At 34.9% G+C, this 144,179-nt stretch overlaps 9 protein-coding genes across 10 annotated transcripts; 6 read left to right on the top strand and 3 right to left on the bottom strand.

Annotated features, from left to right (window-relative positions):
* Positions 1-52,311: 52,311 nt before the first annotated feature.
* LOC131603071 (protein REDUCED WALL ACETYLATION 3-like) lies at positions 52,312-59,180 on the top strand. Of its 2 annotated transcripts, none has more exons than XM_058875321.1 (17): positions 52,312-52,588; positions 52,671-52,719; positions 53,052-53,143; positions 53,960-54,097; positions 54,190-54,246; positions 54,331-54,403; positions 55,269-55,427; positions 55,948-56,097; positions 56,235-56,490; positions 56,728-56,843; positions 56,933-57,019; positions 57,171-57,259; positions 57,414-57,476; positions 57,610-57,666; positions 58,235-58,331; positions 58,448-58,606; positions 58,698-59,180. In XM_058875321.1, exons 2-17 carry the CDS (start codon positions 52,687-52,689, stop codon positions 58,701-58,703), a joined length of 1,632 nt encoding a protein of 543 aa, XP_058731304.1. In that variant the 5' UTR covers positions 52,312-52,588; positions 52,671-52,686; the 3' UTR covers positions 58,704-59,180. The 2 variants fall into 2 exon arrangements, with proteins under 2 accessions (XP_058731304.1, XP_058731303.1); XM_058875320.1 differs by having other exon boundaries at positions 52,661-52,719.
* Positions 59,181-59,289: 109 nt separating this feature from the next.
* Positions 59,290-62,149, bottom strand: LOC131603070 (pentatricopeptide repeat-containing protein At3g14730). The gene has a single exon (XM_058875319.1). It carries the CDS (start codon positions 61,991-61,993, stop codon positions 60,122-60,124), a length of 1,872 nt encoding a protein of 623 aa, XP_058731302.1. The 5' UTR covers positions 61,994-62,149; the 3' UTR covers positions 59,290-60,121.
* Positions 62,150-70,439: 8,290 nt separating this feature from the next.
* On the top strand, positions 70,440-80,177 carry LOC131603069 (probable starch synthase 4, chloroplastic/amyloplastic). Its single transcript, XM_058875318.1, has 16 exons — positions 70,440-70,804; positions 70,893-71,079; positions 71,953-72,046; positions 72,145-73,243; positions 73,318-73,369; positions 75,000-75,122; positions 75,217-75,292; positions 75,368-75,552; positions 75,635-75,829; positions 75,913-75,984; positions 76,766-76,975; positions 77,334-77,459; positions 77,975-78,124; positions 78,498-78,559; positions 78,631-78,706; positions 79,555-80,177. Exons 1-16 carry the CDS (start codon positions 70,668-70,670, stop codon positions 79,729-79,731), a joined length of 3,021 nt encoding a protein of 1,006 aa, XP_058731301.1. The 5' UTR covers positions 70,440-70,667; the 3' UTR covers positions 79,732-80,177.
* A 14,443-nt stretch (positions 80,178-94,620) lies between these two features.
* On the bottom strand, positions 94,621-97,581 carry LOC131603067 (sm-like protein LSM5). The gene is made up of 5 exons (XM_058875317.1): positions 97,429-97,581; positions 97,029-97,091; positions 96,806-96,929; positions 95,051-95,123; positions 94,621-94,883 (listed from the first exon to the last, which is right to left on the bottom strand). The coding sequence occupies exons 2-5, from the start codon at positions 97,060-97,062 to the stop codon at positions 94,851-94,853; spliced, it is 264 nt and encodes an 87-aa protein (XP_058731300.1). The 5' UTR covers positions 97,063-97,091; positions 97,429-97,581; the 3' UTR covers positions 94,621-94,850.
* Positions 97,582-112,033: 14,452 nt separating this feature from the next.
* LOC131603065 (chlorophyll a-b binding protein AB80, chloroplastic-like) lies at positions 112,034-112,997 on the top strand. Its single transcript, XM_058875315.1, has one exon. It carries the CDS (start codon positions 112,114-112,116, stop codon positions 112,912-112,914), a length of 801 nt encoding a protein of 266 aa, XP_058731298.1. The 5' UTR covers positions 112,034-112,113; the 3' UTR covers positions 112,915-112,997.
* Positions 112,998-113,142: 145 nt separating this feature from the next.
* LOC131603066 (uncharacterized) lies at positions 113,143-116,086 on the top strand. The gene is made up of 2 exons (XM_058875316.1): positions 113,143-114,343; positions 114,798-116,086. Exons 1-2 carry the CDS (start codon positions 113,686-113,688, stop codon positions 114,818-114,820), a joined length of 681 nt encoding a protein of 226 aa, XP_058731299.1. The 5' UTR covers positions 113,143-113,685; the 3' UTR covers positions 114,821-116,086.
* A 15,610-nt stretch (positions 116,087-131,696) lies between these two features.
* On the top strand, positions 131,697-132,730 carry LOC131603062 (chlorophyll a-b binding protein AB80, chloroplastic). The gene has a single exon (XM_058875311.1). The coding sequence runs from the start codon at positions 131,782-131,784 to the stop codon at positions 132,586-132,588; it is 807 nt and encodes a 268-aa protein (XP_058731294.1). The 5' UTR covers positions 131,697-131,781; the 3' UTR covers positions 132,589-132,730.
* A 4,000-nt stretch (positions 132,731-136,730) lies between these two features.
* On the top strand, positions 136,731-137,396 carry LOC131605688 (protein FAR1-RELATED SEQUENCE 5-like). Its single transcript, XM_058878016.1, has one exon. The coding sequence runs from the start codon at positions 136,731-136,733 to the stop codon at positions 137,394-137,396; it is 666 nt and encodes a 221-aa protein (XP_058733999.1).
* Positions 137,397-141,628: 4,232 nt separating this feature from the next.
* LOC131603061 (chlorophyll a-b binding protein AB80, chloroplastic-like) lies at positions 141,629-142,603 on the bottom strand. The gene has a single exon (XM_058875310.1). The coding sequence runs from the start codon at positions 142,521-142,523 to the stop codon at positions 141,717-141,719; it is 807 nt and encodes a 268-aa protein (XP_058731293.1). The 5' UTR covers positions 142,524-142,603; the 3' UTR covers positions 141,629-141,716.
* Positions 142,604-144,179: the final 1,576 nt, after the last annotated feature.

The following is a 144,179-nucleotide window of genomic DNA, read 5'->3' as shown; positions in this document are numbered from 1 at the left end:
AGGGTCATCGAGGTCGTTTGAAGGCAACAGGTAGAGGTACCTTTAGCAATATTAGGAGGGACAATCATTGTTTCGTAGGCAACCGTTCGAGGGACTAGATCATATTACCGAGGCAACATCGCGAGTCATCGAGAGACTTATGATCTTTGCAATGATTTTTAATCGAGGGACTTTGCTAATTAGTACCTCTACATTCGAGGGACACGACCTTTAATCGAAGGCAACCGAGAGGGGCGTACCCTAGAGGTGAGTGAGTGCAAGAGTGTGTTAGATTCAGTTACTTATCTTGTATTAGGTTAACTAACGGTTCGATTTTAATCTTTCCATGCAATCCTATTAGCATACATCTAAGCAGTATAATTTTGCAGAAAAATAAAGTGCGGAAACGTAAACCTAAGCTATTACATGGCTTCGGGGAGGGGGATTACAAATTGCCAAATGGAGATAAAAATTATTACAAACCCAAATGGAAAATAATATATACAAAATAAAATTATTAGTCTCCACCAAATAGTCTGATGCTCCAGATGGTAGTTCCTCACAAAAATAAGAAAGTGTTAGTACGAATATATAAAATAACACTTAAATAAATACCAACAAATGTTAATTATAATTAACAAAAGAAAACGTCAATAACTAAGTATATTAAATTCTGAAAAGAAAAAGAAATTAAAACAAACTATATTTTTTAGTATTTTAAATATCTTGATGAAAATCTTTAAGAACTTAAATTAGTTAAATCTAATTATCAAACTTAAATAAAATGAATTAAACTTTTTGTTTGTATTTTTTGTTTAAGTGCAAAAGTTAGTGTGATAATAAACAAGCAAGTGGATCTTTACTCACATCTTTCACGTTTATTTTTTTTTTATATATATAGGTACCATGATAAACAAAAGTGGATCTTTCAATATAAGAGGCAACCATTAAAAATCAAACACATGGCAGGTGGATAATATATAAAAAATAAAAAAAAAAATAAAGAAAGATTAATAGCATAGTTAGAAGCATCATAAACATACCAGAACAACTTTATCTTTCTCTTCTATACTTCTCTCACAATAGCATTTCCCCATTACTTTCTAAAAACAAACAACAAACACAATTCCAAGAATCATGAAATTTAGAGAACAAAACGTAAGAAATGGACGTACCGGCAACGCGTGGTGGCGGCGACGCGAGTGGATCAGTGGCTGAGCGCGAGCGGTGACGGCTGCGAGTCGGTCGGAAGGGACTTCCTGGATCTGCCACGTGCGGGGGAGGGTCGGAGTGACCTGCGGCTGTCTCCGGTTGTTCCGATTTGGAGACTCGCGGAGAGGCTCTCGCGTGGAGATCTGGAGAGAGCGCCGTTGTTCGTGCGGACAGCCGGGGTCGGAGTGTCGGAGCGGTGTAGGCTTTAAGTTGCGGAACAGAATCGATCCCGCGGTGTTGATGCGGTGCGCTTTGACCTCTTGTTTTGATTCTTCTTCTTTCTCTGCACAAAACAAAAAAAAACAATAGCAAAATACTATTTTTGAATTTCAATATGCGTAGTTTTGCTCATCCTCTGCAGTGCCTTTGTTGTTGTTGTTGTTGTTGTGAATTTGATGTGTGGCTGGAGACGGTATAGCTTCAGATCCTTCTTTTTCTTTGAATCCTGCAAAAAAAAAGAACATTAAGCATGGGTGATGCATTGTTAGTTTGTAAATGGTTAGAAATTCCACGGAAGGATTATGGTTTACACAGGTTTTGTTTATGTTTGTGTATTGATCTTGTGTTGTATTGGATATGAAGGTAACTGTTTGGATTAATTTGTGTGTATAACTGCAAGGTCAGGATTTTGGGTGAAAGTAATTGGTACGTGCTAGCGAAATCGGAAATTATGAAAATTGTGTGGAAGTTTGTACATGGATCTGTAGGTTTGAAGGGTTGGTGGTAAAAGGTGAATGAAAAGTTAGGATTAGTAGCGTAGGTTCTGTACGTGATCGTGAGTACGGCAGTGGATTTTTGTATGTGTATCCAGAAGGGTTTTTGTGAGTTGGAAAAATGGTTTTGTACGTGAAAGTGGTCGGGAAATTGTTAGTTCGGAAAGGTTGCAGAATTTAGGTGAGAAAAAAAAAATGTTAGTGAGGATGGCGGCCAGTTTGTGGTGAATAAGGGTTAGTCACTGTACGTGAAAAAGGTTAGGATTGTTGGTTTTTATATTGAAAAATTAGGTTAATAAAATTGGAAAGAAAATATTCAAATGGACCCAATTAATTAAAATAGTAAAAGACCCATAAAACTAATTTAAATTGATCACTTCCTAAAATAAATATTATCCTAAAATGCAAAGAAAAGACAAAATCTTTTTAAATCTTTTTATTTTTATGATTTTTTATATTATTTTCTATGAATAAAAATGGAAAAAGTAAAAAATAATATTTTTAAAATACCTAATTAACAAAATACGAAAATTAATTTAAAATAATAAAAAAAATACAATTTTGTGATTTTTGAAAATAATTTAAAACAGAAATAAAATTAGTAACAAATAAAAGGGAAAAATGTCAAAAGTGGGATTCGAACCCGTGATCTTGTACTTACAAACTTTACCTCCTTACCAATTGTGCTACATCATTTATTCAAAATAAAAAGCCAATTGAAAGTTTATGAAGCATCGGTCAGCATTTTGCTATTTATTAAACTATAACAATTTAAGAGTAAACTATTATATTTTTAAAATAGACTTTAAATCGAATATTTATAAAATTCAGAATGTCAATGTAAATGAACCCAAGATTTTATAAAGATCCAATTTTTGAAATAGTTTTGAATTTTTGAAAAGTGTGGGCAAATTTTGGGGTATGACAGCTGCCCCTGTTCAATCTTCTTAAACCTGACGATGTAGATTGGCTTGTGTGCCTATCGGAATCTGAAGGTGGAAGAGGATTGAACACTAGAATACCCAGAAATTTGCCCTTGTTGATGGAGGGACTTTGTATGAGATGGGCTTAAAGATGTCATCCGGAGGTTGACAGAGAACTGTCGGAGATGGGCTTGAAGATGCCATCCAGGTGTATGATGGGGATGAGCTTAAAGATGTCATCCAGATGTCGAGACTGAAGTGTTTGGGAAGTTGTTGTTTGAGTGTTGATCGTGTCATTACTGTTCGTAGTAAATGAATTAGATCTTTGAGAGTTTGATCGTGTCAGTACCGTTCGTAGTAACTGAATTAGATTTTGGAGAGATAATCGTGTCTACATCGTTCGTGATGATAGAATTAGATTCTTTTGTCGTGTCAGCACTGTTCGTAGTAACTGAATTAGACTGGGAAAGTCAGTGATCGTGTCTACACCGTTCGTGATGACAGAATTAGATCTCTGAGAGTCGACCGTGTCAGTACCGTTCGTAGTAACCGAATTAGATCTTTTGTCGTGTCAGTACCATCCGTAGTAGCTGAATTAGACTTAGTTGGTCATTGATCGTGTCTACACCGTTCGTGATGATAGAATTAGATCTCTGAGCATTGACCGTGTCAGTACCGTTCGTAGTAACTGAATTAGATCTTTGAAGGTGATCGTGTCATTACCGTTCGTGGTAAATGAATTAGATCTTCGAGCGTTGACCGTATCAGTACCATTCGTAGTAGCTGAATTAGATCTTTGAAAGTGATCGTGTCATTACCGTTCGTGGTAAATGAATTAGATCTTCGAGCGTTGACCGTGTCAGTACCATTCGTAGTAACTGAATTAGATCTTTGAAAGCGATCGTGTCATTACCGTTCGTGGTAAATGAATTAGATCTTCGAGCATTGACCGTGTCAGTACCGTTCGTAGTAACTGAATTAGATCTTGGAAAGTTGGAGATTTCGTTCATTTGTCTGTGCCTGTATCCTGCAATAGGTATAGTTATGCAATGTCATGATGCATGTATTATGTAATGAGTCCCTCAGAATAAAAGAGAAACTTTGTATGTTATGGATGAATTCATTATGAGGTAATGTATGCAATGTATGAATATGTTTATGCCATATGATATGTGAATATGATTTATGTTGTCTTTATTGAGAAAATAAATCTCTATGCCTTTGTGTTTTTGATGTCTGATCTTGTTTTGAAGATGCTCAGCTGGGAATTTATGATTCTTGCTTGGGGATAACCAGTAACTTGATGTACCCTGACTGGAGATAAAGATATTAGTAAGCCATGTTGGAGAAGAGCAAAGTGTCGGAGAACCGGTGGTGTTGAAGATGTAAACTCTAGTGGGGAGCCATGTCTTTTTCGGGACGAGTATGTTCGAAGATATCTTCTTAATGATTACTCGGTGGGGATATCATCTTGTGAAATCGGAGCTGTGGGAAGGCATGGATGCCTTGAACATTGCCTCCAGTATTATATTATCTGTCATTCCTGGATTTATATTGATTAGGACACACCACTGAGTATTGATCAAGGTGTCAAACTAGACTTGCATAGATTTGCCCCCGCTAGTAGGGACTTCGGAAAGATTCGCCTCGCGAGGACTTTATGAGATGTGCACTATGGGCGTCATGCCCCTCGTAATCATTGGCCCAGGACAATGCCCCATGTTGATTGGAAATAGACTAAGATTTACTTGGATACATGCCCCTGATTATTTTTTGCATCTTTGAGAGATTCTCGGAATCTTGACTTGATTGCCCCTGATGAGTGAGATATGTCATGCCCCTTGTATATACAAGCTTTTGACTGACTGAGTCGGGCGTACGAGACGTCTCTGCAGCTTTATCTATCGGGGGACTTTCTGATATTCGTGCTATCATAAGCAACATGCCCCTGTATCATGAACTTAGGAATCATGCCCCTGACTGATCAACACTTCTGAGGGAGTCTTCGAGTCTTGACCTGATTGTCCCAGATATATGAATTCTTACTCAAAAGGGTATTCAACTGTTTTTGTGCCCCTGAGGGTGATCAGTATTTGAGATATTCTTGTTCGAACTTAACGGAGTTCTAAAGACAACTTGTCCCTTGAGAGGATTAGATTTTTCATCTGCAGCTCATGATGGAAGCTTTCCTGGTGTCAAGTGCTTGTTCATATGCAAAGAATGTTTAAAATGAGAAATATAATTCTAATGCAAAGTTCATGTTTGTCTTGAAGTTTTAAAGAGGAAATTTTTGAAAACATCTATTTTTGTGAAAGGTGGTGTGATACCAACTGAAGCGTTTTAGCAGAACTCCTAGGAGTCAGTTTACCGTATTCTCGTTTACAGTATGCTTTCGAATTAACCCTGCTTCAATTAGGACTTTTGAGGGTTGTAACGTGGTCAGGTTCACGGTTTTTTTTAGAAAAAATGGATGTTTAGGCTCAAAATTTTATTGGTGCCCACCCCCTTCGTGATGTTCTCCAACCTAAGTTCAGTTAACTCGATGCGAGTATTCATCCTTCAAGAGGAGTTTGAGACGATTGAGGAATCAGTTAGGTATTTGGACATGACAGTCACTTTACTTTTCATATTTTATGTCTGATCACACGACTTATTCTTTGAATTTATAGTCACACGACTTTGCCCTTTTGTTGAGGATCTCTTTTTTGTTTCCCTAACTTTTGCCTGGACAAATTCTTTTGATTTTGATGTCCAGCGGGACGCCCTAATTTTTGCCTAAGTCACTGGTTTTCAAGTTCGTTGACTTAGCGGGCTTTCTTTTCTTTTTTTCTTTTCGATTCATTTTTTCTCTTTCTTTTTTTTTTTGAACAAATCGTATGAGACGTCTTCAATTTATTATCATTGGAAATATTGTGACTGCCTCATTTCTCGGTTGACGAGGGATAGTCGTTGTTGTACCGTCATATTTTGACCTCCTATTGTGCGAGAGATGACCATTGCGGTCTCACCTTTTTCTCAACCTTTTGAAGGATAACCATTTTTGTTTCCTTAGATGCGAGCTCCTACTGAATTTTGAACACTCAATCAAGTTAACTGAACACTACCCTGCCCCTAGGTTAAATGTGAGGGTTTTTTCGTAGAGAAAAGAAACTCCTACTTCAAGGCTCAAAGGGGTTGGCAAGGGATTAACTTCCTTATATCTCCAGTGTTTGGGAATTAGAAACAATGCCTGTACATCATCAACAGGGTTTTACTCGAAAGCACACCATTTAAGATTATTGGTATTATTTGTTCGTCATTCTCCCTTCAGAGTCATCATGCTTTATCACTGAGAGTTTGGTATCACAAGCAAACATATTAGAGCGAGAGCGAATGAATTTTTTCAAGACAAACATATCCAATGCATCATTATTATAGTTCAAAAACAAACAAGTATTGCATATAGACAGTATTGAACAAGAACAAGAAAGATTACGCATGAAAATGCATGAGAAATTACGAATTGCCAACATTGAGGAGATTTTCTCCGTATGGACTTATTGCTTCAGAAGGTCCATTGAGTCGAAGGAGAACTTCAAATCTGGCCTGCAGGTGTGAATATGATAGCCTTTGCATCAATCAGGTCTTGTACCTTATCTCGGACTGGTTGGTAATTATCAATCAACTGACCAAGTGCCCTATAGAGGAAACCAAACCAAGCGTTCGTATCTGAACTACAGATTACTTCTAAGAAGAAGATTCTGACGAAGCCACAAAGTAGTTGTAAGTATCAAGCTTTAGGGATTTGAGGTAGAAAATGAGAAGCTCGTTGTCTGGAAACCTGTTATGCAATGATATGTATGCAAATGCATATGCAATGCTTTCAAGGATCTTTTTGAAACCCAATTTGCAACATTGACATGTAGTTGCAGCTTTGTTGAAGAACTTCGACTTCCGTCTTTGAACGTCTTTCTTTAAGAATCAAGCTCACCATATCCAGTGGGTCATAGCCTCTGATTCGGGGTATGGTACTTTTGAGCTTAAAAGCATGTGGCTAAAGGAAAATAAATCCTCTTGCCCCTTGATAGGAACTGTACCCTTGAGTTTGAAGGCATCTGGCTAGAGGAAAATAAATCCTCTTGCCCATTGACAGAAGTTTATTCTACTTTCGAGTTTGAAAAGCATCTGGCTGGAGGAAAATAAATCCTCTTGCCCCTCGATAGAAGTTTAGGCTCCTGATAGTCCTTCCGTCCTAAATCCCTAAGATCCTTGAAAAAGTTTAGTCAAGAGGTTATGTAAAAGCATAAAGTAGTATGGACAAGTAAGTCCTACAAACAAAACCTGCAAGGAAATCAATTTGTTAGATAACAAACAAGTCACACAAGAGTCCTTAGGTTTAAAGGCTTGCATGAAGTATGACCAGGTGACTACCCTTCCCCAATAGGTACTTCTAAGGATAGGAATGAAATTAGTAACCAGGTTCTAAAAAGTTATTCAGAATTGTCAGTCCTTCTAAAGCACCCTCGGACATGATGCATTTGCACCATGCAATGATGCTTTGAGAGAGAACCTATCTGAATTGTAGCATCGGGTAGCAACTAGTTCTCAACATTTGTCAAGAGTAGTCCCCCCACTACGTTCCTAAAGGCCAAGATGGGTTAAAGGGTAACTAAAGGTCCTTGAGCTCCGGCGCACCCAAAGTTACATACATAGACCTCCCTCATTTGAGAAAGGTGTGCATATATCTATGGAGTCCTAACTCAAGCGTGAACTTCATATTGACTCATCTCCCACATATGTGAAAGCGGTCGCCATGACTATGCCACTCCTATCTTAAGTGTACTTGAATCCGGGTATAGGATTCATCCTTCATTTATTTCCCAAGCAACCATGAAAAGTAAAACAAACAAACAAACATTTAGTGATCTAAGCCCTAAGGTAAACCCCTCTTTAAAAATGTCCCCAGCAGAGTCGCCAGTTCTGTAATACGGTGAACTGACTTTTGTTTTTATAAGCAACAAATGTTGCGGTGAGCATGAGTCGCCACCGACTTTTATTTTGTCCAATGTTAGGAAAGGTAAAAAGTACAGAAAAAGACCTTTTGAAAAGAAAACGGACTCGGGGGGTAAGTTATGAAAAGGGAAGGTGTAAGCACCCTTTTCATCCGTAGTTATCTACGGGCTCTTAATTTACTTAGCTCATGTTTGTTTTGTTTGATTTAAGTTGAAAAGGGACTTTAAGGACTTTAGCGTAAATGCGTAGCCTTAGTCTTTGAAAGAGTATTGAAAAAGAGTTTTTTAATCGAGCTAGGCATATTAAGAGCACTACCCTAAATTAGTCTTTTTCTATGCTTTTTATCCTTCCCAGAATCATCCATACTATATAGAAGTAGGAAATCCTTATTATATTGGACGTGCGGGTCATCGAAGGGTCATCGAGGTCGTTTGAAGGCAACAGGTAGAGGTACCTTTAGCAATATTAGGAGGGACAATCATTGTTTCGTAGGCAACCGTTCGAGGGACTAGATCATATTACCGAGGCAACATCGCGAGTCATCGAGAGACTTATGATCTTTGCAATGATTTTTAATCGAGGGACTTTGCTAATTAGTACCTCTACATTCGAGGGACACGACCTTTAATCGAAGGCAACCGAGAGGGGCGTACCCTAGAGGTGAGTGAGTGCAAGAGTGTGTTAGATTCAGTTACTTATCTTGTATTAGGTTAACTAACGGTTCGATTTTAATCTTTCCATGCAATCCTATTAGCATACATCTAAGCAGTATAATTTTGCAGAAAAATAAAGTGCGGAAACGTAAACCTAAGCTATTACATGGCTTCGGGGAGGGGGATTACAAATTGCCAAATGGAGATAAAAATTATTACAAACCCAAATGGAAAATAATATATACAAAATAAAATTATTAGTCTCCACCAAATAGTCTGATGCTCCAGATGGTAGTTCCTCACAAAAATAAGAAAGTGTTAGTACGAATATATAAAATAACACTTAAATAAATACCAACAAATGTTAATTATAATTAACAAAAGAAAACGTCAATAACTAAGTATATTAAATTCTGAAAAGAAAAAGAAATTAAAACAAACTATATTTTTTAGTATTTTAAATATCTTGATGAAAATCTTTAAGAACTTAAATTAGTTAAATCTAATTATCAAACTTAAATAAAATGAATTAAACTTTTTGTTTGTATTTTTTGTTTAAGTGCAAAAGTTAGTGTGATAATAAACAAGCAAGTGGATCTTTACTCACATCTTTCACGTTTATTTTTTTTTTATATATATAGGTACCATGATAAACAAAAGTGGATCTTTCAATATAAGAGGCAACCATTAAAAATCAAACACATGGCAGGTGGATAATATATAAAAAATAAAAAAAAAATAAAGAAAGATTAATAGCATAGTTAGAAGCATCATAAACATACCAGAACAACTTTATCTTTCTCTTCTATACTTCTCTCACAATAGCATTTCCCCATTACTTTCTAAAAACAAACAACAAACACAATTCCAAGAATCATGAAATTTAGAGAACAAAACGTAAGAAATGGACGTACCGGCAACGCGTGGTGGCGGCGACGCGAGTGGATCAGTGGCTGAGCGCGAGCGGTGACGGCTGCGAGTCGGTCGGAAGGGACTTCCTGGATCTGCCACGTGCGGGGGAGGGTCGGAGTGACCTGCGGCTGTCTCCGGTTGTTCCGATTTGGAGACTCGCGGAGAGGCTCTCGCGTGGAGATCTGGAGAGAGCGCCGTTGTTCGTGCGGACAGCCGGGGTCGGAGTGTCGGAGCGGTGTAGGCTTTAAGTTGCGGAACAGAATCGATCCCGCGGTGTTGATGCGGTGCGCTTTGACCTCTTGTTTTGATTCTTCTTCTTTCTCTGCACAAAACAAAAAAAAACAATAGCAAAATACTATTTTTGAATTTCAATATGCGTAGTTTTGCTCATCCTCTGCAGTGCCTTTGTTGTTGTTGTTGTTGTTGTGAATTTGATGTGTGGCTGGAGACGGTATAGCTTCAGATCCTTCTTTTTCTTTGAATCCTGCAAAAAAAAAGAACATTAAGCATGGGTGATGCATTGTTAGTTTGTAAATGGTTAGAAATTCCACGGAAGGATTATGGTTTACACAGGTTTTGTTTATGTTTGTGTATTGATCTTGTGTTGTATTGGATATGAAGGTAACTGTTTGGATTAATTTGTGTGTATAACTGCAAGGTCAGGATTTTGGGTGAAAGTAATTGGTACGTGCTAGCGAAATCGGAAATTATGAAAATTGTGTGGAAGTTTGTACATGGATCTGTAGGTTTGAAGGGTTGGTGGTAAAAGGTGAATGAAAAGTTAGGATTAGTAGCGTAGGTTCTGTACGTGATCGTGAGTACGGCAGTGGATTTTTGTATGTGTATCCAGAAGGGTTTTTGTGAGTTGGAAAAATGGTTTTGTACGTGAAAGTGGTCGGGAAATTGTTAGTTCGGAAAGGTTGCAGAATTTAGGTGAGAAAAAAAAAATGTTAGTGAGGATGGCGGCCAGTTTGTGGTGAATAAGGGTTAGTCACTGTACGTGAAAAAGGTTAGGATTGTTGGTTTTTATATTGAAAAATTAGGTTAATAAAATTGGAAAGAAAATATTCAAATGGACCCAATTAATTAAAATAGTAAAAGACCCATAAAACTAATTTAAATTGATCACTTCCTAAAATAAATATTATCCTAAAATGCAAAGAAAAGACAAAATCTTTTTAAATCTTTTTATTTTTATGATTTTTTATATTATTTTCTATGAATAAAAATGGAAAAAGTAAAAAATAATATTTTTAAAATACCTAATTAACAAAATACGAAAATTAATTTAAAATAATAAAAAAAATACAATTTTGTGATTTTTGAAAATAATTTAAAACAGAAATAAAATTAGTAACAAATAAAAGGGAAAAATGTCAAAAGTGGGATTCGAACCCGTGATCTTGTACTTGCAAACTTTACCTCCTTACCAATTGTGCTACATCATTTATTCAAAATAAAAAGCCAATTGAAAGTTTATGAAGCATCGGTCAGCATTTTGCTATTTATTAAACTATAACAATTTAAGAGTAAACTATTATATTTTTAAAATAGACTTTAAATCGAATATTTATAAAATTCAGAATGTCAATGTAAATGAACCCAAGATTTTATAAAGATCCAATTTTTGAAATAGTTTTGAATTTTTGAAAAGTGTGGGCAAATTTTGGGGTATGACAGTGAGAAATTATTTACATGATTTGTTAGAAAAACACAAATATAATAAATAACTAAAATACACTGTACGCGAACAAAATTACCGTCAATAATAAGATTGAAAGGGATTTAATGCATAGAAAAATAAATATTTAACTAGCAATAAACACACATAATATTATTTTACTAGTTAAACGACGGTATAATAGATAGTGTACTGACAGTACAAATATTACCTAAACAAAACGTAGCGAACAGTACGGTAAACATAAAGAACGGTACATTCTATAAAACAGAAAATACGACAAACTTTACATATGACGATTAATAATCCATGCTATGAACAACAGAAAATAGATGATCGGAAGTGTAACCATCGCAGGTCCGCATTTTTCAGGACTATGCAGACAGAAGAAGGACATGATCACTGTAAAAATAGTGACGACTATAAGAAAAAGTGTATCCATCCACTTTGTCATTTTTGCCGGGGAAGAAGAGAAAATAATTATGAGATAGTGTGATAGAAATTTGGGAGATGAGTGAAATTTGATGTGAGAATTTATGGAAAAAATGGGGAGTATTTATAGAGTGAAAAGAGAGAGATAGAGACGTTGGGAATGGAGTGTTATCGTTTTGAATAGTAGTAGGATTTGAAAAAAAGTATGGTAGGTTTTGAAAAGAAAAGGGGTGTAGAATAAAGCTAGGATTTGATTTGAAAGAAAGAGATTTGAAAAGAAAGGAAGATATTTGAAAAGAAAGAAAGAGATTTTGAAAAAATAATATAGTATAAAAATAAAAATTAGTGGGAAATAAAACCAATAATAATTTAATTGTTACCAGTATAATCTGAAACCCAGACTCCGCGCCTGCAAATTTTAATTCTGTACCAACTGCGTCAGCATTATTTATCTGAAAATAAATCTGAAATAAACAGTGTATGAAGTGATAAACAGTATTTGGCGTTTATGTAAGAATAAATTTAGCAGCGAACCAAAATACTGTATAAAAAATTCTAAAAATTGAGTATTTATAAAATCATGATATTTACGAAATAAAAATCCAAGATTGTATAAAACTCCAAATTTTTAGACAGAAGTTTGTTGACTTCTCTTTTTTTTTAAAAAAAAACGCAGGCAAATTTTGGGGTATAACAATAATGATCATAACACTTAGAAAATGATGGGATCTCAGAGGTCAAAAATTGGGGTGCAACACCCGGATACTCTGAATCTCTACACCAGTTCCACAACAACGACGTAAGCCAGACGCACCTAAGCGTCAATTCACCTAAGTTAACATGTCATTAGATCAGGCGTTGCAACATCTGTTGAAGGCAGGAATGATTACTGTGAGGGATCCTCCTCAACACATCAACACTTCCTCCTCTAAAGCACAATCCAAATGTGCGATGCGCCTACCATTCCAATAGCTGCTGGGCACTAAAGATTAAGATCCAAGACATGATTGATGCTAGTGAAATTGAGTTCAATCCTCCCAAGGCTCATATGGTGATCACTGCTCTCATACCTAATAATGACAAGACTGATTAATGTCTAGAAGGATGGACTATCGGTTCATTAGCTCTACTTTCATTTGCAATCTCTTTTCTGTTTGTTTAAACATTCGACTTATGATAGACATTATCTGTTTTAATAATCATCATCAGTGCATTGCATATGTTTGTCTTGAATAATTTATTTCGCTATCACTCATTTTAAATTATGTCTTTACTTTGCATATGTTTTGTGATATTCAACTCCTGCCAAGCTGTAAGCCTTTCAAGGGAGGATGACGAAAATGATACCGCAACCTCATACAGTGATGCTTTTGAACAGACTATTCTGACGATGTACAGGCATTGTTTCAATTCCTAAACAGTGGAGATATAAGGATGTTAATCCCTCGTCAACCCCTTTGAGCCTAAGGAGTAGAATTTTTCTTTCTTGAACAATTAAAAACCCTTAATCATAACCTGGGGTAGGGTAGTTACTCAGTTAACTCAATTACACTAGCCGTTATTTACACGAATAATGATGGGTTCCCATGACCATTAAGTAAGGCCGTCAATATCCATCAAAAAGAAGAAAAAGATGTTAAGTCAAAATCTATGAAGAAGACTTATCAAAAATCAAAACATCCTGCTGACCGTAATCTCAAAATAAACGGTTCAGGCAAAGTTAGGGATAATAAAGTCCAAAAAAAACCAAAAGAGGTTGCTACAAATCCCCGACAAAAGAAAAAAGAAGGCAAAATACCCTTTTTGGTCCCTTATGTTAACCTCGGAGTTCATTTTGGTCCCTTAACTTCAAAAAGTGTCATATTAGTCCCTTAACTCTTCAAAAGGTGTCATTTTAGTCCTTTTTGTCATATTAGCGACGGAAATAGCGGCCAATTTTTAAGTTAAGTTTAAAGTTTATGTCAAAAGATCTTCTTTATGCCTTTGTTTGGTAGTGTTAGTGTTATAGGTTGATGCGTGAGATCGGAGGAGCTAATGACAGGACTTGAGGGACTCCGGAAGGCTGAATGATGGGATTTGGTGAAGAATCAGGAGGTCAACACGGGCACCCGTGTACATCAACACGGCCCGTGATGAAAGCATCAGGAAAGGATTGGATGAGCAGAAAACAAAGGTTCAACACAGGCACCCGTGTTAATCAACACGGCCCGTGTTGATGGGCCTGGGCAGCATCTCAACTTTACGTCAGTCAGTGAATCAACACGGGCACCCGTGTTAATCAACACGGCCCGTGTAGATGGATGCGAGCAGAAACTCCACTTTTTGATCTGTTTCAATATGTCCTATCATTAAGGGTACTTTGGACTTTTTGTGGACACTAAGACTGATGCTAATACTACTTAAACAAAGTTTGTGTAAGGAAAAGAGGACTTTTGGAGATTAGAGAAGAGAATACAATAGAAGATTGGAGAAAGCAAGGGTTTGGGAGAGAAGAAGATCTTCATGAACGGAAGCAATTGAAGATTCAATCTCCTCCAATTTCTTGTAATGTCTTTATTCAATATTGTGTTTTCTTTGAATACTATGAGTAGCTAAACCCCCCAATGCTAGGGGGTGGCTCTGATTTCCCTTTGTAATGACTCTGAGTTTGCAATTGCGATAACTATAATGTTTTCAATTATTAATTTATTCTCTTGATGTTTTTAAAGCTTTTCCTTTCGGACAAATTGGAATTAATCTATGATTATCATTTAGGTCGGACCACCATTGATAATGCTTTCATGAGAATATGCTATAATAGATATTACCTAGGACTAGGAATACCTTATAGCAACCGGATATTCTTGATAACTAATTGCTTGATTTCATCGTAAATTTCTAAGGACTTAGGGTTTAGGATGAAGGATCAAAGGTTTTTTCACTAAGGACTTAGGATCAAACAACCTTAAGAACCGGTAATTGATTATTGAAAATAAGTTGTTGCAATAGAAATTTCAGAGTTGTTACATTGTCAATCATCCACTATCCCTAGCATGTTACTCATATTTGTTACAAAGCCAATTTCATTTACTGCTTATTTTACTTTTCGCTAAGTGATAATAACCAAACAAAACCCAATTGAAGTTTTTGTTTAATTGAACTTGGAATTGAACTCATCATTCCTGCGCAGTCCCTGAGATCGATATTCGGGGAATTTTCCCTATTATTACAAGAGGCAAAATAGTACACTTGCTATTTTACCGATCAAGTTTTTGGCGCCGTTGCCGGGGACTGCCATAATATTGAGTTTAAGTTGAGTTCAGTTAGAATTTTGTTGCTCTACGACTAAAATTTTATTTTCAGCTTTATTTTTGTTATTTTGTTTAATTTCAACTAATCTGCTCTAATCTTTGTATGCGAGGAAAGTCCTCAGCTGATTTATCTTTTGACGCAAAACATGAAAGATCTTTGCACGCTAGGCTTAGAAAAGCTAAACAAGCAAGACTGGCAGAGTCAACCATAGAACCCGTAATTCCAGAACTAGAAAAAGAGGAAGAAGCTTCAGATCATTCTGGTCGTTCAAATACAGGGTCAAAATCAGATACAGAGTCAGAGACAGAGACAATTATGGGGGAACCTCAAGAAAGGCTCTTCGAAGACTATGGTGTTGCGAATACACCGGGTGGGAGACTAACAATTGTCAACCAACCGGTGAATGTTCCTAATTTTCAATTGCATCCAAGCACCATCACTCAGCTCGAAAGAAAGCCTTTCACTGGAAAGGTTAATGAAGATGCAAACAAGCACTTGCAAAGATTTTTGACCATGAGCACCACTCTGAAAATTGATGGTCATACTGAAGAAGCCAAGAAGCTAAGGATGTTTCTGTAACTCGGTGAACTGACTTTTATTTTAATAAGCAACAAATGTTGCGGTGAGCACGAGTCGCCACCGACTTTTATTTTGTCCAATGTTAGGAAAGGTAAAAAGTACAGAAAAAGACCTTTTTTAAAAAGAAACGGGCTCGGGGGGTAAGTTATGAAAAGGGAAGGTGTAAGCACCCTTTTCATCCGTAGTTATCTACGGGCTCTTAACTTGCTTAGCTCATGTTTGTTTGTTTGTTTTGAAAAGGGACGTAAGGACTTTAGCGTAAATGCGTAGCCTTCGCCTTTGAAAAAGTTTTTTTTGATAAGATGTTTTTTATTGAGCTAGGCAGGTTACGAGAATGTTAAGTGCCAAATTGTAGTTATTTTGTGTATGTAAATTGTGGCACTTATCAATGCTTTTTGTTAAATACCGTTTGAATAATTCCCCGTTTTTGTGTAAATTACGTATACTTTACGAATAGATGTATTTTCATACACTTTTATACCGTTTGATAGTTTTGTTGTATTTTTGTAGGTATTCTTGCGTTTTTGGAGCCTTGAGGAATAAAGTGTCGAAGACACGGCTGCGAGAGCAAAGAGGAAATAATTCTGCTGTTCTGGTGCAGGGCGCTTCGCGCGCTGTAGGGCGCGTCGCGCCCTCTTTGAGTTTGAAGAGCTTAGTCTGGCAGAAGTTAGGGCGCGTCGCGCCGGATTTGGGCGCGTCGCGCTCTAGGGCGGTTTAGTAAATTTATAAAGGGCGCATCGCGCCGAAATAGGGCGCGTCGCGCCCACTGCGAAACTCAGTTTTGTATAAATAGTTAATAACAGATTTTTTAGGTTTTTTATCACCTCTTCTTGACAAGTTGAGCTCTGATCCTTTTTTGGTAGTTTAGAGGCTTAGGAAACACCATTGGGTGCGACGTCATGTGGATTGATCATGGATCTGACTCGATTTCATTGTACCGGTGAGATCTTTCCGGTTCATCTTCTCTCTTCCCTTTGTTTCATTCCAATGGTGGGTGTTGTATGTATGTTTCTACTCTTATTGTATGTATATTTGTGGATCTTGGGATCGTTTATATATTCGCTTTACAAATCATCATTGTTGTTGTTCTTGATCTTTTTGCTTAAATGCTCTGGATTTGTGTTGTTGCAGACATGGACACCATAGATCTTGATTAGGAATGATAACTGTTAGTTTCTGGGTTGCAGACATGGATTCAGGACTAACAATCGTAGTGGGTATCGAGTTTAATGCCTCCGTGTTGTTTGATTAGTGGAGAAATCGCTGATGTGAATAGTACGGTTGAGCTTTCGTCGGTGTTGCAGACATGGGCACCGATGTGGCATCTCGAATGATGCCCGGTGATGTTGATGCGTTTTGTGAGTGTCGAGCGATAGATCTTCAGATTTAAGTATTCGACGGGTAGAACGAAATGCAATTCCATAACTATTTCTCTTAGGCTATTGAGATTGTTTATCTGCTTTTATTTACTTTTCCCGCATTTACTTTTCCGCACCCAAATCATGAAACTTAGAACGCGAGATAGTCGAACGGCAGTTCTTCTCACCGATCTCTGTGGACACGATAATTCCCGGATGAATACTTCCAAAACTTTTGTTGCTTGCCGCTCTACCGCTTCAACAAAATGGCGCCGTTGCCGGGGATTGGTTGAGATTAATCGCATTGCGATGGTTTTATGTTTTAAGTTTCGTATAGTTTTATTTAAGTGTTTGGGCAGGTCATTTTCTTTAGGTTGCATTTGAGGCGAAAGCATTGGCGTACCACGAGGAAGTTTCTTACCATTCACGAAACAATAAAGGCGTCGAGCTAACGACGTTAAACGAGCGCTTGTTGGGAGGCACCCCAACGGTTTTATTTTTCTGTTTTTCTGTAATAGAGTTGTGTAGGTGTTAAGTGGTGGCTCACTGGAAAATCTGTCTTTTTAGACTGGTCTGGTTTTTCTGGTGTAGCGCGCGTCGCGCGCTCATGGGTGCGTCGCGCGCTGGGTTGCTTTTGGCCAGTGACCTCTTTTTAACGGGTCATTCGGCTCGCCTTTTTCCCACTTACACCAAGGCTTTATAGTATAGTATTTTATCGATTTATTTTTAATTCTTTTGTTTGTGTTTAGACTCAAATTTTGGCCCGATTACTTGGAGTCGCATTTGGTAATTCTCCAACTTTGATTGATTCAACAAGCCGGTTGTGCGGTAATGATTGATCGAATTTGTACGTTGCAAGGTACTCGTTTATCGCTTTCTATAGCATAGCATGTTTAGGAGACTTTTCATTTGTACAATTTTCTTACTATTCATTCTTTTTGCATAACTTGCTCATGACTTGAATCACAATTAGTTTCCCCTTTTTACCATAAATGTGAGGTGGCTTTCCATTGTGTATATATGTGAGTGACCGACATTTCTTGTTTTAACTGGATATTATTATGTTTAATCTTTCGTCTGTATCGATTTTGTGAATGCACGAAAGTGATCAAGGCACTTGTTTGATTTTGAGCACAACTACCATAAGCCAAATGTCATTTTACCTTGTGAGTGTGTGACCATTCGTACCCCCTTTGAGCCTTTTTGTCATTGTCCATTTTGTTTTTGAACTTGAGACATAGTTCACCCTTTTTGATGGATTTTGATTATCTTTGTTTTCTTGACCTTAACTATGATGTTTAGTTGGATTTTTACCTTGCCTTAGAAAGTAGGGAGTATTCACTTTATGTTATGGTTGAATTCAAGTTGGGGAGAAGGTGTTTGCCTCTTTATGTTGTGATTGATGTGAGGTTAAGAAAAGAAAAAGAAAAAGAAAAAAAGTGAGAAAGAAAGAAAAGAAAAAGAAAGAAAAAAAAGAGAAAAGTTTGAAAAAGAAAAATAACAAAAAGAGTTGAATAAGATTTGTGCTAATAAGTATTGTGTTTGGTGTGAAACTTGTGATGAAGAGAAAAGTTTGATTGAAATTCCTTTGTTTGAAACTTTGTGGAAGTAATTACTCCCTTAGGTTTAGGCAAGTTTTTGTTTCGATTAGCTTTAGGACTTATCACTTGTTTGTTAACCGAGCCACATTACAACCTTTAAAGCCCTTGTGATTCGTGCCGTTGCATTTTCGATACTATTTTTGGATGAATGCATAATTTTGTCTATTGTTTGCAAGATTGTTGGATGAGTGTTCAAAGTCCTCACCTTTCGGTGTTTTTCATCTACCGATGAGTTTTTGCTAGGCGTGATTCATTATTGAGCTTGTTTTGTTTTAGAATGTTTTGTATGAATTTTTGTACTTAGGAATCGTTTCATTTTCATGTTGTCGTTGTAGGATAGTGGTAAGTGTTTACTTTGTTCGTACGTTTTTGTTTGAACCGTACAATTGTTTCGTTTTTCCAAATCTTGTTGATTCTTGATTCTTTGGGTTTTTACTTTTGCGATTTGAGTGTTTGGCCCTGTTTGAGGACAAACAGATTCTAGTTGGGGAGAGTTGTTAAGTGCCAAATTGTAGTTATTTTGTGTATGTAAATTGTGGCACTTATCAATGCTTTTTGTTAAATACCGTTTGAATAATTCCCCGTTTTTGTGTAAATTACGTATACTTTACGAATAGATGTATTTTCATACACTTTTATACCGTTTGATAGTTTTGTTGTATTTTTGTAGGTATTCTTGCGTTTTTGGAGCCTTGAGGAATAAAGTGTCGAAGACACGGCTGCGAGAGCAAAGAGGAAATAATTCTGCTGTTCTGGTGCAGGGCGCTTCGCGCGCTGTAGGGCGCGTCGCGCCCTCTTTGAGTTTGAAGAGCTTAGTCTGGCAGAAGTTAGGGCGCGTCGCGCCGGATTTGGGCGCGTCGCGCTCTAGGGCGGTTTAGTAAATTTATAAAGGGCGCATCGCGCCGAAATAGGGCGCGTCGCGCCCACTGCGAAACTCAGTTTTGTATAAATAGTTAATAACAGATTTTTTAGGTTTTTTATCACCTCTTCTTGACAAGTTGAGCTCTGATCCTTTTTTGGTAGTTTAGAGGCTTAGGAAACACCATTGGGTGCGACGTCATGTGGATTGATCATGGATCTGACTCGATTTCATTGTACCGGTGAGATCTTTCCGGTTCATCTTCTCTCTTCCCTTTGTTTCATTCCAATGGTGGGTGTTGTATGTATGTTTCTACTCTTATTGTATGTATATTTGTGGATCTTGGGATCGTTTATATATTCGCTTTACAAATCATCATTGTTGTTGTTCTTGATCTTTTTGCTTAAATGCTCTGGATTTGTGTTGTTGCAGACATGGACACCATAGATCTTGATTAGGAATGATAACTGTTAGTTTCTGGGTTGCAGACATGGATTCAGGACTAACAATCGTAGTGGGTATCGAGTTTAATGCCTCCGTGTTGTTTGATTAGTGGAGAAATCGCTGATGTGAATAGTACGGTTGAGCTTTCGTCGGTGTTGCAGACATGGGCACCGATGTGGCATCTCGAATGATGCCCGGTGATGTTGATGCGTTTTGTGAGTGTCGAGCGATAGATCTTCAGATTTAAGTATTCGACGGGTAGAACGAAATGCAATTCCATAACTATTTCTCTTAGGCTATTGAGATTGTTTATCTGCTTTTATTTACTTTTCCCGCATTTACTTTTCCGCACCCAAATCATGAAACTTAGAACGCGAGATAGTCGAACGGCAGTTCTTCTCACCGATCTCTGTGGACACGATAATTCCCGGATGAATACTTCCAAAACTTTTGTTGCTTGCCGCTCTACCGCTTCAACAGAGAACTACCCTAATTAACTGGTCTTTTTCTATGCTTTTTACGATTCCCAGGATTATCCATACTATATAGAAGTAGGAAATCCTTGTTATATTGGACGTGTTCGGGACATCGAAGGGTCATCGTATGGTCGTTGAAGGCAACAAGTAGAGGAACCTTAGCATTTTAGCGGGACTATCATCATTCTTCGAGGGACGAGATCATTTACCGAAAGCAACCTTAAGGGACATCGTGGGGCTATGATCTTTTATGATGATTTTATTCGAGGGTCATCGTTTTGCTAAGATACCTCTACATTCGAGGGACACGACCATATAATCGTAAGGCGACCGAGAGGGGCGTACCCTAAGGGTGAGTGAGTGCAAGTGTGTTATATTCGATTATTTATTTATCTTGAATTTTTAGTTAGCTAGCGATTGATTTTAATTTTAATCATACAATCCTAAACATACATCTAACATAATATATATGATAATAAAAATACGAAAATTAAAAATGCGGGAAAGTAAAGAGGTCCACTATAATTTTTTACATTTTTACCTATATACATTCTAATACTCAAATAAAGGCATAAACAAACACGCGTCATACAAGTGATTTTGAGATGAGAAAAGAAATCGAGGGTAAAATAAAATTAATTAGTGGTTAAAGAAATTACCTAATTAAATCCTAAATTTAATTTAATTATTAAGTTGAATTATTAAGTTAAATTACTAAATTAAACTACTTAAATAATAAAAATTGTATCTTAAATTAATTAAAAAAAGGAAAAAAAATAATTGTTTTGGTTTGTTTGATTGGCTTGATTAAATTAGTGACTAAAAAAAATGATTTTTTTAATAGTTAATAAAGTAAAAAAAATAAGTAAGTAAAAAAAAAACAAACAAAGGTGGGGCGCGTGATCCCCTGTGACAGTCTTTGGAGGGTCCATGATGGACCTGCGTTCTTGGCCTTTAGATCTGAAGTGATAGAGATCCAAGGTTCTGGATCTGAGGGCTCATGGTAAGGGTGCATGACTTGTGCACACAGGATCTGCAGAGAAACTTTGTCAAAATAATATGGAGGAGTCCGGGTATTGAACCCGCCTCCCCAATGTCAACAGCGTACCTCCTTTGCCATGCGTGCCAAACGGTTTTGCTGTTTATAAATCCAATGGAATAATATAAAAATAAAAAATGGTCATCAAAAAGAGAAAGTCAAACGCAGCGTTAACACGGACCCCACTACGCATTGACTGGCCAATGAGGTCGCTGGATCCCGCCACGCGTGTTAGTCAAAAAGCCCACGCATACTATTCATCATCTTCCTCGTGATCACCTGCGGATTTACCCGCGGAAACAGTCGCGATTTTTCTTGCGGATTTTTCCGCGAGTTCTTTCTTTTTGTACCTGCGATTTCAAATCAAACACAATGCAAACTACACAAGATTAAAGGGCACCCAGATTTGTTAATTGGACGTCTAGGAGTTCAAAGGAACAATTATTTTCGGCTAATATGGCCTCTAACTAAAAGAACGAAAGCTTCGTGTGGTTATGCCCTAAGCATGGTGGATTCCACTCTAGGCATTATGGTTCGGTTCCATCGCTTCAAACCTTCCCTAAATAATACAAAGAACTCAAATGGACCATTAGATTTTGTTAAAACACATTAAATCATAGCAAACAAATATCATGCATGCGTGAAAAAAATAATGAATATGGTGCAGTCATGTTTAATGTTATAAAGCTTCAACCTTGATTCATACTCACCCTATATTAACTGCAGACGTGATTGAATATGTCGTTTGACTTTGAATGGTACTGCAATCAAAGACACGAAAGTTGCTACTTCTTGAAAAAATTTGTGATTTTAGAACACTCTTGGAGGCTAGGGTTTCGTGTGCTGAGAGGCTGCTATTGTTGTGAATATATAGTAGGCTATTTTAGGGTTTAAAAGATGGAAAGAATTTTTGCTTTGAATGGAGAAAATATTTGGTTTTAAGAACAAAATGAAAACTTTCCAAACCAAATTCCAATCTATTTTCTTCACATTTTCTCACGTGTAATTGGCCTTGGCTGAATATATTTGGTCATGATTTCATAAATGGCAAGTTTGTGTGATTTTATTTTATTTTATTTTGATTTTATTTGATTTATATTGATTTTAAATAAATAAAATCAAAATAAATGTGATAGAAATCAAAAAAAACTTATCAAATGGTCTTTGGGCCTTTGGATGATTAGAAAATATGTTCCATAAATTTATTTTACTATTTTTGTGATTTTATTCAATTTATTTGGTATTTAAATAAATGAAATGCAAATCAATTAAATAAATAGCACAAAAATATGAGAATAAATTTATGGGCTTTTATTGGACTCATGATCATGTGTAGCAACTCAAACTTGGGCCCATTAGTCAAAATAAGTAATTTTGCTTAAGTTGACTTTTGTCCAACCTAATTTAGTAACTTCTTCCTTTGTTGATTTTGGACTTGAATAGGAGAAACAGTATGGGCAAATTTTGGGGTATGACAGCTGCCCCTGTTCAATTTTCTTAAACCTGAGGATGTAGATTGGCTCGGGTGCCAGTCGGAATCTGAAGGTTGAAGGAGATTGAACACTAGAATACTGAGAAATTTGCCCTTGATGATGTAGGGACTTTTCACAGATGGGATTAAAGATGCCATCCAGCCATTAATAATATGAAAGTCAGAATGAGTCGTACATTAGACTATATCCGAGCTTGAAGCATTGATAAGTGTTTGTTGGAATCTGAAGGAGATGTCGGAAAGAGCCGTACATTAGACTACATTTGAAGAGTGAACCATAAAATATACTTCATTTGAGAGAATGAGTCATTCATTAGACTATATCTGAAGGAGCATGTCAGAACGAGCCATACATTAGACTATATCCGGTAGAGAGTGTCAGAACGAGTCATTCATTAGACCATATCTGGAAGCAGGACATCAGAACGAGCCATACATTAGACTATATCCGGTAGAGAGTGTCAGAACGAGTCATTCATTAGACCATATCTGGAAGCAGGACATCATAACGAGCCATACATTAGACTATATCCGGTAGAAAGTGTCAGAACGAGTCATTCATTAGACCATATCTGGAAGCAGGACATCAGAACGAGTTATTCATTAAACCATATCTGAAGGAGAACATCAGAACGAGCCATACATTAGACCATATCTGATGAAGGATGTCAGAACGAGTTATTCATTAAACCATATCTGAAGGAGAACATCAGAACGAGCCATACATTAGACCATATCTGATGAAGGATGTCAGAACGAATCATTCATTAGACCATATCTGAAGAGGAATATCAGAACGAGCCATACATTAGGCCATATCTGATTGAGAATACCGGAACGGGTCCTACATTAGACCATATCTGATTGAGAATGCTTGTCGAGGCGGAACCTGAAAACAACGTTAGAAATACGCAATGTCATGATGCATGTATTATATAGTAACGTATGCAATGTATGAATATGATGTATGACTGATGCTGTTTGGAGTGTTTTGAGAAAATAAATCTCTGTATCATTGTGACTTGGATATTTGATCTTGTTTTGAAGATGTGTAGCTGGGGATGGAAACGATTTGAATGATTCGTCTTGATGTACCCTGACTAGGGATAAGAGAGATGAATAACCCTGTTTGAGCAGAGCAAAGCGTCGGGGAATTGGCAGTGTCGAAGATGTAAACTCTGTTGGGGAGCCATGTCTTTGTCGGGACGAGAGCATTTGAAGATCTCTTCTTAATGAGTACTCTGTGGGGATATGATCTTGTGAACCCGACTCTATGGGGAGACATGGATGTCTTGAAAGTTGACCCTAGTATTATAGTAACTACCATTCTTGGATGTCAAACTGGACTTGCATAGATTTGCGTCTGCTAGTAGGGACTTCGGAAAGATTCGCCTCGCGAGGACTTTATGAGATGTGCACAATGGGTGACATGCCCCTAGTACTTAGTATGATGCCCCTGACTGACCAGGAAGTAGCTTTAGCTCCATTTGAGCGCATGCCTCTGATTGTTTGGTATTTTTGAGAGATTCTTAGAATCTTGACTTGATTGCCCCAGATCGACTGGATAAACTATAAGAGACATTGTTCTGAAGTGGTTTTGTCTGTCGGGATAACTTTTAGTCATTAGTTGTACCCTGTGCAAATTCTTTCTGTTGCTAACATTTGAAATTATGTAGCAGAATATGTTTAATAATGAATTCATGAGATGCAATGCATACGTCTGTCTTAAGCGTGATACAAACATGATTTTTGTAAAAACGTGATGTTTTGTAAAAGACAAGATACCAACTCTGCATTTGTGGTGAACCTTAAGGAGTCGGGATACCTTTTTGATGACAGTATGCTTTTGAGCTAACCACGCTTCAGTTAGGACTTTCAAGGGTTGTAACGTGGCTTGGTTCACGGTTTAAGAAACAAAGGATAATGGCTCAAAATTTATTTATACCCATCCCTCTTCATGATGATCTTCAGTCCTAAGCTCAGTCAATTCAACTTATGCATTCAGGTTCCAAGAGACTTTTGGATTTGCACCTTTGATAATGATGATGGTTCGCAAACAAAGAGAACTTTTGAGATGGCAGTCACTTCTTCCTTTTGGTAGTCACAACTTTGAGTTGTTCAAGAATTTATTGACTTCTCTCTTTTTTTTTTCATCTTTTTGATATCCCTAACTTTTGCCTGAACTGTCTATTTTGAGCTTACAGTCAGCGGGATGCCTTGATTTTTGCCTAAGTCACCTTTTTGATTTTTGACTTAGCAGGCTTTCCTTTGTATATATGTTTTTTCATTTTTTTTTGAAAGATATTGACTGCGTTGCTTAATGATTGATGAACCATCATTGTCTTTTGATTGACATCTCCAACACTTCTTTGATGTGTATGGTTGAACGTTTATGATTGAAACCTTTGTTGAAAGGTGTACTGAATGTTTCTCTTAAAATAGAATGCACAGCCAAATTAACTGAGAACTACCCTGCCCCGGGTTATGGTCAAGGGTTTTAATTAGTACAAGAAAGAAACTTCTACTTCTTAGGCTCAAAAGGGATTGACGAGGGATTAACATCCTTATATCTCCACTGTTTAGGAATTGAAACAATGCCTGTACATCATCAGCATAGTCTGTTCAAAAGCATATTGTATGAGGTTGCGGTATCGTTTTCGTCATCCTCCCTCAAAAGGTATACAACTTTAGCAGGAGTTGAGTATCACAAAAACATGTACAGAATAAAGACATAATTTAAAATGAGTGATAACGAAATAATTTATTCAAGACAAACATATGCAATGCACTGATAATGATTATTAAAACAGATAATGTCTATCATAATTTGAATGTTTAAATAAACAGAATAGAAATTGCAAATGAAAGTAAATCTAATGATCTAAAGTTCATCCACTCTAACATTAATCAGTCTTGTCGTGATTGTGCACGGGAGCAGTGATCACTACAGGAGTCTTGGGATGAGGGAATTCAATTTCACCAGCATCGATCATATCTTGAATATTGTTCCTCAATGTCCAGCAATTGTCGGTGTCATGTCCAGGACTATTAGAGTGATATGCACACCTTGCATTAGGATTATAACGAGAAGAAAAAGTACTAGGGTTCCTCGGAGGGTCCTTCAAAGTAATCAATTTTAACTTCAACAAGTGTCGTAATGCCTGAGCCAATGTCATATTGATCTTTGTGAACTGACGCCTAGGTGCATCTGACTTGCGTCTTTGTTGTGGAACTGGTGTAGAGATCAGAGTTATCCCCACAGATTGGTTGGGTTCATTGCGACCTTTCCGATTGTACCCAACATTAGCCATGTGAGGTTCCTCAGGTGAGTTGAAGTCAATGATCTTGTCATCAATGAGGTCTTGGATCTTGTGTTTCAACGGTCCACAATCCTCTGTATCATGACCAGGACTATTCGAATGATAAGCACATCTTGGATGACACTTATACCCAGGAGCGGGATTAGTAGGAAATGAATATGGAGGCAATAGAGTTATCAAGTTCTGATTGAGCAGTTGTTGCAGAACTTGAGACAGCGGCATGGTGTAATACGGTGAACTGACATTATCGATCGAAATGTCGCGGTTAAGCATGAGTCGCCACCGACTTTTATTTTATCCAAACAAATTCAGAAAGGCTAAAAGAAACAGAAAAAAACCTTTTAAAGAAATCTAAGTTCGGGGGGTAATTTATGCAAAGGGAAGGTGTAAGGCACCCTTTGCATCCATGGTTTTCCATGGGCTCTTAATTGCTTTGCTTGCTCGTTTTCAGAAAATGTAGATGAAAGAGGAAAAAATGGACTTTAGCTCGTAAATGAGCGTAGCCAGTTTTGAAGAATTTTGAGAAAGAATATAGAAAATAGAGCATGGCAAGGCAATTAGGGGCAATTACCTTAAACTCAGATGATAGGTCTCTTTTTAGCCTTTCAGAATGAAAGGGTCAGTCCTTGCCATAAGAGGGCAGGAAGCCTTTCGTTTGGAGGTAGAAGGGTCATCGAATTATCATTCGCTCAAAGACTGACCCATGCCATAAAGAGGCAGGTAGTCTAAGAGGAAGGATCAGAATAGTCTTTTTTCGTAGGCAACCAGAGGATACCTCAGCCTTTTTCCGTAGGCAACTTCCGAGGGTCGAGGTCATATTAGTGTATCGAAGGCAGCATCATTTAGGGTCGTATGACCTTTAATTATCGAGGCAGCATGGCTGAGGTATCCTCAAATTCGAGGGACATGGCTTATTCTGCAAAACAAACACAAAGGCAACAGGCAACAGGCAACAAGGCAACATAGAGGTTACCCCAAAAGGGTGCGTGTGTGCAACATTCACGTGGTTATGTTCAGATAATATTTATCTTGTAATTAGTGATTCTAATTGATTCAGAGTTGCACTCCCTAAATTACTAACCACACAGTATATAAAGCAATAAAGGGGAAGGGGAAAATGAAACCAGCGGATCCCAACAGGGTTTGACATAAGTAATAATAAAAGCCATAAAATAAAATAAGGTTTAGGGTTACCAAACTCGTAGCCTTGGCAGTTCTCAAACCCTGAAAATTGGAAAAGAAAGAATAAACAAAGAAGGGTGAGTGCATTATTGGTTCAGAGGCAAACAAAACTAAACCTAAAAAATAAAGAGATAAAGAAATTAACATACATAAATAAATGAATAAGAACTTAGCTTTTAAATTTGATCTGATATGGTTGGCGGTCAGAGGTTGAAGATGAATTTGCGAATATCCACGATAATAGATAAACAGCCTCGCAATAAACAAGAAAAGGGTAGTATGGACAGAAATAAAATGACGAATGTAATGACAAAGAAATATTAACAATTAATCACAATTAATTAAAAAAAAAAGAGTATAGAAACAAACATGTTTTTGTATATTTTATTTTTATAAATGATAACCCTAATAAACTATATTAAATTTTTAAATTAGTTAAATAAGATAAGATTGGTATACTTAAGTCTCACAGCTAATCCAAATGGCATTAAGTATGAATAATACAATTGAATCTAAATTAAATTAGTGGTCTAAAAAATGTATATAAAATTATAAAGATAGAAACAAAACCAAACCAGTTTTATAAACAAAAAGGGGATCGTCCCCTACTGTTCCTATTCTTTATGAAAAAAAGTAAAAATAAAATAAATAAAACAAAATGAATGTTAGAACAAAATTAAAAAACAAAATCAAGTTCTAGAAATTAAAAGACACATGAACCACACAGCCACTCTCATCTCTCTTAACATCTTCAAATCTTTATAAAAAAACCACTTAAAGAGGACATGCGACCAACACAAAACAAAACCAATATAAAAATCAGTAGTAATAATGCAACACAGGAACATAACATCTCTTTCTCTCCTTAACATTCAATCACACAATAATGAATAAAGAACAACACAAATGAATGTGAATCAAAGGGAAAGGTTACCGAATAACACTCAGATCAGGCAGCAGTTTCAACCGTCGACAGCGAGATTTCCGGCGGTTTATGGTGCGTGCTGTCGCGTGCGAAGGGAGCTGCGCTTTAGAGGTTGTGTATCGGTGATGAGTTGTTGTCGATGCGATTTTGAGCGGTGCACGGTGGTGGTGATGCTTAGTTCAGATCCGGTGGAACGGCAGTGATGATGTTGTTGCGTCTCGATGTTGATCGACATTTTGGATTGTTGTGCGGTGGATCTGAATGGAAGGAGCGTGGCCGGAGATGCGGAGCAGGTGGCGTGGGAGTTATGCTCGTGTGGATGTCGGCGTGGTTGTTTCGAAAATCTTCTTGTTTCCTGTAAAAGAAAAAAAACTTTGTGTTGTTTTATTGAAACTCGCAGGTGGCTCTTACCTTCTTCTATTCTCGGATCAGGAATCGCGTCCGAGCGCTGGGACGATTTGCCGGAAAGAGAGATTCGCGGTGACGGTGGCCGTCCAGATCTATGGTTGTTGCCGTTGATGTGGCTATTTGCGGCGCTCGCGATGGCCTGTTCGTCGGAGATCTTAGGCTTAGATCTAACTCTCTTCTTCTTCTCTTTTCTGCAAAACAAACAAATAATCACGTTGTAACTGTTGTGTTTGGTAAGTGAGAATTGTTATGAATGGTTGTTGTTTATCAGTTTTGATTAATGGTAGTGTCAACGATATGTACAAACTCCAGGCTCCATACTAAGAATAAAACACGGGTTGACTCAAGAAAGACATGCAGGTTTTGACTCAAATAAAAATAGGATTGGTGTACAAGAAGCGTGTCGTGAATGAAAATTGGTGGAGGAAAAAATTAGTAGGGTTAATTAGGTGGTATATATAGTAGTAAGATTAGGTTAAATGAAAAATATGGATCATAGTTAAAACAACCGAAAGCCCAAAGATTAAATAAAACAAATATTAAAATTAAGATATTCAAAATTTAAACAATAAAAAAATCTCTTTTGTGAAAATAAAATTATTAGTAAATAAATGAATAAAGAAAGAAAAAAAAATATAATGTTAGTAAATGAGATTTGAACCTGAGACCTTTCACCTGCAAGCCTTACCTTTTTAGCAATCATGCCAACTTATTTATTCGAAACTAAATGGTCTTTGAAAATATATGACTGTCATGAAAATATATGACTGTCATGAAAACATTTGTTATTTAAAATATACGAATAGTTTAAAATAAACCATCATATATTTTAAATAAGCAAGATTAATTAATGTCTATGTGTCAGTAATAATAGACCAAAAATTTTCGTAAAGACCAAGCTCAAAATAATGCGGGCAAATTTTGGGGTATGACAGCTGCCCCTGTTCAATTATCTTAAACCTGAAGATGTAGAGTGGTTTGTATGCCAGTCGGTATCTGAAGGTGGAAGATGATTGAACACTAGAATACCAAGAAATTTGCCCTTGCTGATGATGAAGGGACTCTTGTCGGAGATGGGGTTGAAGATGCCATCCAGTAGGTTATGCATTTGAAGTGTTTGAGGAGTAGTTGCTTGAGTGTTGATCGTGTCGTTTAGATCTTTGAGAATTTGATCGTGTCATTACTATTCGTAGTACCTGAATTAGATCCTTTTGTCGTGTCAGTACCGTTCGTAGTAACCGAATTAGACTTTGGAAGCAGTTAATCGTGTCCACACCGTTCGTGATAATGGAATTAGATCTTTGAGATTTCGTCGTGTCAGTACCGTTCGTGGTATCTGAATTAGATCTTGGAAAGATGATCGTGTCTACATCGTTCGTGATGATAAAATTAGATTCTTTAACGGTTGATCGTGTCAGCACCGTTTGTAGTAACCGAATTAGATCTTGGAGGGATAATCGTGTCTTCATTGTTCGTGATGATAGAATTAGATTCTCTTGTCGTGTCAGCACTGTTCGTAGTAACTGAATTAGACTGGGAAGGTCAGTGATCGTGTCTACACCGTTCGTGATGATAGAATTAGACCTCTGAGAGTTGATCGTGTCAGTACCGTTCGTAGTAACTGAATTAGATCTTTGAAAATGACCGTGTCATTACCGTTCGTGGTAAATGAATTAGATCTTCGAGCGTTGACCGTGTCAGTACTATTCGTAGTAGCTGAATTAGATCTTGGAAAGTTGGAGATTTTGTTCATTTGTCTGTACCTGTATCCTGCAATAGGTATAGTTATGCAATGTCATGATGCATGTATTATGTAATGAGTTCCTCAAAATAAATGAGAAACTTTGTATGTTATGGATGAATTCATTACGAGGTAATGTATGCAATGTATGAATATGTTTATGACATATGATATGTGAATATGATTTATGTTGTCTTGATAGAGAAAATAAATCTCTGTATCCTTGTGATTTTATTGTCCGGTCTTGTTTTGAAGATGTGTAGCTGGGGATTTATGATTTCTTGCTTGGGGATGATCAGTAACTTGATGTACGCTTATTGGGGATTAGAGATATTAATACACCATGTTGGAGAAGAGCAAAGTTTTGGAGAACCGGTAGCGTTGAAGATGTAAACTCTGTTGGGGAGTCATGTCTTTGTCGGGACGAGTATGTTTGAAGATATCTTCTTGAGAATTGCTCTGTGGGGATATGATCTTGTGAAATCGGAGTTGTGGGAAAGCATGGATGCCTTGAACATTGCCCCCGGTATTATAGTAACTACCATTCCTGGATTTGATTAGGACACACCGCCGAGTATTGATCAAGATGTCAAACTGGACTTTCATAGATTTGCCCCTGCTAGTAGGAACTTGACGAGATTCACCTCGCGAGGACTTTATGAAGTGTATATTGTAGGCGACATGCCCCTAGTAATCGTAAACTTAGGATGATGCCCCTGACTGTTTGGCTTTTGAGAGATTCTTGGAATCTTGACTTGATTGCCTCAGATTGATGGAGACATTGCTTCTTGGAGTAATCTTGTCTGTCGGGATAACTTTCAGTCGTTAGTTGTACCCTGTGCAAGTTCTTTCTGTTGCTAACATTTGAGATTATGTAGCAGAATATGTTTAATAATGAATTCATGAGATGCAATGCATACATTTGTCTTGAGTTTTGAAAAAACATTAAAACAAGAGATGTAAAAGCGTGATACAAACATGATTTTTGTAAAAACGTGATGTTTTGTAAAAGACAAGATACCAACTCGGCATTTGTGGTGAACCTTAAGGAGTCGGGATACCTTTTTGATGACAATATGCTTTCGGACTAACCATGCTTCAATTAGGACTTTCAAGGGTTGTAACGTGGCTTGGTTCACGGTTTAAGAAACAAAGGATAATGGCTCAAAATTTATTTACACCCATCCCCTTCTTCGTGATGTTCTTCAATCCTAAGCTCAGTTAATTCAACTTATGCATTCAGGTTCCAAGAGACTTTTGGATTTGCACCTTTGATAATGATGACGGTTCACAAGCAAAAAGAACTTTTGAGATGGCAGTCACTTCTTCCTTTTGGTGGTCACAACATTGTGTTGTTCAGGAATTTATTGACTTCTCTTTTTCATCTTTTTGATATCCCTAACTTTTGCCTGAACTGTCTATTTTGGAGCTTACATTCAGCGGGATGCCTTGATTTTTGCCTAAGTCTTCTTTTTGATTTTTGACTTAGCAGGCTTTTCTTTGTATATATGTTTTTTTTCATTTTTTTCTTTTTGAAAGATATTGACTGCCTTGTTTGATGATTGATGAACCGTCATTGTCTTTGGATTGACATCTCCAATAGTTCTTTGATGTGTGCGGGTGAACGCTTGTGATTGAAACCTTTGTTGAAAGGTGTACTGAATGATTCTCATAAAACAGAATGCACAACCAGATTAACTGAGAACTACCCTGCCCCAGGTTATGATCAAGGGTTTTAATTAGCACAAGAAAGAAACTTCTACTTCTTAGGCTCAAAAGGGGTTGACAAGGGATTAACATCCTTATATCTCCACTGTTTAGGAATTAAAACAATGCCTGTACATCGTCAGCATAGTCCGTTCAAAAGCATATTGTATGAGGTTGCGGTATCGTTTTCGTCATCCTCCCTCAAAAGGTATACAACTTTAGCAGGAGTTGCATATCACAAAACATATGCAAAGTAAAGACATAATTTAAAATGAGTGATGGCGAAATAATTAATTCAAGACAAACATATGCAATGCACTGATGATAATTATTAAAACAGATAATGTCTATCATGATTCGAATGTTTAAACAAACAGAAAAGAAATATGCAAATGAAAGTAGATCTAATGATCCAAAAGTTCATCCGTCTAGACGTCAATCCATCTTGTCATGACTAGGCACAGGAGCGGTGATCACCACAGGAGTTTCAGGAGGGTTGGATTTGATTTCTCCGTCATTGATCAGATCTTGAATCTTATTCTTTAATGTCCAGCAATTATTTATGTAATGTCCAAGACTGTTGGAATGGTACGCGCACCTCGCATTGGGTTTATAGTAGGTGTTAGAATTTGTTGGCTCGATTGCCCTGAGCGTCTGGATCATATGAGTGAATTGATTGTTGTGACTCAGTTGTCGTGATTCCATTACCGTGACTCAGTTGTCGTGACTTTGTTGTCGTGATTCCATTATCGTGACTCAGTTGTCATGATTCCATTATCGTGACTCAGTTGTCGTGATTCCATTATCGTGACTCAGTTGTCGTGATTCCATTATCGTGACTCAGTTGTCGTGACTCTGTTGTCGTGACTTTGTTGTCGTGGTCTTTTCTGATTTGAGTGTCATGATTAAATCTTTAATGGCACGCTTCAACGGTCTACCATCCTTTACACCATAACCAGGATCGTTCGAATAATAAGCGCATCTCGCATTGTAATTGTATCCCAAGAATGTGAGTGCCTTTAATTCTTCTTGCCCCTTGGACAAGTTCAGGATCAAATCTTGAAACTGGGCATTCTGAGCTTGAAGGTCTTTGACTGATTGCTCGAGATTCATGGTGCTGAAATGAACAGCAAGGAGGCGAGAAACCTGCGGTAGAAACCTGTGGTACGATGTTATGAATGCAGATGCAATATTCAAGGATCGTTAGGAAATTTAGTTTGCGCCATTAGGAAATAACTGGTCACCGCTTCGTCTGAAGAGTCTAGGTCTTTGTCTTTGAATGTCCTTCTTTGAGAATCAAGCTCACCATATCGAGTGGGTCATAGCCTCTGATTCGGGATACTTGTAATTTGAAGGTGTATGGCTAGAGGAAAATAAATCCTCTTGCCCTTTGATAGGTACTGAGTCTCTGAATTGGAAGGCATGTGGCTAGAGGAAAATAAATCCTCTTGCCCCTTGATTAGGACATCAACCTTTGATAGAGGTACCTGAAATTGTGCGCCCTAAATCCCTAAGATCCTTGAAAGGGTTAGTTAAATCATGTTATGCTTATGATGTCATGATGTCATGATGTTATGCGAATGAAGTTCATTTGGCATAGTGTGAGATAGTAAGGACAAACAAGTCCTTTTAACAAAACCTGCAAGGAAATGAAGGTTAGTAGTAAACACAATAAGTCACACAAGTCACGCAAGTCACACAAGTCACACAATTTTTGGCTTAAGGCTTGCATGGAGTCTGATCAGGCGTCCTTCCCAAGGGTGTTTCTATGGATAAGGAGATTTCAGCAACGGGTTCTACAAGTTATCCAGAATTGTCAGCCCTTCTAAAGCACCCTCGGACATGATGCATTCGCACCATGCAATGATACTTTGAGAAAGAACCTATCTGAATTGTAGCATCGGGTAGCGACTAGTTCTTAACATTTGTCAAGAGTAGTCCCCCCACTACGTTCCTAAAGGCCAGGATGGGTTAAGGGTAACTAAAGGTCCTTGAGCTCCGGCGCACCCACAGACACATACATAGACCCCCCTCATTTGAGAAAGGTGTGCATATGCTATGGAGTCCTAACTCAAGCGTGAACTTCATATTGACTCATCTCCCACATATGTGAAAGAGGTCGCCATGACTATGTCACTCCTAATCTTAAGTGTTCTTGAATCCGGGAATAGGATTCGTCCTTCAATTTTCCCAAAATAGCCCTGAAAAACAAGCAAAGCAAACAATAGAAAACAATTAAGTGATTCCTAAACTTTTAAGGTAACCCCTCTTTTATCGAAAAGTCCCCAGCAGAGTCGCCAGTTCTGTAATACGGTGAACTGACATTATCGATCGAAATGTCGCGGTTAAGCATGAGTCGCCACCGACTTTTATTTTATCCAAACAAATTCAGAAAGGCTAAAAGAAACAGAAAAAAACCTTTTAAAGAAATCTAAGTTCGGGGGGTAATTTATGCAAAGGGAAGGTGTAAGGCACCCTTTGCATCCATGGTTTTCCATGGGCTCTTAATTGCTTTGCTTGCTCGTTTTCAGAAAATGTAGATGAAAGAGGAAAAAATGGACTTTAGCTCGTAAATGAGCGTAGCCAGTTTTGAAGAATTTTGAGAAAGAATATAGAAAATAGAGCATGGCAAGGCAATTAGGGGCAATTACCTTAAACTCAGATGATAGGTCTCTTTTTAGCCTTTCAGAATGAAAGGGTCAGTCCTTGCCATAAGAGGGCAGGAAGCCTTTCGTTTGGAGGTAGAAGGGTCATCGAATTATCATTCGCTCAAAGACTGACCCATGCCATAAAGAGGCAGGTAGTCTAAGAGGAAGGATCAGAATAGTCTTTTTTCGTAGGCAACCAGAGGATACCTCAGCCTTTTTCCGTAGGCAACTTCCGAGGGTCGAGGTCATATTAGTGTATCGAAGGCAGCATCATTTAGGGTCGTATGACCTTTAATTATCGAGGCAGCATGGCTGAGGTATCCTCAAATTCGAGGGACATGGCTTATTCTGCAAAACAAACACAAAGGCAACAGGCAACAGGCAACAAGGCAACATAGAGGTTACCCCAAAAGGGTGCGTGTGTGCAACATTCACGTGGTTATGTTCAGATAATATTTATCTTGTAATTAGTGATTCTAATTGATTCAGAGTTGCACTCCCTAAATTACTAACCACACAGTATATAAAGCAATAAAGGGGAAGGGGAAAATGAAACCAGCGGATCCCAACAGGGTTTGACATAAGTAATAATAAAAGCCATAAAATAAAATAAGGTTTAGGGTTACCAAACTCGTAGCCTTGGCAGTTCTCAAACCCTGAAAATTGGAAAAGAAAGAATAAACAAAGAAGGGTGAGTGCATTATTGGTTCAGAGGCAAACAAAACTAAGCCTAAAAAATAAAGAGATAAAGAAATTAACATACATAAATAAATGAATAAGAACTTAGCTTTTAAATTTGATCTGATATGGTTGGCGGTCAGAGGTTGAAGATGAATTTGCGAATATCCACGATAATAGATAAACAGCTCGAATGTACCTCGCAATAAACAAGAAAAGGGTAGTATGGACAGAAATAAAATGACGAATGTAATGACAAAGAAATATTAACAATTAATCACAATTAATTAAAAAAAAAAAGAGTATAGAAACAAACATGTTTTTGTATATTTTATTTTTATAAATGATAACCCTAATAAACTATATTAAATTTTTAAATTAGTTAAATAAGATAAGATTGGTATACTTAAGTCTCACAGCTAATCCAAATGGCATTAAGTATGAATAATACAATTGAATCTAAATTAAATTAGTGGTCTAAAAAATGTATATAAAATTATAAAGATAGAAACAAAACCAAACCAGTTTTATAAACAAAAAGGGGATCGTCCCCTACTGTTCCTATTCTTTATGAAAAAAAGTAAAAATAAAATAAATAAAACAAAATGAATGTTAGAACAAAATTAAAAAACAAAATCAAGTTCTAGAAATTAAAAGACACATGAACCACACAGCCACTCTCATCTCTCTTAACATCTTCAAATCTTTATAAAAAAACCACTTAAAGAGGACATGCGACCAACACAAAACAAAACCAATATAAAAATCAGTAGTAATAATGCAACACAGGAACATAGCATCTCTTTCTCTCCTTAACATTCAATCACACAATAATGAATAAAGAACAACACAAATGAATGTGAATCAAAGGGAAAGGTTACCGAATAACACTCAGATCAGGCAGCAGTTTCAACCGTCGACAGCGAGATTTCCGGCGGTTTATGGTGCGTGCTGTCGCGTGCGAAGGGAGCTGCGCTTTAGAGGTTGTGTATCGGTGATGAGTTGTTGTCGATGCGATTTTGAGCGGTGCACGGTGGTGGTGATGCTTAGTTCAGATCCGGTGGAACGGCAGTGATGATGTTGTTGCGTCTCGATGTTGATCGACATTTTGGATTGTTGTGCGGTGGATCTGAATGGAAGGAGCGTGGCCGGAGATGCGGAGCAGGTGGCGTGGGAGTTATGCTCGTGTGGATGTCGGCGTGGTTGTTTCGAAAATCTTCTTGTTTCCTGTGAAAGAAAAAAAACTTTGTGTTGTTTTATTGAAACTCGCAGGTGGCTCTTACCTTCTTCTATTCTCGGATCAGGAATCGCGTCCGAGCGCTGGGACGATTTGCCGGAAAGAGAGATTCGCGGTGACGGTGGCCGTCCAGATCTATGGTTGTTGCCGTTGATGTGGCTATTTGCGGCGCTCGCGATGGCCTGTTCGTCGGAGATCTTAGGCTTAGATCTAACTCTCTTCTTCTTCTCTTTTCTGCAAAACAAACAAATAATCACGTTGTAACTGTTGTGTTTGGTAAGTGAGAATTGTTATGAATGGTTGTTGTTTATCAGTTTTGATTAATGGTAGTGTCAACGATATGTACAAACTCCAGGCTCCATACTAAGAATAAAACACGGGTTGACTCAAGAAAGACATGCAGGTTTTGACTCAAATAAAAATAGGATTGGTGTACAAGAAGCGTGTCGTGAATGAAAATTGGTGGAGGAAAAAATTAGTAGGGTTAATTAGGTGGTATATATAGTAGTAAGATTAGGTTAAATGAAAAATATGGATCATAGTTAAAACAACCGAAAGCCCAAAGATTAAATAAAACAAATATTAAAATTAAGATATTCAAAATTTAAACAATAAAAAAATCTCTTTTGTGAAAATAAAATTATTAGTAAATAAATGAATAAAGAAAGAAAAAAAAATATAATGTTAGTAAATGAGATTTGAACCTGAGACCTTTCACCTGCAAGCCTTACCTTTTTAGCAATCATGCCAACTTATTTATTCGAAACTAAATGGTCTTTGAAAATATATGACTGTCATGAAAATATATGACTGTCATGAAAACATTTGTTATTTAAAATATACGAATAGTTTAAAATAAACCATCATATATTTTAAATAAGCAAGATTAATTAATGTCTATGTGTCAGTAATAATAGACCAAAAATTTTCGTAAAGACCAAGCTCAAAATAATGCGGGCAAATTTTGGGGTATGACACATGGGTAACAGAGAAAATGATCGCTTAGGCTTGGATCTCTGATTATCTTGACCACCTTGGTGCTTATGTTGATTCTTCTCCTTCTCGATCAGAAGTGCCTTTAATTCTTCTTGCCCCTTGGCCAAGTTAAAGATCATCTCTTGGAATTGGTTGTTCTGAGCTTGGAGATTTTTGACAGATTGTTCAAGGTCCATGATGCTGAAATAAACAGCGAGGGAGGATGAGAGACCTATTGTAAGAAACCTGTTATGCGATGTTATGAATGCAAATGCAATATTTTCAAGGATCTTTAGGAATTTAGTTAGCAACTTTAGAAAATGATTTGGTTGCGTATTTGTTCGAAGAACTCTGATTTTGGTGTTCTTCTATGGGAATCAAGCTCACCATATCTAGTGGGTCATAGCCTCTGATTCGGGATACTTCTGAATTGGAAGATATGTGGCCAGAGGAAAATAAATCCTCTTGCCCCTAGATAGGAATTCAGTCCTTGATAAGAGCACCTAAAATTGTGCGCCCTAAATTCCTAAGATCCTTGAAAGGGTTAGTTAAGCATGTTATGCTTATGATGTCATGATGTCATGATGTTATGCGAATGCAGTTCATTAGACATAGTGTGAGATAGTAAGGACAACGAGTCCTTTCAACAAAACCTGCGAGGAAATGAAGGTTAGTAGCAAACACAAACAAGCCACACAAGTCACACAATTTTGCCTTATGGTTAGGCTTGCACGTGGCCCAAAGGTATGTACCCTCCCCCTGAAGTTTAGTTGGTTCAAACCTGTCCTATATAAAGATCGGGTTCTAGGGAGCTCATATCATTGACCTTTCTCGAAGGCGCTTATCTCAGTTCGGCAATCGAATCGCCAACCGAAAAGGTCCTGAAAGTCCAGTCCATATGAGTGTAGCTTCGAGTATCAACCAACTTCAGTCGGAACCAAAGCCAGCCATCTCGCTACTTTCTAAAAGGCCAAAGTTTAGTTCAACTAAGGTTCTAAGGGCGAATTAGTGCTTAATGACACCACGCGGTAGCCAAGCATTTCCTCGAGTCGGATCCCAAGGAATACCAGGACAAACCAATGTGTCACTCTAACGATGGCCATCAGATCAACCACATCAGTATACGCTGTGCAGTCTCCTTGATCTCATGCCATTTTCCTAAGGTACTCAGATCCTGCTGACCGTAATCTCAAAATAAACGGTTCAGGCAAAGTTAGGGATAATAAAGTCCAAAAAAAACCAAAAGAGGTTGCTACAAATCCCCGACAAAAGAAAAAAGAAGGCAAAATACCCTTTTTGGTCCCTTATGTTAACCTCGGAGTTCATTTTGGTCCCTTAACTTCAAAAAGTGTCATATTAGTCCCTTAACTCTTCAAAAGGTGTCATTTTAGTCCTTTTTGTCATATTAGCGACGGAAATAGCGGCCAATTTTTAAGTTAAGTTTAAAGTTTATGTCAAAAGATCTTCTTTATGCCTTTGTTTGGTAGTGTTAGTGTTATAGGTTGATGCGTGAGATCGGAGGAGCTAATGACAGGACTTGAGGGACTCCGGAAGGCTGAATGATGGGATTTGGTGAAGAATCAGGAGGTCAACACGGGCACCCGTGTACATCAACACAGCCCGTGATGAAAGCATCAGGAAAGGATTGGATGAGCAGAAAACAAAGGTTCAACACAGGCACCCGTGTTAATCAACACGGCCCGTGTTGATGGGCCTGGGCAGCATCTCAACTTTACGTCAGCCAGTGAATCAACACGGGCACCCGTGTTAATCAACACGGCCCGTGTAGATGGATGCGAGCAGAAACTCCACTTTTTGATCTGTTTCAATATGTCCTATCATTAAGGGTACTTTGGACTTTTTGTGGACACTAAGACTGATGCTAATACTACTTAAACAAAGTTTGTGTAAGGAAAAGAGGACTTTTGGAGATTAGAGAAGAGAATACAATAGAAGATTGGAGAAAGCAAGGGTTTGGGAGAGAAGAAGATCTTCATGAACGGAAGCAATTGAAGATTCAATCTCCTCCAATTTCTTGTAATGTCTTTATTCAATATTGTGTTTTCTTTGAATACTATGAGTAGCTAAACCCCCCAATGCTAGGGGGTGGCTCTGATTTCCCTTTGTAATGACTCTGAGTTTGCAATTGCGATAACTATAATGTTTTCAATTATTAATTTATTCTCTTGATGTTTTTAAAGCTTTTCCTTTCGGACAAATTGGAATTAATCTATGATTATCATTTAGGTCGGACCACCATTGATAATGCTTTCATGAGAATATGCTATAATAGATATTACCTAGGACTAGGAATACCTTATAGCAACCGGATATTCTTGATAACTAATTGCTTGATTTCATCGTAAATTTCTAAGGACTTAGGGTTTAGGATGAAGGATCAAAGGTTTTTTCACTAAGGACTTAGGATCAAACAACCTTAAGAACCGGTAATTGATTATTGAAAATAAGTTGTTGCAATAGAAATTTCAGAGTTGTTACATTGTCAATCATCCACTATCCCTAGCATGTTACTCATATTTGTTACAAAGCCAATTTCATTTACTGCTTATTTTACTTTTCGCTAAGTGATAATAACCAAACAAAACCCAATTGAAGTTTTTGTTTAATTGAACTTGGAATTGAACTCATCATTCCTGCGCAGTCCCTGAGATCGATATTCGGGGAATTTTCCCTATTATTACAAGAGGCAAAATAGTACACTTGCTATTTTACCGATCAAGTTTTTGGCGCCGTTGCCGGGGACTGCCATAATATTGAGTTTAAGTTGAGTTCAGTTAGAATTTTGTTGCTCTACGACTAAAATTTTATTTTCAGCTTTATTTTTGTTATTTTGTTTAATTTCAACTAATCTGCTCTAATCTTTGTATGCGAGGAAAGTCCTCAGCTGATTTATCTTTTGACGCAAAACATGAAAGATCTTTGCACGCTAGGCTTAGAAAAGCTAAACAAGCAAGACTGGCAGAGTCAACCATAGAACCCGTAATTCCAGAACTAGAAAAAGAGGAAGAAGCTTCAGATCATTCTGGTCGTTCAAATACAGGGTCAAAATCAGATACAGAGTCAGAGACAGAGACAATTATGGGGGAACCTCAAGAAAGGCTCTTCGAAGACTATGGTGTTGCGAATACACCGGGTGGGAGACTAACAATTGTCAACCAACCGGTGAATGTTCCTAATTTTCAATTGCATCCAAGCACCATCACTCAGCTCGAAAGAAAGCCTTTCACTGGAAAGGTTAATGAAGATGCAAACAAGCACTTGCAAAGATTTTTGACCATGAGCACCACTCTGAAAATTGATGGTCATACTGAAGAAGCCAAGAAGCTAAGGATGTTTCCTTTCACCTTAGCCGAAGAGGCAGAAGAGTGGTTCTACTCCCTCCCAGAGGGAAGTATCACATCGTGGGAAGAGATGGAAAAGGCTTTCCTGAATGAGTATTTTCCAGCGTCAGTCTTTCTACGAAAAAGGTATGAAATTCTAAACTTTAAGCAGAAGGGGGGTGAACTTTTGGGAGATGCCTACAAAAGATTCAAGAGGATCCTCGTAGCATGCCCAACTCATAACATGGATCATACTGAATAGGGCTTAAAATAAAGACAAAGCAGTTGATCGATACGGCAGCCGGTGGCTCAACTAATTTCTCAACAACCACTGGTATTAAGAAGATCATTGAAGCGATAGCTGCAAATGAGCATCTAGAGTTGTATGACAGGTGTACTAACAAACCTGAGGGAATAATTGATCTAAAGTTGGAGACTTCTAAAATTCGGGTTGAAGATGCGATAGCTGCAGAAGTTGAAAAGAAATTGAAGGCTATGAATATAGGTACACAGCAAGTGGCTCAAGTTCAACAAGCTCAACCTGTCAGCTGTGAAATCTGTAATGGCCCACACCAAACGGTGTACTGTTTTGCTACTCCCAAGCAGATTGAAGAAATCAAATTCCTAAGGCAAAACAACCCGTATTCTAACACCTATAATCCAGGGTGGAAGAATCATCCAAATTTTGCTTGGAAAGATCAACAACAACAAGGTACCCAGAAGGCAGAGTGGGAAGTGGCAATTGAAAGATTAGCTGGGCAGTGTTCTCAGTTCCAAGAAGAAACAAGAAACAACCACAGAAACACTTCGGCCTCAATTAAAAATCTGGAAGTTCAAGTGGGGCAGATAGCACAACATCTCACTCTACAGGCACAAGGTACCCTTCCGAGCTCAACTGTGAAAAATCCGAAAGACCAAGAGAAGATTAATGCTGTTACTACAAGAAGTAGGAGAGTAGCGGAACCTGAAAAAGAAAGAGAGGAAATAGATGATCCCTTGGTCATTGAAGTAGATTTGGAGATAAGAGAAAATGTGAAAGAGCCCGAAATTGTGATACCACCGGTTAAGCCACTTGAAGAGAAAAATAAGAAAGATGCTAAACCGGAAATCAAGTTACCTTTTCCTTCTAGAGTGACAAAGAAGAATTCAACAGAAAAGGATTTTGAGAAGTTTGCAGCCTTGTTTAAAAAATTAGAGGTTAATCTACCTTTCTTTGAAGCACTTGAGCACATGCCTTTGTACAAGAAGTTCATGAAGGAGGTTATCGGTAAAAAGAGACCATTAGGGGGAGAACCAGAAATTGCAACTGAAAAGTGTAGTATAGTTTCTCCAGCAAGGAAGATCCCCATCAAGAAGAAAGACCCCAGAGCGGTGGCGATACCATGCACCATCAAGAACAGAATGTTTAAAAAGGTACTTATTGATTCTGGTTCTAGTGTGAGTTTAATGCCACTATCTATCTTTAAAAAGCTTGAATTGGGAAAGATAAGTGAAAGTGAGACAAAATTGAAATTCGCTGATCACACCATCAAGAAATCATATGGGGTAGCTGAAAACGTACTAGTGGAGGTGGATAAGTTTGTATTCCCTGTTGACTTCCACATCATGGACATTCCTGAAGATGAAGAAACTCCTATCCTTCTTGGGAGACCGTTTTTGTTGACAAGTCGTTGCAACTTTGACATTGAGAAAGGGACTCTGACGGTGAAAGCCTTTAATGAAGAAGTAACCTTAAAGATGTTAGAAGTCAATAAACAAAGTGCAGGTGTACATGATCAAGCTTCTGTTGGTATGATCGAAAGCGAGGGAGAATACAAAAGCCCTAAACATCTCCAAGAAAAAGTGTCAAGCATAACCTCTCGGGTGGAACTAACTCTTATAGACACCAAATGTTCGAAGAAAAAGAAAGGTGAAAAGATGAATGAGGAAAGTGCATTGAAGAGAAAAGTTGTCCATACTTTTCATCATCATGAGTTTTTGGTTGCGGAGGTGAAAAGCAACCAGGTGTGGAAGAGAAAATACCCTCCATAATAAAGGGTAATGGACCGTCGAGCCATGCGACGTTAAACGGAGCGCTTTGTGGGAGGCAACCCACACTTTTAATAATTAATTTGTCTTTTTGTTTGTTTTATTTCAGGTAATAAAAAGGGAATTTCTCTAGTGAAAGCTTGAAAGCAATAGCTGGAGTTGACGTACCCTATGTGAGTCCTTTCCGCAGTTGGGCTAAAACATTGAGGTCAATGTTTAGTTCAGGTGTGTGGGGGGGGGGGGGGGTTTCTTGCATTGCTCTTGTTTATGTTTTTATTTTGTTTTTAGCATTACTTTTTGTCTTTGGTGTACCATTGTGTTACAGAATGACAATAGTTGTGGGATGAATGCGAGATTGATAGCTAGTGGATGAAAGATACTCCCCATACTTAATCTCCCGAGGCACTCCGGAAGTTGATGCAGCCCTGAAATGATAAAATTAAAGGTTGGACGTGATTTGCTAACACTGGACCGAAATGGTTGTATGGTATACCTAAGTCGGAAAAGAAACCACATGACACGAGGAGGCTTCGGAGCTTGTAAGCATAACCAACATGGTGAGAGTACAAAGGCCAAACACCAAAATATCATCATGAGAGTTCAGCCAGGTATGACCTTATCACTCCGATTTTGCGTATGTTCTTTTGACACAGCACAACATGAGGACACACACTGAGGCATGTCGTTTGTTTCACCCTTAGCCTTTCTATCCATCCTTTACCTTATGTTTATCCGTTGTGAACCCCGTTGAGCCTTATCCTTTTTGTTTGAATTAGACCCCTGTTTATCCATAACTATACACTTCCTACCCTTGTTCGGCATGATTGTTGTAAATTATAAAGTGTGCAAAAAGCTAAGTTTGGGGTGGCAATTCGTAGAAACAGAGCAAGTGCGTAAAAAAAAAAAGAGAAAAGCACTTGCCGTGACTAAAGACTCTAACATGCTCATAAAAATTTTTTGAGTAAAGAATCAAAGTTGAATAAACCCCCAGATTATTATTGAGGCACAAAAATGAGAAAAATAACATGAATGCCGAATCCAAAACCCTTTGTTGTCCACTCGTTTTTCCATCCTACCGTACATGAGCCTCGTTACAACCCAAAAGACCTCATAAAGTGTGTGAAATTTGTTTGTGTAGTGAAGATAGAGTAAATTCAAAATTAAGAGTTGATATTGCATACTTTGGTACTGTGAGTGCAAACACTTTAACCCCGAGATATCTGGTGAGAGTGTGAAAAAGCTTGCAGGTAAAGAAGCCCTCTGATGTGAAAGTGTGGTAGATAGTTCGATTCAGGAAATCAGAAGCTTGATCGGGAAGGAAAAGCCAAGTTACGAAAAACACAGGCTGTGTTGTGGAGAGAGAAATTCGTGGGTGACCTCTGTTTAGTCTCAATACATTACTTGAGGACAAGCAATGAGATAAGTTTGGGGTTGTGATCGGTCACCATTTCTATTAAGTTTTGTCTTTCATCCGGCACAAATTTATCATCTCGGTAACATATTCGATTGTTTTATTGCTTTTTAAGTTAAGTTTATCATATTTACTAATTTATAGTATTGCATTGCAGTTGGTTTAAAGTTTATGTCAAAAGATATTCTTTATGCCTTTGTTTGGTAGTGTTAGTGTTATAGGTTGATGCGTGTGATCGGAGGAGCTAATGACAGGACTTAAGGGACTCCGGAAGGCTGAATGATGGGATTTGGTGAAGAATCAGGAGGTCAACACGGGCACCCGTGCACTTCAACACGGCCCGTGTTGAAAGCATCAGGAAAGGATTGGATGAGCAGAAAATAGAGGATCAACACGGGCACCCGTGTTAATCAACACGGCCCGTGTTGATGGGCCTGGGCAGCATCTCAACTTTACGTCAGTCAGTGAATCAACACGGGCACCCGTGTTAATCAACACGGCCCGTGTAGATGGATGCGAGCAGAAACTCCACTTTTTGATCTGTTTCAATATGTCCTGTCATTAAGGGTACTTTGGACTTTTTGTGGACACTAAGACTGATGCTAATACTACTTAAACAAAGTTTGTGTAATGAGAAGAGGACTTTTGCAGATTAGAGAAGAGAATACAATAGAAGCTTTTCCTTTCGGACAAATTGGAATTGATATATGATTATCATTTAGGTCGGACCACCATTGATAATGCTTTCATGAGAATATGCTATAATAGATATTACATAGGACTAGGAATACCTTATAGCAACCGGATATTCTTGATAACTAATTGCTTGATTTCATCGTAAATTTCTAAGGACTTAGGGTTTAGGATGAAGGATCAAAGGTTTTTTCACTAAGGACTTAGGATCAAACAACCTTAAGAACCGGTAATTGATTATTGAAAATAAGTTGTTGCAATAGAAATTTCAGAGTTGTTACATTGTCAATCATCCACTATCCCTAGCATGTTACTCATATTTGTTACAAAGCCAATTTCATTTACTGCTTATTTTACTTTTCGCTAAGTGATAATAACCAAACAAAACCCAATTGAAGTTTTTGTTTAATTGAACTTGGAATTGAACTCATCATTCCTGCGCAGTCCCTGAGATCGATATTCGGGGAATTTTCCCTATTATTACAAGAGGCAAAATAGTACACTTGCTATTTTACCAATCAGATAGTTTAGAAATAATCAAGGCAGAGATTTAGTTCTGACACTTAATTTTGGATATCTTCCAGAGATAGTTCAGAGATAATCAAGACAATAATTTTATTCTGATACTTAATTCCGGGTATTCTACAGAGATAGTTCAGAGATAATCAAGACAATGATTTAGTTCTGATACTTAGTTCCGGGTATTCTACAGAGATAGTTCAGAGATAATCAAGACAATGATTTAGTTCTGATACTTAGTTCTGGATATCTTCCAGAGATAGTTCAGAGATAATCAAGACAGAGATTTAGTTCTGATACTTAATTTTGGATATTCTCCAGAGATAGTTCAGAGATAATCAAGACAATGATTTAGTTCTGATACTTAGTTCCGGGTATTCTCCAAAGATAGTTCAGAGATAATCAAGAGACATTCAAAGATCTAATTCTATCATCACGAACGGTGTTGACACGATCATCTTTCCAAGATCTAATTCTATCATCACGAACGGTGTAGACACGATCATCCTTCAAAGATCTAATTCTATCATCACGAACGGTGTAGACACAATCATATTTCCAAGATCTGATTCAGTTACTACGAACGGTGCTGACACGATCATCTTTCCAAGATCTAATTCTATCATCACGAACGGTGTAGACACGATCATCCTTAAAAGATCTAATTCAGTTACTACGAACAGTGATGACACGATCAATATTCCAAGATCTAATTCTATTACTACGAACGGTGTAGACACGATCATCTTTCCGAGATCTAATTCAGTTACTACGAACGGTGTTGACACGATCAATCTCCAACAAATACTTCTCAATACAAAGGATCCAGTCTAACATACGACTCGTCTTAGGATACGACCTGACGTACGGTGTATTCTGACAACTATCTACACAGAGGACTTGGTCTAACATACGACCTATCCTACAGCCTAACGTACGGCTTATCCAGACATCTATCAATGCAACCGGACCCAGTCTAACGTATGACTCGTCCTAAAGTACAACCTAACGTACGGCTTACTTATCCAGACATTTATCAATGCAAATTGGATCCGGTCTAACGTACGACCCGTCCTACAGCCTAACGTACGGCTTTCCAGACATCTATCGATGCAATTGGACCTAGTCAAACGTATGACTCTTCCTAAAGAACAGCCAAACGTACGACCTACCTTGACATTTATCAATACAGTGGATTCAGTCTAACGTACGACTTATCCTAAGTAAATCTTTTCAGATACAGTCTAACGTACGACTCATTCTGACTTTCAACCTATCAAGGCAGGTGGCATCTTTAAGCCCATCTCCAACAATACTTTGCCTGGATGACATCTTTAAGCCCATCTCCAACAATACTTTGCCTGGATGGCATCTTTAAGCCCATCTGCGGAAAAAGTTCCTACATCAGCAAGGGCAAATTTCTTAGTATTCTAGTGTTCAATCCTCTTCCACCTTTAGATTCCGACAGGCACACAAGCCAATCTACATCCTCAGGTTTAAGAAGATTGAACAGGGGCAGCTGTCATACCCCAAAATTTGCCCTCATATATTTGCAAATGTTATTTTATTTTGAATAATTGACATAGCACACTTTGTAAGGATTTGAGGTTAAAAGGTACAAGAGCGAGAGGTCCCGGGCTCGAATCTCACTTCTAACTTTTCTCCCTTTTATGTGTTTTCTAATTTTAATGATAAATTTATTTCTATTTATTCAAAAATCATAAAAATTGTATTTTTTTTTACTATTTTAATTTAATTTTCGCACTATTTAAATATGCATTTTTTAAAATAGTCAATTTTCACTTTTATGCATTTTTTAGTCAAAAAATCATAAAATATTCAAAAAATCCAAAAAAAGAAGTTTTTAATTTTATTTGTTCTATTTTTAACATTTTTCACAACTTGGATAACAAGTAAAGATCTTTTTAAGAAAATATTAGTTAATCATTTAAAAGATCACAATCAAATTATTTTTGATTTGAGCTTTTAATGAATAGTTAATATTTGATTTTTTTTATTCCATATTTGTTGACCTAAGTTACACTATAAATATCACTAATTTTTACACATTAGACATTCACAACAACTTTCTAACCCTTATTCTCACTCTATCTCTCTCTCTCTCTCTTCTCACAAACACAAAAATTATTTTCTCCTCCTTCTCTCTAAGATCAAACTTCACTTTCTCATGAATACCATAAAAAATTCATAGCTTGTTGGAGAACATCAAGAACACTTTCAAAAAGAAACTCAAGAACTTAGATCTTCCTCTCACCGTAGAACCGAGTGGTTCAACGCACATCTTTCCTCCACAAACCGCCATCGAAGCCCTTAGGTGGTGTTGTTTATTTTTTTTTTATTTTTGTTAGCTTTTTATTGGTTCAATTGATGGCCCTGATTATTGTTCTGAAAGTGTTGTTTTCTTTTGATTTGATTTTGTTTGTATGAATGGAGAAGAGAGAATACATATGGGGAAGAATATGAAATCACATGGAAAATAATCTACCAAAGACGTAAAAGAGGAAAACAAAAGAGAAGTGGAACTCAGTCAGAACCACCGAATAAACCGGATCTGCATCGCTCCTTCACGCCTTTCTAACACGGGTTCGACCCTCAGTAAGTAGGATTTTTATTTCCGTATTTTAATTTTCGTAGTCTTCTTATTATGTAACTGCTAAGGATTGTAATAGTAATTAGACTTTTATTTTCCGCATATTTTATTAATTAATATGTAACTGCCCCAAAGCCATGTAATACTTTTAGGATTTACTTTTCCGCACCTTTACTATTTCTGCACTTTACCTTTCCGCACTTCCCCGGGTTTTTGACTATGTAATCCCCCATCCCGAAGCCTTGTAATAGCGTAGGACTTTATTTTCCGCATTTTTATATTATTGTAAGTATTAACTGCGTGGTTAGTAACATAGAGAGTGGCAAGACTAATAACTGGACTTAGATCACTAATTAAAAGATAAATATTTGAATTGAATCACGTGATTGTTGCACCCACTCACCTTTAGAGTACCTCCTCTTATACTGCCTTTCGATCAAAAATAGTCAAGTCCCTCAGATGTAGGGATACCTTAGCATATGCTGCCTACGAATTCAAATCATCATAGTCCCTCGGAATAAAAGATCATAGTCCCTTCGAGTTGCCTACGAATAAAATGATCTCGTCCCTCGATGTTGCCTCGATAAATGATGATAGTCCCTTCAAATGCTAAGGTATCCTTACTGTTGCCTAAAATGACTATTATATCCTTTCCCCGAGACTACCTGCCCTCTTTATGGTAGGGACAGTCTTATGGCGAACGATAAACCTCGATGACCCTTTTCAAATCCAATGAAAGGACTACCTGTCCTCTTTATGGTATGGATAGCCCTTTCCAACTAAAGTCTTAAAGAACAGAAATTTAAACTTAGGGTAATTGCTTTTAATTGCTCGCTCTTCTCAAATTCAAAAATATCTTTTCCCACTTCTTTCAAATCAATTCAAAAAGACTACGCTTATTTACAAGCTAAAGTTCTTTTTCAAAATCTTTTTTAATTCACACACGACACTCTTTTAAACTTTTCAAACAATTCAAAGTGAGCTACGCAATTAAGAGCCCATGGATAACCATGGATACAAAGGGTGCTTACACCTTCTCTTTGTATAACTTACCCCCCGAACTCAAAGTCTTTTAAAAAGGTCTTTTTCTGTTCTTTTAGCCTTTCTATATATTGGATAAAATAAAAGTCGGTGGCGACTCTTGCTATCTGCAACATTTCAAAAAAGTCAGTTCTCCCACCGTATTACACACGGATAGTGATTAAGTGATTAGATAATAAAATAGTTGTTTGTTGAGGGTCTATGAATTGATACTATTCAGTGGACTTGTCCCTGGCTTGGTAGCCCCCAGAGTAGGTGTTGTTGCACACCGAACTGGGTTAACAATTGCTTGTGTTCCTGTTTGTTAGTTTTTATGTACTATTATTGTCATCTTGCTCCATAGTGTTTAGTCCACAGATATTTGTGTCGTGACATCTCATTCGACATCACATATCTGATACCAGAATTTCAGCTTCAATCCTCTAATTAGAAGAAAGACTAACAGCTTATCTTCGTTGTTCGTTGTTTGGTTGAAAGTTGGTCTAAAACTTCACTTTTCCTTGTATGAAGGGGTTTTAGAGTTTAACCTACTAGAGCCTCTTAAGATTTACTAGATACACTCAAAATCAAGTATTGAGACCAGGAATAAGTCTTCTTGATTGAACTTGCATAAATTCCTGGTGTCATTTCTCTTTCCTTTAATTTCACTTTTTTACTTTCCGCTTCTAATTTCTAAATGTTTTTAAACTCTGAAAATAATCACAAAAGTTTTTCAAACCATAGTTTTACCCCCAATTCACCCCCTATTATGTGTGGAGTCACATGTTCAACAGTTAAAGGATGACAACTTGGTTTCTTTGGGAGGTCGCCTATTACACGATGTTGCAAGCTCTCTTCAATCTTGAATATCCTTTTTGTTAGGACCTGAGAATTTTGTTGTTGCACCATGTTGTAAACACTGGTCAGCAAATCGTTTTCTCCCTGTGTACCAAGTTTAATGTGTAGTACTTGAAAACTAGGAAGCATATAATGTCCATGTATCTCAGGTAGAGGTGTAGGTCAATGTGAAGGCTCGCCTTTGTGAAACTGTTGCGCAGATACGATGAATAGAAGTTATTATGTGAGGGATCCAGAATTATGTGGTGATCGACGAATGTGGATTGCAACGGTGGAATTGAGTTTTTCATGGTGGAAGAGAGGATGACCAGCACAGTTAGCACTCAAATGCTCAAGTAAGTACGAGAGAAATGTGAGGTGAATGATATTTGAATTCAAACTGTACCTGAGAAATGGTGTGTTCCTCCTTATATAGTATGGCATTTATAACCACTCACTGATATATTGGCGTGGAATGCAGAGGCCAATCTGATTGATCTTGGATCGAGATCACCTATATTCTTGACTAGGATAGCATTCATGCACTACATGTGATGCGGTGAATCATTTGGCTATTTGGACTGTAATTATCGGTCCTTCTGGTTAACCAAGAACAAAAACAGTTTGAACATTCCCTGCGCTACCATAGGCTGAGCAAGATCTTGTTGTGAAGGATCAGATGAAGATGCTACCAAGACTGGATCATCCACTATTGGATGAAGAAGAAGTGGACCTTTGGCAGGTTCGGCCGCAACAAAAACAATTTGCTAATGAACAACAAAACAAATGGCTTTCGATGCCACCATAACCAAGGGATATATGAAAGGGTATGACAGAGAGGAGGTTGAGATATGGGAAAATGATTGAGAATGGGGGGTTTTAACCTCTTAACATAAAATATCGAAGTGTCTAGCGGAGGAGATATGAAATTCTAATAAAGGATATCTTATCGTGGAAATGTGCGGGAATTAGATTTTAATTCTCACAGACGAATCCACTGTTTTATGGAGATCTTATTGTTGAAAGTCTGATGTTTGTTACGGTTGACTCGAGCATCTAATGCGGTGGAAAGGAGAATGACATATAAAGTTAGCACTCCAACACTCAAGTCATTAAGAAATTGAAAATGTGATGTGTGAATGAGAATGAATTTGAATAAAAAAATGACATACTCTCCTTCTTAAATATGAAAGATAGTTGACATCAGAAAACGTGAAATGAGATGACAAAGTCTACTTATTCTATACATTTTTACCACTTTCAATTTATTATTTTTTGAAATTTGCAAACCTCGTAGAACAAGTTGATAAATATGTGTTTTCTTATTAAAAAAAAAGTGATAAGTTTAAGGCTGTTATAAAAAAAAATTAATTATTTTTTATACATATCATGTTATTGATTAAATCTGTAAACCAATTGTAATATAGTATGATTAAATAATTATTTCAAATTATATTGTATTATTATTTATTTTATTTTTACAAAACAAAAAATATGACTAATTAAGTATTATTTTTTGGTAACAATTTAAATAAGTTTGCATGAACCAAATGAATAATAAATTATTTTTATTTAATTTAAAAATAAATAGTCTGTAATAAAATCATGTTGTTTTAAGTGTTGATATGAGTATTTGTTATATATTGCCACAAAAAATAAAAATAAAAAGTAACATGTGATATTTGAAAATCAGTTGAAATATGTCTATCTTTATTTCTATTGAGAATCAAATTGAATGATACTCACAAATAAACAACAAAATCAAATATGATGTTACAAAAAGCACACTCATCCATTTTTAACCATATTTTCTTCCTTCATGATTTTAATAAAATTATTTATTAATATACGGTTATTTAATATATTTTGCTTAATTAATATACTTATAAAAAGTTGTATGAATAAATGTTGAGCATATACAAAATATATTTGCATTATAAATACTCATAACTCAATTTGTACCTACTATGATTCTTCAATTGTATAAATACAAATGTTACATTAGATTGCTTATAATAGATATAATTTCAAAATCATACACCATTTAAAAAAAGTAAAGAAAAATATAAATGACAAACACTTAGTATTAAATTTGTCGGCAGTAATAATTTTCTCACGTAATTAACCGTATTTCATTTCATGACAAGAACATGATTAGAAACATACAATGAATTGAAGAAAGTAACAAAAATATGGTCAAATTGATTACTAATTATTTCTTATAAGAAAAGAAAAACGTCAAATTAGTAGCTAATTGTAATGATTATATTAAATGGGAGTAAATCATAGTAATTAGTTGTTGGATTAGGAGGTTACGTATTGGAAGGTGTTAGTTGAAGTAATATTTAAATTTGAAGCAAGTTAAGAAAACAAAGTATCAACCGAAACATTTAACAAAATCACAGTAAAAAAACACTCGTCTGAATTTTGATTTATCTAAACTGATTAGTTTGAAAAGCGCTTCTTCTAAGTTTCCAATCCAACCACTGAGAGAGAGAGACATCCCCTCCGACATTTTCTCTATTCTTTAAGCAAACTCTTCCTCTTCATCTGAATCTTCTTTTTCAGATCTCTTTTTCTTTCTAGGGTTTCTCTTTCTCTGCTATTTATGATCACTCTTTGACACGCTTCTTTCAACAATTCTCCTGCTTCAACAATTTCTTCATCTTTGGTTCGTATGTTTCTCAGATTTCAACTGTTTTGTTTTCGTTTCGAATGTGTTTGATCTCAATTTTTTTTGTAGATTGGAGCAGTTTGCTTGGATCGAAGATGGTTGTTTCCGGGCCAATTACGCCTGGGCAGGTGATTGTCTACTCTAATTGTTTGATTTCGAGGTTCAATCTTGAATTGCTTATCATTAATTTTGGGATTAATTATAGTGAGTGGTGAATAATGTTGTTTCTGATAATCTGTGATAGTGTTCTTAGTTCTGAATTTTGTGATCTGGATTTGTGAATTTCTGTGATGGTTTGTTTTTACTTCAATGTGAGTGGCGGTGTAAAATATGAAAATGAAAAAAAATAAAAATTGAGTATGTTGACCAGGTGTATAAGAAAATTAGATCTAAATCTTATAATTGTATTGGGATGATGTAGACAATTTTCTGATGGAGCTTTGTTTATTTTTGCCTTCAGGTGTCTTTCTTGCTGGGAGTTATTCCAGTTTTTGTTACTTGGATATATTCAGAATACTTAGAGTACAAGAAAACCTCCTCTCCTACTAAATTGTAAGTTTTTTAGCATTGTCACGGGAGAGCAAATTGTTGACTTTAACTGGTTAAATTTTATTAAGTTAGTTAGTGGAATTTATGTATTAAATAGAACTTTCTTGTCTTCTGTTTGGCTGTTTATTCTTGTGATTGGATTGATGAAGTTGAAGAGGGTGATCATAGTGTTTTAGATGAAATTTTGTGGTGCCACTTGATGGTATTTCAGTTTTGATCTATTAGGAAAGGAGAAAATCTATTAGTTAAATCTTTGATAACGTATTTGGGAATCAACAGTGATTGTTGAATCGAGTATATTTAGTATTTACATATCAAGTTTAGGACACCCGTGTTACTTACAGCTCTGAATCTGCACTTGTGTCTTTGTTTTAAATATATAATAATATGTAAATTACTAAATGGTTCATAGTAGTATATTTAGTTAAACCCGGAGCTTAAGATTAGATGTTGAGTAAACCTTTGAACTTTGGATACCAACCAGTAGGGGTCTGTGGAGTAAACATACATGAACTCATGTCTCATGTGATCACTAAAACTACTAATATCCTGCAATCATATTGAGAATTTGGTATTAGAAGATTTTGTGGCTTGAACATTAACACCTACTAATATGGATGATATGTTTTCCTTTCCCATCTTGGATCTATTTATATTTTTGTTTAAGCTACTAGAACTGATTTAAGTAATCACTTTTTTCAGTGATGCACCTTTATAGTTTGAACTTCCTACTTTCAAAAATTGAATTTTGTGCACCTGTATAAAATTACTTTCCGCAAATATTTTCTAATTCTGAACAATTCTCCTGGTGAACTGCAGTCATTCAGATACTAATCTTGATGAGTTGGGGAAGGATACAATTAAGGAAGATGATCGGGCCATTTTGCTGGAAACGGGACTTACAAAATCGGCATCAGCAAAATTCCATGCATCATCTGTCAAAATGAATTTGATTCGGTAATTTTCTCTGAAGTGCAATACCAAGGGGTTCTTTTAAGTTTTTTACTTCTGTATTTTATGATCCTTACCATTTTGCTTGCTATGTCTAGGTTCTTGACCATGGATGATTCTTTCTTGCTAGAAAATCGGGCAACTCTGAGGGCAATGTATGTCATTGTTTTGTAAATTACTAAAATATTATATGTTCCTTCCACTCCTGAATACTGAAACATATTGGCAATTTTTTATAGGGCTGAGTTTGGGCTGATTCTGTTTTATTTCTACATATGTGATCGAACCGACTTGCTTGGAGCTTCTACAAAGGTACACAAATACCACTTAATATATTTCCACTTGTTTTTGATCTGCCACTTGAAATACTTTTATATAGTAAAGTGATTTTCTTAGAGAGACTTGTTCCATGACAATTTCAATTTTTGTATGATTGTTTGTAATTGTTTGATTTCTCGTTTTAGTTCTCACACTTTTTGTTGTTATTAATGCTGAGTTTTCTTTAAAATATTTATGTATGAGTTCTTTTAGAAATGTTGCTAACCTTGGAAATAACTATTCAAGTGATTGAAAAGAAAGCTATCTCATAAATGTCCATCATGACTAATTTTCACTTTGTCGATTTTACAATAGCCCAGTTCACAATTCATTATGTTTTAGTGTGCTTGGGTGAGTATTGGCAGACATGATTATGTAAAATTGAGTTTAAGGTGAAGTGAGTTTGACGTACAATTTGGTGCAATTTTTTCGCAAAATAATTGGTGCAAATTTACACAAAAACTGCTTTTAATCACTTCTTGTTCAACCAAGGTTTGGCAGGAAAACCAATTTTGATGTTTAAAAACAAACATGATATTCTTAATAAAACCGCGTTTGTTCCATGTAGAAGCAAGTTTGGGAAGCTCAAACGCTCCCCCAAATATCCAATTAGACTTATACACTTCGATGCTGCTTTTTTTTGTTCTATATCTGTTACTGCTTCTTCATCAGGGTTCGAAAGATATATGCAACAATTTTTTGTTCAATCAAAGCTATCAGACTTGTTTAGATATATACTGCAATACGCGCTTGATTTTGGAAAGATTATATCCACTGGGTCTATATAGAGATATTATTGAACGGAAAGTAGTCTATAGATATTATTTTCTTACTTGCTTTTCCTTCTTTTTTTGGACAGAACTATAATCGGGATCTTTTCATTTTCCTCTTCATGCTTCTGCTTATAGTTTCAGCAATGACTTCTTTGAAAAAACATAATGACACATCATCATTTTCTGTACGAAGCATGCTTTACCTTAATCGGCATCAAACAGAAGAATGGAAAGGATGGATGCAGGTGGGTGCTCCTTTTATAATGCTCTGAAAACATGTATATAGAGATTCTATATTTTTGCTTGCCTCCTAAAAATTATGGTTAAAAGTATTTATTCTACCTTATCTGTTCATTGACATTTTATTTTTCAACTGACATTGTTTTACCTGCTGCAAAATGCCTGATGTGAAAAATTATCCGAGTTCGATTTGGATTTCTCATTCTTCTGTCTCTTTTGTTATTTTTTTACCGTTTCTTTTGTTACTTCTTTAGTACATGGATTATGATTTTATTCCATAGCCGTTGCCAGGAAGAAATTCTGGAATACTGAAGCTATTTGATGATATATCATGAAAATTGGGGCTTTTAGTGAATAAAATGAAACTAAAGTTGATGCAGCTCAATATACTCTTGGCGTGTATTACTTTCAAAATGCCATAATTTATCCAAACTTGCTCTTTTTTTTTTTTTTTTTTAATAATATGGCTTTGAATTTGTCAGCCACTTCTAACTATTTGTTCATGTTATTGTTCCGCGTGTTCAGGTCCTTTTTCTAATGTATCATTATTTTGCTGCAACGGAGATATACAATTCAATACGCGTTTTCATTGCTGCGTATGTTTGGATGACTGGGTTTGGCAACTTCTCCTATTACTATATCAGAAAAGATTTTAGTCTTCCTCGCTTTGCTCAGGTAATATAGATTTATTGACCCTGAGTACAATTTCTATTTTACTTATATTTTTTCAGGCGGTGTTGTCCGTTGGCTGTCCTTGACTCGCTACTCTTTTTGCTTAAATAATGTACTTAACTCATTAAAGTGCCTTGCAGATGATGTGGCGACTTAACTTTTTTGTGGCCTTCTGTTGTATCGTGCTTAACAACGACTATATGCTCTATTATATATGTCCAATGCACACGCTTTTCACTTTGATGGTGTATGGAGCATTGGGTATATACAACAAGTACAATGAAGTTAGATCAGTAATGGCTGCAAAGTTTGTGGCATGCTTTCTTGTTGTGATCTTGATTTGGGAAATCCCAGGATTCTTTGAATTATTCTGGAGCCCATTTGCATTCTTTTTGGGTTAGTAATACAAGTGACTTGGACTTCTCTATATCTGCTTGTTTTGTTGTTGTGACTTTCCTCACCAACTTGTCATACTTGAGATTGCCAGTTGGTTTCACTCTACTGATTCACAGCCTCAAGCCAGTTTTTTCCATCCATGGCCCCTAAATATACTTTATACTTTGGATTGTATAAGCTCTATCAAGCTGGTATGCTTTTTACTGCAAGCTCATAATTGTAATCTTCATATTGCAGGTTATACTGATCCTGCAAAGCCTGATGCACCCCGAATGCATGAGTGGCATTTCAGATCTGGGCTTGATCGCTACATCTGGATAGTTGGAATGATTTATGCCTACTTCCATCCAAATGTAATATCGTATACTAACTTGTGTTGTAGTGAGTATTATTTTAAAGTGATATCCAGCTATTTTGAATTTGACATATTTTACCATTTCAGGTTGAGAAATGGATGGAAAAATTGGAAGAGTGTGAAATCAAGCGAAAAGTAACAATCAAAACCATCATTGTGTCGATTTCTTTATTTGTAAGTTACATTGTTTCTTATTATAAAACCGTATGCTTAAATTATTAATGGTTTTCTCTTCTCTGTTTTATGTTACTTTAATTTGCGCAGATGCATTCATGTAAACCAAAAAGACTAAGCAAGAACATTTCATTTTCTTTTTTCTGTCTAGGTTGGGTACTTGTGGTATGAATACATATACAAGTTGGACAAAGTTTCATATAACAAACTTCACCCATACACTTCATGGATTCCAATCACGTGAGTGTTATCAATTTCTCTCTTACCTATTTGCATGTTCTTCTTGTTTTATTTGTTTCCTTCTTTTCTAATTGAAAGATAGTTATTCTAGAATCATGAAGGATAACAATTTTTCCAGCTCATTGGTTTTTTAATTATTGTTATTATTTTTCAGCGTTTACATTTGCTTGAGGAATTTCACTCAGCACATACGGAATTTCTCTTTGACCCTCTTTGCGTATGTTTTCTTTACCATAATCCTTGAAATTCCATGTTGAGGGGTTTTGACGGGTTTTGCTTTTATTTGGTAACACCTATTTTCTACTAATATTTGTTTCTTAAATTCCCCCATTTTCTGTATGCATTATCAGGTGGCTTGGCAAAATTACTTTGGAGACTTACATTTCACAGTTTCACATTTGGTTGAGGTGTGTATGCATATTAATCTTTTATATTCTTTCACTATCCACTCGGCCTCAATTAATTTGTAAATATGGGAGTGGGTGTGGTTTCTTCTGTCTCATTTGGATGACCAGCCATTCCCTGCATTTTATATCTGTGATATATCAAGAGGGCTATGTAATGCAAAAATACAGTAATCGACAATTCTGAAAGAGTTGATCTAGTCGGTTGAGATATATGCTTAAATAATTTATGTATTATATATCATTCACGTGTTTCATACTTTCCGACTTAAGATTAATGAATTGAAAATATTATGATACCTAATGATGATGACCCAGATTGATAGACAAAAGCCCACGGCTAAGTTTTAGATTTCTTAATCATGGTTGGTCTCAATACTTGCTGAAGTCGGTCATGAATAGAAAAACTTCTCAGGATGTATGCTGTTCTGTGTCTTTTGTTGTTTTGTTTCTATAATATTTCTTTGTATATTGGATTATAAACAATTTGGGAAAATTATAATGGTTCAAAACATATGAAAGAACTATCCTTTAGTAAGACGTGTACTCATAATTTCCTCTTTGCATACAGATCAAATATGCCAAATGGACAGCCCAAGTGGCTTCTTTCTTTTATCCCACAGTATCCTATGCTCAACTTCATGCTTACTACTGCTTTATACGTCTTGGTATGTTATCCTTATTTTAGCATCTATCTAGTTTTATTTATCTTCAAGTTTCTGGAAAGATGTCGTTATTAAGTCGCACTTTTGTGCTGCAATGCAATCTTGACATTATTTTGCAGGTATCTCATCGACTTTTTGAATTAACAAATACCCTCAAGACAGTGTTCGTACCCACAAAAGACAATAAAAAGCTTTTGCATAATTTTATTTCTGGGATTGCTATTTCCGTTTCTTTATACTGCATCGCCCTTATTCTACTTCAGATTCCTCATTCAACGGTAAGCCTCTATTTGCTGCATGAACGATTTCTGGAAAATCTTGAGCAAGGATAATTACTATCTGTATTTGATTTTTCTTTGATACTGATAGGTTTGAAAATGAACACCAGATAGAGTTTACGTAGACAGTTCAATTTGAAATGACCACGCGGAAGGAAGCTAGGTGGATTAAAATAAGTACATAGAAATGTGAGACCTCATTTTTCGCCGTTCCTGTAATTGCATCAGATATAAATATTGGCGTTGGTTTGTTTTGGACGTTGGGATATGGAAGGGGGTTAACCCCAAAAGGAATTTAGACCAATTTTCTGTAGCTTCATTTGTGCTTCACACGTATAAGGAGGAAAGAGTAGGGTCGTGTTACTAATTTGTTGTCTTGGCTACAAAGAAATTCAAGATTCATTATTGCCTGTTCATGTTCAATTTCTGTTCTATTTTTTTACTTGTTACATATGTGAAGGATAAGGAAATATATGTATATTCATTTTGACAATCTTAGCGGAAACGCGTTGTCATACCCTTGTAACAATAGTTCTGTTTTTTGTTTTTTCAATACAAATGTTTTGTTTTCGAAGTCCTTAGTTGGCAGTGTTACCATTTAATTGCGAACCAATACTGCTTAATAGTGATTGAAAATCTTCCGGAAGTAAATGCAAAATGGGTATGAAAAAATATAGCAGCAAGTTTTTGTGTGACCTCTGGCGGGTCGAAAAGATAACTTGTTGAGCTCAATTCTGCATTTATCTTTTGTATGACCTTTTGACCTATGGCAGAAGCCTCAACAATTACTAAAAAATACAGTGAAAGAACAGTTTACAAGTTAAAATCACAGCTGCAAATTAACTCATATGTCTCAATGTTGGAACAGACTACTACTATGATCTACAACAATGTGATGCAAGGAAAAAATGACAGACCATTGGAGATCATTTTCTTGCATCACAAACAGAAATAATATAAAACAATTTTTTAATATTATAATTTATAACAATTGCTTCCTGTGAATATAGAGACAGAGAACCTCAGCAGGTGCAACTCTGCCTAGTATTCGTCTTCAATATTTACCAAGAGATGGATCATTTTCTGTTATTACCCATAAAGTTAATGTCGTTAAGTTTGTTTTCCAATTGGTATGATCTTTCAATCTCCTGTTCTTTATTCACCTATGTATGTTTTAGCCTTCAATTTAGGCTAAGAAATCCTGCTTTATGTGTGAAACATATTTACATCAAGTGCTATTGTATGTATGTAAAGAATGGGAAAAATCTAGTTCCAAATTCAATGACTGCCATAACTAAGTTCAACAAAATGTTAAATAAAATGGTTCTGATCATAAAAACAAGGTGCCAGCAAGTGGCTATGTTTACCAAAATCCTTGTTCTGAATATTCCTCTACAATGAATATATTGTAAAGTTCTGCCATATATTAGATGGTGAGCTAATGTTGTTCGATGGTGAACCAAGGTTGCACATCTGAAACATGTATTCATGCCTAAGCTTTCTTTGCAAATGCTTCTAGACCAACGGGACATACCCATGCTGTTGCAAAACTGTTGTCAATGAATTTAAGCCAGCATAGATAAAATCAGTCTGGGGATGGGTCCTGTCACCCGTTATAAATACATGCACGCCATTCATGAGTTCGATCCAGCTACAACCAGGTCTCTTCTTCACATTTTGTTGCCTCATTGTGTGTCTCAACTCAGATACTTCTTCGTATCGACCCACCACTCCATAAACATTTGACATCAACACATAATTTCCACAATGACCTGGCTCGAGTTCAATTACTTTACTTGCCGCGATCTCAGCCAAGTCTGTATCCTTGTGGACACGGCATGCTGCTAGCAAAGCCCTCCATCCGACAGGATCAGCCTTAAAGGGCATTGTTAGCATTAAATCATAAGCCTCCATGAGTTTCCCTGCTCGACAAAGCATGTCAATCACACAGGTGTAGTGTTCAATAGATGGAGATACACCAAATTTTGAATCCATTTCTGCCAGAAACTCAAGCCCTTCCTTCACCATGCCAGCATGGCTGCATGCAGATAACAATCCAACAAAACTGATTTCGTTTGGTGCCAATTGAGCTTGACACATACGAGAAAATATATCTAATGCCTCGTCGCCATAACCATGCATTCCATAACCAGTGATCATAATGTTCCATGAGGCAACATCTTTCTCCGTCATGATATCAAAAACCATGCGAGCATCTCTCATATTTCCGCACTTTGCATACATGTCCATCAAAGCATTATTCAATAGAACATCATCAAACTCGTTGGTTCCTCCTTCCTTCCCCAACTCATTTACAATCATATACCCATGTATCTCTCTACCATGCATCAAAGCTGCTAGATGCGTGCAAGCTGGAAGTACTGCTGTAACTGTAACCAAATCAGGCTGAACCCTATTGCCTAGCATCCTATCAAAAAGCCCCAAAGTTCCATAATGATCACCACACCGTTGGTGAACCGATATAATCGAGTTCCATGAAAAGATATCCTTCTCATCCATAACCTCAAACACACGCAGTGCATCACTGGCATATTTACATTTCCCATACATATCAATCAGTGCATTCGAAACAACAACACTAGACGCATAACCCATTTTCGTAACAAACCCATGAACAACTCGTCCATTGTCTAAGTCTCCTATCACAGAGTATATAGACAAAACACCAGTAACTGTAAATTTACAAGGAACCACCCCATTTTCCGCCATCCTCCTAAACATCCACAACGCCTCTTCAAAGCATCCAATCTGCGCATACCCATTAACCATCGAATTCCAAAGCACAACATCTCTAACAGGCAATCCCTCAAACACCTCATATGCATCCACCACCAATCCAAATTTCAGATAAGTATTAACCAAAGCACTTCCAACAAAAACATCCAACTCCAACCCAAGTTTAAACAACAACCCATGAATCTTCCTAACCTCAAAATCCTCTGCAGAATCACCACAAGCTCTGATCACACACGGGAACGTAAATTTATCAGGAACAATACCCAGATGGCGCATTTGCTTATAAAGACCAAACCCATGTTGGGGAAGCCCGTTTGAAACGAATCCAGCGATGATTGAATTGTAAGCAAACACATTTTTGTCATGATGGGTAGGGTAGTTGAAGACTTTGAGGGCATAGTCGATGAGGGTGCATTTGGAGTACATGTTGATGAGGCTGGTGATGGCGAGTGGGGATGAAAAGAAACCATTTTTGAGTAAATGGGAATGGAGTTGTTTGCCTTTGGAGAGGTTTGTGTTATGGGCACATGATTGAAGAGAGGTAATGCATGTTCCTATGTCGTATAAGGTTGAGAAACAGCGAGTGTGTTGTTTTGGGAGGACAAGTTTTGAGATTGTTGTCACATTCATCTATGTGCTTTGCTTAGAGCATGGTGAAAGAATCTTACATCATTGTTGTCACAGCATCAGATATGGCTCAAACGCGAAATTTACAAATGCAAGAATTTATTTTTAGCAGTTACACCCCCTCAAATTCAAAATATTTAACGATAATACCTAGACTACCCTTAACCCGAGTTTGAGGAAAATCTCAAAACACATCTGCTGCATTTAATTTGTTAAAAAATAAGAGACTAAACCGCAAAATTCTATTTGTTTTGGATTTGATTTAAAAACTATTCACTTACATGATAATAATCTGAATTATGAATTTGACAAAAATTAATTTGTCTCTCACCGAAATCATAAGACATCATTTTTTTTATTGAAAAGAGGGCTAAAAGCCCGAAAGAACAAACTACGAAAACACTATTTTAGGAGTACTAATACCAATCTCATCTGCTTGAAGAATATGTACAAGGTCTTCTGAACACACATCAAAAAGACTATATTCCTTTTTCAAAGTGAAGTTGCGCTTGGCTAACGCGTCAGCTACTATGTTGTTCCCATTACGATGAGTGATCCGCTTTCCTTTAATATCTTGCACCACTATCATTGAATCTACCCGAATTTCTACCTTGGTAAATCTCATATTTTTAGCCAGCTTCAATCCTTCGTATACTCCTTAAATCTTAGCCATATAAGCACCTGTCAACTGAATTCACACTCTCACCATATCTCTCGGGTGTTAATGTGTTTTACACTTAAAATTCACAATATGTCATACCATACTATGAGTTTGAATAAATTCTCTTTCGATATTAAGATGCATGATACACATGATTTTTGAGGTCTTTATGGTTGTAACGGGGCTAGGGTTAGGGTGAGATAGTTTTGGAAAAGTAGGCTACGGTTCAGAGTCAATAGAAATATAGAATCGTTATCTTCACTATGCTTCTTTTTGCACAATTCCTTTAGAATCAACTGTTATCGAGGATTCGACTTTTGGGTTTATCTTTATTTTTGATATCCGCTGACTTGTCCTTCTTTCGATTTTTCTTTTACTCTTTTTATTTTCAATTTGATTTTTCAAACTTTCATCTTTTCTTTTACTTCTCTTCTTTTTTCTTCTCTCTTTTTTTTTCCAATCATCATGTGTTCTCATTTGTACTAACTTTGGGAACCTCACAGTCTTACTATAGCAATTAATGTGAACATAGTTAAACTCCAACCAATTCATTCCAAAAATAACATCCATTTGGTGCAAGGGTAAACATACCAAATCCATCATGCAACTTTTAGCATACATAGTCAAAGGGAAACTCAAACAGACTAACATAGTAGTCACATAACCATTAGCCAGAGTATCGATCACCATACTCCCACTGATAGAAGATAATTTCAAACCCAACATAGTTGCACATTCATGCGAAATAAACAAATGAGTAACACCATTAACAATAATAGCAATCAACTTAACATTGTTAGTAAAACAAGTACCTCAAATCAAGTTGTCCTTCTTAGAATCTTCTGAACCACTCAAAGAAAACACTCAATCGTTACAAATATCACTCTCATTGTTTTCTTAGAATACAATAATAAATTGATAGTTTTGGTGATAAAATTCACAAGATGAGAAATTATGAATTGTGATTTGGAAAAGAAAAATGCATCATTCTATGAATTCAGAGGTTTTTTGAAACCTCAATCTCTTACCCTCCTCCTCTGGCTTCAGATTTTCATCACTTTTAATACTCGATTCTCCTGCACTCTCTATCAACTCTTCAACTTGACGTCGCCCTGTTAACCTTTCAAAACAAAAAAACTCAAATAAGAATTGTTTTTTACTATCTAGAAGAGACAAAGAAACATAACCTAAAGGATACAGACAATGTATCATCATAAGATGGCAAGTTAAACTTATTTCACTAAAATATTTGTAACAAAACTATAAACATTGTCATATACATCAACTCTAGTACCTAAGGACTTGCTACAAAACTTAAAATTTTCAAATACATAAAGTTGGTAAAAATTTAAAACTTGAAACTTAAAACTCTAGCATTTTTTATTGAGTTAAAGATTAAAAAAAAGTATTGTGGTGATAGTGATCCGTAAAAATAATGAGTTTCAGTGATAAAATTCACAGAAGTTGATAAAACTTCAACACAATTTTTATTTGGGTTAATACCTATTTATCCCCCTGTCATATGGGGCCTTTTCGAAAAAAAACCCCGTAAAAAAAGTCAAAGTAAAAGTGACAAAACACATGTTGAAATAAAAAATAATAGAAAAATATCAAAAACATTGATTCATCAGCATTTTTGGTGACTTGGTCTGTCAAATGTTTTAAGAGAGACTTTTTCCAAATGTTGGAGGAATCCATGTGACTTTTTTTTACAGGGTTTTTTTTCTTCGAAAAGGCCCCATATAGTAGTGGTTAAATAGGTATTAATCCTTTTTATTTTAGTGAATGATCCTCAAAAGCTTTCTTTGACCAATCTCGCCAATCTCTTGTCCCTCGAATTCTTTACTCATAAATGTGTAAATTCTTTACTAACAAAATTCTACATAAATTTTAAATACAACCATACCAACTTGACCCTCAAGTGTCAAGCTAGACAACAAACTAACTTGACCCTCGGATATCAAACTAGACAACATTCTTTATATCATTTTAATGAATTTAACAATTCAATTCCCTATAACTCATACTTAAAAGATTTTTTATGATTTAAAACATTTTATTCTCAATAATTTGTTTAAATTCATAATATGCCTTATCATATTACATTGACAGTCTAGCATGTTCTATTACTTCTCCTTCTCCATTATGAAAAAAAAAGAATTATAAATTAATGTAAAAAATTGAAAAAACAATAATAATTAATAGTAAATAATATGACTAAAAATAAATACTAATATTTTATTGAAATTCTAAAATAACCTATATTTTGAGATACTAAAGAGCTTATAGCCATAATTAAATAATGCAACAAATATTTGAAGGCGTGTGGTTACTTTATTCATTCAAGGCACTCTAAAAAAATTAAAATCATTTTAAAAGTGATATATCAACTTAAATTCTATTTCTTTTGGAGATGAGTGTTTGGCCTTTAACTTTCCACAATTTTATCCATAATCCTGATCACATACTTTCTAAAAAAATAACTAAAATATCACCTTGTGATTAAACAAAATCAAAACATGCAAAGACAAGAACTTCAGTTAATTCCATAAATATAAAGTGTCACCTCTAGAATTCTTCCATTTGAAATAGTAAAGTTATGACATTGTCTCTACACCTCACTTGTTCCACCTAGAATATAATTTGTTAGTTACACACCATAATTGTTAGTTTATTTGAAATCCATTAAATTCAATCTAAGAGAGAATTGAAGTTAAGTATGTTATGAAAAAAACCGGAGTAATTATTAGCTATGATTATTATAAATAAAACCTACATACAAAATATATGATGTCGCCCATTCAATAAAAGGGAGGGACAATATTGGCTAGACATATGATAAGTGCTACTGGGAAACTACCATCCAACATAAATATCTTGCTCCATTTTTAAAATAAATAAATAAATTAGGCATATGACTAAAGAACCAAATAACTTATGTTTGGCATTCATCCTTGTGAGATATTGGATCGAACTCTAGTATGGTCGAAGGGTAACTTCTTGGTTCGACAGGATTAAGCATGAAGTCGAAGATTGTTCACATGCTTATGTCGAAGATGCGAGGGTTGTTAGCATGTTAAATTAGGTTTTAGTGTTTAAACCCTAATTTGTTAAATTAGTTTGTTTATTAAGTTGGCTTGTGTAATGGGCCTTATGGAAAAAGCCCATTAGTATGTTAGGTTTTATTATAAATAGCATACTTTGTTCTTGATCATTAAATTAGGTTTTATTAAGTTCTCTCATCATTGTACACAACAAATCCTAATCTAGGGTGAGAGAGGTTATTTGTGATTCTTGTAAACTTGTAATCTTGTTTTCTAAGAGAAAGTAAAATAATATCAGTTATAACCAATTCTTGTGTTCTTCTTCTTCCTTGTTCTTTATTCTTCCCTTGCATTATACTTTGTTCTTGACATTGAATTCACAACAAATTGGTGCGGTGAGCGTGGAGCAAATGCCTTCAACAAAATATGAGATTGAAAAGTTCACCGGAGTGAATGATTTCGGTCTGTGGTGCATGAAGATGAAAGCCCCACTGGTTCAGCAGGGTTGTTTGGAAGCGTTAAAGGGAGCAGCGACTATGGACGTTGCGTTAACGGAATGAGAGAAGACATTGTCGAGTTGCAAATTTTTCCACTGTATGCAGTTGATAAAGCTGCATGAAGAAAGCTAGTTTGTTCCCTTGATGTTGTAGAGTTAGATCCAAGGTGGAGATTTGTGAGATATTGGATCGAACTCTAGTATGGTCGAAGTGTAGCTTCTTAGTTCGACAAGATTAAGCATGAAGTCGAAGATTGTTCACATGCTTATGTCGAAGATGCGAGGGTTGTTAGCATGTTAAATTAGGTTTTAGTGTTTAAACCCTAATTTGTTAAGTTAGCTTGTTATTAAGTTGGCTTGTGTAATGGGCCTTGTGGAAAAAGCCCATTAGTTAGTATGTTAGGTTTTATTATAAATAGCATACTAGTCTCTCATCATTGTACACAACAAATCCTAATTTAGGGCGAGAGAGGTTATTTGTTATTCTTGTAAACTTGTAATCTTGTTTTCTAAGAGAAAGTAAAATAGTAGCAGTTATAACCAATTCTTGTGTACTTCTTCTTCCTTGTTCTTTATTCTTCCCTTGCATTATACTTTATTCTTGGCATTGAATTCACAACAATCCTTGTTAAGGATCGTAACTATTAAGTTCATACAATTCAGTATTGTTATTTGTAAGGAAATCAAAATTGTATGACTATGTATGTCTCTTTTACCACATTCTGTAATTTCTAATTTTGCATTAATATATAGTCTATTGTCCTGCCTCACTATAGTCATATTACCTGGTTCACAAAGAACCTATTAAATGAAACCATATAAAAATCAGAAAATTCTAATGATGTTGTTTGCATTTAATTTTAATGTAAAATCACATCCATCAAGATTTTTTGCACAATCTTTATATCCCTGATCTGTTCAGTGGAGCCCTTTTCATACCCAAAGCTAGAGTTAAAGGGAAACATGTTGAAAACACAACAACCATTGAAATGACAAAACATAAAGCAGCAAAGCCCACTGCTACATGTGTACCTTTCTCTTCAGCAAATCTAGCCACAATTTTAGATGTCCTACTATCTCCAAAGCCAACTAATTTTTGCACCAAACTTGCCCAGCATAGCATAAGTCCTCTAGCCTTCTAATTTCACCTTCAGCCTGGTAAAGAGACAAGATCCCGCGGATTACTGCTTTGCCACCATCATCACTCTCTACTGAATCCTTAACAGCTATTTGCACAAGATCTTTCTGCAGCTGGTTTGCAGCTCTTAAGAGTTGAACAACATTTGGGGCCTTGTTTATCTTTTTCTTCCAATAAAGTGTCTAACCTTAATCAATGTGAACCTCCACAAGTCAATCAACCAGTATCCGACGCATGCTTTGAGTGATATCTTGTTGAACTGTTTCCATTAAGTTAGGATAAGGCCGTCTCGACATCTGAAAATGAAACGTTTGATAAAAAAAGCTTAGCAAAAAAGGTGAAATCAAAGAGAAACTTTGGTAGAGACAACAATGATAGGGCGCTAGCAGGACAAACCTCAAAAATGCACATGTGGTCATATAGTTACCGATCAATCAATAAAGTCATCAAGAGGCAAGAAACTAAACTATTTTACTTGAAATTTCATACATGTATAGGACTTACCACTGCTTTAAGATTAGATCCACAATTTCACACATAGTCTACAATATTTGAATAAAGAGTGAGCAGATCACGGTAAATTAGTGAGCAAGTAAATTAGAGCGAGTATGAATAGATTACCTCTGGCTTGAGATCACGGTGGGCAACGCAATATAGCTCACAATAAGCTACCACACTTAATATCTGAATGAAAACATGAGGTGGTCTGAATGTCTCCAATGACAAAATTGGAAAAGTAATGAAAACAAAAACCTCCTTTTAGTTAGTTCCATGTTTGCCGCACAAAAAAATAAAAGTTGGAGATTATTGTTACCTAGAAATAATCTTATCTAGAAATTCACCTCCTTTGTATAATCTCTGTATAGCATAAGATATAGTAGCAGATTAGCTCCTAATTGATTGAATCAATTGACAACTTTCATTTATCTACTTAATTAATACAATGTCTTCAAACAATCAATATTAAATATATTTCTTGAGAAGTATACTCCGGATATAAGAAAAGTCGTTAACTTAACAAAAATAACACTTGTTGGACTTGGGAATTATATTATTAAATCAAAGTTCATGTTTTTCAGCGAATGATGTTTAATTAATATATTTATAAACAAAATTTTCCAACTACATCAGAATCTAAGATGATATTGGTTTACCACGATAATGCAAGAACCGATAGGAGGTTGTGAAATGAAAGAACCAAGAGGGGATATGAGACATGAGAAAAAGGATCGATCGTGGATGATGAGTGTGGGAGTACTGTGAAGATGAAATAGTAACTGCTTTACTTAAAAGAAGAGAGAGTTGGTTTGACTGAATTTAAAAAAAAAAATATTTATTAAAAAAAATAATTAACAATTTTGAAACATGTTTAATGCTAAACAACACCACACAGATGAGTAGCGAGTAATAAGGATAATTAAGGGTTTTAAATAACACCTAATTTTCTTATATAATAGATAATAAAAATTTAAAAGTAAATGACACAAAGATGATTTTGGAAATTATATTTATTTAAATTAATTCAACAATTTTGTAATTAAGCTGGACTAGAAGGACAAAAACGTAACTAAGGCATATAATAGTTTGTTGTCTGTTCTTTCTTGTAACTTATATTCAGATATAGACAAACATTGCATTGCATACTGCAGCTTGCACAATGCAGTCCATTACACATAATGAACCACAAACGATCTGATCTGTCTGGCCAATCAACAAGATCAGAAATGACGAGGATTATTCTCAATTGAACACACGTAACTGTATTATTTAGGGGTGGCTGTATGATCTCTTGAACATATTTGATTTACCTGCAACTTTTTGTAGGAACGGTTAAGAATTTTTACTCACCCCTTCTAATATGTTGTCCCATTTTCTACAGTTTTTTTATCGTTAATATAAATTTTTAAAATTTTTAAATTAAAAAGATACAGTATCCGCAGATTCGGTCCGTCCTAAATAGACCAAAGTTGTAAATTCACCCTCTAAAAATATCTGTTTAGTCTTGTTCAGGGGCGGATCTATGTTGTGGGATTTGGGGGCTCTTGCCCCCACAAGCATAATAACCATGAATACTAAATTATGTATATTAATTTAATGTTTAATTAATGTTTTTGTCAATTTCAAAATAAAAACTTGCTCCTACTAATTAAAACAACACAATCTGCTACTTAAATGTTTTAATTATACTTTACCTAAGGTTATTTTTAAAAAAAAAGTCTTTTAGTATGAGTTTTAAAACAAATACATTAGATTATCTATTTTATATTATTTTTATAAATATAGTTGAAAGGGTTAGGTGTCAAATATTTTATTAATTTTATATTGTTTAATAACTCATAAGTTTAAAAAAAAATATTTATGAACTTTTTATTGAATGGAAAAATTGATTAACATTGTAGTTAACATTATTAAAAAATATATTATTGAAGTTTTATTAAAAAAATTCTATTAATATCATAAATAATAATAAAATATTCTGCTATCATCCTAAAATTAAGAATATCCAAATATTTTTTTTCTCAAAAAATTCTATTATCAATTAAGAGAGTGAAAGTTTCTTCAATAAAAAGTAAAATGGATTTCAATTTTTAACTTTGTTTATTTTAACAAAATCTGTGATTAATTGAATTACAAATATAAAAATAAATTCATAGAAAAGAAGATATTATGTTTACTTTCTTTAAACATTGATAATATAATATAATTCATTCACAAAATAAAATACAGATAAAAAACATTTGTAATTTATAAAAGTTCAAATTATTTTATGAACATTTAATTTTATCTTTTAAATTTTTCTTGCCCCCATCTACAAAATGTTCTAGATCCGCCACTGGTCTTGTTTTCATTTTTTTTCAGAATTTTGCGGGGCCGTGTGGTACCCTTGATATTTCTATTAACGACTAATGACGTGTTTATATTAATATACTGAAAGACTAAGATAAGGCAACAAATGACGTGGCTTAGTACCATCTACATTTCACTCTCCTTTCAACTCAAGTAAACACTCACCACCGTTCATTCAACTTTTTTTCCCTTCACACTTCATTCACATAAATAAAACAAAATACTAATAAATAAATAAAATCAGATTCCTTTTTCACAAGCAAGAAAGAATAAAATAATAATATAATATATAAAAAATCTGATGCGGAATGCGACAGAAACGGGTTTTGCCTCACTGAACTCAAAGACGGCCCTGCGTGACTGCGTCTGCGTGCGGTAAAGAACAAAGAAGAAATAGAAACCGCCTTGTATCTCATTCATGCTCATACTTCTTCTTCTTCATTGAACCAATCAACGATCAATTCAAATTCAAATTCAATTTGTAGATAAAAATGGCTTCCAAGCTAACAACATGTTTCGTGTGCTGGAATCTCAACACCGGCTTCAACTGTAATAACCACCTCGATAACACTCGCGTTTTACGCTCTCCGTTTCCACTTTCTTGCAAAATGCCACACCGTATTCTCAGGTAGGTATCAATAATTTCAATCAATTTCTATTCAATTTTCGTTTTCTGGATTGTTAGGTAATCGATTTTGTTTGTTTCTTCTCTGCAGTTCGCAGCAGAGAAGACAGTATCACAAGAGAACTGCATCACAGCCTTCCATTGACGGAGCTCTCAAGCCGAATCGTCGTCAAAACTCCGATCTTAACAACAAGCTTTCTTTTAATACTAAAACTGATGATTCTCTGCACAGTTTGAATAGTCCAATTCTGCTGCATGATAATAATTCCACACCATCGGTATCTATCCCCTTCCACTGATCTAGCAATTTATTATTCTTATGCTATCTCTATTCAATAGGATAAAATCAGTTTGATCAAGGCTCTGTTTGGATAAACAACTTATATATAAGTGCTTATTAATAAACTATTTCTATAATATAAGAAAATTAAGTCAAATTGTATAATCTATAAACTGTTTTCGTAAGTTATCTTGGTGAGCTTATAAAAATAAGCTGAGAAGTGAAAACAATTTATGAATATGTCGTAAGCTATTTCATAAGTTTTCCCGAACTCTTTTACAACTTACAGGTGCTTAGTTCAGGAGATAAGCTCAAATAAACCAATCAATGCCAACCCTAAGTGCTCATGGTATGAGGGTTTACGTATGACCTGATTTTCAAAGTTTCTTTAAACTATTCCAAGAAGCTTATAGATTTAAGCTGAAAACAGATTATGGACATGTCATAAGCTACATCATGAGTTCTCCCAAACAATATTACTAGTGCTTATGTTAGTAGATAAGTTCAAATAAGCCAACGCAAATAGTCTTAGTGCTTATCGTATGAGTGTTTATGTATGATCTTATTTTTCAAAGTCTCTTTAAGCCATTCCGAGGAGCTTATAAATTAATATGAAAACAGCTCACGACATATCATAATAAGTTACTTTCATGTGTTTTTCCCAACACTTCTGCAACTAAATGTTTTTCTTTACATTACCAACAAAACACTTAAATAAGTGCTTATGTAATAAGATAATAAATAAGCGCCTGTGAACACTTCCGTTGTTGTTCTGATTTTGTTGCATGAATAAACTTAGTTGTTGAAGATGATTTAGGAGGTTAAAAAGTTGGCTTTTAGTGCATCTACTAATTATTTAATTATGAAATAGGCCTTGAATGTAAATGGTGCTGCTGAGCAGGCTGAACAATTTTCTGGTGGTCAACTTGAGGATTTGTTAACCATGATAAAAAGTGCTGAGACAAGTAAGATATTGTTCTGGAATACTTATGGGTTTCCTTTTTCCATACACATTTTCTTAAATGTCTTGTTACCTGTTAGTAAGAATTGTATGTTCTCCCAGACATCCTTCTTATAAATCAAGCTAGAGTCCGTGCACTTGAAGATCTTCAGAAGATTCTTGCCGAAAAGAAAGCATTACAAGGGGAAATTAATGTCTTAGAGATGAGGTTGGCCGAGACTGATGCACGGACTGAAGTTGCTGACCAGGAAAATACACATGTGGAACTCTTGGAGGGCCAGATGGAAAAACTGCGTAGTGAGCTGGCTCAAAAGGGCAGTACTGAAGAAAGTGTTGCTGAATTGCACGGCCCTCAAAATGGAGTTTTGAGTGATGCCATTGCAAATAGTTCAAGTCATAATGATAGGATCCGTTCCCTTACCGAGGAGCTTAATTCATTAAGAGAAGAAAATGCGTCGTTGAAAAATGACATAGAATCATTTAAAGCACAACTCAATGATGTCAAGAACAATGATGAACGTTTAGTGGTATTGGAAAAGGAGCGGTTATATTTGGAATCAGCCCTAAAAGACTTAGAATCAAAACTGTCAAAATCTCCGGAAGATATATCTGAATTGTCTACACTTAGAGTTGAATGCAAGTATTTATCGGGTAAGGTTGAAAATTTGCAAATGTTGCTAGATAAAGCAACCAAACAAGCTGACCAAGCTGTTATAGTTCTACAACAAAACCAGGATCTTCAAAGGGAGGTTGACAAGTTGGAAACATCTCTTGAAGAAGCTAAGATCTATAAGCAATCATCTGATAAATTGCAAAAATATAATGAACTAATGCAACAAAAGATAAAGATGTTGGAGAACAGCCTACAAAAATCAGATGAAGATATAAACTCTTACGTTCAGCTGTATCAGCAGTCAGTGGACGAATTTCAAGATACACTAAATATTCTGAAAAAAGAAAGCAAGACAAAGACGCAGGATGAGCCGGTGGAAGATATGCCGTGGGAATTCTGGAGTCAATTGTTGCTTCTAGTTGATGGTTGGACACTTGAAAAGAAGATATCAGTAGAGGATGCAAAGCTTTTGAGAGAAAAGGCATGGAAGAAAGACAAGACTATTAGTGATATATATATGGCTTGCAGAGGACAGAATGAAGATGAGGCTATATCTGCATTTCTTGGGCTTATATCATCTGCAACAAGGTATTTATTTTTAATTGTATATTGCATTTTATGTATCTTCCATTTCTTATGCTTGCCTTACTTTTTATCTTTAGTCCAGGATTACATGTGATTCATATTGCAGCAGAGATGGCACCGGTGGCTAAGGTGAATTCAATGTATCCTTATCCCTATTTTTATTTGTTGTAAACTCATTTTATCATAGCCCTGATGTTTTTAGTTCTTTCAACATGATCTTATCCCCTCACCTACAATCTGTTCTTTGACTGTAATAATTAACACCCACTGAAATGATGCTAAGGAGGCGTGGCTGGAGCATCTTACACTATGTAAATAAGGGGAATACTAGGTGCAAGTTCTGTATTGAAATAAATTTTCAGACACCCTTAAAACAGTCTCATAGATTTTTTTTTCCCTCTTGCCAATTTTTGAAATCTTTTTGGGAATTAAGTAGCATGTCATTAAGAACCAGCCACTTGTACTGATTTATACCATTAAGAATAGAAACATGTTATTCTAACTGCAACATCCCAGCTCTATGTGGAACTTTGCTTTAATATGTGAAAAAATCTTATTGTATTTTGACTCTATCTTAGATTATCTCTTAAAATTAGTTTCCGTATTTCCTTGTATATCATTATTTTTTTTTTTAATTTAATTAAGATAAAGAGTTTAGTATTAGTATAAATAAGGATTAGTGGTTTTGTCTTTTGTAATAACACCCAATATATCATTCATGCCAGATATCAATATAATTTTTACTATTTTGAGTATACCTTTTCCTCCTTTTATACCTAAAAGACTAAATCTTTTATATCATTTACATGGTATCATCATCCTTGATATGTCCTGCCACCATTCTACTGTGAGTTCCAAAAAACCTAGAACACTGCGGTAATAATGATTAATGTCATATCTCCATGAGTATTTTCAAATGTCATATTAACCAATGAAAAAGAAGTTAAAATCTATACCAGAAATTTGTGTGTGTGTGTGTGTGAGTGAGTGAGAGAGCTTACATCAAATGTGGAAACGTCCCTGACCACAGATGTGAAAAATGCATCAACAAAGATACTCACATGTCACATGTGATTCACTTGTATTTCCTTGTCTAGGCTTTGTTTCCAAATTAGTGTAGTCACATCCCATGTGATTATCAAAAAGGTTCAAACCTGTATTTCTTTGTCTGCATGGGGAGAATGTCCCTTGTAGTAATTTTTCGAATCCATTGAAGTGATGCTTTATTTTCAATTTGGAAGTTAAGGGCTAGGCTGTTTTCTAAGTTTGAACCACATTGGGTTTGTAAACAGACCTCAGGTGAGTTTTTGCTGATCGAATTTCGGGATTTGGTTTGAGATGAGAAGGGCCAGGTCCTTTGGATTGGATGCATATGAAGTTTGTAGGTTCATGGATCATTTGGTCAGACTGAACTGCAACAATCCTTGAGGGTATCTTGTCAACCACTCAAAACTTTTCCAGAAGGTTGGTCATTTGGAAGATTTCTTGAAGAAACAAACAGATTATGTCACTGAATTTACTCTCAGATCAGGGGATTCATTTGTCATTAGCAGTATTTTTTCCCTAATGGAACCTATAGGAGTATTCCTAAACTTACAAAAATTTAACATTGATTAAGAAGGCTCCCTGTTTGATTCTATCATTATACCTTCCCATATTGGTCAATGGTCTTCCTTGGATGGTGCATGGTCTTCTGCTTTCAACTAATCTGTTTTTCACTTTACATAGTAATATTTAGATTGAGTTATTTCCGTAACAGGTTGGTGGCTTGGGGGATGTTGTCAGTGGTCTAAGTAAAGCATTGCAAAAGAAAGGGCACCTTGTTGAAATTGTACTTCCCAAATATGACTGTATGCAATATGATCGCATTGGTGACTTAAGAGTATGTTATTTACTGAGAAAAGAATCAAAGATGTTGATGGAGTATCGGAATTCCGTATCTTCAACTACTTTTGATGATTTCATTATTCATGCAGGCTTTGGATGTGGTGATAGAGTCATATTTTGATGGTCAATTATTCAAAAATAAAATCTGGGTTGGCACTATTGAAGGTCAACTGTTGTTAAATATTTTCATTTAAGTTGAATGTCTTTATATGGCTTACTAACTTCACTTTGCTTATGCAGGCCTTCCCGTTTATTTCATTGAGCCCCATCATCCTGATAAATTCTTTTGGAGAGGAGACTTCTATGGCGAGCGTGATGATTTTAGAAGATTTTCATATTTTAGCCGTGTAGCCCTTGAGTTTCTTCTTCAAGCTGGCAAGAAGCCAGATATCATTCACTGCCATGATTGGCAGACAGCATTTATTGTATGGTCTATCAAATTGCTCTTACCAAACTCTAGCTATTTGAGTAACTTATAGACTAAACATTATTGTGCTATTTTGCCAGGCTCCTCTATACTGGGACGTATATGTTCCAAAAGGATTAAATTCAGCTAGGATATGCTTTACATGTCACAACTTTGAGTATCAAGGGACTGCAGCAGCTTCAGAGTTGGAATCATGTGGTCTTGATAGCCAGCATCTAAACAGACCAGATAGAATGCAGGACAACTCAGCACATGATAGAGTCAATTCTGTCAAGGTATACCAATAAGATGATTGTCTATTCTGCCATTTATGAACAAATATATCTATATATGTAATAGTCTACCTTCCAATGACCAGGGTGGAGTTGTATATTCAAACATTGTAACAACAGTGTCCCCTACTTACGGCCAAGAAGTGAGAACTGCAGAGGTATTATTCTTTTCTTGCTCTTGCGCATATTAAGTATTTTCTGGTTATCAAAATATCAATTTTTTAATGAATGTAATAATAAAGCAAGCAGCACACATGAGGGAACAAGCACAAGGTCAACTTTGAATAACAATTTTTCCAATAATTACATCTATGCTGACTAGATTGTTCCAAGAAAGGATTGTAAGAGATATATAACCATTCAGATGCCTTCATCTAAAAATTTCAGGAGAATTGGCAATTGACATAATATTTGGCTTTTGAGTATTTATGACCAAGTGGTGAAGAATTTGATCCATTCTATTTATACCTTTTCTTATTGAACTATAATTCAAGCAGTTTTTTTTCCGGCAAGTTATGCTTTGTCCATGCTTCAAGTCAATTGGATTTCAAGTGATGGGGTTGTTATAGATCTAAAACCATTCACGAGCTTTCCCAAATAGCTTAAGCCTTTTGAGTATTTGATTTGTAAGAATAGACAAGGGTTTTGTTTCTTATAATAAATGAAAGACTATTGCATATGTTTTGTACTAGCTATTTGGTATTTTACAATGTGACGTGCTATATAAGGTACTAGGAGATCTGATTAGATGTGAAAATTGAAATAGGCCGGAATGAATTTACTATTGATCTTTGGATTTGACAGTATATCTTCATACGGAAAAAATAATGGAGAACTACACATTAGTGTTTTTAAGTTTGAATTAATGTATAAGTACTCTTCATAACTTATCAATTTTAAAAGTTGGTCTCATGAATGATATTATTGTACAAAATGCAGGGAGGGAAAGGCCTCCATTCAACTCTCTCTACCCACTCCAAAAAGTTCATCGGTGTTCTTAATGGTATTGACACTGATATATGGAATCCTGCTACTGATCCATTTCTTGAAATCCAGTACAATGCAAATGATCTTCTAGGGAAATCAGAGAATAAGGAAGCCTTGAGAAGGAATCTAGGTCTTTCTTCTTCAGATGTTAAGAGGCCATTGGTAATTTTATATCCTAATTTCATAGGACAATTCATTTGATACAATGTTATAGTTTGCTCTCCAGTCTTTTTTTTTGTTTGTTTTGAAATTTACCCTATTTTATTTCATTAAAGATTCAAGTTTTTTGTCAGTTTTGATTTTAATCCCCCAAAATGTGACCAAAAAGCAGAGTATGCACATTTTTGGTCTATTGGACTTGAGATTTTGGGAGACTGTAGATTGGTTCTCGAAAAACAATATGGACTTGAAATACAGTTATTTGTTTCTCATTTAGCAATTAATCATTCATGACTTATTCTTAGAAGTTAGAAATGAGGATGCTTTAATGGCTCGATCTTTCTATTCTCTTCTATGATAGGTTGGCTGTATAACAAGATTGGTTCCACAAAAAGGTGTTCACCTTATCAGACATGCAATATATCTAACATTGGAGCTGGGAGGACAATTTGTTCTACTTGGTTCAAGTCCAGTGCCACATATTCAGGTCATATTTTCTTCCCTTTTAACTGAAATTGAGAGTATTCTACCCCATTTTAGAATGGAGACGACTAAAACAGTATAGGAGAAGAAAGTCACGTTAGAATATAGGTGGAATTCTTTCAGGAAAAAAAACATATTTTACATAGGTTATGTTTTTTTGAACTATATAACCAGAGGACCCAGTATCACATGTTGTGGAAAAAATAATGATACTACTATTTAGTATTTTGATGACATGTACTTAGAAGCTAATTTCCAAGTGCATAGGTAAGGGATACAACATTTTTAGAGAAAACTAAGGTACAAATACAGCAATCAAAATATAATAATGATTTCTATATTAAAATCATGCTCAGAACAGACAAATAATGAATTCTATGAAAACGAATATTATTGAGATTTGTTTATTTATTTTCAAACGTTTTGGAAGTAAACTGTTAATGAAATTGATTTTTCTTTGACATGCCAATTTTTTCTCCGTATTTTCTGTCAACTGATTATCAGTTTTCTCTTTTCTAGAGAGAATTTGAGGGCATTGCCAACCACTTCAAGAATCACGACCACATAAGGCTGATATTGAAGTATGATGAATCTCTCTCCCATACCATTTATGCTGCCTCTGACATGTTCATCATTCCATCAATCTTTGAACCTTGCGGCCTAACGCAGGTATGGCTGTTCATGAATTTCAAAGACTAAAATTACTTACTATTATAGTATACAATGATTGAGGCAAATCCATGTTTCGTTTTCACGTGATACATGTTTCAAGTGAATAATTACTTTTTAGAAAACTGTATTTTTTATTATATATGCTTATATCGTATTGGTACTCTATTAAATGATATTCCTTTCGTCAAACTCAATTCAGTTGCATGTGCCACCAAAATCCATTTTCTGCACCTTAATGAAATAAAATGACGTGATAAAGAATCCAACTGCACAAAGATGGTCTTATGAAAGTGGATAAAAAGTAGATATAATGGAAGGGCTAAATCCAGTTCTTTTTACTTTATACAATTTTCTAACTTCTTTCCTGCAGATGATATCAATGAGATATGGTGCTGTACCTATTGCCAGAAAAACTGGTGGTCTAAATGACAGGTTAGCATGGTATAACTTGAAAAAGTATTTCTTATTTCTGAAGGTTAACTAAATTCTGTCTCATTTTGCAGTGTTTTTGACGTTGATGATGATACAATACCTTCGCAGTTTCGAAATGGATTTACATTTTTGAATGCCGATGAGAAGGTAAAGTAAACTATCACCCCCAATATAGTCCAACATCACAGATGCTGGCCTGATTTTTAGGATATAGTAGGTAATGTGGTAGGTTTGGCCCACCTCCTTCTTTAGCGGGATGAAAAAATGGTATTAATTTAAATTATCTAGTTAATGCAATGTTTAATTTGTTTTTCAGTATTTAATGTACAAGGGAGTATGAGAATGAAGTCCTAATTCTACTTTCTTAATATATAGGTTTGAGTTTCCGTAGCTCGGATTATAGATGATTTTAATCTTTCAATATTTTTTTGAGCCAATCAATTCCTTTTCTTATAATCGAACAAATTCAGTCCTATTATATAATGTGGCTGATTGTCATGCTTGGTGTAAAGTCAATCATGCAAAAGCTTTATTGTCATGCTTGGTGTAAAGTCAATCATGCAAAAGCTTTACTTTACATGTAACCTACTTTCAGAGTCCAACAAATCTATAGGCATAAAACGAAATTTGAAATGAGGCCCTTTTAAGATTATGAAATTTGGGGTCTTTTAAAGGTAATTTAGTTTTTACAATATTAAACATTAGGACTAACATAAATATTAAATGTATCCACATGATTGATTAAGTTTTTACTGAATTGCCTAGTAACAAAATTAAGAGTAAAATTTATACCGTGAAGCATAAACTTATTAATACTAAACATTAACAGTATTAATCATATAAAAAAACTGTTGAGAATTTAAGAAGTTGTTTATTTGCAGCCTCTTTGGGGCGGCCCTACCTTTCCTTATTTACCTTTCAATATTATCTATCAGGGAAACATTATTTTATGCTGTTTATTGTTTTGGTAAACTCTAATGACAAAATTTTGACAGGGAATAAACGGGGCCTTAGTACGTGCCATTAATCTCTTCAGGAATGATCCCAAGAGCTGGAAACAACTTGTTCAGAAGGACATGAACATAGACTTTAGCTGGGATTCTTCAGCAGCACAATACGAGGAGCTCTACTTAAAATCTGTAACGAGAGGAAGGGCAACAAAACGCGCTTAATTTAGCAAAAGGAGGCTTTCCTGTGCAATCTGTTCAATTTTGTCAGTTTCCTACACAGATGGGAGATCATATTTAATGCTCAATCAGCAAGATTTATCTGCACATACCTGCCTCGCAAAAATATCTCTGATTGGGAATGATTATAAAGATTACTTTGAATGGGACATGGCTGCTGAAAGTGTGCTGCTAGATTAGTTTCCATGAAGCAGCATTTCTCATGCATTTAGGTGATATTCCAACTTCACTATACATAGCAAGCTTGTGTAGTTATTTTTCTATTGTTTCCACGTTCTTATAATAGGTCAATTGGTCAAAGGTGTACAAAGCCATACATGTAAAGCGTTACAACTTAGTTTTTTACTAGAAATAATGTATAATTTAATCAAATACCAAACAAAATAAATATCCGTCCAATAATATATCATCTCCACTGGTTATCGTCCTGAGATACTAAAAGTGCATGCAAGTTTTTTATCTCTTCTAACTTTTTCTTATCAGTGTTAGAGATGGTAATGCGAATGAAAAATGAGTAATTTCGTTCCACAAACGAACGGAGTTATCATGCAGTAGTGTCTGTGTGTGATACATAAATATGTCAAGACGAGTGATACATAAATATGTCAAGACGACATGTACAAACATAATACAAACAGACCATATGAACTTATGTAGGATACCTTATGTTAGCAAGATCCAAATAGACCATATGAACTTATGTAGGATACCTTATGTTAACAAGATCCAAATTTTAATGCATCATGAAAGATTATAGCTGTTATAGTAGTCGTTCAATGACAAAGAAGTGAAAAACATTCGTGGCACTTGCTTTCTAAGTGTCAAACTTCAACATGCCGCTGCAAACTGTTTTTTTTAACAATTGTAGTTATCAAGTTCAGTATGGTTTAGTGGATATTTTTGGATCAACTTAATTTTATAAAGTCTATTTGAACTGCAAATTGGTTTAAAACTAAGTATTAAACTATATTTGACTTATACCAAATACTTTTCCAAATATGTTCATAAACATAAAATAAGGGTTAAATATCTGTCAACTTAAATTTGGGTGCTGCAAATGCAACACCGTGATATTGCTTATTAATCAAATTTTTAATAAGTAGCTTACCTAACAAACTTTGTTTGTATGTTGATTAGGTTGTTAGTCAGATGCTTGGTTGGTGGTTGAGAGTTAATTGTGTTTTAACTAACTTTTGGAGTAATTATTTGTTTACTTGCTCAGCAAGTAAATGAGATCAGAGTTGGTTAATGAGTTATAAAATCACCCTCCCTCGTGTATTTCATTATTCAATAATTCGTATTCAATTACCACAATTATTCTCTCAATTTCTCTACCTTTCATGAGTTGCTTAAGTTGCAAGGCAACGAACTAAACTTAGTTTTGGTCTGACATATTGGTATCTAAGAACTTAACACGGTCTAAAAGAAATCTTTATCTTCCAAGAAGTGAGAAAGATACTATGGAGAAAACAATGGCTAGTTGAAATGGGACTTTCCATGTTAATCTTCTCATTCTTGTTGGAAAGAATTGGGATAAATGGTTTAGGAAAATGAATATGATATTTGCAGTTCATAAGATGTATGAACAAGTGAAAAATGGTGTTGAATTACTACCTGCAAATCCATCATAGGCACATAGGAAAACTCACAAAGATGCAAAGACAAAAAAATAACAAAGTTTTGTTCCTCATTTACCAAGGTGTTTAAGAAAATTATTGAATCTTCAAATTTCAATAGTGTTTGGGATATTCTTGTGAAGAACTATTGAGGTAATACAAAGGTCAAGAAAGTGAAGTATCATGGTTGGTCATCACAATACTTGTGCTTATAGATTGTACAATCCTATGTCGAACAAGATTGAGATCAGTATAGGTGTTAAAGTGACGGGGGAAGATGCCTGAGATTGGAAGCAAGGTAGTGTGTCCAATTCAAATTGTACACTTGACTTAGATGACAAGGCAAGAAATGATGAAAATGCAAACATTGACGAGGTTGATGCAAATGATGTTGGGTTATATGAACAACCTCAAATTAAGTTCATGTCATAAAGAAATTGAAACTTGCCTAAAATAATAGTGATTTTGATGTGATTTATGACGATGCTTTTAGACAAGATGGTGAACTGGTGCATTGTGCAATGTTTGCTAATAATGAAGTAGCTGAAGTTAAAGTATCCTTGGAGAAACAAGTGTGGAAATATACATTGTTGGGTGAGCTAAAATTAATTGAGAAAATAACCAAGGAGCTAGCCAAACTACCAAATGAAAAAGAAAAAAAAAACTATTCACTACAACGTGCAAGGGCTTCTAAAGCGCTTTTTTGGGCTTTTAGAGCGCTTAAAAGCGCTGCCAAAGCCAACGCTGCCGTAGGTAACGACAGCGCTTTTGAAACTCCAAAAGAGCTCTCGTAGCCCCTCCTATAGCAGCGCTTTTTCCAGAAAAGGGCTCTCGTATCCCCCTATAGCAGCCTTTTTTCCAGAAAAGGGCTCTCGTAGCCTCCCTTATAGCAGCGCATTTTTCAGAAAAGAGCTCTCGTAGCCTCCCCTATAGCAGCGCATTTATCCAGAAAAGCGCTCTCGTAGCCCCCCTATAGCAGCGCTTTTTCCAGAAAGCGCTTTCGTAGGTTGCGCTTTTTTTTATCTCAGGCAGCACTTTTAATTAAAAAGCGCTTTGGTAGGTAGGCCTTTAAGAGCGTTTTTTACAAGCGCTGTCGTTGCTAAATGCAGTATTTTAAAATGCAACCTGTAATTTAAGCCTCCCAGTTCGATCTGTAATTTATATTTATTTTCAACCTGTAATATATTCAACCATAGGTAGGACAATATATACCAATATAATACCATTATATACCAAAATAAAATATATACACCATTAATATAGTTCAATTCACATGTTTACAACAGATACATATAACTAAATCATCAACAGAATATAAGCCCAAAATTGTCAAAATCCGACGAGCGCACGGTCCTGGTCCTGCAAAGTATGAACAGAACAACACGGTCAATTAAACTAACTTTGCTCAAACACAATTAAAGGCTCCAACACAAAGTCATTATCAAAGTCATAAAACTTTTCACACAATATTGTATTCATACCTATATGAATAGTCGCTGAATATAAAATTGACACAATTCCTCTTTGATTTCTTCCAACTTAAGTTTCGTGTAAGAAGCAGCATAGAAGTCATCAAAGTACTACATAACAAAAACATAATATGCATGATTTAGTTAAATGTAATAAATTATAAGAAATTATCCTAAGTTATAAATCCATATCGTGATTGGAATCTCTAATTGATTCGTTTGAAGGATTTCTTTCAAAAACCTCAAAACAAAGTATCCGCAATCTGTATTGTTTCGCTGTTGCGATCACTACATAGAAAAACAAATAAGATTTTTTATTTGTCTTATTTTATCAAGTAGCATAACTATTAATAGCAAAATGTGAAAATTAATGTACCTGCACTTTGATCCAAGTAATGTTGTTTGATTTAGTCCGGGATACCTGTGCGTGTCTTTGACTTCGGAACACTTGTATTGATCTAACAAAAATATAAAAGCATATATTTAGATAAATCTCACAAATAATTAAATATATAAATATACACGAATATTTAGAACGATCTCACTTACGTATCAATCGTTGACTTCATAGCCGGATAATTTATCCACTCACCATCTACCGAATTCAGAAAATATACCACTTCTTTTATAGGGTTGATAGCAAGCAACAACCAGTGTGCTCTATAAATTAAAACAAAAGTTTATATGAAAGTTTTGCTACGCAAAAGAAACAAAGATTAGATGAACCAAGAATGAAAAACTAACCCCACTAGTCGGGTATTATACGCCCAGAGATACATGCTTTCTGTATTGCCGGACCTCATGAATCTATCGACTAAGCGATGTCTAACTGAATCTAGTTCCGTAGCAATTGTCTGTCCGCTGCAATGGGAGGAAGATACGAAATGGAATCTGTTTGACAATTCAGTCCTGCGCAACCATTTGTCATACAACAACCTTAAATAAAAACATAATAAACATTAGACTATTTTAATTGAAATGTGTAAATAAATTGTTCAACTAATTAAATAATATATTTAGATCAATCTCACAACTAATTAAATAATAAATCGGATTACCGGATGTATGAAAACATTACTGACGCCTAATTGTTCTTGCGTAAAAATCTCTTCCATTTCTTCTAGTGCAACATGCACGGGGAATTCAATACCAAAGACAACTTCATCCATAGCAATTTCACGGATACTACCTGTCGTCAAATCTGACATATCAACAAGTGTTCCGAGTGTCTTCCGGTATCGAGACACGAAAGCACCTCTTTTTGCCACGGCCTTCGGAGGACCCTTTTCCTTGGGCGGTACGCTACGAACTTACTGCGTCACTTGTTGTGACCCTCGAGCAGATACCTAAAAATCATATAACTTAGGTAAACTATAAAATCGTGCAGTTTTAGATTCAGATCATATATTAACACTTTAAATGTACCTCTTTTAGTGATGCAACAGACTCGTCCTCCTGCAAAATCCCTTTACCCTTAATTACGGGTTTTGTAGGAGTAGTCTAAAATTATCATGTAAAAAATAGTTAACGTAACGGTTCAGAGTTGACATTCGAAAACTTAAATGATTCATAATGGTTTTCAACATACCTCATCACCAATGATAATTAGCTCCGAGGGCCATGCAACAAATGACCCTATTGCATCTCGCATCAATGTTGTCTCTGAGACCATGTCAGGTACCGGTAGCACCGCATCATGATCTAATACAACATCAACTGATACTTTCAGGTGTCCATCCGGGAGCGGTCTATGGTGAAGTAAATCTCCAAAAGTGTTATGCATTTTTCCCTTGCCAACTAGGCGATAATTCGGTGACGATAAGTATAGTTGGCAAGATGAAATGCCCTAAACCAATAATAAATATAGAGTCATTATCATTAATAAAATAGAACAATTGTAAGAAAAAGGAATTTATAATTACCTCGGGAAATTTTCTTTGACAGTTGATACTAGCTATATCACTAGTTTCTTTCACCGATGAAGTATTGCACTTTTCTCTCATATACATCTCTTTATCTCTTTGCAATTCAGAGACTTCTGCTTGTAATTCCTGCAATTTTTGCAACACTTCTTCATTGGTAGGATTTCTTCTCCTAGAATGCTTAAAGAAAGAGGTTGGAGTCACACTATGACCTTTACCCCTCACCCGACCGGGATACTCAGGAACATCTAGTGCTCTACTAAGTACGCTCCTATTATCCTGGTCCTCACCGGTGGATACCGATTGCGACATGGTCTCTTGTAATTCATTTACATTTGAAAAATTATATATATTAATAAACATTTGATTTAATTAAAGACACAGTGTTATACTTACACATTCATCATAAACTTTTTGAACATCGGGATCAACAGCTCGATTCTTGCCCACACGGGCTTCCTTCCACAACACATGTACTAGAAGTGAGGTTTCCTCACGTTTCGTCTCCTCTAACTATGCATTGACACAAATGATAAAATTGTCAATTATAACACATTTAGACAATTAATAAAAACGTAGCATTTCTATTTACTTACAATTTTTTCCTCTAAGCGTGCATATCCCAAACGCCCTTTTTTGTATGGATACGCGGGTTTTGATGCTCTCGCACTATTTGTGGCACTCCTTTTCTGGAAAGCTTCATATCTTTGATTTAAAAACTCAGCCCAATCTTCTTCTTTAATGAAGAGCTCATAATTTTTTTGTCGTCCCGGTGCCTCTTCAAGAAAGTTTCCATCTTTATCCTTAAGATAGGTGTTTGTTAAAAAAGCTTTCCACCCTCTATGTCTTTTTCCGGCCAAACCAAATATGTAGCGTTTACGCTCATCTGGTATGTTAAAAGACCTCTGCGAAAAAACATACGCATATAGTGTGTTAGTATAAGTAATTTAAACAAATTATCATCAAGATAATAACAACAACCATATATGATACCTTAAGCTCGTCCCAAATCATATCTTTTTTGTCGTCCAACGGTTTGCTTTTCAGATTCCATTTAGATACGGAGATTGGAATATGCAAACGAACAAGTGTACCAATGTAGCTTGTCAACTTTGCAGCATTAGAACCAATTGCTTGTTTATCAGAATTCCATTCTAAATTATATATTAATCCTTTGTCTCTATCTCGAATGATTCCCTTCATAATGGTGATGCCTCGTGCAACTTCTGTTGATGATGTATCGGGTGGAGGATTTGTATCCGGAGCATCTCTATCTTGTGAGTTTTCTTGTGAGTTTTCTTGTGAGTTTTCTTGATTACTAGCCATTTGACCTATATCAAACAAACTAAAGCACATTAGTACATTATTAATAAGTTAACAATCTATACAAGTCAAATGGAAGTCAAAGTAACCATGTACAAGTAAATCGGAATCGAAATCGGTGAAATCGGAATAAGTGTCAAAAAAAGAAAATTGTCGGAATTGAACGAAATTTACATGGCTATGGTAAAACGTCCTCACGGACTCAAAAATGAAGTAGGTTTTCCGAAATTCAGACCCTAAGCCCGACTTTTGATTATGGGCAGAAGCAAAACCGATAAAAAAACAGTCCCGAAATGCAAAGATAAGTGCATGAGCAGCTCCGGAATCGTCAAAATAGTATAGTTACATGTAAAGAAGTCGACAAACGGATACATGGTTCAAAAGTTATGTACAAAACGAAAAATATGCACCAAAATCGGATGACAAGTATTGTAACAATCGGAATACAAATTGTAAAAAACTATACAAATTGAATATATAACAATCGGTACAAATTGAATAAAGCACATTAGTACTTGTGTCAAAAAAAGAAAGTTGTCGGAATATGTATACTATTACCTTTTTCACTAACGTCTCTTTCTTTTCTTGGTAGGATTATGTTCTACGCGTCTCTTAACAACGCGGACGGTTGGATTGATCCAAATACCCTCATTATGATCATTTCTAGTACAAGATTCACTCTCATTTTGATCGTTTCTTGTACTAGATTCAATGCCAACACCAATATCACCTTGATCTCCAATGTTTTCATCAATTATTTTGTTAGATAAAAACACTATAGACCATTTCGTACTTGTCGGATCATTGACATAGAACACTTGTTTAGCTTGAGAGGCTAGAATGAAAGGCTCATCTTTGTACCCCACCCTATTGAGATCCACTTGCAAAAATCCTGACTTATCCATTCGTATGCCATTATTATTTTCAACCCACTTGCAACTAAATACAGGAATATGAAACTTCGCGTAATCAAACACCAAAATGCGCTCGATAACCCCAAAATATGACAAATTTGCAAATTTTGGATTTAAGTCATTCGCACTTGATATGTGAATTGATTCAGCTACCAAGGTAACACCACTATTTTGCATAGTACTTTTATCATCCTGTTCTTTGGTATAAAATATGTATCCATTAATTACGTATGCGCTATAAGAAAACACAATTATACTTGGACCATATGCTAAACATCTCAACCTTTCTGTTACTGAAGCAGGATCTGAACGATACTTTGAATAAATATGTTCCCTAAACCACGGTATGGAACTTCGATTGTGCTCTCGTACTATCCAATTCTCATTTTTATTCAGATATAAACCTCAGAGAACAACATTTCAACATACGGCTCAACCTCAATATCATTGTGCAGAACATACAAATGCACTTGATCCCGCTCGACCATTGATACTGTCACAACTTTGTTTCCAATTAGCCTTTTTCCTTCTTTTTTTTCAACAATATGAGATTTGGGGAGTCCAATTGATTGAACATTTGACAGATATTCAGTACAAAACTCAACCGCTTCTTCAACAATGTATCGTTCGGCAATACAACCCTCCGGTCGACTTCTGTTTTTCACGTACCCTTTTAATATTTTCATATAACATTCAGCAGGGTACATCCATCTCATATAAGCTGGTCCGCACAATTGTGTCTCTTTCACAAGATGAACGACTAGATGAACCATTATGTCAAAAAACGAAGGAGGAAAATACATTTCAAGATCACATAAAGTAACAACTATCTCTTTTTGCAATGTTGGTAAGATCGCGGGATCGATCACCTTACTGCAAATTGACCTGAAGAAAAAACACAGTTTAGTTATTGCACTTCTTACTTTTTCTGGCAGAATAGAACGTATACCTATTGGTAGAAAATGTTCCATTATAACATGGCAATCATGCGTCTTTAAACTCTTTAACTTGAGGTCTTTCATGGACACAAGTCTTCTAATATCTGATGTGTAGCCTTCTGGAACTTTAACTTCACTGAGGAACTTACACAATGTTTTCTTCTCCTTTCTAGATAGAGTGTAAACAGCAGGTGGAAGATCTGTTCGTCTTCCTTTCGTCACGGGTCCCAATTCAGTTCTCATTCCCATGTTTACCATGTCCTTCCTTATGTTAAGGCCATCCTTAGACTTTCCTTGTATATTGAGTAACGTACCTATAACACTGTCAAGTACATTTTTTTCAATGTGCATAACATCGAGGAAATGTCTTACGTGCAGCGATTTCCAACATGGAAGTTCAAAAAAAATTGACCTCTTCTTCCACCCACCCTTGACAAGTAAATGTGCAAAAGGCTTGCCAAACTGAGTGCTCACATCTTTCACCTTTTCAAAAATTTGATCACCTGTCAAAAAAGTCAGGACTGTACGATGTTCGGCCTTTCCATTGAATGCTTTTCTCCACCCACGGTAGTGATGATTAGAATTTAAGAATCTACGATGACCGAGAAAGACATTCTTCTGACAAAGATCCAATCGTGTCGTATCGGTTTCATCTTCACAAACAGGACACACTTTTTGACCTTTATTGTTGTACCCTGATAGATTTCTGTATGCTGGAAAATCATTAATTGTTCCAAACAACATCGCCCTCAAGTTGAAACTTTATTTCCTATACCCATCGTAAACCTCCACACCGTTCTCCCACAAAAACTTTAAATCTTCGATTAAGGGTGCCAAGTATACGTCTATGTCATTCCCTGGTTGTTTAGGCCCGGAAATTAACATAGATAACATCATGTACTTACGCTTCATACATAGCCACGGAGGTAGGTTATAGATCATAAGAATCACAGGCCAGGTGCTATGCGAGATACTTTGAATACCATACGGGTTCATTCCATTAGTAAACAATGACAAGCAAAGGTTTCTTGCTTCTTTTCCAAATTCAGGATAATCATCATCAACTTTCATCCACCGTGGTGAGTCTGCCGGATGTCGCAACTTTCCATCAATAATTCTTTCATCTGCATGCCAAGTCAAGTGTCTTGAATCGGTTTCACTACGATACATGCGTCTAAATCTCGGAATTATAGGAAAATACCATAAGACTTTTGCTGGAGACAACTTTTTCTTATATCGAGGGACACCGCATTTAGGACACTCATTCAACGCTGCATACTCGTTTCGAAACAAAACACAATCGTTTGGACATGCATGTATCTTATCATAGCTCATGCCAATAGAGGACAACATCTTTTTGGCCTCATACGTTCGATTGGGAAGAACATTATCCTCTGGTAGCATATCTTTCATAAGGGCTAATAACTCTGTGAAACTTTTATCCGACCATCCATTGTCCGCCTTTAAGTTGTACAACTTTAACACCGCAGACAATCTTGTGAATTTTGTACAACCATCATACAATGGTTTCTCTGCATCGCTTACCAACCTCTCGAACATTTTGGGACAATCCTCAAGATCTTCTTCAAGCGCTTCTGCAATCTCTTCGACTCGATCATAATCGTATGTGTCTGTGCAATCGTTGTTTGAAGCATACGTCGTATTACACCTCGACTCAACATTCCCGTTACTTTTCTCACCATGCAAATTCCAACATGTATAACTTCTATCGATTCCAAACCGTAGTAAATGCGATGCCAACTGATTCCCGTCAACCTGACCCCCATAACATCAACCCAAGCAAGGACACGTCATTCGAATCGGGTCTTCGGCATGCGCAACCGCAAACTTAACGAATTCCCATACCCCTTTCTCGTACTCTTTCGACAATCGGTTTGAATTCATCCATGTCTTATCCATGTCTTAATTAAGCTAAACAAAAACAACTAATTATTAAGGCACTAAACGGTATAATGCATTTCTGTCAAAACCAGTAATAAAATGCAGCATATTCACACAATTTCAGAAAAATTCATCACAATACCAGTATTTTGAGAAAGAAATTTACCTTGGATTTTACCGAGCTCAAGAAAACGCAGAGAATGAGCGTTGTACGTCGAACTAGGCCGGGAAATGCTGCTAATTCAAAGGAAAGAAAACTTCTATTATAAAAACGAGCCATCATAGCAGTTCATTCAAAGCACAACTAATTACTTTGGCAAGAGAGAACAATTAATTACCTGTATAGAAGTAAGCAACTTCTAGACCCACACAATGTAAGATTATTGAAAACTATCAAACTTCCACTCTTCACAAGTAACCCCTATAGAAAATTCACAAAGTAAGTAAGTTCATCACTTAACGATTAACAAAATTGACATCAAGAATCATAACAACATTGTAAAAAATCAGCATTATGTACATGGTGCTAAACATATTTAAAATCAAGTAAACACATGAATAATGATGTCAATATAACCATGGATAATTAATATTCATGGATTTCAATCTATAATCTTCATCATCTTTAGGTTTTAATCTAATGAGAATATACAAAAAATAAAAAATAATGAGACAAAAGAAACAATGAGAATATACAAAAAATAAAGTCAACACATATGAGGCAAACGAAACAACAAAATCAAAGAAATGAGCAAAAATTCAAAGTCATCGGAAACGAACCAAACTCATATAGTCACATCCAAATGTCCCACTGAACTCAAAAATAATATTGGTTTTACCGAATGTCGACCGGAAGCGAGACTTTTAAGCCGATTAACAAAACAGTAGAGAAAATCGAAAATAAAAGTGCATGGAATGAAAAACTGAGCATAGCATTAGATTCAAAAGCATCGTTCTACCCGAAAACACTAATCATATGCATTAAAACTCACAACGGTCAAAGAGTTATGACATTTTTTCGTAAAGCCGGCGTATCGTACCAAACTTGTAAATTGAGAAGGAAAGGAACAAACAAGCATAAGGCAATAAACTTCCAGAAATCAAGAGCCACAATTAACATCCAACAACTCAAGTTCCAAATTACATCAACAATTGAATCCCAACTCAAAATGCACAATGATTTTCTCTAGTTTCTACACTTTCTATGAGTCAAAATAATAATGAAATGCATCAACAACTACCTATAAAAAAACTGCATTATTTGTGTTCAAAACAATCTCAACCACCTTCACAAAGCATGTTATATCCAACTCTAATGATCAATCCTTCACACAAGGAAATTCTAAACAATTTCTAGCAAGTACAAAAAATGGAAACACGACATAACTCATGCTCAAGAATCTAGTTTATCCAACAACAATTATCAACAAGATTCAAATCGAGAACTCTCACCATATTCAAATTCAAATTCACAAACCAACCATAACACTAACTCCATTGAAAATTCAGCAACACCACCTTCATTAACAACTCTATCATTATCAACTTTCAACAATACAACATCATCAATCCAATTAAAATTTCCAACACTATTATCATTCATATTTGCAACAAGAGACAAGCAATTTCATCATCACTTAATAAACATCATCAATAAATAGTGACAACATCAATGCCAACAATTCACAGTAAATATCCTTCATATCAACACTTAGCATGTGCACTAACAAACCATATCAACTAAAACCCTAACAATGTCATCTAACAATAACAACTAAAACCCTAACAATGTCATCTAACAATATCAACTAAAACCCTAACAATGTCATCCCTCAATATCAACTAAAACCCTAACAATGTCAGTAAAATATTGGATTATTCAATAGAATCTACCTTGAGATAGAGATAATGGAGAGAGATTGAGAACAAGCAAGGTGCAGCAAGAACGGTGGAGGACGGACGGAGGAGGGCGACGAACGTTGGAGGAGGAGCGCTTTCATAAACCCCCCTATAGCAGCGCTTTCTAAAAGCGCTCTAGTACCCCCCACCCTTACCAGCGCTTTTTTCACTTGTTTTTTTTATTTTGTTTTTAGCGAAGTCTATAGCAGCGCTTTTCCTAAAAGCGCTTTCGTAGATGCGCTGCTAAAAGACAAATTTGGCGTAGTGATTGGTGTGAAGTGGGTATAAAAGGTAAAGAAAATATGATTAGCCATGTAACGAAACATTATGCAAGGTTGGTAGCCAAGAGTTTCATACCAAGAGAAATCCTCTAAAGGAATTCTTTTGCAATTAGTCTTGCCTTTTACTTGGGAATCTCACAATTCGGCTCGATTTTTAACTTGTAAACTCATTTTACATATATAGCTTTCTTGCACGAGTGTTTGACTTATTTCCAGGTCTGATTCTTCTCAGTTACCATAAATTCATCCTTTGTAACTTATTTCCAACTCTCATCTTTTATGGCTTGATTGTTTTCAATTGATTTTAATTTAGCCATCATTGTTTCATCTATCGGATCACAATCGTCATTTATTGATTGGTCAGAGAATCTTTCATAATCAGTTAGCCTAATTGATTGAATTCTTGCTCTAATTAGCCTTGTTACCTCATGCCCTTGCACTACCTCATCTACTTGACTTCTTGCAATTTCGCTCTAAGATTGCTTGAGTTTGCATTATTATGCAATGGATCATTTGGAACTTTCAGGCATTTTCATCCTTTGACCTCATGAAACTCCACATTTCTACTTATTTTCATATTATTCTCATTAGTTGAGAATAGTTTGTATGCACTTGTTGTGTGGTAGCTTATAACTATCATAGTCAAACTTCTATCATCCAATTTCTTTCTTAATTATTTAGGCATATGCTCGAAGCAAAGTGAGTCCGAATTTCTGAAATGAGCAACATTTGAATTATGACCTGTTAACGTTTCATATGGTGTCTTGTTCATCAACTTATTTGTTGGGCATATATTGATGATGTAAACTGCATTTGAGGTTGTCTCTCGCCATAAATTATTTGGCAATTGTCTTGCCTTGAGCATACTTCTTTCCATGTTCAATAAGATTTTATTCTTCCTTTCAGCAATGTCATTGTGCTGAGGTGTGTAAGGAACTATAATTCATGCTAAATTTCTTCTTTCTCACTGAATTTTCTAAAGTCAAATTAAATGTATTCATCACCTCCACCAGTTCTCAGTCTCTTAATTCCACATTTAACATGTTTTCCAATTAACAACTTAGACTTCTTGAATTTAGTGAATACTTCACATTTCTTCTCCATTAAGTAAATCCACATGTACCTTGTGAATTCATCGATGAAAGTTAGAAAATAGCCATTAATTTTCATTGATTTTACTTTAGATGGTCCACATACATTTGAGTTTATATTTACCAACCTCTTCTTTGACTTCGTGGACAAGTCATGCTTAAATGACTTCCTTGTCAGTTTAGTTGCACAACACTCTTCACATAACTGCTTTAACGTTTTGATATGATGAAGTCCATACACCATTTTCTTCATGTGCGTTAAGCTCAAACTTTTGAAATTTAGATGGTCATATCTGTGATGCCGAATTCAGTATTGATTCTCAATTATGATTGATGTGAGACATTAATGGTCAATCATGTTGATCATAATTTTGAAAGTTTTGTTGTTTGATAAAGGTACTTTCAAAATTTGTTTGGAACTTTCATCAAACACCTTAAATTCCTTATCTTCTAAACTCATAGTATAGTTCTTATCAAGAAATTAAATCAAATTTATCAAGTTACTTGCTATTGGAGGAACATATAGCACTTCATTTATGATTGTTTCTTGCACATAAAAAAGTTTTGTTTAAATGATTGGAAAGAGTATATATAACTAAAAGTCAAATAACCAACTAACTTTTAAAGTTGTCAAGTTGTGACAGTTTGCATGTGTTGTAAGTCATTCACTTGCAACAGAACCAAATTACCACTAAAAATCTAAATCTGAACTACAACACAATAATATCATATTGTCCATATGAAATGATCAAAGGGGTTTGTGTTTAAGTTAACTTCTAGATACTAGTACATTCAAAAAAAACTGTGGATATATCAACAGAAAATGTTAAATATTGCTCAAAACTTCAAGTATTTATGCATAATTTGCTAAGAAAAAGTGTATTTTTTCGAAAAATAAGTTTTGGATGTGGCAAACTAAGCACTCTAGCATATATATAGACTCGTAGTAAGTCAAAACGACCAAAACATGTTAGGTCATTGGGTGACAAAAACCTCAATCACGTTAGTTACTTTCCAAAAAAATGGACATGATTTTCTACCTTTCAAATATACATATATTTTTTTTTAACCAAAAATATACATATATTTAATAACCGCAAATTATGTTGAATACAAATCTAAATACAATTGTCAAGGATGTTCAAAATCATGGTTAATTACGTTATGCAAATGATTAATGAGTTGTTGTGCCTAATATAATACATTACTCAAAAGTATAACGGTGCATCAATTCTATACCAAATACATTGAGGTGCATCAATTCTATACCAAATACATTGAGGTTATACCGTATACATTGAGTCTATACACTTTTCAAGTTTCAAAAATTTAGATTTTAGAAATAATAGTTCAGTTATGGTTAGGTTTGGTTACCGTTATTAAAATAATAGTTCGGTTCCCTAACCAAATCTAATGGTTCGGTTATTTTAACTTCAGTTCAATACAGTTTGATTGTTCGGTTCGGTTCATATTTTTTTTGGACAGCCCTAGTAGTAATAATGGAAGAGAAACTGTCATATAGAGGTGCATTGTTGATTGTTATAATCAATATCATAGCTTGTTACACTGGACAATCCACAATTCAACATAATGATAAAGGTTTAATAGTTACTACGATCATGTATCCTTAAACAAGCTCACGGAAAGAAAAAAAAACCTAGCTTGCCTCAGAATCATCTTTAAAATATAGGTATTATGCATCTAGTGCAACAGATAAGAGTTAAAAATGAGGTAACCAAGTCGCATTATTCATTCTGGATCAGGTGAACCACCAGGGACCAACTGCATTGCAGACCATATATTGTTAGTATCACTATTACACCGGAAAAACTTAAAAAAAACATTCGTGAGATTACTGCCAACGTTTTCTAAAGTTGCCAAGTCAAGTGATCTATTAATAATCCATACAAAACTGGTAAAGAGAAAACGATCGAGTATTTGACACTTACAATGGCAATGTTGTTTCCATTGAGTAAAATCTGATCCAGCTTAGTTATCCTTCTCCCCTCAGCAGTGATTTCACTGTTGATTGCATACAAAAGCAATAAACCAAATCAATTTATTATGTACAGAAGGCTGTTGATTGCATATAAAAGCAATAAACCAAATCAATTTATGTATCGAAGGCATCACCATGTGCATGCACACATGAACATCCAATCAAGGAAAATGGAGAACTAACATAAATTATACAGACACAAAAGCCATGATAAAAGTAAGAAAGTCTTCTGTAAGTACAGCATGAAGCAATCACAAATGTCACAGATCCTTACTAACAAACACTTGATACTTAAGACTCCTCAAACCCCAAAAGAATAGCCCACCGAGAAAGATGTTCCACTAGAACATGGATGCAGTGATGTATTAAACCAAAATTCGTTAGCACACACATGTAAAGGTGTAGACTGGTGTTTTGGACAATTAGATATGAATAGTCTATCTATGAAGTTAGCATGTGATAGAGGCACTATGACATCATTTGATCTATATATCAAACAACATTCAATGAGAAAAAACATAATTGTTGCTATACTATTACTATATTTGTATGATGAACTAAACCTAAACACTTAACCTAGACATAATGACACATGTTCCTAACAAGACTAAGATGATGTTAATGGTGGATGTCAGAAGACTCTAAGGCTTTACTTAGAGAGGCCTCTTGGTGATATATCTCCAAAAAAGATAGACATTGGAGGACCCTTTATTGTGCATAGGGAGTTCTTATAGACGTCATGGGGTGGATGTTTACATTATCTAAGACATACATGTAGTTACTTCAGGGCATGTCCTTTTAAAGTTTAACCAGCTGACAGTTAAAGTTGGGAGCTAAGATACCCGGAAGTCTCTGTTAGCTAGTTTTCCGGTTGTGACGGCAATTTTTCCTGTTCGCATTGAGGATAAGTCGTTTGGGTTTTGTGGAGTAACCACCATGGGTACTTTCCTACTTGCAGTGTCACAGATGAAAGGCTTTCACATTTGGTCACTGGGAAATGAAAGTAAACATAGGGAAGATTCCTTTTGTATCGACTCTAGATGAGTCATTGTTAATAACAATCACATTAAGTCATGGACCAGGACTCTTAGTAAAAATTCACCATAAGGTTTAAATTTTTTGCTTCCCGGGTTATATAACACAAGCATTCACCTTAAGATAGGAGTTCGTACAAATTAGTAGTCAAAGAGCCCTTTACTTTCTTAAACCTTAACTAGACCTACCTAAATAAGTTGAATTTCAAACAAACATTTTCCTGTGCTGTCAAAATCAAAATCACCCATTTATCAATAACCTACTATATAGTTCAAAATCACTATTAATACAAAGCTCCAAAACAAAAATCAAATTCAATTTCAGTTTCAGTTTCCCATCTTTCTTCTCAAAGAAAACCTGCCTACATCATGCCAATTCAAACTTAATGTAAACACTCATAAAAGTTGGATAAAAAACTGTAAATCAGAAAAACTAGCGTAATATAACAATTTGCAGTTAGAAGTGTATTTTAAAAATCTGAGGGGGCATTGAGACCAAGCATGAAACAATTGCATCCCTCAACAAACAAATAAATCTGATCTTATTCTACTTCCTACCCAAAAAACATATCTTTTATGGGAAACAGTCAAATGCGCACAATATAAATACCAAAAACATAACATCAAAAAGTTTTGCGGATAAAAGCAACATGCTGTGGTTCAGGTCTTACTATTCAGTAACATCTTCAAGAACCATGTTGACATAGACATCAAAGCCTCTAAGAGTACCAACAAGCTCCTTGTCACCTTTCATTATCACCCATATTTTTGAACCTATACAGCGGTCAATCAACTCTGCATATATTCAACAGAAAATGATAAGTTATCTTAAACAGAGTTCAAAGCTACGGATAACCCAATATATGGTTCGAGAGAGGCAGTGAAGTAAAAAACCTGATGGAAGAAGCTGTGATGGATTATTAGCCATGAAGATGAATTGGTAATTTCACTAAAAACCTGTGAAGGGTACAAAAGATCAGAACTTTTACGTGGCTGTTGCAGAAAGATTGATTGATTTCAAACGCATGTGTAAATATTCAAATTAATCAAATTGAATACTGCAACAAAACCCTAATTAGTTACAGATAACAATGTCAAACAGAAGCATCTGCAATCGGTTATTGAAAATCAATTGCAGATGGAGTAGAGCTCGGATGCAACGCAATTGAACTACTAGTACAGTGGCACCTATTGCGGCCGCAAATCGCGCAGGAATCGCGCGCTACGGAAGAGGGAAAGAGCAATCCTTAATATAAATGTATAAAAATAAGAAAAAAGTGGAAAGGTTTCTCACTTTTCTGGCTTCCGATGACCAACTCCGGTTGATTTCCCGGCGAGGAGAGTGGAGTGGGAGCGACTACAGCTTGTTTAATAGAAGGGGCCGAAGCTGATGAGAACTGCTGAGTTGTTCTTGTTTTAGGGTTTTAATTTTCTCCTTTTTTACATTTCATTTCACTTTTGTGCAAAGGTTTTAATGGTTAAAATGTGTATATTTTGTTGTTTTTTTTCTTGAAATTTTTTATACTTTGGTAAATCCCATACTTTTTTATATTTTTGAATAAAATTTTAAATTTCAAATATAAGTAATTTGTAGTTTATTTTATAAAAATAATATATGCAATAATTTTTATTGTATAAAAAGAAAATATCTACATTGTCTAATCCAATTTTATTTTTCATTAAACTTTTTTTATTTCTAATTGTTTTTTTATACAATTTAATCTTAATTTCAAATTTTATATAATTTTAATTTTAATTTTAAATTGAATTTCATTTAACTTTTAAAACATCTAAAAAAAATTAAGGGTGAAAGAAGATCTAAGTAAATAACATGAAGCACTATTGTGAATGAATAATTTTATTTCGGTTGAAAAAGATTTTTTACATTAGTTTGTTGTGCGAGATAAAGAAGAGTGTCATAGAACATCACATATTCTCTTGATTAAAATTCCAAACGACAAGAATTTTTTTATTGATCATATGTTTGATCCCTATCAACAATATTTTCGTATTTTACTAAAAATATGCTACTTTTTCACTTGCTTATAAAAATACTCGGGGTGATATATATATATATATATATATATATATATATATATATATATATATATATATATATATATATATATATATATATATATATATATATATATATATATATATATATATATATATATATATATATATAAAAGTTTCAAGTCTCTTTAAAATTTAGCATTTTCACTCCTAGTACCTCAAAAAAAATTCATTAATGATGAATCATCCTTCTAAAATTTATCATCCACATTTTTTGTCTTTGACGTCTAATTCCTCTAACGAGAGTTAGTGTGACATGTCATGTTGCATGCCACGTCACTTAAAGTCAACATCATATTTGACTACAAAAAAAATGCAAGAGATTTCGGGGGTTAGAAACCTCCATATTTAATCAAAAAAATTACATCTTCAAAACTACATCTTCAAAACATCTTCATTGTGGTTGTCTCATATCTTGTTGTCTGTAAAATTAATTGACAGTGATTGCATATGAATTGTGATACATTTCATATGACATGCAAACAAAACCATTATTTCTTTTAATATATTTGATTTCTTTTAATGACTTCACTAACTGCTTCGAAGCGCACAAATTCTATAGCAAATAGCATGCTTGATGCATTGAATCATAGTAGGTGTCATATGAAGAAGTGTTTTGCTAAGTACCTATAGAAATCGGGAAGGATCGTGAAACTTCATCATTTGATGGAAGAAGTTGAACGAATTATAGATGATAAAATTGAAAGAAATCAAGTTTTTGAGTGCATTCTAGGCTTCATATTGAGCTATATACAAGTTCTTTATTAATCACACAACATGTAAAATATATTTACGCTTACAAGGTATTTGATGTTATGCACATGAACTTGCAGTTGTTGTTGTTGATCGATCATATGTTGCCTTTGCAATTGCCCTTACTGATTACTTCAAATTCAAGGAAAGGGTATATGACCAAGAACGGTATGTCGTTTATCTTAGATATTTCTTTGTTTGATTGTTTTATGTAAGGCTAAATATGTTTATTTTTGCTTTTGATCATTAACAGATTCTATATTTGTAGGGCAAATGATGAAAATGCATTTGAAGCAAATTTTTGATACTTTAGCATATATGGTTCTCCATATTTTCTTATTACAGCCATATTTTATGTCATCATATATGGTTCTCCTCTCTCAATTATGGTAAGCCAAGTCTTTTTTCGTTAGTAAGATACTTGAGCATTTTCACAAACAAGTGATCTCCATAATTGAAACACACAATTATCACTAGTTAATGCAACAATATTGTGAAACCAATATATGCAAATCTATTGTTTTCTACAACATTTCTTTATGGCATCTCATAGAAATCTCGCACAACATCTTTAAACTTGTATGTCTATAAATAGTCACGAATCAATGTTGTATAAGACACCACATTAGGACAATGAGTATCCTCAAAAGCCATTTGTGCTTTTTCTATGAGTCACCATCAATCAACAAGTGCAATACCAACAAATACATTACTACAAGCCAGTTTTAATAGCACATTCATGAAGTTTTTTTTTTACTGGTAGCACATTCATGAAGTTATTTGCCAACAACAACATTTCCGAGTCGGGTCGAAGAGTGAAGCATAATTCCAAAAGTGAAACCAAAAATTATATTTGTAGCTAATTGGACACTTAACTCAGACATTTCATCAAACATGTTGTAGGCAATATCGAAAGTGGCTGAATCAAATTCATTTAGCTGACACTTTGTGTAAAATATTGATTTTATCATGGACATAAAGGATTTTAATTATATAGTTACAAGAGAGGAAATTGTGTGTGATCCATGAAGGTATAAATAATTTAGAAACTATGTTTTTCATGTGAGTTTTTGTATGGTGTTGGATTGGTGTTTTCTTACTACTGTTGCGTTAATGTTTGACAAAAAAGAATAATTGGTTACAAAGCTGAGTGATTGGGTGTATCTTCACGGTCGGTATCCCTCCCCTTTAACTAGTATGAGGTTTGTAGGTGCAGTGCAGTATATGAGAAGAAGAAGAAGAACAGCAAGATGAACAAGAAGAAGATCATTAAATTTAAGGAGGTTTCTAACCCCCTTAATCTCACGCATTTTTTTGTAATGAAACAAGATGTTAACTTAGGTGATATGGTGTGCAGTGTGGCATGCCACGTCAGCTTCAGTTAAAGCAAGTAGACGACAGGGACCAAAAGTATGGACGATAAATATAGGAGGATGATTTTTTAACTAAATTTTTTTGAGGGATTAAAAGTGAAAATGTCTAACTTTAGAGAGACTAAAAATATATCTAATTCTATATTTTCTTACTTTTACATTATTTTTCGTTTCAACCTACAAAATAGAATCATCTTGAACTTTGTTGAAGATCAAATACAAAAATTTGTTGCACACCTATGTTCAATATATTCTTAAAGGTTTGAATGCATTTATTTTTGGTATAAAATTACAAAATGTTAGATAAAGAAAATAATTTATCATTTATAAGACAAGAGATTATATAAGGAACATCAACCTTTAACTAATATTTTTTTTTCTCTTGCAATTGAGCTTACTTAAGTTTCACGGTTTTTAATCCAAAAGCTTAATTTCATTACCAATATTTGTCTTTCACAACGTAACATCCAAGTTAAATAGTTGTGATGTTCGCATTTTAATTGACTGGTGAGGGTTTCAAGCGGATTACCGATGTTTCTTGTTTATCGATGTGTTGACAATGTCTTGAGCAGCGTTACTTTATAAATGGACAATAAATAATCGTTTATAGATAAAATTGAGTTACTTTTCCCCTCATATTTTTATGAACACTAAGGTATTATGTTATTTCTTTTTTCAAAATAAAAAAAAAAATAAGGACTTTTCTCCTCGACTGTTAGACCACCCGAGGGAATATATGACTTCTACTGCAGATCCAAAAAGAAAATAGTGATTTGTAAGGAATATCACTTACTGCTTTTTGTCATCCACCATTTTCTTTTTGGGCTGCAATATCTTCTCAGTATGATTAGGAATAGGTTTATTAATGTTGTCAGCCAAGAAAATCAATAAATCATTGAACTTTTCCTTGGATGACAACATTGAAAAATTATTCCCAAATATAGTAATGGATCACATGAGGTGGAATCAACGACAACAATGTTATTTTATAAGATAAATTGCAATTGCATAAAAATGTTTTGTTCAAGGTTGGTAAAATTAATTTCTTCAATAAATGAATATAACAACAACACACAACCTTGAAACAACACACAACCTTGAAAGATTTCCTAACTAATTAAGAAATCTTAAAATAATTTTATGTATTGCAAATCATCCAATAAAATTATGTTTATGAGTTTGGAGGATTATGAAGATTCGCATCAAACATGGAGAATTAAAGGACAACTCAATAGAAGAAGAGGACTTAGAAGAATCAGAAGATACATCAATCAACAAGGTCATGGATATATGTCAGAATCTGGCCAAAGGTGCAGCAATATCAAGAAAATTATCTCAAAGAATAATGATACTTATGGAAACGAGTAGTCTCACTTATGTATCTTAGTTTCTAAGTGTGTTTGCTTTCTCGTTTTCACTTTATTTCAATTCTTGCAAATTTCCTGCTTCTTGTACTTTGAATTTAAGTATAATTTAAATAAATAAAGTGTGTTGTTTTCCCTTTACCAAATGCTTATGTGCTTATGTGTTCGCATATTTAAATTCACGCATTACATCCTTTACCCTCCTTTTTGATTTTGACAAAGGGGAAGAGTATATTATTATAGGAAGTAGAGTATAGTCTCTATTTACTTGAGTAAGAGTTTAAACACATCAAATATGTATATGTTTTTTTTCTTTTAGCAGCACTCTGAGAGATGCATTATCATAATAAAAAACGGGAAGAATGTGGAACCATATTTTTTAAGTTATTCAAAGAGTTTATCAAAGCTAAAGACTATCATAGCTTGATTTTAATAATGTACTTTTAATCAATTAATTTTTCTAAATAAATGTCATTCCTCTTAATCAACTCAATTGATTTAATAAAATAATTTGACCTCCTAAAATCAAATTCCTTCAAAATAGAAACGTTTGATCCGACGTCAAGCTATTTTATGAATCAAATTTAATCGAACGCAACACAAAATTCTTGATCCTACGTCAAGTGCCTTTATCCAATTAACTCAAATATTTCCATAGTCAATTAACACTTGATTCAGTGTCAAGTTGTTTTTCGCTTTCAAATCTTTTTTCACAACAAAATCGAAAGACAAAGGACAATTGGATACACATCCTTTTTGAAACCTTAATAATCGGACGCAAGGTGCACACTTTTTTCAAAATAATTATTAGTTTTTCTACCTAAAATACTTTAGTTAAACTTGGGATAACGGGACAATTGTATGTACATCCATTTGAAACCCGAGTAAATGAGCGCAAGGTGCACAACTTGTTCAAACGGGTACTCATATTCCGCAAAGATAATTTTCATAAACATGGATGAAAAAGGACATTTGGATGCCCATCCCTTTGAAACCTTGAGTAAACGAGTACATGATGCACACCTTGTTCAAAAGGTTACTCAAATCCATATAAAAATCAATTTCAACTCATCAAAGTCTTTTTCGCTTAAGCGCGACTTTGAAAACCTTTTAAAAAACAAAAAATGCTTTGTCCATTCAGCGACGATGCAAATAGCGCTTCAACACGAGAATATCAAACGATTTCTGCTCGAATGTGATAAGGACATAAATCTGTGTTGATTCGGTTTATGTTCTCCATTCTTGAAATGACACAAATGTTCAATTTATCCCTGTTTTAGATAGCAATATTTTATGTTCGAATGCAACCTGGGAATCTTTCGCTAAAATCGACCAACACACAAACATTTGCTACTCAGAACTACGTAGCCTTGAGTTCTCCATCGCAATTGGAGAACGTAGGAGCAGGATTTTTGAAATCTTGTCAGGCAACCTAATAAAAACTTATCTTTAGTCCCTTTTTTCTTTTAATAACCAGAAGAAAACGAATAACATAAGCTAAATCTCTTTTGCAAAACTAACTAAATGAGCCCCATTGAGTATAACGAATGTGAGGGATACTAATATCTTCCCCTTGCATAACCGACCCCAAACTTGATCTAGTTGCAATAACCATTTTCTTTTCTTTCGTGGGTTTAGTCAATATTTTCTCTTTCCTTTAGAATAAATAAATTTCGGTGGCGACTTTGTTGTATTTCGAGCGTTCCTTATGCTCAGGTATTTTCATTGCCACAACAGTAGGCGACTATGCTGGGGACATTCTTCTAAGCTAGTCTACTCTAGTTTAGTTTAGTTGGTTTTTGTATTGGATTGTTAGTTTTGTTTTCATGTCTTCTTAAATGTTTATGTTTACTTTATCTTTCTTTATTATATTCATACGTGAGAATTAATAAATATTACTTGAGTGAATCTTTATACCTGAGCTTTGAAAAACAATAGAAAAAACATAAGTTTAGGAGGTAGTTGTGAAGTGTTAACCCCCTTGGTGCCCACCTTGAATGGCTAATACGAAAACCCCACTTAGAGTAGATGTTCTCGTGAAGTTTGTCATAAAATGGCTAGCCCTTTGCATGGAAAAATTCTGATCAAGGTCCATGACTCTAAGAACCTTTGTAGAACTAGTTCCAATTATGGTGGTTACGTAGTGTTAGTCCCCTTGGTGAGCACCTTGAATGGCTAATGTGAAAACCCCACTTATAATAGATCTCTTTCACGAGGATTATCATAAAATGGCTATCCTGTTGCATGACAAAACTCCAAATAAGATCTATGACTCTATGAACCTACTGTAAAAAATCCTAGAGTCAACCGATGAGGGGAAGGTTTGGTCGATGTTAACCAAATCTTGCCACCATGAGAGCTTCCTCACATGCTGTTTTGAAGTCAATACCTTTGAATCCTACGTGACATGAAACAATGTATTGCATTATTTTGACCTAGCATTGGTTGACCTTGCATTGGTGAAATTGCATTCCACTGCTTTCCATGGCATAAAACTTCAAGCATGCATTCAAGTTATCAAAACTACATTTCATTTGTCCTCATATTCGAATTTTTCTGTCTACCGTCAAACTAATTCCCCAACACAAATACGGAACCAGGTCCAACATCAGACGAAGAATGGAAGATCAAGAGCAGCATAATTAAAAAGTTATAGGAGATACTAATTATCGGGAGATAGTACATATTCACCCCCTTCCATTAGGGCGAGATTCGGTTTTGCCCCCTATTATTTTTTTTTGTTAGATTCCCCCCTTATAAAACACATATTCCATTTTCCCTACCCCTATTTCCTTGTTTGGACTTGTTTACTATATAATATAGATTAATAGTTCTAAAAAATTTGGTACTCATGCGAATTGATCGCATATACAACACCAAACCACTTAACTAATTCATTTTACTTGTTTTTTCCTTGCTCAAATAATATATATCTTAACGTTATTAACGTTTTCTAACTGGGCATAAGTTTTTTTAACATATTTCATTAATATATATGTTAACCTTTTAAAACTTTTATATATATATATATATATATATATATATATATATATATATATATATATATATATATATATATATATATATATATATATTAGGGGTTGCAAAATGAGCCGTGGCCCGCCGGGCCGGCCCGCGCATTCGCTAAAAAATGGCGGGTTGAGTTGGGATTTTAGGCCCGCCGCTCGCCAAAGCCCGCCCCGCCAAAACCGCCGCCCACCATAGCCTGCTGCCCGCCAAAGCCCGCCGCTTCTCCAAAATTCTCTCTTTTTTAGTTTTTTTTTTTTGTAATCAAGAAATAATATTAAACGGAGAACTAAGGGTTCTCCAACCCGATTACAAAGGAGGAGCGGAAAGGCTCGACAAAAAGAAAAAATTACACACCAAATACCCTTACGATAGAAATAAGAGCGGATCCTTACTAAAATCGTAAAAAGAGTAGTTGGGATGAGTAATCTCTCCACAAAAAGACCATTTCCAAACCAAGAACTTAATGTTCCAAACGGTGTTGTTAATGCTCCAAGCTTCCTTCCTAAAGCGCACTCCATTCCTAATTAACCAAAAGGACCAAACGGTGGCTAACCACACCACATCCAATTTACTATCTCTAATCCTATGAGATCGAAAAAACAAGTGCCACTCCATAAAATGTGGTAAACACTCCTTTTCCCTAATTTCCCCTTTACCAATCCAATAAGCTATGTCATTCCATATCTTTGTACCCACCAAACAACCAAAAAAGAAATGATCCCTATCCTCCGGGACATTACCACACAAAACACATTTAGATTCTTCAAAAGGAAAAGTCATGCCTCTATACAACAAACCGTCAATCGTTGGAAGCCTATCAAGAAAAAGTCTCCAACCAAATGCCTCTCTTTTTTAGTTAATTCTAGTAATTTCAATTCTTGATGGTTTATTTTATATTTATTTGTAAATATATGTAATATTTTTTTAAGTAAATTTTGTTAAAAAGTTGCTTTTATAAAAAATTGTTTTAAAAAAAAAGTGAAAAATTTAATTAAAAGGTAAAAAAAAACCTATTAATCTATTAAAAGAACGAACAAAATGTATAAATAAAAACAGGCGGGCAAGCCCGCCGCCCGCCAACCCGCCATCTTGGTGGGGCGGACATGATTTTTGTGCCCATTTCATTTGGCGGGCATGCCCGCCCCGCTCGTTTTTTGGCGGGCTTAAGGCGGGGCGGACGGCCCGTTTTGCCACCCCTAATATATATATGTTAACTTTTATTTTATTTTATTTTATATAAATGTTAACCTTTTTATTTTATTTTATATGAATATATATATATATATATATATATATATATATATATATATATATATATATATATATATATATATATATATATATATATATATATATATATATATATATATATATATATATATATATATATATATATGTTTATTACATTTAAAAAAGTTAATTCAAAAACTAAATAAAAACATTAATTTAATTATAAAACTAAATATGTACAGTTAAAAATACAATTTATAAAAGAATTTTAAAAGAATTATCAATTTATAATAATCAAAAACTTTAAAAGTTTAATTAGAAAAAAATTCCAACTTAAATATTGTACAGTTTTATTTAAATCATATATATTATGATATTACCATAAATATTGTACAGTTTTATTTATAATTGTTATTATGAAAATTTATTTATAATAACGGAAGTATTCTAAATTTATTATTAGTGTATTCTAAATTTATTATTAGTGTATTCTAACGTAAGTATTCTAATTAGTGTACAGTTTTTTAGTTTAACAGCTTTTTATTATGATATTAACAATTTTTTTAATTATTATGATATTAACAGTTTTTTTAATTATTAATAATATGTACAATTTTTCAGTTTAGTAATTTATATGTACAGTAAAAACGTTAATAAAAACTAAATAAAAGTCATTACAATCAACAAAATGTTGTAGCTCACTTGGTGGAAATATTGCTTATTAACCTTTTAATACTAGGTTAATAAAACACAGATTCCCCCTATTAGGGCGAGATTCGGTTTTGCCCCCTATTAGTTTTTTTGTTAGATTCCCCCTTATAAAACACAGATTCTGTTTTCAGAACCCCCTATCCCTTGTTTGGCTGACTTCCTGCGTAGCATCTCACGTGGCGTTTTAAATAATATTTTAAGGTAAATTCTTTGGTACCCATGAGTTTTAGTTGGGTACCAGTACCTTTAGGGTCTATTTGGTTCAAATGAGGGGGTGGGGGTAGGGATTTTAATGGAGGGGGGAGGGGGGGAGAGGTGAGGAGATTTTTTAATTAGATAGGTGTTTGGTTCAAACGAGGGGAGGGGAGGGGAAGAGAGAAATTTTAATTAAAAATATGTTTGGTTCAGGAGGGGAGGGGAAGAGTTTTATTAATAATTTACATTTTTATCCTTATTATCTTATATGAGTCATACAATATGATATTCAAATGTGAAAATTTATACATATTTTTTTGTTAGTAAAATTTCTAATATTGAGTGACTAAAAAGTTATAACTTACTACATAATGTTAAAAAATTAATTTCACTTAATTCGAATAAAATATTCAAAAACAAATTAAATTATATGTTGATAACAACTTTTAAATCGTAATGAATTATTCAACACATTATATACATAAAATAATTTATTATTAAATATAAATGGTTTAAATATTTTAATAAAATAAATTAAAAAAATTAAAATGAAAGATTTAAAGTTTGATCTAAAAGAAAATATGATAGGATACATAACAAAATTAGAAGAAAAAAATATAAATAAACATAAAAGAGTTATAAAAAAAATCAAAAAAGTACAATGATTATGATTTATATTAAGGACAAATTTTTTTAAATAATTTGAAGGTGGAGAATAATTATAATAAGTTGATAGAAGCAATCGGAAAAATCTCACAGAAGAGAGCAGTAATACAAAAGAAAATGAATAATTTTGAAATATTAAAATAAAACTGAGGATATTATAGTAATTATAATAAGTTTTAAAATATCAATGTTCAGATTACCTTCCCTCCTCTCCAAATCCTCCCGATTTGGGAGGACGCAAAAAGTGTGTTTTGGAGGGGTTTTGCTCCCCTCCCCTCCCCTCCCCTTCCCTCATAAAATTTGAACCAAACACATTTAATTAAAAATATTCCCTCCCTTCCCCTCCCCTCCCCTCCCCTCCATCTACCCCGAATCAAACACACCCTAGTGTAAATTGATTTTAATTTTAATTTTTTTTAAAAATAAAATAAAACAAAAAGATGATGTGGCATCGAATACTATTATTTGATTGGATAAAGGTACCAGTACCCAATTAAACAGGAGGGTACCGGAGTGTTCACCTTTTTTTAATCTAAGTTATATTTTATTTTCTTGTTATTTTAATGTAGAAATGTAATAAGCAAAAACCAATTAAAAGTTTGGTCTCAACTAGGGGGTGAATATGTATTATCCCTTAATTATTTAAAAGGAAGTATGAGCAAGATTATAAAGATTATACAAGCCTTGACTTCTAAAGAAGCTCAACCTAAAAGGAACATTATCTCTGAAATCACTAGTGTTGTTGTTGTTGACCCCTGGCTTTTTTAGAAGCCAGACTCTATAGAAGAGTGAGGGCTATATAAGGCAATGATTTCATTGGTATTGTTGCCATGGATATGTACTTAGTTTCTTACTTAGTTATGCCTGCCAAATTCAAAAATCCTAAGTTCGAGAAGTACAAGGGGCACACTTGTCCGAGAAGCCACTTGGTAATGTATTATCGCAAGATGGTAGTATATACCAAGAAAGACTAATTGCTCATTCACTATTTCCAAGACAACATGAGTGGAGCTTCAATGAAGTGGTATATGTATCTCTTAATTGAGCATAGGAAGGGAAATCCTCATGAAAAACAGGGTGGGTTAAAATCAAATTTTGAGCCTTATATCTTTTGTTTCAAAAACCGTGAAACAGGTCATGTTACAACCCTCAAGCGGGTAGGATACCAACATGTATTCTTTTGAAATTTATTGATACTAAATGATATACATTGAATTTTAATTTTTAGAACAAGCATGGGGTGGACATGTTACTTCCACGCCTAACACACTTTGCGAATCCAACAATCCAACTCCCCGAAGCATCTCTAATAACCCCTCCACAACCTGACAACCCATGATTATTCCTCTCACCATCAACGTTCACCTTAACAAAGCCAAACCGAGGCCTGCACCACTGAATTTTCGCCTCATGTTTATCTCTATCCAAAACTCTATATCTCACTTTCATAGCAACCTTATAATCTTTGACCCTACCCTCGATTAGTTTCACAACATGAGACGGTCTCGTAAAGTCTTGACTATGCACCTCCTTATTTCTCCATGACCATAAGGTATTACAACCAATGGCCCAAAAGTTGCACCAATCAACCTCCTCATGGACAACACCACAAATGTTGAGAAGAATCCAGTCTTGGAGATTTGTTTGGTAAAATTCTTGTGCTATACAGTTCGGAATCTTATTATCCCACACTAATCTCGCAAGTTTACAGTCCCTCATAGCATGCAGAGCCGTTTTAGCAACATTGCCACACAAGTCACATCCTACACTACCTAGACCACACAAATTCTTCCTATAGTTTGTTAGCATTCTGTTATGCTTTAGGGTCCAGATAAACATGTTGGCCCTTTCAGGAACATTTAATTCCCACACCTTCCTCTAAACCTCTTTATCGCCCGAGCCTTCCTCATCTTCAGTTAATAACCCATACATAGATCTAATAACATAAGAGTCGTCATCTTCAATAGAAATAAGTAGCTTATCTTCCTCATATTCTGTCGCAGGTGGAAGGATGGTTTGAATGCTTAATCGAAGGTCTGAAGGTAGCCACTCCAAGGTCTTCGAGTTCCAGTCCCCCTTCGCGGTCACCAGATCACTCACCAAAGCATGCGTCAACTCATCAGGAATTAACACATTATTTATCTTCAAATTGGAATTTCTGAACATTAAATTAATAGATAAAAAATATTAATTTAAAAAAATTAATAATGTCTTAAATATTGAACATAAGTTAATATTTATCACAATTGTTATGGATGTAATTACTTAATATATATTTTTTTCTTATAAGTTACCCTCATAGTTCATTGTGTGTTCTATTAATTTAAAAAATATTTATATTAACTTTTTAATTCTAAAACATATTATGTTAGTCATTTTCATCTAATTAACGACAAAAAATTTTAAAAATCAATCGCTAGATTCGTTGCTTATTAGACGAAAAAACATTAACATAATATGTTTTGAAGTGTTAAGAGATTCACATAAACCTTTTTTAAATCAAAGAACCAAAATAATCCTAAGATTAATATAAAAAATATATTAAATCATACGGTATATAATTATATTATGTTTCGTTTGACATTTATTATGTTTTATCATATTCTGGCGGCCATCCCAATTTTTTTGGTCTGGCTCTGACACTGGTTGAAGCTAAGTTTGTTTTGAAAGTATACTACAATAAGGTTGCATAAACCGACTCCAAAGAGATTTACTAAAAACTTGCTTTGTATTGTTAAAGCTTAGCATTTTAAAAACCTGCTTTGTATTGTTAAAGCTTATAACCCAAAAATATATTTTCACTTTGGCTATTTTTTTCCTTTTTAAGCGGAACTACCAATGCTCTGACTTCTCTATTGCACACAAGGGGTATGTAGGCACAAGATGTGATGTCTTGCCGAGCACAATAAAATTCTTTTCTCACCATCCCACTCTATTTCATAAAACAAAAACAATAACAACAAAACAATAATATATATTTTCAAAGAGGTTTCTGTAGAGTACTATAGATGTGAGATGTGCTAGTACCTTCCCCTTGCATAACTAATCCCGGAACCTAAGGTCTCTTTTTTATTTTATTAGTTTTTATTTTAAAAACTTCTTTGAGTTTTACTTTGTTCTTTTTCTATTTTCTTTGGAAACAATAAAGCGCAGTGGCGACTTTCACTAAAATACGAGCTGGGTCAATCCAATGACCCTGGTCTCAATTTTCCCCTGCTACAACAAGCTACTCATTATAAGAAAAATAGTTAATATGTCTGCTCCATCAAAGCTCTTTGTTGGCTTCAGCCAAGCAACCAACTTCGGGGCGTACGCGGTAAACCCTTGTTTTGCAAAGTAAAGACAAAAGTTTAGGGGGGCAATTGTTCTGGGCCGTTCATAAATCCCAAAGCGAAAGGCCCAGGAGCATCATCAACTAGTAAAGAGCGTGAAATACGTGATTCCTCTTGCATACAAGAACAGGCAATTTTGCCCTTTAGACTCGTTTATCACCGCATGATTAGATCCAACGACTACACAGAGAACACGTCTCACCTCACGCGAACGATTTTAACCACTTTCACTATATAAAAAGGAAAACGCGTTATTTTAGGTATTCAAATATTCTCTCTCATTATTTTGTACACTTTCACTTACTTGGATGATGAAGTGTTAACTTTGCAAGTTACTCCCTTTCCACCGCATCAAAAGTACAACTCCATCGCAACAAAACATCGTATCATCAATCCAGATATCATTTCTAGTTAAAAGTGAATTGAAGGTAAAATTCTTTATATTTGGATATATTTTTGCAAAAATAAATTGAATAATAAATTGTAATGTAAAAATAACTCAAAAGTAGAATTATTTCTACAAAACGTAATCAATTTTACTTAAGATAATTCAATATGTCAAAATCAATCATATACATTTGAAATTAGTTATATGTGATCCAACCGTAAAACCAAACCAAATATAGACTAATTCTAATTCTAACAACTTAAGCCATCAACTTTATATGGTTACACTCAATCACATACTACTGTATTTCAATAGATTCCTATTGAAAGTAAAACTGCCTTGCCGTGGTGCTTTTCACAATTTATCTTGCTTATCTTATTTCAATATTACACGTTGCTCTAACATTGGTTAAAGTAAAATATCCGAACATGCACTGGTCCATTACTGTCACAGTGTTTTCACCTTTGTGGTTCACAACCACTATGCACAACATGGGGACCCCGATACATCTTACACTGCTGAGTCAGTTTAAAGCACAGCCTCATAAATTAACCCAATTTTCTGATATAATAAAATGTTCACTCATATATCTATAAGAATCTCACAGTTACACATGGAACACCAACATTGGTTAGAGATCATAGGAAGAATCTAACCCATAAGTGGATTAGAGAGCTGCCAAGTGTAGACCGAAATCTTCAACTTCCAATAGGATTGTAGCTTTAGATAACACAAGATAAGAGCACATCAACTTCATCTGTATTATAAATACACACTCACATTCACCTTATCAAATCACCATTCATAAGAGTACAATTATCAAAATCATAACAAACCTTTTCAATTTCCTTGCAATAAACAATGGCCGCATCATCCATGGCTCTCTCTTCCCCAACCTTGGCTGGCAAGCCAGTCAAGCTGATCCCATCAAGCCAAGAATTGGGAGCTGCAAGGTTCACCATGAGGAAGTCTGCTACCACCAAGAAAGTAGCCTCCTCTGGTAGCCCATGGTACGGCCCAGACCGTGTTAAATACCTAGGTCCATTCTCCGGTGAGTCTCCATCATACTTGACCGGAGAGTTCCCAGGTGACTACGGTTGGGACACTGCCGGACTTTCTGCTGACCCAGAGACATTCGCCAAGAACCGTGAACTTGAAGTCATCCACTCCAGATGGGCTATGTTGGGTGCTTTGGGATGTGTCTTCCCAGAGCTTTTGTCTCGCAACGGTGTCAAATTCGGTGAAGCTGTTTGGTTCAAGGCTGGTTCTCAAATCTTTAGCGAGGGTGGACTTGACTACTTGGGCAACCCAAGCTTGGTCCATGCACAAAGCATCCTTGCCATCTGGGCTACTCAGGTTATCTTGATGGGAGCTGTTGAAGGTTACCGTATTGCTGGTGGTCCTCTTGGTGAGGTGGTTGACCCACTTTACCCAGGTGGTAGCTTTGATCCATTAGGCTTAGCTGAAGACCCAGAAGCTTTTGCAGAATTGAAGGTGAAGGAACTGAAGAACGGTAGATTAGCGATGTTCTCTATGTTTGGATTCTTTGTCCAAGCTATTGTAACTGGAAAGGGTCCTTTGGAGAACCTTGCTGATCATCTTGCTGACCCAGTCAACAACAACGCCTGGTCATATGCTACCAACTTTGTTCCCGGAAAGTGAACGCTATTATGTTTATGTTTTTGGTGAAGTATGTTATTGTTGTTGTAATGTTCTTCCCAACTGAATGTGAATTATTATGGTTATCATTTGTGTATGCGTAGGTTAACTAATATGAGGTGATTCACTTTTTATCTATATAAATTATGTTTCATGATTGTGATTGGAAGACTAAGATAACATGAAGTTGTATCTCAAATATTCTTAGTCTGGATTTTTAACTATCGTTCTGTCCGCTTTTGTTTTTGTCGGTGCAAATTTTCTATTAGTCATGACCAGCCACATGATTATATATAAAGATATAAGAAACAATTGCATTTTCAATTTTAGAAATAATAGTTTGATCCATTGAAGAATGGTAGGCTTGTTGATTATCCTCTTTTTAAAATGAATCTATTCTTCCTAGATATTTTCCGCAAACACTTATTAAGTGCTAAAGAATCTGATACTTAAACAGTGTGTTTATCACACTAATACCGAAAAAAGACAACCCGGTGAGCATGTCGGAATTTCGACCAATCTGCTTAGTTGGTTGTATGCAAAAGGATCTATCCAAAATTCTAGCCAACAGATTGAGAACGGTGGTGCAAAAGGTGATTGGTGCAAAAGGTGATTTCAGTTTCACAGTCTGCATTTTTAGAAGGAAGACCTAGTATTTTAATTGCAAATGAGAATGTGGATGAGGCGAAAAGGAAAAAATTAGATGCTTTGATATTCAAAGTAGACTTTGAAAAAGCTTTTGATTCGGTGGGTTGGAAATATTTAGATTCCGTAATGGAGAAGATGGGATTTCAAGAGAATTGGCGCAAGTGGATTTTTGAAAGTTTACAGGCAGCTCGGGTCACGGTCCTCGTAAACGGAAGCCCTACGAAGGAGTTCGGGGTCGGAAGATGCTTAAGGCAAGGTGACTCTCTTTCACCATTTCTCTTCCTAATAGCGGCAGAGGGGCTGAACGTATTGATGGCCAAATCGGTCCAACTTAATCACTTTGAAGGATTTCAATTCGGTAGTGACGGAGTGTCGGTTTCCCACCTGCAATATGCCGACGATACGCTGATAATGGGTAAAAAGAAATGGAAAAATATATGGGCAATCAAGGCAACACTACAACTATTTGAATTGGCATCGGGTTTGAAGATAAATTTCCATAAAAGCCAACTATTCGGGATTAACGTTCAACAAACATGGCTAGAGGAGGCGGCGCTAGTACTAAATTGCAGAGTTGGTAGTCTCCCGTTTTCTTATCTGGGTCTACCGATCGGGAGTAATCCTCGAAGATTAGGAATGTGGAGACCAGTGGTTGACACTGTTAGGCAAAAATTGTTTAAATGGAACAACAAACACTTATCCATTGATGGAAGAGTAGTTCTCTTGAAGTCAGTCCTGTATGCTTTACCAGTCTACTTCCATTCCTTCTTTAAGGCACCGTCAGGTATCATTCGCAAACTTGAATCTCTCTTCAAAAAGTTCTTGTGGGGTGGGCGAGAAGACACTAGAAAAATTAATTGGGTGCAATGGGATAGAGTGTGTCAGGCCAAAAGCGAGGGGGGTTTGGGTATTAAGAATTTAAAAGCATTTAATTTAGCTCTATTAGGAAAATGGAAGTGGAGATTACTATATGGAGAGAGGAATGGTAGAATAATTGGGGATGAGAGTGATGGTTCAATTTGGTGGAAGGATTTACAAAACATAGAAAAGGAGTTTGAGGATTTGAACATAATTGGATAGTGAGTAACCTTAGTAGAAATATAGGAAATGGTGAGGATACCCTTTTGTGGATGGCTTCGTGGTGCGATGGCGTATTGCTAAAGGATAAATATCCAAGTTTGTACAATATATGTGAAGAGAAAAACATCCTGATTAGAGATTTGTTACCAATGGAACAGGAGGAAAGGCTACAAAGATTTAAGTGGAGTAGAGATCTATCACAAGAAGAACTAGCAGTAGTAAACAAAATTGGCGAGAAAATTCAGAACATAACACTTGATTTAGGGAGGAGGGATAGTTGGAATTGGGGTTCATGGCAATACTCAGTCAAAGAAGCCTATGAGATTATTATGGCGAGAACTCCTTCTGACGAAGAAAAGAATTACATAGAAGCTTGGAATAGATTCATACCGCTAAAAGTGGCAGTTCTAGTTTGGCGACTTTTCCAAAATAAGATTGCGTCGAAGGATAACTTAGTTAAGAGAGGAGTTCTCAATCAAACCCAATCGGACTGCCCTTTTGGATGCGCGGTTACTGAAAATGCTTCTCATATTTTCTTTGAATGTAGTTTCTCTATGCAGGTTTGGGCGTCGGTCCTAAGGTGGCTGAACATTCATACAGCTATGCACAACAATGCTATAGAAAATTATCACCAGTTTAAAGGACTTTGCGGAATGGGCAGAATGCAAGCGGAGAAACTCTGTGTAATTTGGTTCGGCTGTATTTGGATATTATGGAATGGGCGTAATGAGAAAGTATTTAGAGACAGTTCGAGATCAGCAGAGCAAATGAGTGAAGAAATTAAGATTGCAACATGGAAATGGTTGAAGTGCAAAGTGAAAGACTTAACTACCCCCTCAATCATTGGATAACCAATCCGACTGCTTGCTTGGGAATCAGATGCTGAACGATCACTGTGTCATCTGTATGTCAATTTAAAAAGGTCCTGGTGGAGATTATCACCACATCAAGAGTGACATCTCTTTTGTTCCGTCTCGTTGATTTTGAATCACGTCGGTGTTTTGGTGAAATTAATCGGTTCAGGCGAAATTCTGCTTTTCTGTTTCGGTCTAGTGCCCATCTGCCTGCGTCGGTTCAGAGGCTGTTTTGTTCGTCCGGTTATAAGCTTCTGTCGTATGTTGTCCATTTTTTCCATTTTCTGATATTATTAGCATAGGAGGTTTGGTTTCAGCCTCAAAATTTTGGATTCTTAGACCAACTTTAACTATGCTGCTGGAATAATTGTGGAGCAAAACTGTTATAATTGGAGGCATGACAACTTAAGCCTGTTTGGATTGTATATCTTTTTGGGGTGGGATTGGTGTGAATCTCTTGTATTTTAGTTTAGGAGTGCTTTTCACTATTTTTTGGTGGGTTGTAGTGATGTTTAAAGCTTTCTGTTTTTCTGTGATTTGCGGACTGGTGTAATAGACATTACTTATGCCTTTCCTATTTCTTTTATTTAATTTATTTTGCCCTTAAAAAAAAAGTAAAAAGCAAATAGTCACAAGAAAAAAAGTTTGGATTGTGACCTTTTTATAATTTTACTTTAGAATTTGAAATACTGTTAAGATGTTTTGTCTTGTGGTTTTACTGGTTTTAATACATACAATGATTAATTGTGTAATATATGTTTAATAATCTAACTTAAAATTAAAGTGTAGGATATATATATATATATATATATATATATATATATATATATATATATATATATATATATATATATATATATATATATATATATATATATATATATATATATATATATATATATATATATATTAGGCTTATGAAGCTTCTCAACTTCGGCACCTTAAATTTATAATTACTTTAATTTTCGGAATTATTTTTCCACCTAAACATTTCCACATTAGTGAAAAATCAAAATTACTCTTAAAATTTAAAAATGCATTTTAGACGCATCCTATTAACATTCGTTTTTGAGACATGCCTTAAGGCTACGTCAAATTTTTTTTACGAGAATGCATCTTCATATAACTTACAGAGATGCATCTCCAGATGCTTTTTTAATCGAATACGCGTCAAAGTCTCTTCTCCTTCACCACTTTTCATAATACTCTCTCAACTCTCAAACTCTCTCAACTCACAAACTCTCAAACCCATTCAACTCACTTCCAAGTGTCTACCTTCAACATTTAATTGATCAAAGAGGTCAACATCAAAAGTTTTTGATTTCTTTATACTTTTTTTATTTCTATATTCATTTGTAGAAATTGAGCATTAAGTTAAGTAACAAGTAGTTTAGATATGTTATTTAAATGAGCAATATGTGTGATAAGTATATATAGGGATGACAATTTGACCGATACCCTATAGGTACCCGTAAAAAATATCCACAACGAGTAGGGTAAAAATCCGCAAAATGGATACAAGCACGAGCACGAGTAATTACCCATTAAAATAAGCGAGTATGGATGCGGGCACATGTATCTTACTACCCACCGCGCCCCATACCTGCACTACATATTTATATAATGTCATTACTATTATTACATAAAAATGCATGTTTATCTATTTTTTAAAAATATATCATTGTTAAACTATTACACATTTTAATAAAAATGTTTATTTAACCCCGCCCAAGGTACCCAATGCACCAAGGCACCCTAGGGATTTGAAGGAGGCCGATCTGACTTATCGTTGTTGCCTTTATATTCGGATCATGCTGCTAGGCATGTGTAGGATGAATAGGTAAATTCAATTGTATTCATTCTTTGAAACACATTTTTTATAATATTCCAAATTTCCAATGATGATTTATTTTCTGCATGACTGTGATGCTTAAAATGCATCAACCATGGTTGAAATATTGTGGGTCTGCCCCAGCCTACTGAACAATGCTTTTAGGATGTGATGCGACTATTTGGGTTGCGAGACTTGTGCATGACTGCTTATGTTATGGTTAAGCATGGTGTGTTGTTCGGGTTTGTATAGACATGGCACTCGAAGACGTTCATCTTCCACATGGTGAGATGAGATGTCCATCACACTAAACAATGTCTCATGCCTGCTGCATATTTCGATTATGGAAAATCTTAACCAAATATGATGTACTCAACATAAGCTCACTTGTACTGAAGCTCCCTTGCCATACTCCATTCATTTTTCCAATTTCAACTTCCTGCACAAAAAAAAAAAAAAACTCAAACTTACATTACACAATGAAGAAAAAATCCGCATCCAAGGGAAACACAAAAACCAAACGCACAAAGCACCACAATAATGCATCAGATAAGAACCCAGAAGTTTCAACTCATTCTATACGGATTAGTGAGCATTACGGTGAGACTCACAAAAAGAAATTCAGATCAGAGATCATAGTGATTTCATCGAGGTTATAGTTTTTATTTTGGCTTACCTATTAGCATGTACAATGTGTTTGATTAATATTTTTTCCAAACTAAGAATCAACCTTTCATAATCATATATACTTATTGTTTCATAATTATATTTTGTGTTCTTATACCATTACTAAACTGGTTTTTTTTAATGATTTAAGTACTCATCAAATTACTACGTCTGAGGGTGACAAATTTGAACCAAAAGACTATGATTCGACGGCATTGACGCCCATTGTGCAAACCAAAAAAATCTAAAAAAAGGAGAGGGAAACAGAAAGGAGAGCAACAACTAAAAGGCGGGTTCTGACTTTGGGAACAACCTCAGAACCGCCAAAATGGGAAAAAGGAATTGTAGATGAAGGTTTTCAGATCCCATAAGTCAGGAAGACCCATTTCTGTCAACCTGAGGACCGCATAGATCACGATTTTTACATCAACTACCATCCAGTTGAAAATTATGTTAGATATGAAGGTGAATACGATCCTGTTGAAATCCCTGAAGTAAGTATTCAATATTTATTTTCAATAAAACCTAATATTACATGACATATCATTATTGCTTACAACAATATTTGATTGGGTTGTGTTTAATGACAGTGGATGCCAATGACATTTCGACCATCTCCGGCAATGTCCCTAAATGACATATGTGCTTGCACTGCCGCATACATTTTTATGAGTGACGAAGAAGATCGTTACGGGTATTTATTTTTAATGAACGTACCTAATACCTAATAGTAAGTTTATTTATCACATTTAATTTGATTATAATTGCAATTTTCTGAGCAGCCGTGAGGTTTTGGTAAAAATTGCAATCACCACTGGACCAATCGTTAGTTGGTCCAGTGGTGATTGGCGTTGGACTTGGTAGGGAGAACCACGGTTCGATCCCCCGCAACTGCGATCGGGAGGGGGATGGAACCACTTGATGCCAGAACTCGCCCCCGAACCGGACTAAACCGGTGGTATAAAGCCAAAAAAAAATAGCTTCAAATGTATATGGAGATCGGAAAACACTTAAGACCCTGATGCCAAGAAGCCCTTTAGACCAGGAGGTTATTGTTAATATGATACTGCGTTGAATTGATCCCATTTATGTATAATTCTGTTAAGGCCATTTTCATATGCAAATGCAGATTATTAATCTGGTTGTGGCAAGACAGAACTGGTTGATAGATTCTGCGGGAAAGACCAAGTCAGTTTGGTATTTTCCTACTGAGTTCACGGTGATTACTATTCTACTATACTACGGTCACTTGTACATTCTGTTTGTCTTAATCTAATTGAACTATAATACATTTAATCTTTTATTTTAATTGCAGCAATATGCCTGGAAGGACGTCACAGTCCTGATTATGTGAGGGATATATACCAGACTCGTTTCATGACATCCAAATCTAAAGTGTTAAGGGTGAGTTATGTGTGTGTTAAAACAGTTGCCACGTTGATAACTCTGTTTCTCAAACATTAAATTACATTTTTTCAGATTTTTATTCCGATGAACGACCTTGGAAACCACTGGTATCTCATGGTTGTTGATATTTCCGACAAGAAACTGTATTGGTTGGACTCTCTCTATTACCCTGAAAGAAACACATCCAGTCGCCGTACAATATTGAAAACGGTATGCATGTCTGTGCAGATTTTGTTATTTACTTTCCATTCACTTGCTTGGATTTTTTTTAAAATTTGGTTTGAACCATGTGGCAGACCATATTTCTTGAGGAGATTCTGTGTCACGAATCTTTTGTTGACATGCTTCCAAATTATCCAACACATTCGATATCATCCTACCCCATAGAGGACCCGACATCCCTTAAACAACAACTTGCCGGATCGTGAGTACTCTCATACCTTAACCTTACTCTATTTTAATTGATTGACAATATTACCTATTACTTGTTACTAATGCATTTATTCACTGACCACAGAAATAATTGTGGAGTTTGGGTATGTAAGTGGATGATTGAGTGTCCCTTCCAAACTTTGTATGAAGAAACCAATGTACGTTGAATTCATGTGAATATCATTAACTTAATCATTTTCCATAGACAATATATTTGCATTTGTCCTAAATGTTGATAATTATATTCCCTACAGGTTATGACTTCAACTAGAATGAAACTTGCCCTTTTTTTGTTACACTCCGGTAATAATATTTTGTTACGCGAAATGTTGGCAAAGTCGGCGGCTTATTGGAAGAAGCAGGAAGATCTAAGGAAGAAGTTGGTAAAATTAGGTTGAAGTTTGAAGATTGAAGTTGGACTTTTTTTTTATTGTCCATTAATTTGGAACAATTTGGGATGTAATATGATACTGTGAAGTTTGAATTTGGATTTTTTATGCCGTTTATTTAGTGCCAGCAGCTACACCTCTCCTTGGCCCAAGTAAGTTTGGGCATCCATTTAAGCCCAACAGATTTATTTTGATGCACCTCCATTTTACTATTTCTTTAAGCATTTTGTTTATTTGTTTATTGCCTGTTTTAATTTTCTTTAATGTTTTTTTTTTGTTTCTTTCATTCCATTTAGAATTTAATATGATTTTTAGATGTCCTTGACTTTTATGGATAATTGAGTTATATTTTGTTGGTTTTCCTTATTCAAGATGTGTTTTCGAGTTCAATTATTCTGAGTATACTATTTGCAGCCATGACTTAACTGCAGGTTATTTAAAGAACAAATCATCAAAATAATACACAACCACAACTTAAATTTTGAAATGTAGGTTTCAGATTGTGAATTTGGGATTGTCAAATAATTTTTTTTTCAATTTAATATTAATTTTATAAAGGACTGATATGTAATAATTGAAAGTTTCATATATAATATGATGTGGCAGTTATGTAGGTGTGTAATTAATTTTTGGGTTTAATATACTTCACCCCCTTGCCAATATAGCGAATTTCGGTTTGGCCCCCTTGAATGTTTTTTTTTACGAAACGCCCCTTATAAAACCCAAAACCTGGATTTACCAAACCCTTTTACCACATTTGCTGACTGGGCTTTGACTTTGGATGATGTGGCAGTTTTAATTTTTCTTCCCTCACTTTGCATGCATATCCAAAGAAACTTATCCAAATTCATTCTCAGCCAAAATCAAACCATAAAAAAAACATTAATCTCATACATTCACCTACCAAAACCAAATTCCACGCCACCTACAGCAGCACCATAATTTGCACTACGATTGCCATAACCACCAACACCAGGAGCATTACCATAGTTAACAGAATTGCTTTCTCCACCACCGTAACTTGCATTGTCACCGCCATAACCACCAGCACCAGGAGCCACCATAACCTCCACTAGTAGTTCCATCATTGTAAGTGCTTCCATAACCTCCAGTGACATTACCACCAGCATCACCATACCCACCACCGCTTGGAGCAGCACCATATGGAGAGTTACCATAACCACCTTGATATCCAGCACCACCTCCACCACCATAGGAAGTATTTCCATAAGATCCACCAAAACCACCATCACCGCCGCCGTACCCTCCACGGGCTCAAACTAATGAGACAACGAGACCATACTAGTTTATGAAACTTGTCAAGATCAGAACCCAAACTAATGGTATTAGTCACAGCCACATTAATAGTAATGTAAATAGTTATACACATTTGTAAAAGCCCTATATTTCTAAGGAAATGTAACAAAAAAGCAACAACATTGACAAACTCAGACACATGCACTGACAGTTAAGAAGCGCAAAAAATTGACACCTAAGTTTCATTTAATGGCTTACCTATGAAGTTTCATCATTTGTATATGTGTATACGATCATTCTGAAGTTTAATTTTACTAATAATGATATAGCTACCATATATGTATAGATATAGTATATATATAACTCTTTCATTTTTTCCAACCATTAACTTAGTATATAAACACATATACCTTCATTGCTCCATTTCATTCTTGTGGCTAAGCAAGAGTTTAAGAAAAAACAAGATGGAATGTTGTAGCCAAAAAAAGTTTGATAGAATGAAACATAGCTCAACTGTTATTATGAACAACGGGAATTTTTATATTGCATGAGAAAGAAACTTAACATAATTGGCCATGTACATTGGTTACAAACTTCAAGTACTAACATTAAAAACTGTAAAAATATGAGAAAATGAAAGTTCAGTGTTAATTCATTAATTTTCTGAATGATATATACCAGTTCCTGACTCATGAAAGGGTTGCTGAATGATAGTTTATGAATATATAAATAAAAACAAAACAAGCCATAAAAATGGTGAATGATAGTTCCTGACTCAGATTTGTCTGCAGAAAAAACGTTATAAGCATAGATTCAGACAAAACAGACGAAGTTGAGATACAAAATGCAATAAAAAATGGTGTCACACATTTAGTACCATTTGATGCAGAAGTAGCAATTATTTATCCTTTGACCTTTGATTTGTCTTGAATTTTATCTAACTCGAGAGATTAAATTAGTCTCTCCAAGAATATCTTATTGATACAACAAAAGCAAACTGGACTAGTACTATAGTTCTTGTAGATTATTAAAGACTAATTTGTATGGTTATTCTCTATCAGTGTCAATTTTATTTACCTATCACTAGTGCAGAAAGGACTTTTCACATCGGGCGAAAAGTACTTTTTACATCGAGTCTGAGCCCGATGTAAAACCAGGCGATGTAATAAGTCAAAGACATTTTACATCGGGTCAAAGCCCGATGTGAAAATTTAACATACCACATCGGTTGAATTCAATGTCTGATGTGAAAAATAATGCAATTTTTTTATAAAAAAATATATACGCTATATTTTACATCGGTTCTCCTGTCCGTCCGATGTAATAGATAGTTTTTACATCGGTTTTCCACTTTGCCCGATGTAATAGACAAGTTTTTACATCGGTTTTCCATTTTGCCCGATGTAATATGTTTTCTGCTTTTAAGCGTGCAATAGCTATTTTTCCTATTTTAACCTGTTTTTTTTACCTAATTTTCCATATAAGTTTCAAATACAACACAGACCAAAGTTAGGTCGCTATTTTGCACATTTTTCCCACAGCACACAGACTACGTTTAGGTCACTATTTTCATATATTTCTAACTAGTGAAGGATATAATTTCATTGCACCAAATAGCTAAGAAGCATAAATATGTTCTTCTAAATTTACAAAAGTATTAATCTAGCATACACAAGTGTACAAAATTATAAGAAAGTTTACAAACGCTGGACTACTACAAAATAACAAAACAACAAATATCCAACCATTTAAGTCCTTTCGCGCACTTGAAATACCAACATGCATCCACGAGAAGATGAGTTGTAGCTTCTGAAGATAACACCACAATCACATTTGCTGACAATAAACAATAACACCAATTAACATCAGCAAACAACACCAAAATCAAGAAACACAAATCAGATATATAGACAATTCCATATAACTCACCAGATAAAGCTCAAGCTTTATATAACTCAAAAAAATATTTTGTCCAACAGAATCGTAAATCATACAAATCATCCTGTCTTAATTCTCTAGGGTTATCAAATACCTATAATACGTAAATTAAAGTTGCTTTGTTTAAATGAAAATTAAAGTTGGCCTAATCTACTATATTGCCAACCTACTTTGTATTGAATTAATGTGAACGAAAATTGTCAAAATTCAATATCCAACCTACTTTGTGTGATTGGGTTGAATGGCATACTCTGTAGCCAAAGACAGATAACATATGTTCCTTTTCTTGATGTGATACTGTGATTCGCAGATGTTGGAACAAAATCTAACTAAATATTCATTTTTGCCATTCACAATGACAACATTAAATTCTTACAACTGACATTGTTAGTATAAAAGCTTCTAGATGATAATGGAAATTGTTCTAATGTGAAATCATAGCTCGCTTTTTCTAATGATTTTGTTAAACATTTAATTTAATTATTATATTTCAATATTATTATATAGATTAAATGTCACTACTTAACTACTAAATTTAAAATTTAATTGAAGTAAAAAATGAATGGTAAAAAGAGAGGGGTTTGTAAGGAAAATTATAGTAAAAAAACTATTAATTAGGATCATATGAATCACTTTAGATCTTTTGATATTAAAAATTAAACTACATAGTAAAATAAGGGCAATAAGAAGTTGTATTACCTCTTTGGAATATGATTGGCCCATATAGTCAATGCCATTTAACCAGTGGCTATGAAAACCAATCGTCACCATTTCGGCACGAGAATAGAACTGATATCCACCCTCAACACCTTGAATATTAGAAAATTAAAATACATTACACACAAAAATGAATGGTAATTATTGATGAAACATGAAATAAGCTAATAATGTCACACTAACCTTCAAGTCAAAATACTATTTCAGACAGTACTTTCAATTTTAAAATGAAAAAACCATAGATGCTTCAGAGAGATCTCTATGACATAAGATAATTAATTCAACCAGAAATATTTGTTAAATTCAGCATAATTAAACATTGAATTTTAGGAAGGAAAATCCCATATGTGCTACATTTTCTTCACTTAATAATCAACAAATTTGGGAGGATAAATGCTTGAACTATTCCTACAAATTATAGTGAACAATTTCTAGTTAAAAAACTAAGGCACTCAGTTGAAAAAATAACAGAACCGAAGATGAAAATAATAGATACTTGAACAGAAAAATACAGTATTATGATTACTCAAGAAAAAATGAAACATCTCTGTAGTAGCTTTCAAGGTTCAGAATGACATTAAGTAAAGAAAATTAATCACTATTGCAAGTTAGTAGCTGACAAGAAGCATGAGAAGCTGAATCACAATTCACAACCACAACAATTCAGAATAGGCAGTAGCCTGTCGCAGGTGGAACATTCACATTCAAAATTTAATATGATTTTCTAAAAGGATATGGTTAGTAGAAAGTATCTTACCTTGAACTTACAGGAAAGTTGGTTGGCAAGGAAGATGAATCAATTCTTCTAATGTCCCTAGCCGATGGCCCACCAATTGAATTACTATTAACTGCACTAATGCAGCTGCTAGCATGATACCTTTGCATTTCCCCTCAACTATAACCGGCATACTGCCCTCAGCATCAAGCCACTACAAGTAGCAGTGCTAGCTGAACTGCTTCATTGAAAATATCATCTGTTCCATTTCCAACCAAGGCAAATAAGAAGCTAAAAACACAATAAAAACTATAGCAGAAGGAATTAAAAAAAGGCACTAAAAATTTAATAATTACAGCAAATGACCTACTTGCCGAATCTATGCCTCATTGAACTGCCTTCAGCTTTAAAAAAAAACAATGATATCCTAATGCCCCGAAAACTATATACCTTGATCTTGACGCCCAATTTGTGGTCCCCAAATGTGTAATGTAGAGCGCTACTATTCTGACCTGCATCGCAGAAAGAGTGACAATTTTTTTATAAATAAAAGTTCCAACGAAATCACCTAAGAAGAATCATCAAGAAACACCAAGTATGCATCAGAAGAGTGCAACTCAGAGGCAATGTGCATGTTCTAAAAACTAAAATAAAAATTATATTCTAGTATATATATACTAATAGCATACTTGAAATACAAGGAATACAAAATATTCTGAAGAGTGGAAAATAAAAGAAAATGAGATCCCAAAATCTTGCCTGTGCTGAATCCATTTTAAATACAAATGCATATTTCCCTATCAACTAACACAAACATGATCTCACTAATTACACAATTGAATAAAACTACGGATATTGAAACAGAATTTAACCATTGCAAATGCAAACATCCAATTAAAATTAAAATTTAACCACACAACAAAGTTCAGCTACAGCTATATGAAATGCCACTTATTTGAGAGTGACTAGAATTGTATCTTCGAGTCTTCAACCATACCCTATGATGATACATGATACATTATAACAGAAATGTTGTTATTTGAAACTTATATTCCCTAATGGCAGCAAAACGAAAAGGGGCAAAAGTTAAAGAGACAACCCACCAGTTGAATCGTTGAAAGATCTCAACTTATCACCAAATCCAATCTAAAATCTACAAAACCAAATCTAATGCAACAAAAAAGGCTTCGGTATTCGAAAAGCTAGGGTTTTTTTTAGAGGCGAAATTCAGATAACTATTTTCCTATTCCCCTAGCTTCGGAACTGAAGCAAATTGTATAATTGAAAACTGTGGAAATTGAAGCGCAAACAAAATTAGGGTTTTTGATTGAGAAAATTTCCTAAGAACAGAACAAAAGGAATTTTCGATAAAAAAATATATAAAAAATGCAGTGTTGATTACATATTCAGTTCAAGGAACGAAAATGCAAATAAGATCTAAGTTTAATAAACACTAAAACAAACACAAAATGAATTACCTGGAATTTTGGTGAGGAATTCTGGCCAGAATCCATGGAGGATGCAGAGGTAGCTTGGTGACGGCGAGTGAAAACATTACTTGGACGTTTGGGTTGAAGAGCTTAGACGGAGGTGACGACCAGAGAAAATGGCGAAGGCAGTTTGGTGACAGCGAGAGAAAAAAGGTTTGGGGGTCGTTTACAGGAAATAGGTTTGGAAACAAAGGGTTTATGTGAAAAAAGAAAATTGGCTCTCACATCGGTTGAGGACTTGGACCGATGTAAAGATCCACGTGACTGTGACAGTTACATCGGTTGGGAACATGGAACGATGTAAAGGATTGTTATAACAAAATTTCACTTTATTTACGATATTGCCACCGTGTTATTTTTTTTCCATCAGTCTACTTTTCACATCGGGGAAAATCTAGGTCAGATATGAAATGCTTTTAATAAAATTTCATTTTATTTACCAAACTGCTACCGTGTTATATTTTTTTCCTAAATCAAATATTTTTTATATCATTGGAAATAAATGTCTGATGTAAAATCCTTTGACAAATATTTTTCCCATCATATATTTTGAAACCTGATGTAAAATCCTTTAACCAAATGTCATATTTTTAGTAGTGTATGGTGGTTTAGCTTCTTTGTTTGCAGAATTCTTCTAAGTCTGTTTTGATATAACATTTGATGCTCTAAGCTGGCCAGAGTTGGAAAAATGTGTGTATTTTGTTCAACAATTCACAGGCTGTCCTAGTACTAGTCTGTCATCGTCTGCAGAGCGAAAAGAGGCGCAGCAGAAACAGCACTAGTGCTGTTGTGAACGACATCAACCCAACAATGCTTACTAAAATATTACATGAATTGATCGAGGAAATAATAGAAACTAAAAATCGTTTCCGTGTATCATTTAATGCAGTTAATGGATTACAGAGAAATAGAGTGAAACACTAAACAAGCAGTTTATAATATGAACAAGTTCAAACACTAAATAACTACTTATCAAAAGGTAGTTGCAAATTCAATCATTCAACCAGACCAGAAATGCACAAAAAGAAGAAGTGGTTGTGACGTACCTGTGGAATCGAGGATCGAAGAAACGTATCAGCACTGTGGAATCAAAAACTGCTCATAATCTCCACCGTGGAATCAAAGAAGAACGAGTAGCGTGAGCAGGAGATGACGTCGAGAGGTGGACAGAGTGGCACCAACTTTTTGTTAAACGGATAAATGCATCTCTTAATTATTAAATGAAGAATTGAGTCTAGAAGTTATAGAAACTATACAATCTGACAAAGAAGCACAATGGTAGGGGCTGTGGTGAAGCACAATGATTCTAAGTACAACTTGAATCCCACATCGAAAATATTTCTCTAACCAAAAGAGTTTATAAACCTACTTTGTACATTAAAGTTAAAAACTTAAATTGATGGGCCTTCCAAAGACATGTTGTAAATTAACCTTTAAAGGAATATTTTAATAATTAATTGATTAATATAATTTCTTAAAAAAATATTTGTGAAAATAAATAAAGAAAACGTAATTTAAAAAAAGTAATTTAAAATAAAATAATAAAATTATCTACGTGGATTTTAAAGAAAACGTTTTTAAAAATTAAATCTGCCACATCATCAATTAAGTCAAAGCCCAGTCAGCAAATAAGGTAAAAGGGTGTGGTAAATCCAAGTTTTGGGTTTTATAAGGGGCGTTTCGTAAAAAAAAACATTCAAGGGGGCTAAACCAGAACTCGCTATATTGGCAGGGGGTTGAAGTATATTAAACCCTTAATTTTTTTATTGAAAAAGTGTATAAGAAACCATTATTTTTTGTTATTGGATGGAGGCCCAACTGTAAATAGTAATGGGCCGTAAGAGTTATTACTGTTTTAGAGATGAATATGTTATATATATAATATGAGGCAGGAAACGTTTTGGTCATTTGTATACGTTACTTCAGTTTTGTTTTAATAGAAGGTTTATACCCTCAAAAGTTTTAAGGGGCGATTCACACAAGTTTATTGGATTCGGTGTATGAAATGGTTGAGGACAGTTCATTGATTTCTGATTCCAGGTGATTTTTTGTGTTTTGATTATTTTTGCATTTGCGTTTGATGGTCTTTAAATGTTGATCCATGAATGTGTTTTTTTGTTTGCATGCGCGTTTGATGGTTAATATTTTTTTAAGAAATCATATGCTGGTGATTAAAACGGTTATTTTTAGTAGGAACGCATCGAAGATGGTAGTGGAGGGTGATGGGGTTGTTGGAATAGGCCGTAGAAGAAGCGCTCGTATATGTGGGAAAATGAAGGGTAAAGATGTTGTGGGTGAAAGTTCCATTGAGCGTCATGATGATGACAATTTGGTGAATAGAGACGGGTGCGACACCATGTGCTCAGCTGTTGTGAATAAAAAGGGAAAGAGGTGCAGAAGGGTGGAACCAGTCGTAAGCAAGGAAGAGGATGGGCACAAGTACTTTTCCTGGTGTAAGGTTATCGAATCAGCGAAGGTAGCTGGGCAAAATGTTCTCATAAGTATATTACGTTCTTTAGGTCATGTATAATTTAGTTGGTTTAAGTATTGAAGCATAGGCATTGAATTTTGTTAATTTTTGTCCGTGAATTTCCACAAGCCTAATTTAAGGAACGTGCTGAATCAGTTATATTATATGGCATATTTGCAGCAATTTTCGCAAGAAGTTATCTGGAACTGCATGAACAAGTCGTATAAGCGTGTTTTGTTTCGTGATTCTGATTTGAAAAAGCTTTTCAGGTCTGAACTTCATTATGCTAAAAGAGATCACTGTGTTGAGAGATACATTTGGAAGGGATGGCATGAGTTTCTGAAGGAAGGATGCATCGAAGATGGTGACCGCCTAAGATTTATAATCCGTGACCAACCTTGCACGTCGGTTGAACCTGGAACACAAATGGTTGTTGTGGCAGTGGTCAACAGAGCCAGAGGTGGATGAATGTGTGGCAGTAGGTGTTGAATAGTTGTGGTGATGTGTTGGGTTTTTTTGGCCACAAGTATGATTTGTTTTTTTCATGGGTGTCTATGTTTTGATGTAATTTATGGATAATTGGGTTATATTTTGTATAATTGTATGTGTTTTGAACTCTTTGATAAAATTAACTACCAATTACTATACGATAGCTACAGACCAAATACACATAACAGTTTTTTTCCAAATAGATAAATGCTACTTTTACACTTAATTTCACACTTACAATGATAAAATTCCATACATATATACTAATCATTTTTTAAATATTTTTTCTCCACACTAAACCAATTGCATACATACGGTGTCAATTGCATACGGTGTAAATTGCAAATGCAAGCCTAGCATAGGTATTCCAAATAACACAAAAATAACTCATGTTACGTCTGGATTTAACATACCTCTGTGATCTGGATATGTACAACTGAATTAAGCTAACATCTGACTTGAGCTCTCTTATATTCACATTTTCCTTCACAAGTTGACTTCATCTCTAATCAACATGTTGCATCGTGACCTACGCTGTTTCAAAAATGCAACAAAACTTAAGTGATTATCAATTTCAAATAATAGGCTCAGTATGATAAATTAGCATTGTTTTTGAAGTTGATATTGAACTCCAAATCTAAATTCACCATTTTAACAAATAAACAAACATTTTGCTTTGAGACAAAATATTTCAATTTATTAGACTTAATTTACACACTTCATATTACAACAGTTTGAGTACTTGCACGATTACTAACATTTACATGTTTATCATTATATTGGATAATTTAAAATTAGAAAGAACAAGCTTCAGTTGAGTCTAAAAAGTTGATATTATTTAACTCAAATACACAGCTTGGCCATACAAAATAGTTCTAACAGTTAATGTACAAGACCTTATCTCAAATTTACATGTTAATCATGCTATCTCCTGGCATCTCATTCTGAACACCGGATATTTTGGTAGAGTTGAACAGTATCAGCTGACGCAAGACCTTAAGTGGGATAACCTTCATGAATTAACTTTGTTTTGCTTACCCATGCAAGCCCTTATTCAAGATGTGTTTTCGAGTTCAAACACTCTGAGTATACTGTTTGCATCCATTACTTAACTGTAGGTTATTTGAAGAACAAATCATCAAAATAACTCACAATAATACACAACCACAACTTAAATTTGAATAATATCACAATATAAATTCCTCTGAAAAATAAACAATTTAATTGAAACCCTGAAGATTCAACTATATTAAGATTATTTCACTATATACCGATTCAACTCATATGCATTTTTTATGAATTTATGAATTTCATAAAATATAAACCCTAATCCCCAATTCTCTAATTCCTGCATAAAAATTGAATTGAATCAACTTCAACTTAAAATATAAACCACAATCCCCAAATCACATACTAGCTTCAAATTATAATACAAACCCTCATTACCAAATCAACTTCAACTGAACATACAAAATTAATATCCAATTCCATAATTTATGCAAATTAACTCAAATCAAGTTGATTTTGGAAAAATATAAAGACTGAGATGAATACGATTACCTGTGACAAAATATGGCGTCGTCCCACTATGAAACTTGGGGGGACAATAGCACAACGAAGAGAGAAATTTTTCGATACCCTTGGTTGAGGAGAAGGAGAAGAAGATGAAGAACGAGGCCAAGGAGAATTTTTTGATACCCCTGATAACAAAGAAGAAGGATGAACCGAATGGATGATAAGAAGTAGAAGGGGAAGAAGATGAAGAAGGAGGCAAAAGAGGTGGGTTTCGGACTGTGAATTTGGAATTTAGGGATTTCATCTCAGAATTGATTTTGTCAAATAATTTGTTTTTCAATTTAATATTAATTTTATAAGGGACTGATATGCAATAAATGAAAGTTTTATATATAATAATGATGTGGCAGATATGGTTGATATAAATTAATGATGTGGCAATTGGGATTTATAGTAGTGTGTTTTGATTGGCCAATTAAAATAACTACACCAGTGAAGTCAAAATGCCAACTTCATCATAGAAGCTCCCTTTAATTAATTATAAAATAGTACAAATTTTGTTATTTCCAAAAACTTTTACATTGAAAATAACTCTACTCAACTTTTTGAGTTGAGTAGATAAGAATTCACCTTTGTATAATATATGGGACCCAAAGTATACGTTAAACTTGTGAGTTGTGAGTAAGTGAAAGCATAGCCGCATAAAATAAGCAAATTTTATAAAAAAATGGATACATTATGTTCTGTGATAGTATATCTAAAGGAATCCCCACAGTGACAGATGGAAGAGCAGCATTGGACACAAATGATATGAAGAATCTGAGCCATACACGGATTATAGAATTGCCAATTGTAGAAAGAAAATCTCCAATAAATATACACTCATATTCATCTTACCAAATCACCATTTATAAGAATACAATTATCCAAAGTATAACAATCTTTTCAATTTCATTGCAATAACCACACACGATGGCCGCATCATCATCATCCATGGCTCTCTCTTCTCCAACCTTGGCTGGCAAGCAACTCAAGCTGACCCCCTCAAGCCAAGAATTGGGAGCTGCAAGGTTCACCATGAGGAAGTCTGCTAACACCAAGAAAGTAGCTTCCTCTGGCAGCCCATGGTACGGACCAGACCGTGTTAAGTACTTAGGCCCATTCTCTGGTGAGTCCCCCTCCTACTTGACTGGAGAATTCCCAGGTGACTACGGTTGGGACACTGCCGGACTCTCTGCTGACCCAGAGACATTCTCCAAGAACCGTGAGCTTGAAGTCATCCACTCCAGATGGGCTATGTTGGGAGCTTTGGGATGTGTCTTCCCAGAGCTTTTGTCTCGCAACGGTGTTAAATTCGGTGAAGCTGTATGGTTTAAAGCCGGATCTCAAATCTTTAGCGAGGGTGGACTTGACTACTTGGGCAACCCAAGTTTGGTCCATGCTCAAAGCATCCTTGCCATATGGGCCACTCAAGTTATCTTGATGGGAGCTGTTGAAGGTTACCGTATTGCCGGTGGCCCTCTTGGTGAGGTTGTTGACCCACTTTACCCAGGTGGCAGCTTTGATCCATTGGGCTTAGCTGACGACCCAGAGGCATTTGCAGAATTGAAGGTGAAGGAACTCAAGAATGGTAGATTAGCTATGTTCTCAATGTTTGGATTCTTTGTTCAAGCAATTGTAACTGGAAAGGGTCCTTTGGAGAACCTTGCCGATCATCTTGCAGATCCAGTCAACAACAATGCATGGTCATATGCCACCAACTTTGTTCCTGGAAAGTGAACTCGTACTCTCTTATGTTTATGTTTTCTGTCAAGTATACGTTCTTGTAATGTTCTCCCCATTTGAATGTGAATTATTATCATTATCATGCGTGTATGCAGCATAGGTTCACTAATACAAGGTGATGCATATTTTTTACCAAGTTTTAAACTTGTGTTTCATGTTTTTTTATTGTTAAACTAACATAACATCTGATTGAACAGAAATGGTTTTAAAGATTAAATCAGATTGAAACAAACAGTCTCATTTATGTAAGGATACAACCAGAAACCACTTTTGAGACACCTTGATATATTTGGTGTCCTTAAATACACATTAAATATCCTTACTCAGTTATCACTCAGCTCCCAAATTCAACAACAATATAGTTTTTGGGGAGGGTATGTGTATGTTGTTTGTTTCTTTACCTTACTCTCTCAACTCTTTGAGTTTTGTTTTGTTTACAAGGAAGAAACTTTATGTTATGGTGGGGTCTTGTTAGACAATTAATCTTAATATCAGATAGAACAAAATGATTTTAAAGATTAAATTAGATTGAAACGTGTTTTCTATTTATTTTGAGTATTTCTTTCATTAAAAAATATCATGCTAATGATAAAGCTTGTATAATCAACTAAATCTAACACTCAACACACTGATCAGTTCTCAATTTTTTTGAAAACAAGTTAATTCTTTACTCGGCAATATTCACTTCTCGTATCCTTCTTAAAACAAACACAAGAATTAATCATAAGAACAAGTCAATTCAATTACGAATAAAGAAGTAAAGTTTAGGAAGTAAAGCCAATATATTTCTCAGTTGGTTAGTTTCAAAGTGAGAAGAAAGATTGCATGGTTAGCTTGAAGGATTTTAGAGAAGGGGTAAGGGCCATTGAGTATTGTTGCTGAGGTATTTGAGTTAACCCCTTCTTTGGTTGTTGTTTAGGTGAAGAAAAAAGGCAGGGAAAAAGTAATGAGAAAATAAGAATGCAATTTCTTGTGAATCCCTGAGGTATTGGAAGTGCTTTGGATTTAAAATGCTTAATGTTACTATTACCTTCATGTGTCTTCTGGAATTATTATCAATCAACATGCCACAACTATAACTTGGTTATCATAGTGTGTGTGGTGTATAAAAAACCATATCCGGTTCAGAGTTTCCTTAGGCTTGTAAAGTAAGGGAAAACAAAAGTGTTATTTTGAACTTATTATTATTTGGACACAAACATTTATTTAATATTGAATTTGGTAGATTTTACAGCAAACCAAAATCTGCTAACTAGTGGAAGAACACAAATGTTTGTGTGAGATGGCAAGTTCAAATTATTACTTTATCAAAAAATTGTATAGAAGATGGTTTGTATTTAGATGGAGGTCCCTTTCAAAATTAAAGTTTTTGGTTGGAGGCTTTTTGTTAATAGGGTTCCAACTAAGGATTTATTAGCTCATAGAAATATTGCTTTGTCTTTGGAAAATACTAAATGTATTTTTTGCGGTATTGATCCGGAAAGTAGAGAAAATTCTTTCTTCGGGTGTAATTCAATGGAGTTAGTGTGGAGGGAGGTGGCGGTTTGGATAGGAAAGGAGGTGGGTGAGATGGAAGAAGATTGTTTATCAAGTTTCATGGATTGGTCCCTCTTTTGTAAAAAAAGAAGGTGAAAGGAGGTAAAATATGAGTAATTTGGTTAGCTACTATTTGATTTCTTTGGTTAATTAGGAATGATATATGCTTTAGAGATGAAGTTTGGAATGTGAATAATACGGTATGAGGTATAAAATCTTTGACTTGGAAATAGAGTTTTATAGGGGAAATTACTCATTCCATTTGTAGTTTTTACGAATTTAACAAAGATCCTTTGTTATATCTTTCGTAATTCTAATTGATTTGTAATTTCTCTTTTAGCGGAGTTTTTCCGTTCTTGTGTAAAAAGGTTTTGAGAACCCTTAGTTCTCTACATTAATATATCCTTGCTTACAAAAAAAAGAAGACATGTACATTCTGTGCTACGGAAAGTACATCAAAATGACATAAATCAAATAATTAAAGGACGAAAAAGACCTAAGTGTCTCGTGACTGATGTATGATATTTCAACCTTTAAAGATGAATATATGAGTTCAAACTCGTGTCTTGCTCGTGCACAACTATCAACTGAATTATCTTAATTAAACATTAATTACACCTATATGAATATAGTTGAGTCTATCATAAATAGCTAGACTATCTAAACATAGAAATAAATTTGAATTTCAATTTGGATAATTGTTCCCGTTTAGTTTCGATAATATTTTGAATAAAATTACCTCATGTGAATAGAAAACTTTTAAGTGAGTGTGAGTTTCCTTAGACTTTGTTTGCGAGTTTGGAAAGGAAGGGAGGGAAAGACTTTGGAAAATAAAAAAGATTGGGTGAAAAGAATAGAAAAATTTTGAGTAAGAGAGTTTGATTTTATTAATAACACCAAAAACCCACTAAAATGAGAGAACTCAAAATTTGTATTTAATGAGAGTTTTGAAGGGTTTGATTTTACTAATAACATCAAAAACCCACTAAAATGGGGGAACTTAAAAATTATATTGAAGGAGGGTTTTGGAGGATTTATATAAAATTGTTAATTATCTTTTAGGTTGTTATAGTATTCTGAAAATTATTAATTTAGTAATCATAATGACTTCTTTATCATTCTAAACAAAATTATTTTTTCAAAAAATATCAAATATTTTCCTATATTTTTTAAAATTTTTGTTTTCGGAAGCCTTCCCCCCACTCTCCTCCAAAGTCATAAACATAGCCTTAGCATCTTAGGTGTTACTCTTCTACTTTCACAAGACTCTATTCATTCAGACCCACATGATCACACGAGCTTTGACACCTCCTCTCTTTCACAACTTTGAGACTTTAAAATTCTTTTGCCAAATACACCACTCATATAAGCACTTCAATGAAACATTGAATCTCCTATTTAATGAGGTTTGAGTTGTCTTCAAGTTACTCACTATCTTCAAGGAGTTGGAAAAATATTACACTTCAACAAACATCAGTGTTGTTGTCATCAAAACACTAAAAAAGTTGTGAGCAGGATAACAAGCACATACATCTACAAATTTATCTTTAAAATTAAAGGTGAATTCTTATTTACCCATCAAAAAAAGTTGGGTAGCCTTACCCATCTGACTTGTCAAATGCAGAAGATCTTAGGTGTCCATTATGATGTGTTATATTTTATTACCAAATAGATATATTCTTTTAACTAATTATATATTTATCCCAAATATATTAATGGTAATTTTTTATTTTGTTTTAAAATAAAACAAAACCTTTTCAGTTTCTTTCTTCTTTTTTTTCATGTTTAACGATTGTGAAACCATTTTTCTTTCTTCTTCTACACTTTGATTCCCTACTCTCTAAACTCTTTCATTAAATCAATCTTTTCTTTCCCACTCATATATTTCATTTCTATTCTCTCAACCAATCTCTTCTCTCCCACTCATATATTTCATTTCTACACCCATACTTTGCTAGATTTCTATTCATTTTCACAAGGTAATTTCTCTCTTTTTTTTCTTTAATTTAATATTTTCTTTCTCTGTTATTAATATTCATAGATGGATAATTTTGTATTTGCTTTATGTTAATAATATTCATGGATGGGTTTTGTATTAAACATTGGTAGTTTATGGATTATCTTTGTTGTGTTACTGTTGATGCTATGAAAAAGAGAGAAAGATATGATTACCATTGGTACTGCTATGGAAATTTATTATACTCTTTGATTTAGATGCATTTACAAAGAGAGAAAGATGAGTCACAGTGGAGAATCATTTTGAATAATGACATAAATTCTTATAGCAAACAAACATATATTGATTAAGTAAATCAAAATATATTGTGTAAATAATATTTTACACAAATATATTCAATATATATTATAGCAGAATTTACATTATAGCAGTAACAACAGTCTACTATAGAATTTGCAATTGCAATAACACTAATTTTTACACGGTTTATTCATATTAGTAATATTATATCTTGATTTAGTGTAAGTAAAGTTGTGAGAAAAAGTATATGTTTATTGCGATTTTAGTTCTCATAAAGTTTATTGTTATATAGATGGAGAATCTAAAATATTTATATTTGTTTGCATATTTTTATTAGGTTCAAATGGATGTAGACTACAGAGATATTGATTGTGAAGAATTAGCTAATTGTAATAATGTCGGTGATGAAGAAGGAAAAGAGGACATGGATACTTACAAAAAGATTAATGACCTGACAGATGATGATATAAGAGGTTTGGAATTTTCTTCTCAGGAAAAAGCAATAAATTTCTATGAAATATATGCCAAAAGTCACGGGTTTGCAATAAGAAAAGATGATGTAAAACGTAATTATGAAGGGAATATAATTGTTCGTCAATTAGTTTGTAATAGAGAAGGTAAAAGTGATAAGAAGAGGGGACGATGTAGAGATCCAAGACCTACCACGCGAATGGAATGTCGTGCTAGGTTTCGAGTAGCTCTAAATCTTGTGACTGAAAAATGGAGAGTTTCCGTATTTGAGCCCTCTCATAACCATGAGTTAACTCCATCACACTATGTTCATTTGATTCCTAAGTATCGTCGATTGACTGAATCGGATAAAACTCTTGTTGATGGCTTGCACACACATGGTGTTAGAACATGCCATATTTTAGGTTTTATGATGGCTCAAAAAGGTGGTCATAAAGGTCTTGGATTTTGTAAAAAGGACTTATATAACTACTTAAATAATGAAGCAATGGCAAGAATAGAAGGAGGGGATGCTTTTGCTGCTTTGAGTTATTTATAGGCTAAAGCTGATAATGATCCAATGTTTTTTTCGAAGTTTACCACAACAAACGAAGGACGTTTAGAAAACTTATTTTGGTTGGATTCAGCTAGTCGGATTGATTATGAATGTTTTGGTGATGTGATTGCTTTTGACGCGACTTATAAGAAGAACAAGTATGACAAGCCTCCTGTTGTTTTTTCTGGATTCAACCATCATGGAGAAACTACAATTTTCGGTTGTGCTTTGGTTTATGATGAAAAAACTGAGACATACATGTGGGTTTTAAATACTTTTTTGGAAGCAATGTATCATAAACATCCTAAAGGGGTAGTTACAGATGGAGATCTTACAATAAGAGAAGTTATTCGAGATGTATTTCCAAACTCGTTGCATCGTCTTTGTTCATGGCATTTACATCAAAATGCTTGTGAGAATGTGAAGAATCCAAAATTCTTTGAAGAATTTAAGTCATTGATTTATGCTACTTATACTGTAGACGAGTTTGAAAATGAGTGGAAGAGGGTAGTTGATGATTGTGGTTTATCAAATCTCCAAGAATTTTATCCACCATCTCATAAAAACAAAACATGCATTCCGACTTTGGTAGCAACCAGCTCACCCACAGGTTTCTACATTAAGTCTAGTAAAAATTTAGACTTTTCTTCTACAAAAAAAAAAAATTCTGATGTAAGTAATTTATTTCATACTTGCTCATGTTTTATATTCATATTTTATAATTCTGTTTTATATTTATTATTTGTATCTCATATGTTGATGCAGGGTTTATCTTCTTTGTTTAAAACAATAAACACAATGAATCTAGAGGATGATGAGTGTGCTGTGGCATCATATTTATTTGACTATCACACAAACAAAACTTCTGAAAAGTTAGTCATATATTATTGATTGTATTTAACTTTAATAATATTTTAAATAAATTGATTACACAAAATATAAATGTAATGATATATTATTTTTTATTATTAATTGTAGGACCGAAATTTTAGTTGTTCCAGATACATTAATTTGTGAAGGAACAAGAAAGTTGTTTGAATGCTTAAAGCCTCGTAATTTGGTTGACCAAGAGGTAAACATATGTGGTACTAGTGTTTATTTTTAAACATATTTAAAAATTTCTAATGTTTATTGTTTCAGATTCTTGATTTAGCTGCAAGTATGTTCACTTATGCTGAAAAGAAAGACAATTTATTTCAAAGATATTGGTTTCTACCAACTACTTTTTCGGTATTAATTTCACACAACTTTAAACTCTTTATTGTTTAATTTGTTTAACTTTTTTCACGTATACCTAAATGATTTTACAAATGGATATTCTCTTGTAGCAATATGTGCAGGCATGGAATGCAGGAACACAAATAATGATTGAAATATACCAAAACAAATTTATGGGGAAAATAGATAATATTTCAAAGGTAATGAATTATTCTACATAGAGAAATTATATACTAATATATATACTACCATTTATATAAATTCAATTTTGATTATCTAATATTGAGTAAATACAGATATTCATACCAATTCATGACTGGGACTCAGTTCACTGGTTTCTTCTTGTAATTGATCTTGTTAAAGAGGAGTTAGTTTGTCTTGATTCTTTCCCATCTAAATCAGCATTATATCGAAGGAAGCATTATATACAAAAATTGGTAAAATAATATGAGAATAGAAGCACCTCTAGGCATATGAGAAAAATTCCAACAGAAACTAACTTAGATTGGGTTAGGCAGCAAGGAGAAATGAAAACTCGACGAGACGCCACAACCCCAACCGAACTAAATAACTCCCTGCAAAAAATCGGCCCCAAATTGATAAAAAAAATACTGAAGCAAAGCTGTCTATGACCACCAAAAGCAACCCGACTATTACCACCTGAATATAAGAAAAGACAAAGCAATTAAAAAGGACTGCCAAAGTTATAAAATCTCTTCTTTTTGAAAAAAAACATTGGAGAAATAAAAACATACATCTGCTATCAATGTATTATTGTTGCCTCTGATTGCTTCAATCTTACATTCTTCTCAATGTCCTCCATTTTCTTTCCATAATGATCTACAAATAAGACTATATTTAGATTTAAAAAGTTCTAAAAATAAAATAGAAACGTATCATACCAAAGTAATTAAATTTAATCAATAATTTGGGTTAAGTGTTTTATAGAACAAGAAAGAAGATTAAAATTGCATAGAATACTGTAATGATTGTTCAAACAGAGATGAAAAACAAAAAACAGACACCCCAATGACAACCTGCAAAATCAAAATGCAATTAATCTATGCATTGAAACACTAATAATAATCATCATTGAAAATAAGGAAAAAAAACATTAAAAAAATCTAAAATTGAAATGAGATAAAAAGTAAGAGGGGGTATCAAGGGTTTTACAGAAAAAGGACATACCATATTCCTCATACACAAAACCCATATTTATTTTCCATTAAAAGTGTAAAAATAACCGATAAAAACATCATTATTGAGAGAGTAAGTACTCTCTATATGTGTGTGAAGAAGAAGGAGAATGAGAAAAACCTGTGGGTGATTTTGTAAGTATTGGAAGAGTTATTGATTTGACCCTTTTTCAAAAACGAAAAGACGGAGATGAGAAAGTGAGAAAGAAGGATATTGTCAAGAGGAAGAAGAAAAATGTTATCTTCTTTGAAATCTCGGTCGCAACTTCAACTCTGCTATTGTTGTGCTCGGTCTGATGCTTTGGGTGCTTCTTGTTAGGTTTCTCAATTTCATCCTATTAGAAAATGAATGAAAATAATGTAATTTTTTTAATTAAAATTATTAATTTAAAATAAAATGAGAGTTGGATAAATATGTAATTATAAAATGATATGGGCAAAAATTAAAAACTACAAAATAGTGATGACATGACAAATGATTTAAGTAATAACCAATCTATATAAGACATGTCAAGTGGGTAAAGTTACCCAACATTTTAAGTTGGGTAATGAAGTAGGACCCAAAATTAAAATATTTACCAAAGACTTGCTTGATCTTGGATAAATTACTGAAGGCTTAGTTGTGGGCAATACAAAACCTTTAATTTGTTGTTAAAATTATGATTGCCCACACAAAACCTTTAATTTGTTGTTAAAATTATGATTGCCCACACTTTTTCACGTTTTTCCAGAGTTTCATTCCACGGGCTTTTATGACCGTCGGTAAATAACTAAATATTACCAAGAAGCGTTTTGCTGAAGGCTTTGTGTTCCTCAATAAGCCTTGGATACTTTACCTTTACCCACGTCTTTTTACAAGTAGCTAACCTTAGATAATGATGATAAAAACAACACAATATTTCAAATCAAAATAATGAAATCCTGATTGAGCACAGTATGTTCTATGTATCAAATTCAAAACTGTTTGAAAGAAATAAGTTGTTGGTTAGCGATTCCCAATAAGTTGTTGGAAGAAATAAGCAAGAATCCTAAAGCTGTTGATTCCTGAGTTTATGAAAATGTCACCATTTTCAAGTTAATCAAATGGAAAGTCCTTCTCAGATAAGAACTTGATCGATGGCTATCAGTTTCACAATCTTCTTTCAATTCCAAACTGAATTGTCTTTCACTTCTAAAATATTAAAACACATATCAGTTATAAGTTATAACTACTAACAAAACCATAAACAGAGGGATTTAGATGCAAATGCATGCACAATCTTTTCATTCTAGAAACCAAAATCTTCAAAAAGAAGCTTTCATAAAAATAAAACCGTTGGATTCTTATCATTTACACAAAATTTCCATCTTTTTATTCTCCTTTCTCACCCCATAAACTTTCCACCTTTAGGTTCAAACATGGAAAAGTGAAGAAGAAAGAAACAAGTCTAAGAACTATTCCAAAGTGTAGTAGTAATGAGGGACTAACAAACACCAACAAGATCCCACCAAAACAGAAACTCTGAGATGAAAAGAGTAAGGTAAAGAAACAACAACATACATGTACAGACCATTCTCAAAGACTATTTTGTTGAATTTGGGAGCTGAGTGCTAACTGAGTAGGATATTTGATGTGTATTTGAGGATCCAATTATATCAAGCTGTCTCAAAAGTGGTTACTCGTTGTCATTCTTACATAAATGAGACTGTTTGTTTAAAATGAGACTGTTTGTTTCAATCTGACTTAATCTTTAAAATCATTTTTGTTGGAACTGATTTTATGTTAGTCTAGAAATGAAAAACATGAAACATAAGTTTAAAATGCATACAGACTGACAGACATGATAATGATAATAATTCACATTCAAATGGGGAGAACATTACAAGAACGTATACTTGACAGAAAACATAAACATAAGAGAGTACGTGTTCACTTTCCGGGAACAAAGTTGGTGGCATATGACCATGCATTGTTGTTGACTGGGTCAGCAAGATGATCAGCAAGGTTCTCCAAAGGACCCTTTCCAGTCACAATAGCTTGAACAAAGAATCCAAACATTGAGAACATAGCTAATCTACCGTTCTTCAGTTCCTTCACCTTCAATTCTGCAAAAGCTTCTGGGTCGTCAGCTAACCCCAATGGATCAAAGCTGCCACCTGGGTAAAGTGGGTCAACAACCTCACCAAGAGGACCACCGGCAATACGGTAACCTTCAACAGCTCCCATCAAGATAACTTGAGTGGCCCAGATGGCAAGGATGCTTTGAGCGTGAACCAAGCTTGGGTTGCCCAAGTAGTCAAGTCCACCCTCGCTAAAGATTTGAGATCCTGCCTTGAACCACACAGCTTCACCGAATTTAACACCGTTGCGAGACAAAAGCTCTGGGAAAACACATCCCAAGGCACCCAACATAGCCCATCTGGAGTGGATGACTTCAAGCTCACGGTTCTTGGAGAATGTCTCTGGGTCAGCAGAGAGTCCGGCAGTGTCCCAACCGTAATCACCTGGGAACTCTCCAGTCAAGTAGGACGGGGACTCACCAGAGAATGGGCCTAAGTACTTAACACGGTCTGGTCCGTACCATGGGCTGCCAGAGGAGGTTACTTTCTTGGTGTTAGCAGACTTCCTCATGGTGAACCTTGCAGCTCCCAATTCTTGGCTTGATGGGGTCAGCTTGACTTGCTTGCCAGCCAAGGTTGGGGAAGAGAGAGCCATGGATGATGATGATGCGGCCATCGTGTGCAATGAAATTGAAAAGATTGTTATGCTTTGGATAATTGTATTCTTATAAATGGTGATTTGGTAAGATGAATATGAGTCTGCATTTATAATACAGATGCTCTTATCGTCTGTTATCTAAAACTAGCTAGTTGGAGATTTTCTTTCTACACTTGGCAATTCTATAATCCGTTTATGGCTCAGATTCTTCATATCATTTGTATCCAATGCTGCTCTTCCATCTGTCACTGTGGGGATTCCTATAGATATCTATCACTCAACATAATTGTTTTTTTTGTTTGTAAAATTGGCTTAATTTATGGGGCTATGCTTTCTCTAACTCAGAAGTGTAAGGTAGTAGGGTCCACAAGATTTGAGAAAAATTGTGATTATTTTAGACAGGTGCATGTTGTAGTTTCTATTTTAACCAATATTAGGGCAACGTATAATAAAGACAGATAAATTGTGAAAATATTCAATTATTTATGGCTGATGGTTATTTTACACATGCATACACGGCTCATGAGAAATCTATTGAAATATGGTTAATTCTAATGTTTACATCACACAAAGTTGGAGTCATACATGGTTAGTATTATTGAAGCCATTTAAGTTCCAAGATAATGAAAAATAAATTTTTTAAGAAAAAATCTCACATCTGTTTAAAATTATATGATTTTTTAACTTTTATAATTATTCTAATTTAGAATTAAAAAGATTTAAGAAGGCAGTCGATTGCAATGAAGTCGAATTGTTCTCAAATCTATTGAAATATATAAGTGACAAGAAGACGTTAGCTTCAAACAATGTTAACTAGAACTGAATAGTTTAATGTTTTATTCGTGTTCTTTACTTGTAGCGCCACTTATTGAAATTGGCATTGATACAAAATCAGGTTCTCAAAAAATAGTGCACGAGTGGATTAAAGAATGAGAAAATCTTGGAAGAGGGAATAAAAAGTCGAACATGGGTGTCATATGTCCTATTCCCATACTGAGCAAAGTTCCACCTCATTCAAAGATTGACTTAAACATTGGAGTGTTAATCTTTTACATGTATCCTATTCTATTTACAAGAAAACCATAACCATCGTACCAGAAGCTTCTATGAGATGATCATCTTATACCTTTAATTTATTCCTAATTTTAGTACGACGTATAAATGTATCTATGAGCTAAGTAAACGAGATTACAATTTTAAATATAACCAGGAGTTATACTTTAAGAAAAACACAACAATAATGAGTGATAGATATAAATTACATTGTGAGAGATAGAGAGAAAAGAAGAACAAAAACATGTGAGAAATTCCATTAAAGAAGAGAATAATGATATTAGGATCTAGAATATCATGTTTTCTAAGACAATGAGGAAGAATGACTGTGTTAGGGAATTTCTGAGATGAGTTTCATGCATATATATATATATATATATATATATATATATATATATATATATATATATATATATATATATATATATATATATATATATAAAGCTAATTTCATGTCTGTCTTTGATTCACTTATTCAAAGGAAGAAGAAAATAATTAAAAACATTGCTTAAAAGTAAAATTCACAAGACAATTAGAAGATTGACACAAAGTGGAAATTAAAAGTAAATTAATGAAAAATCAAGTATGCACATGACATTATGAATGATAAAATGAGGTGAA

The sequence above is a fragment of the Vicia villosa genome, linkage group LG5, assembly GCF_029867415.1.
Source record: "Vicia villosa cultivar HV-30 ecotype Madison, WI linkage group LG5, Vvil1.0, whole genome shotgun sequence".
NCBI classification, from domain to species: domain Eukaryota; kingdom Viridiplantae; phylum Streptophyta; class Magnoliopsida; order Fabales; family Fabaceae; genus Vicia; species Vicia villosa.
Note: the sequence above shows the minus strand (reverse complement) of the source record. Positions and strands in the feature narration are given on the sequence as shown.

What these genes read in the sequence shown, in the direction of transcription:
- LOC131603070 (XM_058875319.1), bottom strand. Translation starts at nt 61,993, where the DNA reads ATGAATGTGACAACAATCTCAAAACTTGTCCTCCCAAAACAACACACT.
- LOC131603069 (XM_058875318.1), top strand. Translation starts at nt 70,668, where the DNA reads ATGGCTTCCAAGCTAACAACATGTTTCGTGTGCTGGAATCTCAACACC. An exon ending in CTTATATCATCTGCAACAAG is followed by an intron (nt 73,244 to 73,317) that starts GTATTTATTTTT and finishes TTTTATCTTTAG; the next exon opens with TCCAGGATTACATGTGATTC. An exon ending in ATAGAGTCAATTCTGTCAAG is followed by an intron (nt 75,830 to 75,912) that starts GTATACCAATAA and finishes TCCAATGACCAG; the next exon opens with GGTGGAGTTGTATATTCAAA.
- LOC131605688 (XM_058878016.1), top strand. Translation starts at nt 136,731, where the DNA reads ATGGATGTAGACTACAGAGATATTGATTGTGAAGAATTAGCTAATTGT.
- LOC131603065 (XM_058875315.1), top strand. Translation starts at nt 112,114, where the DNA reads ATGGCCGCATCATCCATGGCTCTCTCTTCCCCAACCTTGGCTGGCAAG.
- LOC131603067 (XM_058875317.1), bottom strand. Translation starts at nt 97,062, where the DNA reads ATGGCTAATAATCCATCACAGCTTCTTCCATCAG. An exon ending in CTTGAAGATGTTACTGAATA is followed by an intron (nt 95,124 to 96,805) that starts GTAAGACCTGAA and finishes TGCAATCAACAG; the next exon opens with TGAAATCACTGCTGAGGGGA. An exon ending in ATGGAAACAACATTGCCATT is followed by an intron (nt 94,884 to 95,050) that starts GTAAGTGTCAAA and finishes TCTGCAATGCAG; the next exon opens with TTGGTCCCTGGTGGTTCACC.
- LOC131603061 (XM_058875310.1), bottom strand. Translation starts at nt 142,523, where the DNA reads ATGGCCGCATCATCATCATCCATGGCTCTCTCTTCCCCAACCTTGGCT.
- LOC131603071 (XM_058875321.1), top strand. Translation starts at nt 52,687, where the DNA reads ATGGTTGTTTCCGGGCCAATTACGCCTGGGCAG. An exon ending in CGGGCAACTCTGAGGGCAAT is followed by an intron (nt 54,247 to 54,330) that starts GTATGTCATTGT and finishes AATTTTTTATAG; the next exon opens with GGCTGAGTTTGGGCTGATTC. An exon ending in ACTTCATGGATTCCAATCAC is followed by an intron (nt 57,260 to 57,413) that starts GTGAGTGTTATC and finishes ATTATTTTTCAG; the next exon opens with CGTTTACATTTGCTTGAGGA.
- LOC131603062 (XM_058875311.1), top strand. Translation starts at nt 131,782, where the DNA reads ATGGCCGCATCATCATCATCCATGGCTCTCTCTTCTCCAACCTTGGCT.
- LOC131603066 (XM_058875316.1), top strand. Translation starts at nt 113,686, where the DNA reads ATGGAGAAGATGGGATTTCAAGAGAATTGGCGCAAGTGGATTTTTGAA. An exon ending in CTTCTTTAAGGCACCGTCAG is followed by an intron (nt 114,344 to 114,797) that starts GTATCATTCGCA and finishes CCAATGGAACAG; the next exon opens with GAGGAAAGGCTACAAAGATT.